General features: G+C 41.6%; 4 protein-coding genes across 16 annotated transcripts in view; 3 read left to right on the top strand and 1 right to left on the bottom strand.

Moving 5' to 3' along the window:
- Positions 1-17551, bottom strand: part of PTPN18 (protein tyrosine phosphatase non-receptor type 18) — a 55725-nt gene extending 38174 nt beyond the window's left edge. For both annotated transcript variants that reach the window (XM_042451468.1, XM_042451469.1), the window contains exon 1: positions 17428-17551. In XM_042451468.1, coding sequence (XP_042307402.1) covers positions 17428-17520 — 93 coding nt within the window. In that variant the 5' untranslated portion in view covers positions 17521-17551. The remainder of the gene's footprint in view (positions 1-17427) is intronic.
- A 17298-nt stretch (positions 17552-34849) lies between these two features.
- Positions 34850-57718, top strand: MON1B (MON1 homolog B, secretory trafficking associated). The gene is made up of 6 exons (XM_042451668.1): positions 34850-34916; positions 44116-44220; positions 45075-45533; positions 50080-50878; positions 53732-53879; positions 54909-57718. Exons 2-6 carry the CDS (start codon positions 44136-44138, stop codon positions 55125-55127), a joined length of 1710 nt encoding a protein of 569 aa, XP_042307602.1. The 5' UTR covers positions 34850-34916; positions 44116-44135; the 3' UTR covers positions 55128-57718.
- A 3640-nt stretch (positions 57719-61358) lies between these two features.
- Positions 61359-83640, top strand: LOC121922345 (synaptonemal complex central element protein 1-like). Of its 8 annotated transcripts, none has more exons than XM_042451677.1 (13): positions 61359-61877; positions 64078-64140; positions 66523-66582; positions 67652-67726; positions 68828-68875; positions 69459-69513; positions 72187-72276; positions 74123-74186; positions 74677-74734; positions 79541-79655; positions 80336-80425; positions 81065-81161; positions 83504-83640. In XM_042451677.1, exons 2-12 carry the CDS (start codon positions 64101-64103, stop codon positions 81120-81122), a joined length of 753 nt encoding a protein of 250 aa, XP_042307611.1. In that variant the 5' UTR covers positions 61359-61877; positions 64078-64100; the 3' UTR covers positions 81123-81161; positions 83504-83640. The 8 variants fall into 8 exon arrangements, with proteins under 8 accessions (XP_042307611.1, XP_042307605.1, XP_042307607.1 ...); XM_042451671.1 differs by lacking the exon at positions 61359-61877 and adding an exon at positions 62131-62384; XM_042451673.1 differs by lacking the exon at positions 61359-61877 and adding an exon at positions 62429-62891.
- Positions 83641-89015: 5375 nt separating this feature from the next.
- CXXC1 (CXXC finger protein 1) lies at positions 89016-118505 on the top strand. 5 transcript variants are annotated; one of them, XM_042452452.1, is made up of 16 exons: positions 89016-89163; positions 89679-89794; positions 90623-90723; positions 92416-92558; positions 97950-98108; positions 98269-98295; positions 100764-100913; positions 102501-102608; positions 106502-106686; positions 108521-108728; positions 112134-112244; positions 113880-113929; positions 114557-114653; positions 115477-115629; positions 115798-115948; positions 116660-118505. In XM_042452452.1, exons 1-15 carry the CDS (start codon positions 89161-89163, stop codon positions 115942-115944), a joined length of 1758 nt encoding a protein of 585 aa, XP_042308386.1. In that variant the 5' UTR covers positions 89016-89160; the 3' UTR covers positions 115945-115948; positions 116660-118505. The 5 variants fall into 5 exon arrangements, with proteins under 5 accessions (XP_042308386.1, XP_042308387.1, XP_042308390.1 ...); XM_042452453.1 differs by having other exon boundaries at positions 97953-98108; XM_042452456.1 differs by lacking the exon at positions 100764-100913.
- Positions 118506-144179: the final 25674 nt, after the last annotated feature.

Raw genomic sequence — 144179 nt, forward strand, 5'->3', positions numbered from 1 at the left:
CGGCAGGCCACCCTTTTCGGGCGGTCTTTCCCTCGCCTTTGTTACTTTTGAATGCTGCAAGCTAGTAAAAAACATGCTCTCCTCCCATCCACCTTGTCACCATAACAAATATCCAGCACATGAAACACATTGCATTCCTCCTCCATCATTTAGTGAGGCCACACATTTCTTTAAATTTACAAATAAGTAAAATTACATTAATACAAGAATAGACATTAAGTCACCTTTCATGAAGCTACTGTCATAATGTAACATAGTTGTGCCTTGATAAGGAAAGGGATGAATTCCAAATAACTAGACTATGACTCTGTTTGAATCCCTGCTCAGCCATGGAAACCCACTTGGGTGACCTTGGGCAAGTCACACTCTCTCAGCCTCTGTAACTTGAAACCACTCCAGACAACAGAAGCAACATGTGAGATAAAATTTAGTCCTGCGACCCTAGAATTGTCACTTTTCTTCTCCTGTATGATATTTAACATCTTTGCTTGATGAAAAAGCCAGTGAACCTCTGAATGCTTGTATGATGTATTTTTGTGCATTTTGGTTGGGCAATAAAAGTACAGTGGTCCCTTCACATTTGCTGGGGTTAGGGGTGAAGGGTCCTCGTGACTGTGGAAAAACTGCAAATAAAAAAGCACTATTCATCTTACCTAATTGAACACCTCTCTAGGAATCTTCAGGTCCTCCAGTGCAACTCTATGGTCAACATCTGCCAGAAGTTGATTAGAGAATCATGTTGGGAGGACCTACAAATGCCTAGAGAAGTGTTTTCTCTAGGAATGTTTAGGTTCTCCAGCACAACTCTATGGTCAACTTCTGTCAGAATTGCGCTAGAAGACCTAGAGATTCCTAGAGAGAACATATTAATCAAAACTGCAAATAATCAAATCCACAAAAGTCAAAGCTACAAATCTGGAGGGCCATCTGTTTTGTGGATTTTGTATTTTGCTGTATGAATTCTTCTGGCTCACTATGAGCCTGGAGAACACACAGTTTCATTGGTCATAAATAATTATATGGCATGACACAAAGGGTTTCCAGGTTTGTCTGTGACTCTTGCTGATGGTATCCCTGCAGGCCATGGTCATAACCAACATATTGATTACAATATCTCAGAGTTTTTAAAGTTCCCTTTTAAAGATAATTTGTTCTTGTTATTGGTTGCAGTGTTTGGAAAGTAATTTGTTGCCAGTGCTGCATGCAATTTTTGAATAAGTAACTTGTTTCATTACACATTGTTGCTTTTTGCTACTTTCTTAAAAAGAAAAAAAGGGAATGGCATAAAATTGGAAAAAAATCCCTATCAAATTCCCTTAATAAGTAATTACACACAAACACACACACACACTATATATATATATATATATATATATATATATGTATATAAAACTGGAAAACAGTTGTCATGGCACAATAGAGTAGCTTATTTCTTATTGTTATGTCCCTACAATTTGTTTTCTAAGGCAGAACCTATCATGGGGTTGTCTTGGCAAGTTTCTTCAGAGGGGGTTTGCCAGTGCCATCCTCTGAGGCTGTGGCTTGCCCAAGGGGCTTGCTCAAGGCAACCCAATGGGTTTCCATGGCCAAGCTTGGATTCAAAACCTGGTCTCCAGAGTCCTAGTCCAACACTCAAACCACTATGCCACACTGGTCCTCTTATAGCCAGTCATTATGGTCCAAAGTGCACTGGAGAAATAATCCAGTTTGAGACTGCTTTAACTGCCCCAGCTCAAGGCTAGGGAATCCTGGGAATTGTAGTTTATTGTGGCACCAGAACTTTCTGACAGAGAAGGCTTAATGTCTCACAAAACTACAGAGTAATGAGAGAAGGGTAAGGGTGAGGACTTAGTTCGAATGTTGGAGTGAAGGATAAAGAGGAAAGAGGTTTAGTAAAAGGGGAAGTGGGAGAAAGGGAAGAGAATAAGAGGTTTTAAGTAGGGATGGGACGGTGAAGAAAGAAGAGATAATGTGAGAAGGTCTAAGAAGAGTAAGTGATGGAAATAAGAGCAGAAATGATTATTTTGGAGAAGGTTTGAACATTATTCGCTTAATTTGTTACTTTGTATGAATGTATGTAGGATTATATGTTATTTTGTATGTATACTTAATATGTATATATTTTTTCTCAGCTAATAAATTTTTTTTAAAATTAAAAAACAAAACAAAACTACAGATTCCCAGAATTCCCTACCAGGGCAGTTAAAGCAGTCTCAAACTGGATTATTTCTGCAGTGTGTTTTGGACCTATGTTACCTTTGACATGTGGTATCATTACATCCTTGTTGCCCTGTCTGTTTGTCTATCTTCATGTTGTTACAGATATGCTGGTTATGACCTTTAAAGCTTTATATGGTTTGGATCCAGACTGTTTGAAGGACTACAGTATGTCACAGAAGTTTCATCTGGCTCTGCTGGGATCACTGGAGCTGGTTTTCCTGCTCTGCAATGCTTCTTTCTCCTAGTAGAACTGGTTGGGACACTGGGTGGTTTCTCCACCTAGAACTGGGATCCCCACCCAGAGTTTCAGCTGGTCAGGTGGGGCGTTATGTAACACAAGACGTGTCCTTGAGGCAAGCTGCACCAAAGGAGGTGATGGTGGCATGCAGTGATACTAGATTCATATAAGCATGGTACTGTGGTTTGAGTATTGGACTGCAATTGTAGAGATCAAAGTTCGAATCCTCACTTGAACATGAAAACCCCTGGGTGATCTTAGACAAGTCACATCGCGCAGCCTCAGAGGAAGACAAAGGCAAGTCACCTCTGAATAAATCTTGCCAAGAAGGTCATTTTAGGGTTGCTATAAATCGGAAACAATTTGAATTAAGATTAGATTTTGGGTGGGCAGTGAAAGCAGGAATCATGGCTTGGAGTGTGCACATGTGCATTTGTGAGGGGTGAGTAACATTTGGAAATGTCCAGAGAAGGGCAATCAAAATGGTGAAGGATCTGGAAACCATGCCTTATGAGGAAGGACTTAGGGAGCTGGGTATGTTTAGCCTGGAGAAGAGACAGTTAAGAGGTGATAGCCCTGTTTAAATATTGGAAGGGATGTCATATTGAGGAGGGAGCAAGCTTGTTTTCTGCTGCTCCAGAGACTAGAACGTAGAACAATGAATGCAAGCTACAAGAAAAGAGATTCCACCTCAACATTAGGAGGGACTTCCTGACAGTAAGGGCTGTTCAACAGTGGAACAAACTCCTTCCTTGGAGTGGCTGGATGGCCATCTGTTGGGGATGCTTTGAATGTGATTTCCTGCATGGCAGGGGGGTGGGACTTGTGGTCTCTTCCAGCTCTATGATTCTATGAAGCCTTATGGATTTTGAGGGAAAAGACTGGCACATGGAGCTCTTTAAGCAGTACAGAATTTCTACATGATGCAATAATGGAATTGGCAGCAAATTCAGAGGTGATCTAGACCAGAGCTGCTCAGGCCATCAGGGCTGGGGACAAGCAATTTTTAAAAAATAATGTGCCTGGGATGGATACCATATTTGTGCTCACTGACTACCATTCTTTATTTCCTGGAAACTTTCCAGTGACTGGCAGCTGATAGCTAATGGACCAGTACCAGTGTGTGGATCACCACTTTTATTACCACTGATCTAGACCAAGGCATCATTGATGAAGAAAATCCATTACTACAGCATTCCAGATATGCCACCATTCTAGCCTCTGTGTAAAAACCTCTAATTAGATAAATTCCATTGCTTTCTGAGACAGTCATTTCTGCTCACACCAGCTTGGAAGTCTTTTTTAAGGTTTCGTCTGAATCCTTGGGCAGCAGAAGTGATTGTGGTGTGTGTATGTAATTCAAAGTTTCTGGTCCTATTCTTTGGAGCAACAGGAAACCAGGAAACATTACATGATCTGTGAGCCAGATCATATTTTTTTTCTCCCCAGGTTGATGATGTGTAACTACTGATTACTGGTTACATCCATGAACATCAAAACCAGAGTTCAGTTTGTGTCCAGTTCGCAAATTATTGGTAGGGTGGTATAAGGAAGCCCTTATTGAAATCTGCAAGTCTCACCCCAGAATGAAATTAAAGGCTTTCACAGCCGGCATTCATAGTTTTTTGTGAGTTTTTTCAGTCTATGTGGCCATGTTCTAGAAGAGTTTATTCCGGATGTTTTGCCAGCAGTTATGGCTGGCATCTTCAGAGGATGCTGGCACGGAAGAGAGTGGGGTATATATACTGTTGGTTGAAATAGACATCCTGAGGCCTTGCCATTCAACAATAATACACAGATTAACGTGTAAATCACCTCCTCTCAACCAACAGTATATATATATCCCACTCTCTTCCATGCCAGCATTCTCTGAAGATGCCAGCCGCCCACAGCTGATGGCAAAACATCAGGAATAAACTCTTCTAGAACATGGCCTCATAGCCTGAAAAACCCACAACGAACTATCTCACCCCAGATTTTAACCTTGGAGTTATCTAAAAATCTCCAGCTAAGCCTCTACCATCCACCATTTTAAAAAGGCGGTGTATTCTACCTGACTTTCCTATACCATCTCAAGGCCTCCAGCCAGCAGGAGGGAGGGACTGTACTCTTTAAGTGTTAGTAAACGACAACAACAAAAAAGCTATCTGAAGGAAGAGGGAAGAAGTGAGGTGTTGTGAGAGTCAGGGGAAGCTGGGTTTGAACCATAGGAGGAAATGTGGCATCAGGTCCTGTTTTGTATGTGTGTTGATGTGTGCATCCTTTGCATGTAACATTGTTTGCATGTTTTATTTCCCTTTCCTGCTCCTTCCCATTTTTTATATTTACTTGTATCCTTTACTCCGAACTTGTGTCCCTTTTTAAATAGGCATCTCTTTGTTTCATTGTTAAATCCACCAATCACACCAACCTGTGGATCTCTGGTTGTTTGAGACTCCTTCCTTGTGCCCCTCACCCACACATGATGCTGCTTTACCTATTTTAATATCTCATCAACGGGAAATGTCACATGAGTTCCCTTCAGACTGAGCCTTAACTTCCTTTTTCTTTTGGGGGGAAAAAAACATCTCAACTACAGCTGATAAATGACAGGTAAGGAAAAACAGCCCATGATTTTTCTTACAATATATTTTTGTTTTACGCCACAATGGATAGGGCTATTTTAAAATTATTTATTGCAGGTATTTATCTTTTCGTGTGGCCTGTGCTGGGGTCAATGTACATTCAGTTAATCCAGTAATACAAAATCACATTTCTATTTGCTGATGGGTTTGGAATGAACCTAATTTTATGATGCAGGTGTGGGGAACCTTTGGCTCTACAGAGGCTATTGAACAATTTTATTGACTGACTGACTGACAGCATTGCCTTTTGACTCACTAAAACAATGCACAATGGATAAAAAAATATTTAAAAAATTTAAACAAATAGTTAGCTCGATTCTCAGTATGATACCCTTTCAAATATTTAAACAGGGCTATCATATCACCTCTTAACTCTCTCTTCTCTAGATTAAACATATTCAGCTCCATAAATTACTCTTCATAGGCCATGGTTTCCAGACCCTTCACCATTTTGGTCACTCTCCTCTGGACACACTCCAGATTGTCAGCATTCTTTTTGAATTGTGGTGCCCAGAACTGGATGCAGATTTCCAGGTGAGGCTTGACTAAAAAGAAGAATAACATTGCACTATTACTTCTCTTGATCTAGACACTAAATGATCTAGACACATCTGGCTTTTTAGCTGCTGCATCACACTGTTGGCTCATGTTCAACTTGTGGTCTACCAGGATTCCTAGATCCCTTTCACATGTGCAGTTGATACAAAGAGTTCCAGTCAGTGTGACCTATAAAACTCATACGGTCTGACAGATCATATCTCCATGTATGAGCTAGCCAGAACAATAAGATCACCAAAACAGGGCCTTCTCCGAATCCCATGCCCATCTCAGTGCCTGCCACCATACCGTCCAACATCTCACAGGTGAAAACTGGGACACATATAACCAGGCAGCATCAAAGTATGATCAAGATGGCAAAAGTTATTAATGAAGAGAAACACACAGCCTAGGAGAGGATACAGCAGTTTGCTTTGTCCTGGGCTTCCTGGGAAGAGCAATATTCTGCCTCTCCTCTCTTTTCTTCCCTGCTGAGTTGAGTGCAAATTACTTTTGCACTTTGAACTTAATTTCAATTTCCAGCAGTTCATTTGGTGTCAGTGGCAGAAGTTGATCAATCCAGAAAGTCTGAAGGGTTTGAGAGCTGCAACCTTCTGTGTGTGCGTGTTGTGTGTTTGTCCAGCCCCCAGGCCACACTCTGTTCGCTTCCTTCCAAAAATAGATTTCAAGGCAAAGACCTGTCAGTTCTGTGCTTATTAAATTCTGAAAAGTTTAATGTATGTTGATCCCCATGTAAATCATTTTAAACACCCACCTGCTATACTGAACTTTATTTCCTTGTCAAGAGCTTTCAGTCTATGTATTTATTATACTGATTGACTGATTTGGGGCTGACTTTTAAAATTGCATTTGTGCGGTTATTTGCAATGCAATGGTCTTGTGTATCATGTTGTTGTTTATTGTTATTGTTTGCCTTCAAGTTGTTTCCAACTTATGGCAACCCTAAGATGAACCTATCACGGGATTTTCTTGGCAAGATTTGTTCAGAGGCGGTTGTCTTTGCCTTCCTCTGAGGCTGAGAGAGTGTGACTTGCCCAAGGTCACCCAGTGCCAGTGGGTTTCCACTGCTGAGCAGGGAATCAAATCCTGGCCTCTAGAGTCCTAGTCCAACACTCAAACCACTATACTACGCTGTTTCTTTTTATCCTCTTTACTTCTCCATTGAATTGGGACCCATCATTTCAATTTTACTATCTAGTTGTTGCTGTGAATTTATTTTTATAGACAGGCAAAAGAAAAAATACTGAAAATAAAATGAAAATGCAGTCCTGTACTTGTCTACTCAGAAGTAAAATTCTGTTGCATTTGGTGGGGCTTACTCCTAGGTAAATGGATATAGAACCAACCTTTTAAAAACGTATATAGAATTTCTTATCTGGAATAATTATAAGACTGAGAACTCTACAGAGAAGTTTCTTACAGTTAAGCAGTGTTTCATACTGGGTTGTTTTATTTTAATTTTAATTTTTGTAAGCAGGTAAACAATACAGTGGAGTACAAATGGCTTATCTGTGACCTATAGGAGTGCTGCTCCTATTCCAACCTCCATGGAAAAATAAGGTAACTGAAATTTATTTATGGACAGGACCAGAAAGAGGACCTAAATACCCTATGCACCAGATCCTGTCTGAGCTTGGAAGCTAAGCAGGCGCAGTCCTGGTTAGTACTTGGATGGAAGACTACCAACTAATACTAGGTGCTGGAGGTTTTAGTCCAGATCTTGTTAACTGCAACTCCTAGCAGCTCTAGCTGGCACAGCCAATGTTGGGGAAGGTTGGGAATTGCCTTCCAGTCGCTTCTGAAATGGTGCCCTGTTGCCTTTCTGCTTTAGGCCTTTGTGTAATAATAAAGCAATTTGTACCTCTGAGCATGTGCAGAATGCCTTTTCCTCACCTTTGGGTAACTATGAAAATCTCACATATACCCAGAATGAGAGGTGCAGTTTTTTTCCAAACTGCCAACACGGCAAGACATGCTAATATAGGGAAGTGCTAAGTTAAAAATATTTCTCCATCTAATATTGACTCTCCTCTGACTGTCAGCAGTTCTCTGGGTACTCAGGAAAGTCTTTATTTCCACCAGTGTCAAGGGCAGGAGGTGTGTATCCCTCCAGGTGTTGTTGAGCTGCAGCTCCCATCAGCAATAGTCAGCTTAAGCAATGAGGACGGCTTCTGTTGTGCTTCAACAATACTTGGAAAGGGCCAGTGTTGCCCACCCCTGTGCTGTGTGACCTTTTAAATTCAAAATGCCAGGGACTGAACCCAGAGGTTTTAGCTGTCCCCTTTCCTTCAGCTCTTTCTTGCTTTGCTTAAATGCCCTGAACTGATTACACAACAATCAATGTATTGGGGACACCTTGGAGACCAAGCTTTTGGCTGCTGCAGTATCATCCTGACATGCCAGAGAGATAGTATTATAGAATCTTAGAGTTGGAAGGGTCATCTAGTCAAACCTCGTGCCATGCAGGAATAAAGTATTGTACTATACATTGTGCAAAGACCAACATTGTGTAAAGACCTCCAAAGATGGAGACTCCACCACCCTCCAAGGCAATCTGTTCCACTAGTGAACAACTTACAGTAAAAAAGTTCTTCCTAATGTTTAAGTGGGACCTCTTTTCTTGAAATTTTATTCCATGGGTTTGCATTCCAGTCTCTGGAGCAGCAGAAAACAAGCTAGCTCCATCTTCTACATGACAGTTTATCACACAAGGGAGAAAGCGTCATGCTCCTGTTTTTCCCCTGTTACCATTGTGCAATTGAGGAGAAGATGATCACATGACGTCAGAATGATCACATTGTCAACAAGTTATCAAAGTGTCATGTTCCTGTCTGATTGTATTAATGATTTAAATAGTTAATAACATCTCAAAAGCGCAAACAAAACGTTATCAGCATAGGTGTGTACTTACAAAGCACTTCAATTCTGCAATTCTGCAACTGCGCTTTCATTCTTGGCTTGCTATTCGGTGCTGCCTCTCTCTCTCCCTCCTCATCCACCCTTCCAGACAATTCACCATTAGTGTGAGGACACATACCAATAACTCCAAAGTATCAATATCCATCTCCAAAATAATTCCAAAAATATCCTCCATCCCTCAACAACACTGTCTAAGGACTTGGATACCAGAAATCTGCAATAGAAGTAAACCGGAAGTGCGAAATCACAGCTATGAGGGCGGGGGGGGGGGAATACAATGATTCACTAAGGTTTTTTCTGCAAAAATGGAATCATAACACTTCAGGTATGTACACTAAAAACGGGAGCATGACGCTTTCTCCCCCCGTGATAAATTCCATAGCTTCACATATTTAAAGATAGCTATTGGGCCATCTCTCAGTCTTTTCTTTTCCAAGAGGTGATATGATAGAAAAAGAGACGTTGTTTTTAAATTCTTGGAGAAGCATCTTTATCAGTTGGCTCCTGCCATAAGTTTCTTTCTGCGCATTTATTGCTCTTCCTCTAATACAGATCAATGAGGCCAATCTCCAAGAGGACAAGCGGTATTGTAATTGCTATTTGTGCAGCAGCACTGTACAGAAATGGGATGGATTATACAACAGCTCGGGGCCATTATCCCAAACGACAACAACAATGAGAGTTAGCAGCCTCACGTGGTCAGACATGTGAAGTGGCAACTTGCTCCAGCTTGTAGAGAGTATCACACAGCCAGCCTAGTAATCAGGGTTCACTTTCTATGTCTGAGTGGGCAGTGAAGCATAATGACTGTAAAAGGAATGTGGTGATGGGACAGTTACTTGTAGTTAGAAGAAACTTGGATGCTCCACATTGGATGCGAGGCTGGGGTGGGAAGCTGAAGTGTAGAAAAATTATATCTGGACTGTTCTGTTGGGTGCCCTCAAATCATTTCTTATAGTGACCCTGAGGTGAACCTATCTTGGTAACATTCAGGGGGATTTGCTATTGTCTTCTTCTGAGGCTGAGAGTGTGACTTGCCCAAGGTCACCCAGTGGATTTTCATGGCCAAGCTGTGATTTGAACCACAGCCTCCTGGAGTCTTAGGCGAGCATTCAAACTACTACACTGCCCTGGCTCTCTATAAATCTGGACTACAACTCTTATAATTGCTGACTGGGTGGCCATGGGAGATTCTAGGAGCTGAATTTTAAAAATCAACTTTCTCAGCCTTTATGCGGAGGTTCAGTGGTAGGCTTGTTCCCTCCTGTTCCCAAGGTCTATGACCATATCTAGTTGTTGGGCTTATAAACCAAGATGTGAAATTGCAGGGGGTGTGTGTGTGATCATACTGACTGGGATTACTGGGAGTTGAATTCCAAAACATCTGGAGGACCAAAGATTAAAAACCACTATTTTATAGATATTTTATAGCATCCTTCAGTTAAAATGCAGCTTATATTTCCCCAAAGGTGAGACAGTTTCCATAAAGCAAAACACAAAGGCCTAAATCCTATTGTTAGTGTCTGTTAAAGCATTCCACTATCATATCAATGGAACTTACATAAGTGTTGAACTGTCCAACTGTATTTGACTCAGTCATTAGATTTGGGGTGGAGTGGAGATAGCGTGGCACTCCAGTTGTTGTTGGCCTGCAGCACCCAGTATTCCTCACTGTTGGCTGTGCTGACTAGGGGACTGCTGGGAATTCCAGTCAAACAAGCATGTAGAGGGCCGCATGATTCCCACCTTTAATTTAATTCTACAGCATGCACATATTGCAAATCAGAGCAATCATAACAGTTACAAAAACTAAAGGATGTTACAGTCTTAAAATACCTGACAAAAGCAGCCAGAACAAGGTTATAATTATGTCTTAAAGGCCAAGAAAAATAGAAAGCTTTTTGCCTGGAGCTAGTAGGAGAGCAAAGCAGGTTGCAGACAAACATCCCTGATAGTCACAGGCAGGCCTCATTTCAAACACTGAAGGCACTTGTAGAAGCAGGTAGGGCCCTTCTGTGAGCCACCATGAGCCCTAGGGCTCAGGCAACATGACTGGAGGAGAAATGGATTGCACAGGGATGGACGCACACAACCTACAAACCCCTACCTGAAGCAGCCACTAGTGCAATCGTATAACTGGATCTGTATCTTTGGGTACTGCAGCTGCTGTTGCCTGTGCTAGATACAAATGGAGTTAAGTGACCCATCAAGTGTCTGGCCCTAAGCTGCGAAGGGTCATTGACACTAGTGTTTTTATGCCGAGTAGATTTGGGGAGATTCGATGATGCAATAGCGAATCAAAGTTCCCACCCCCATCGAACCTCTCGTGCCAATTTAACCCTGATGAAGTTCACATTACCATTTGTAACATTTTAAATGAAGACGCCATTTCGATCGGTCTAATTTTTTTTTTTAAAAACTGTCAATCAAATGATGCGCATCTACATCACACTATTTGGCCAACCCCCCCCCTCGGAGGATGGCAATGGCAAGTCCTCAGAACAGCCCTTAGCAAGAAACTCTGGGATAAGTTAGCCTTGGAGGAAGTCACACACTCTCAGCCATATAATAATATAATCTCTTGACAATATAATATGTGTGTAAGAGCTTTAGTTTGCACCAGCTTGAGAGCAGGGTCTGTTGTGGTTTTATTTCTTGGGAAATAATCCATATTCCCAGGGTAACTCCATCCCTGGCTTTGGTGAGCTCTGGGAATCAGACATTGGTGCAGATAAGGGGACCATTGGCAGAAGAGAAAAAAAGCCAAGATGTGCTTTAAAGAGACCACTTTCCAAAGTGCGGGAAGTTTGAATCCAGTGCATTTCTGGAGCTGCTATTTTCACTTCCACAGGAGTGTGCCCAGAGGGAAAAACAATGACGCTTGGCTGGCAGGGAGAGTGCAAAGGGGTGGGCACAATCTGCCCCCTGCACATTAACCGTTCCCTTTTGGATGCCATGAATGGGATCGGGAGCAAGTTCCCATTGGTGGCACCCTATTATTGGGGATCTGTTTTTTTTAAAATAAGCTTGCAGAGTCCCCAACATGTGGGCAAGGGTGGGACAATGTGGCCTTCAAGCACCTCTGTCCCCACTCCTGGCCCTAGCTAGACAGTTTATCCATAAGGTGACAAACTCTTGAGCTTTGGGGCAGATGATACACAGCATCCAGGCGGAAGGGCTAGAAAGAGTCATCAACTCAGCTGCCTAGCAGGGCATGGAAAAGCCACGTTGGCCTAGTCAGCTGGGAGCTAGCAATCTCAGGATCAGGTGACAAGCAGCCAAACCTGCACCTGCACTGCAGAAACAATACAGTTTGACAACATAAGTGTCATGGTTCAATGCTGTGAAATCCTGGGATTTTTAGTCTATTGTGCTAAATATCTCACAAAACTACAGAATTCCATAGCACTGAGCCATGGCAGTTAAAGTAATGTCAAACTGGATTATTTTTACAGTGCAGATAGAGTGATAGTTTTACACACCAGAAGAATCTGTATCAACAGGGTTATTCAGTATTAATAACTCATTGCTCATTGTTATAAGGGGAACTCTTGTATACTGTAAAGGGCCATAAGGAGAGTCAGAGCCAGGCCAAGATACTTTGCTGTATGGAAATCAATCGGAATAAAATATGAATCATAGCTCAGCAGTGGAAATGGGACACAGGCCTCCATTCCACCTGAGGAAAGCAAAGCAGATATGGGTTTTGGGGTTTTTTTTTAAACATAGTCGCACCTACAGCTTTCTTCTCCAACAACTTAATGCTGCTCCACTACATTTACTGCCGAAGAGCAGGTTACCTATTCCACTGCACCCAAGTAAGACATACGATAGTGAGCATGGTGCAGAGACACACTGTGAATATGATGCTGAACGTAATGCAGATACCTGCCTGGTATAGTCTGTGCTAGCCAGGAATTCCTGGGTATCAAATATGTACACTCATGATTTGTGAAGCACAGGTCTCCCCACACTGCACCTGCCTTTTCAAATAGAATGTTTTACTTTTCCCACACACAATTAATAAAAGATGTTCACATTCATGGGAGAAAGTAAAAATATACATTTGGGAGTGTGTGTGTGTGTGTGTAAATAATATCCAGTCTTTCTGTTGGCAACTCGCAACTATTTAAAACAAAGTACAATTTTAAAAAACTACTAGCAACAAAAGTTAAAAGAGAATTAAATTACACTTTTAGGTCTATATATATAATAAATGGGGTGAAAGCAAAACCGGTTCACAACAGCTGATGATTACAGCTTAAATAGGCCCGGTGTACATACCACCAATAAGCAGGGTACGTACCAGGGCCGATACTAGGGTTAGAGACCATGCGGCAACCGCACGGTCCCTAATCCTAGTATGTACATACGGCATAACAATGGTGGTGCCCTGTCTACAGGGGCACCACCATTGTTACGTAAGCACTGCACAGCGTCTTCACATTGCCGTGTGGCGCTTATGTAACAAGTGCGCCAGTGGTGCACTTGTTACACCGCCCCTGCGGGTTAAAAAGAACCCACTTTTCTCAGGTTCTTTTTCCGCCAGAGGGAAGCCACACGGTTTGGTGGCTGTGGCTTTCCCTCAGAGGAAAAACAGGTGCCGGCAGGCCACCGCTTTTTGGCAGTCTGTACTGCACCATACTTCTTTATCTCCCTAACCCATTCCTGGATTTTATTCCTTAACAGGACTACAGCAAGCATAGGCAACCTACTTTATCTGTATCTATGTATCTCTCCCTCTGTGTTATCTATTATATGTGTGTGTGTGTGTATATATATATACACACACACACACACACACACACCCTCCTGCCTTTCCGTCAAAAATGATACTGAAGGCAGTTAATAATGATATTTTTTTTAAATGTATGATTAGAAGATAAAAACACTTACTGTATAAAAAGAAATAATTAAAATGCAGCTCAAAGGCTGCTGAAAAAATGACAATATGGAAGTGGACTTCGATAGCCAGAGATCAGCCTCTGAGAAACGGCTTGCTTGCAAATATAGTGGGCCCTTGGTATCCGCTGGAGTTTGGTTCTAGGAGCCCCTGTGGATACCAAAATCCATGGCTACTCTAGTCCCATTAAATACAGTGACAGAGTAAAATGGGGGTCCCTTTGTATAAAATGGCAAAATCAAGATCTGCTCTTTGGAATTTATACACTGTATTTTAAAAATATTGTCAAACTGTGGATGCTTGAATCCATGGATTAAAAAAATCCGTGGATATGGAGGGCTGACTGTATGTTCCTCCCTCAACATGCCTCTGAAGGTGACAGGCCAGGAAAAGGCTGCAAAACCCTTGCTGGGTTAGTAAGGTGAGGCTTGTATAGATCATCATTCAAATGTTTTGAAATTTGAAATATGGACTAAAATATCTGGAGGGTATCAAGTTGCTGCGCAACCCTGCTGGAGTAAAGTTTGACTGAATGTGGAGGAGGCAACCCACAAGTACAGTTGGCATTCCATATCTCCTGATTTTTTATCCATGGATTCAAGCATCCATGGCGTCAAAATATTTTTTAAAAAATATAATTTCAAAAAAGCAAACCTGGATTTTGCTATTTTATACAAGGGACACCGTTTTGGAACACCACTGTACAGTATTTAATGGGACTTGAGCATCCATGGATGTTGGTATCCAGAGGGGTGGGTCCTGTAACCAAACCCCAGTGGATACCAAGTACCCACTATATGTACTGAATTCATGATTCCTTCCTTCAATCCACATGTCTTTGAGATGGAAATAAACATAAGAGCCCTGGTTATAGCATCCTTTAACCTGTAGGCACATCCATACCACAGTTGTGAACCAGTTTCAAACCTGTTTAGTTCTCTGGGCTCTCAGTCAAGAATCCCTGTTTCTCTCTTGAAAATAAGCTGCTAGTTTCTATCCTAATCATAGAATGATAGAGTTGGAAGAGACCACAAGGGCCATCCAGTCCAACTCCCTGCCATGCAGGAACTCACAATTAATGCCATGCTTCCTTCCAAAGACTTTTTGTGGAAGGGTATGACATGGTAGTCAAGAAGGAAAAAATATCCTAAAGATGCCAGAACTAAGCAGGGACATCTCTGGTTAGTACTTGGCTTGGAGAAGAGGCTGCCCTAGTGGCGTTTAACCACTGCGCCATCAGGCCGGCTGGTGAGCTGCAGCTGGGTACTGCAGGCCAGGCCAGGGACCTGCCAGGGCATCTATGGCAATGTACAGGTCTTCCTCCTCCTCAGTTGTGCAAGGTGGTGACTGCAGCACCAGGGAGCATGCTCAGTCCCCCCTACATGCATGCCAGTATAAGAGCAACAGTGCAACCCCAGTGGAGTGGCTACAGCAGTGATTCTCAAATGGTGGGGCAGGACCCCTTGAGGGCATGAGATTTGGAGGCCCTGAACAATCCCCCCCCTTCTTCTTTTCCCAGACTTTTTATATGTAAGATTTATGTGTGTGTTAAGTTAAATATTGAATTTATTTAAATAAATCTGTCCTATTTTGAATGTTATTTCCTTATGAAATTTTAATATATAAATAGACAAAATATGCAAAAGAAAGTATGCACACTAAACAAAATATTTTTATACATGTATTATGTCGGCTGGGGAAGGTGACATCCACATGTAGATGTAAAGAGGGTCACAAGAATAAAAAGTCTGAGAATCACTGGGCTACAGGATGATGAGGAGGAGGCATTGATGGCAATGACCCTGGGCCAATGCCTTCATGGAAATGCCCCTGGCACCCAGAGGGATCAGCTGGGGGGGGCTGATAGCATTACTGCACTGGGGTCACACCAACCCTAGTGATGCCACTGGGCCAATTGCTTCTGAATAAATTCTGCCATAAAAACCCTGTGATAGCTTTACCTTAGGGTCACCATAAGTCAGAAATGACTTGAAGGCACACACCCTCCAGATGTTTTGGTTTACAACTCCTGGCCTCAACCATAGATGCATATTCTCCATCATGTCGCAAATGAAAACTGGGACACACGTGGCCAAGTCACATCAGAATGTGGTCAAGATGACAAAAGGTATTAATGAGGAAGAGCACACAAGCTAGGCAAGGATGCAGTGGTTTGCTTTTGCTTGAGCCTACTGGGAAGGACAGGATTCTACATTCTCTTCATTTCTCCTTGTTGACGTTACTGAGCGAAAACTGAAAATCATCCCTGACAAATCTGGATAGCTTGTGGATAAGTAGATGCCATGGCAAATGGTCAAGAATAACTGGCGTTGCCCTCAATTAAGTCAGCATTTTTATCCCCTATTGTGGATGGGGAAGAGTGAGGCCTAACCTAAGGTCACCTAGTACAGTATATTCATGGTGAAAGTGACATTTAAACTTCCTGATTCACTGCTCTGTGGCTTCTATTTTTCCTCACAGTTGTATAAGATAGAATTCAGGAGGACGTGTGATTCCTGCTGTATCCTTACCATAATGGAACCAACACAGGTTGTCTTGCTAGCTCTAAGGGCAAAGTAAGAACATCTCAGAAATTCCCCTCGCTACTGCTACCATCCCTGGAGACTGTTTTATCCAGAGCCAAGCCAGCATCAAGAAAAGAAATATGTCTGACAGACCATAACACAGTTGCTAAGAGGTGGTAGAAGGCCTGTTTTATGACTTCCTAGCAGCTGCAGTATGCTTTGTTGTTGCTGGGTGCCCTCAAGTCATTTCCAACTTATTGTGATCTTAAGGCAAACCCATCACAAGATTTTCTGGGGCTGAGAGTGTGTGACTTGCCCAAAGTCACCCAGTGGTTTTCCACGGCTGAGCAGAGAATTGGGCTCTAGTCATAGGACTAGAGTTGTAGTCCTATGCTCAAACCACTGTGCCACACATGATCTCCTTTTTCTGTCTCTTGCACATAGATCCAAGAGCACTAACTGAGCAGCAGCAGAAGGGGTATAAAGGAAGGAAAAGCAAGATGGACCAAGCATAGCACGGGCTTCAGCACGCACATGTGCTTCAACCAGAGTCGTGGCATGCAGCAAAATGTGAGCCAAAGCATTCTTAGGAACCAATTTTTGGCACGTTTTTAAAGTGGGATGAATCTGTACAGGTACTGCCCAGGTGAGAGGGCACCGCCATTTCCTCCCTCCCCACCTATAATGGCTCCCAGGTCCATCCTAATGTGTAGCAAACAGAAAATTCAAGAAAAAAATTAACTTGTTCTTGGAGCAGAGATACAGAAGCAGGAACCACTACACAGGTTGAATGTTTGCCTATTGTGTAGTTAATACAAATGTGCAAGGTTTGGAACAAAGGCAGGAAGAATGCAAGTAACTTTGTTTCCAGCTCATGCATCCAGACTGATCAAAAAGTCCAAGATTTTCTGCTGCTGCTCAGCTAACGCTCTTGGATCTATGTGCAAGAGACAGAAAAAGGAGATCCTGGGTGCTGCTACAAATGTTATCTGATTGTACCAGGAGCTGACAGATAATATTCTGTCATAAATAAAATGCCTATGGACCTCCAAAATAAAATTGGGGGGAAAAAACAGGAACAAAATCTGGGGCTTTCTGGTCTTCTTTGGGCTCATCTGCACTGACCTGAAACTCCAAGGTTTGGTTCCTATTCTTTGTGGCTTTATTTTAAAGATCCATATACATTTTGCGTATCTCAGAATATTTTCTGTCCGTTCCTGGTACAATCAGAGACTTTTTATACCAGCTTCCCAGGTCGACTTATTTTAACCCAGTATAAAATAGGAAAGAACAAGGATGAAATCTGGGATGTTTCCGTCAGTCTGGATGTGTCCAGAACATCAGTCATGTCAGGAAGGAGCATCCCTGGTTGTGGCCAGCAGTGTTGGAAAACAGGTGTTGACTCTGAGCCACCCTCAGGCTCTGCCCCATGGGACTCACCTGGAATTCTTCAGCCAGATGCCCCTTCTCTTGTCCTGCTTTTGCCTCCACTTGGACCAGGAAGCCCTTCAGGTTCTCTGCACAGCGACTCATCTCTCTGCTCACAAGAAGGCAAGAGAATGAGAGCAAGACCCAGTGCAGAGTTGGGACCGAAAGCAATGAAATGCTAAGAGGAAGTTCAGGTCCCCTTTGCACCACGCCTCTCTCCCTGATGCAGTTGGTGGGATGGGCCCAGACCTGTCTGGCACTTTGCCCTTTCTTGGGAAAGGGAATGTGGCTTTGCTGCACACAGTGATCTCAGGGTGTGAACTCAGGGCAGGAGAGGGAGAGGGAGGAAAGTAAAGGCCCACCACCAGAAACCATCTCTCTCTCTCTCTCTCTCTCTCTCTCTCTCTCTCGCTCTCTCTCTCAATTTCTCAAACTGGGGATTAATATCCTGCATCATCCAAGATTTTTGCAAGAGTGCCTAAGGGATGGGCAGTTGCAGTCCAGTGGCTGAGCCTCACGCGTGATGTTTGGAATGTCAGGCGGTGAGATGTAGTGTGGGAGAGCATTGAGAGTCTTGTGGGCCTTTTGATCTCACTGTAAGCTGCCACGAGTTCATCCTATCCAATCCTGTGAGTTATAGTTTGGTGTGAAGCACTAGAGGAATTATCTAGCAGAGACTCTTAAGGGTACAGCTGCACTGTAGAAATAATGCAGTTTGACATGACTTTAAATGCATCATTGCACGATCCTATGGAACCCTGGGGTTTGGTAGTTTTGCAAGGTTTTTAGCCTTCTCTGCCAAAGAGTACCTCACAAAAACTGCAAATCCTAGGATTTTGTAGTATGGACCCATGGTGACTAAAGTGTGTCAAATTGCATTATTTCTACAATGCATATGCACCCTGACTGTCCCTTCCTCAACTGCAGATCCCAAGATTCCATTGGGTGCACCCATGGCGGTTAAAGTGGTATTAAAGTACTATAATTGTGTTGTGTGAAAGTGTTCATAGGCTGGGACTGAGCCATGAAATACACCGGGGGACTTTGGGGTGGTCACACACCCTCTGAGCTACCTTGCAGGATTGTTGGGAAGGTACAGGAGGGAGGAGAAGGACTCATTGTGCAACTTTGGCATAAAAGAGGAGTGTAAGTATAAGCCTTACTTGACATATAAAGGCTTATTGTTATGTGTATTCAAGTCATTTCTTATCAAGGTTCCCCCCTCACCCCCCTGAAGAGAGGGGATTTGCCTTTGCCATCCTCTGAGACTGAGATTGTGACTTAGAATCACAGAATCATAGAGTCAGAAGAGATCTCAAGGGCCATCCAGCCCAACCCAGTGTTGTGTAGAAAGACACAATCAAAGAACTCTTTGATTTTTTATTTGAATATCATGCTGTGAACAACTGCAGTTGATGTGTCCTGCTTAATGGTGTCATCACTCCCTGTCCCTAGACGGCACCAGGCACCATCCCTAGCTCTCAGGTTTCAGTTGTCATACCTTAGAGCTTAGGGCACTCCTGATATGACAACCTTGGTCTGAAGCAGCTGCCCAAGTTATTCGTGTCTACCGTGTGTTGCAACCACAGAGTGGGCGCTGACTGCTTTGCCACATTTAGATCTTTTCCCCATTTTAATCCTCTTCATTTGTTTGCTATCCCTCCCTCTGCTCCTGGGCTGAGGAGTGGTTCTGGTCATCACTCCACTAGTGTACCAGCATCTTACCTCCAAACCCACAAGAATAAATGATAAGGATAGCAAGCTGTTGGCCTGCTTCATGCTTTGTCTTACACTACTTATCAGCCCCACCCCACATAGTCAGGGATTGTGGGAGCTGTAGTCCAAAACATCAGGAAAGTTGTAAATTTCCCATCCCTAAAATATAGGACTGCTTACCATGGCCAGAATCCTGTTGGAGAGTTATGAATGCATGGCCACTTTAGTTATGTGACAATGCAGTGAATTCTGGTGTGAACTCCCTCCTCCAAATCCCCATTTTGAGACGCAGCTTCTATGATCTATGAGGGTTTGTTCCGTGATTCAAAAAACAGCTAACTGATGATGCCATGTCCTCTTGTAACTGTAAGTGATCTCCAGTGTGACAGGTAGAAGGGGGTCCTTGTCAATTCTGCACGAGGTCAACTGCTTGTTGAGTGACAGGAGAACAGAACCCCTGATCCCACTAAGGGGAGGGGGAGTTGGTGGACTTTCACAGTTGCCAAGAAAACCCTATTGGTCACCCCAAGTCAAAAGTGACTTGGAGGTATGCAGCAAATGTGTCACTGAAAATAGGGTGTACATAGGGATCATGCGTATCAAACTATAAACATATAACTGGAAGTTACGCATTCTTAATTCCCCAACAGGATTTTGGCCTTTTTAAAACTTACTGTTCAAAATCTAATTTTGGACATACATACAGGAATTCTTTCCTTTCTTTTTAAGCAGTGAATTTTCGCATTCTCTTTCATGCATGTCCATGATCCCCAATTATGATTTTTTTAAAATGTATTGTTCCAGAATCTTGAGTTGAAGGAGATGTAAGATGTTGCCAGGTTCTGGGATCTTTAATTTTGGTTTCGCTCAAAAAAAAATAAATGAAAATAAATGGCTGAAGAAAATGGCCAGGTATCAGTAACAAAAGGAGAGGTGGGTGAGTGACACAAATTGAATATGGTTTACTTGACTGGAATGATCCATCTTGAAAATTAGGAGAAGCCAGAATAATTTTAGTGGACTGTTATGCCTAGTATGTTGCAGCTGTCATAGTCACCAAACATGTTGATTAGGGGTTTTTAGGACTTGTACAGTATTCCACAAAAATAAGTTTTTCAAGGCAGTATCCACACTGCAGAATTAAAGCAGTTTGACACCACTTTAACTGCCATGACACTATCCTACATAATCCTGGAATTTGGAGTTGGGTGAGGCATGGGAGCTCTCTGACAGATCAAGCTGAATACCTCCTCAAACTACAAATCCCAGGATTCCACAGGATGGCTCTATGACAGTTAAAGTGGTGTCAGACTGCTTTATTTCTGCAGTGTGGATACACCCTAAAAGATAACTTGAAATGTTCAGGAAGAGGAATGCAAATTATTGCATGAAAGAACTACAAGTGCTGAACTGAAACAGTTCTCATGTTCACACACAGAGGATATACCTCCTTCTTGCACAATTTTCCACTTGAGATTGCACTAAGAACTCTTTTCTCATTGAACCACATTAACCTGCTGAAAAGAACCTCAAGTACAAAAATTCACCAATGCAGGATTTTCAGTCTGTCTTGGACTATATTAATTCACTTTTTCACTCTGAAACATCATGCCCTGCCTTGTCCGAACTCTTATCTTTGAATGAGTGAAGATAACTGGTGGAGGGGATTCTGGGAGGTACTGTATAGTTCAATAGATAGATTTTCTGAGGTCTGAGAGCAACTCTGGTCTCAGCACTACTGCCAGGGGCATAGCCACTGAGGGAGGGCTTTAATCAGGCTGGAACCTGAGGAATCCTGGTGAGAACCACAGCATTCATACTGGATGGCTGAGGATGCTAGGAGATTAAGTATCTATAATTATCTGTGAAAGTACTGTAATGTTTCCAGGGTCTAGGAGTGAGTGTACTATTGCTAACAATCATTGGCGTAACTTAACTTGCTTCAAAACTGAGGTATGAGCAGGTGGTTCACGCCTATTTTTTTACCCTCATAACCCAGAAAATAGGAGGAAGGAATATCAACAATCTAAGAAATGCAGACGACACCATATTACTAGCAGAAAACATCACAGACCTAGAGCAACTACTAAGGAAGAAAGTGCAAAGGCAGGTTTACTGTTGGACCTTAAGAAAACACAGGTAATGACCATGGAGAACCTACACAAATTCAACCTGGACAATGAAGAAATAGAAATAGTAAAAGAGTTCTCATACCTGGGATCAAACATTGATCAGAATGGGGACTGTAGTCAAGAAATCAGAAAACGGCTAAGAATAGGGAGGGCAGCTATGAAAGAATTAGAGAATAATAATAATAATAATAATAATAATAATAATTTATTTTATACCGCTTTTCCGCAATGATCAAAGCGGTGTACAAAAAATGCAATAAAAACAACAATACAGAATAAAAATTTCAATAAAAACATAGCAATAACACTATATTAAAACATTACATTAAACAAATAAAACCAATTACCCCAAATCAAAGCCAGCTGAATTGTTAATCCATGATGCCAGTACATATAGGGGGAAGCCACATAGTATCAAGGGACATGGGGGAAAGCCTGGTGGAAAAAAAAGGTTTTAAGCTTCTTTTTGAACAAATCCAGGGAAGTGATGGAACAGAGCTCATCGGGAAGAGTGTTCCAAATTTTAGGGGCCGAGATGGAGAAGGCCCTTTGCGAGGTTGATGCATATCTCGCGGTTGGAACCCTCAACAAGTTCTTCCCAGCTGACCTGAGTGTGCGAGGCGGATTATATGGGGAGAGGCGGTCCTCCAAGTAGCCTGGGCCCAAGAAGATCCTAAAGAACACGAAAGTGCAAATCGTACAAGTCACTGTATTTCCTATTACCATGTATGGATGTGAGAGCTGGACTGTTAAGGAAAAAAATAGGAAGAAAATTAATTCGTTTAACATGTGGTGCTGGAGAAGAGTGCTAAGGATACCGTGGACAGACAAAAAGACTAACATATGGGTCCTAGAACAGAGAAAGCCTGAAATCTCCCTGGAAGCAAATATGCCAAAACTAAAACTGTCGTACTTTGGTCACATCATGAGAACACATGACTCACTGGAAAAAACATTAATGATAGGAAAGGTGGAGGGAAGCAAAAAGAGAGGAAGGCCACATGCAGGATGGATGGACTCTATTAAGGAGGTCATGGGTATGACTTTTCAGGAACTAAGCAGAGTCTTGGTAATGTCTCATCCACAGGTTCACAAACAAGAAGCAGCAGGCTTATATAATACTACAAACCAACAAAAGGGGGACAACAATAGTTGTAAATTAACAATAAAATGATCTGACCGAGACATGTCTATTTATCAAAAAGTACCCATATGTATTATCCACATGATTTTACATCCCAATCATAAGAGTAATCACATTTACATATATGGTACTATAATATAACTCTGTGGTTGTATTTGGTAATCAACATCCATATATTCAACTGCAGCAACCCAGTCTCCTCAGTCCCTTTGGGAAATATTTATCCTTGGTGCTTGCAGCAACAGAGCATGAAGATATGATGAGTAGTCTTCCCAGGTAGGACGGCTACCTCCGGAGTACTTTTAGGGCCGTTTCGACCTTAGTTGGTCTTCATCAGAAATCTTCATGGTTCATTGTCAGACTACTATTACAAATATAACATGATTCTGGGCATACAAAGTAACAAAAATTAGTACAACCATTAACAAAAGTAATAATTAGCATGATAGTACATAATAGCAGAATGACCAAAATTAGCTTACCCACGTCTCCAAACTGTTAAGCTTGACTGATAAGCAGCAAAAAAGGCAAAATGCTCAGTGAGTTTACACAGAAAGTGTGTGTGGAAATATACTAAGCCTCTACAATAGGCTTCAGGTGCTGAATCAAGACATATGGTTCCTTAAAGGTATATACAAGGATACTGTAGTCCTACAAGTCCCACAAAATAAGCCTGAAAAAGTGGCTGAATGTACACAAACATGGTGTTGTTAATATCTAGCCAATGGCATATGTAGAAAATAACAATAAGTATTTGGTCAATTGTCCATACATTTTCACATCAATAACAATGTCCCACATGCATTTTAGATTATATTCTGGTCCTCCAAAACTCTATGTCTCAACTGGCATTGATTGATTACACCTTTACCCTTGTATATATTTCAATTATAACTACCTTACAAGAATGAACTTAAATCTAAGCGGTCATTTAACCCCTTGGGTGTGTGAGATGCTAACTTATAAATCCAAAAAGACTCTCTTTGTAGGAGTTTGGTTTGTCTATTGCCACTATAAAATATACCAAATTTCACTTGCTCTATTACAAAAAAATTTAAGGACTCTGGGGAATGATGTAATTGTGAAAAATGTGTAACTAATGTAGTGTCCAGACTTTTGTTCCGAATGGTACTTTTATGCTCGGAAATTCTAGTTTTTAATGGTCTGGTAGTTTGACCTACATATATTTTCTGACATGGGCAAACAATCACATAGATGACATTCACAGAATTACAGTTAGTAAAGGATTTCAATTCAAAGCATTCTTTACTTATAGGATGGGTAAAGGATTTTATGTTCAAAGATAAACTGCAACAACTACAATGACCACATTTATAATGTCCTCTAACATGAACTATCTCTTGAGTGTGTACTTGGAAATCTGTATGTACTAAGGAGTCTTTGAGATTTCTAGTTCTCCTGAAAGCTATAATGGGCGCCTGAGAACAGCCTGGAATGTTCTGTACAATATGCCAGTGTTTTCGTATGATATATTTAATCCGCTGTGCAGCATGATTAAAGGTAAAGGAGCCTATAATCCTGTTGTCCGTACTTCTGTTTGAGGGAAGGAATAACGTGGAGCGATCCTTCAAGGTAGCTCTAATCCTAGCATCTTTTACTATGTGTGAAGGAAAAGCTCTATCTTTTAGTTCTAACTGGTATTGGTCAGCTGCCATTTCATAGTGGACATTTGATGATGAATTCCTTTTCAATCTCAGGAATTGGGAGTATGGTAAGTTTTTTTTCAATTGATGAGGGTGACAACTAGTAAAATGTAGCATCGAATTACGGTCCGTTTTCTTATGGAAATTACGAAATCCAATCTTGTGATTTTGAATATAGACCTCTACGTCCAAAAAAGAAATGCATTGAATGTCAAACTTGCAAGAGAATTTAATGTGCTGACTCACTGAATTAATCCAAGTAAAGAAAGATTCTACCTTTGATTTGTCTGAAAATACAATGAAAATGTCATCAATATACCTTCCATAATATTGAAAACACTCATAAAAAGGATTATTGTCAGGATTGGTAATGCATATTGATTCCAAATTGGCCATATACAGGTTGGCAATGCTCGGAGCTGCTAGGCTACCCATAGCTACCCCTTTAACTTGCAGAAAAAATTGTCTGTTAAATCTAAAGTAGTTTTTTTCTAGGATGACATCCACAATATCTAACAAAAAATGTATAGGAGGTTTGTTTGACATATTGGAGTGTAAAAATTGTTCTATTATGTTTCTAACTTCCCCATGGGGAATCGAGGTATATAAAGAATTCACATCCAAAGTGACCAGACAACCAAGAGGATTGACCTCTGTGTTCTCTAAATTCTGTATGAAATGACGGGTATCTTTGATATATGAGGGTACTTTAACTACCATAGGGGCCAAAAAAGAGTCCAAATATTGTGCTAGGGGTTCCAAAAGGGATCCTGACCCAGAAATGATGGGTCTACCTAGTGGAGGGAAACCTTCCTTATGAATTTTAGGTAAAACATTAATTTTTTATTATTTTGTGTTTTTATTTTATTAATTTTTAATTTCTTGTTTTTATTTTATTAATTTTTATTATTTCTTGGTTTTATTTTATTAATTTTGTATTATTTCTTGGTTTTATTTTATTAATTTTTTATTATTTCTTGGTTATATTTTATTAATTTTTATTATTTCTTGGGTTTTATTTTATTAATTTTTATTATTTCATGTTTTTTATTTTATTAATTTTTTATTATTTCTTGTTTTTTATTTTATTAATTTTTATTATTTCTTGGTTTTATTTTATTAATTTTTTATTATTTCTTGGTTTTCTTTTATTAATTTTTATTATTTCGTGTTTTTTATTTTATTAATTTTTATTATTTCTTGGTTTTATTTTATTAATTTTTTATTATTTCTTGGTTTTCTTTTATTAATTGTTATTATTTCGTGTTTTTTATTTTATTAATTTTTTATTATTTCTTGTTTTTATTTTATTAATTTTTTTATTTCTTGTTTTTATTTTATTAATTTTTATTATTGCTATTTTTCTCATTATTTTTATTTTTAAATATATACACCCCTGTCTTGATTTTTATTTTTTTGTCTAGGAATAATGCCAAAATGTCCTCCATTTTGATCATGCCTTAGAAACATGCATTTAGATTAACATTTTTAAAAAATCATCAATTTTTTCGCGTGTCCTCCATTTTTATAAAATCGTGTCCTACATTTGAAGTTGTTGTCCTATATTTGTCCTACATTTGTCCCGGTTTGGAGGTCCTGGCTTATGGCAACCCTATCCTCATAGGGCTTCATGGTTTTCAAACCCTTCACCGTTTTGGTTGCCTTTCTCTGGACACACTCCAGCTTCTCAACATCCTTTTTGAATTCTGGTGCCCAGAACTGGATGCTGTATTCCAGGGGAAGCCTGACCAAAGTGAAAGGTAGAGGAACTTCATGTGGCTTCTCAGGCGTCTCAGGAGTCACAAAATAATTTTTGGGGAAAAATGCAAAATTTTTGCTCAAAAATAACTTCTGAGTTGTGTATAGAGAGAATTTCCACTGTGTTTGGAGGCTCTCTGCCCCTCACAAGGATAAAAACATTTTTGACAATTTAAAAATATATATTTAAAATGTATTTTGGGCTCCAAATCCATCTAGGTGCTGTTGGCGGCTTTCCAGTCATATTTGAGCTCCTCTCAGCCAATTTAAGCCCAGGAGAGGGAATTCTGCAAACTGTAGTTTTGCGAGACAATTTAGCCTTCTCTGTCAGAGAGCTCTGGTGCCACAAGATACTACAATTCCCAGTATTCCCTAGCACTGGGCCAGGACAGTTAAAGCGGTCTCAAACTGGATTATTTCTGAAGTGTGTTTTGGACCTTAGACACAAGAGTGTATTTGCTGCCCCACTGACATGGGAATTATCCACCTCTCCTGCCTTCTATGGACTTATACAAGCAGAATACCTGTCTCTGATTTCTCTCTTAATGCATTTGGGAATTATTGCCCTGAAGAAAGATGGGAATGAGATGAGCTAAATTGTTAAGACTGCAGTCCCATGAACACTTTCTTGGGAGCAACAAATGCCTTTGTAATGGATTTTGGGACTCCCCCCCCCCAAATAAAAATTTCATGGCATTTTGTTTAATCCCATCCTTCCTCTTAGCAGGTCAGAGTCATATAAAGCATTCCTTTCCATCCTTCTATAGTCTCATTACAACAATCCTGCTGCACTGCCTAGACATGCATAGAATGCTAAAATATCTATTGTGAACGTCCCATGGTGCTACTGTTTAGAATATGGCTCTTTCCTCCCCTTAGAGAGTGGTCACTGCAGAGCTTTTCATGACTCAAAGAAGCTTTCTTCCTCTTTATTGGTGAATGCTGGATATCTTTTAATTCTGATCTGTCAAACTGTGACTGTATACTATTGAATGGAGATGTCTTTCCTTGGCCTCTGATTCAGCCACCTGTATAGGAATATATTTAGCTACTAGGTCAGCTGTCTTGGAGCTGGTAAATATGATCCATTCTTCTTAAACCATGGGCTGATGACTGTGTATGGAAAGTCCCTATAGAGGCATTATTTATAAATGGAAGAATGCGATTAAAAAAAAATTAAGCCAGGAAAAGACAGGTACTGCTATCTTCCAGCACTTTATTTCTAAATGAAAGATCATTCAAAAAAGTCATGGAAGCCCACCTACCTATGAAAAATAATATCTTGCAGAACTACAGATCCCATATTTCCATAGTATTGAGCCATGGCTGTTAAAGTGGTTTGAAATTGCATTAATTCTGCAGTGTAGATGCAGCCTATGCCTCTGCAATAGCCAATATTGCCATTGAACCAGTGGGATTTGGCAGGATATAAATATAGTGATGATTATAATTTATGGATGTTCCATTGATTCTATGGGTCTGCTTTAGTTAACATTAACAATTGGATTTAGGCCATAGTTGGGTTTTTAATTAAAATTATCAGCTATACAATATTAAGTATAATGGATACTGATGAGAGAAATATGTTTGTCCAGTGTCTGACTTGACAATGAATTTGTTCAATTTGACATCAAGTTTAATATATATATATGGAAAACCCAAAGATTAAGCCATAAAAACATTAAATATATGGATAAAGCAAAATTTCTAATCATATAAGAAGAACAAGCAGAAATGTTAATGCACAAAATCAAGGTTACAGTCATCTTTAAATTTTGGGGAAATTTGGAATCCTGTTTTCCCAATACCTTAGGTCACAAAAATGCTAACATATACTGAAGTTTTACCAAATCAATTACGGGAAATGGTTCACTCTGATCAGGTTGATTTTATGAAATGTAGGTAAACGTGTGATCCCATCACAAAAAAATTGAATGTCATTTGTTGTCAAGAATGCTGAAAAACAACAACACTGTTTTCCATAGGGGTCTGTCTTCCAGGTTACAGAGGCAGTCATTTCAGTGACTTTTTGTTCTCTTTGGTCCAAAACATAGAGCAGAAATAATCCAATTTGAGACCACTTTAACTGCCCAGTGCTAGGGAATCCCGGGAATTGTACTTTATTGTGGCACTAGAGCTATCTGAAAGAGAAGGCTAAATGTCTCAGAAAACCATCCCCAGAACTCCCTAGCATTGAGCCAAAACAGTTAAAGTGATCTCAAACTGGATTATTTCTGCAATGTGTTTTGGCCCTTTGTGACAATTTTGTACACTTTTAATGTTATCTCTTGACATATTGTTGATTCTGGCTTACACCTATCTTATTCCATGATATAATTGTGTGGGTTTATTGTTTTTGTTCAATAGGACATAATTATTCAGTTTCATATATCAGTCTGAAATTTGATTAGCGTTACCATACTCAGTATGTCCTCTTTCTTAGAGCTAAAATTTCTGTCTGAGGGAGCTTTTTAAAAGGTCTGGATTTTCTTATAAGGTCCCCTCCTGCCTCTGTAACTTGGAAGTGCACATCCTTGGTAAGTTTTATTATGAATCTCTGGGACAAAACAAAGAGCATACAGAGAATATCCTACCACTGGGGATGCCCAAAATTATACAGTCAGCCCTCTGTATCCATGGATTCATTATCCACAAATTCAAGCATCCATGGCTTGAAAACATTCCATATATATATAGATATAGATATATATTCCAAAAAAGAAACCTTGATTTTGCTATGTTACATAAATGTCACCATTTTACTCTCCATTGTATGTAATGGGGCTTGAACATCTATTGATGTTGGTATCCTTGGGTAGTCATGGAATCAAACCCCTTGGGCTTCATATTTCAGAGGTGGCTTTCCAGTATCATATCTATGCAGATGACACTCAGATTTTCCATAGTTTTGATTCAACTGATGCTACTGTTTGGAAATCTGTCACGGACTGCCTTTTGAGCATTTCTCTAATTAACAAACTGTAAGCTGTTCTGATAGCCCTTTGGCTGAAGAGTGGGGTATAAATAAATATTATTGTTGTTGTTGTTGTTGTTGTTGTTGATGACCACTCAACATCATAAGCTGAATATGGATAAAACAGAGAGCCTGGTGTTTCAACCTGATCATCCAGTAGCCCCACTTTCATGCCCTTCATTGTGTTTACAGAGTCACACACTGGCTCTTGCCTTGGTTGCCAGGAACTTTGGAGTCCTTATGGATGGTCGTTTATCCACTGGGACAACTGCTATGGCCTTTAACTTCCATCTTTTGAACATCCATAGGATAAGTAGGTTTTTCACTGTCAAGACTGCCCATTTGCTTGTCTAGGCCCTAGTTGTTTTACATCTGAACTATTGTAATAGCCTACTAGCAGGGTTGCCTTCCTGCTCTCTTACTCCTCTGGTTTTAATCCAGAACAGTGCTGTCTGGGTTGTCTTAAATCTCCCCAAATACTCACATGTCTCTGCCCCTCATAGATCCTTCCACTGGCTTCCAGTTCGGGCAAGGGCTTATTGTAAGCTTCTGGTCCTAGTATTTAAGGCCCTGTGCTCCCCTTGTATTTGGCAGCTCGGCTAGCATGGTACGTACCATCTAGAAATGTAAGATCTGCAGAGTTGTACGGGAACCTTCTTTGGGGCACTATTACTAAAATGCCCTCTTCCTGCTGCCGCCACCATCACCATTATTCCTCCTCTTCCTCCTCCTCTTCCTGAGTTTTAGGGTGAAGCAAGGCCAAATCAATGGTCACTTTCACACTACACTGTTCTAGTGCTGTGATTCCACTTTAGCTGCTGTGGTTCCTTCCTAGGGAATCCTGAGATTTGGAGGATTTTGGGGAGGGGGGGACAGAATTAGTTAAAATTCTCTGTGTGAGAGCTCTAGTACCTCCCCAAACACATGCATGCACACGTAGGAGGTGGAGGCTGGTTTCAGGAGAGCAGAGAGAGAGAAGGGAGGCAAATCATCAATTTCACCAGTCATGAAATCCACCAGTGATGGAAACTCACTTTCAAAGCAACCAGTTCCTGACTTCTGGGGGTGAAGTTTGTGGCAGTGTGGAAAGTAACACATAGCAGTAGCTGAAACAGGAGGTTACTATTTATTTAGTATTTATATCCCACTGTTCAGCAACAAAGGTTTTCAGAGATGCTTACGTTGTTTTTAATTAGACAGTTCCCTGCCCTCAGGCCTACAATCTAAAAAGACATGACACAAAAGGAGAAGGGAATGGTGGTGGTGTTTGTTAATATTTGTTAAGATCCTGGTTTGTCTTTCTTGTCCCACAGACTGTGTTGCAACTGCTTGCAAATTCAAACAAGAATTTCCATATTGTTTTTTTCTTTCTTCCCTTCACCTTATCAGGTCTGTAGTCCCAAACCAGTAATATGGGAGGAGTAATTACACCATTTTTAATCAGATATAACCAATATGGTTTACTCCTACATTTCCTTTCCTTTCAGGATCCCCACGGACTTCACAATTCCCCAGGGCATTAATCCTCTTTGGACTTAAAACACAATCACCTTGTCAAGGAGTGCACTGTGCTAAAAATGCACAAGAATTAGATTGGAATCTCTTGCCATCTACATGTCAAAGATGCAGCTCTAAGTGCCAGTATCTGCCAAAAGTCTTCATGGGAATAGATGTTGATACTCAGAAGCAGGGGAGAGAACTGAGATATCAGTTCCCACTGCAACCATCTTGAGCATACACAGACTGCGAGTCAGATCCTAAATCTGTGTGGAAAGATCATTAACTTTGGCCTAAGTGGATCCCTCCCCTCCAGAACAGAATAGCTCAGTAGTCTGTACTAGGAGCAAAAAGGAATGTCCTTACTGACATGATTCAAGAATTTATAACTTTGCATGGTGACATTACAGATAACTAAAGATTCATACTGTACGTACATCAATGGGGTTCTCATAAATTCATTTGGTCTATGCATCTAGTAAGTGTTGATTTCTAAAAATCAACAACTAAGCATGGCAGTCCCTTTCCTTTAGTGGGTCCATGTTACTCAAAAGCTGCAAAAAGATATACATTTTATACTGTGAACGGAAGTCTTCAGCAATCTGGCTAGGAACTGTACCTGTATCTCTGCCAGCTACATTATTCTAGATTGTTTCCCAGCTCTCAGGACTCCACAATATGCTTCACTTTGGTTTCTTAGTGGTTTCAGGTTCATAAGCAGGCAAAAGCAAGTTCATGGCTCTGGGGGAACCAATCTACATTCTGTCAAATCTGGGATTAGTCTATCTCCCCTCAGACTCCATACTATCCAAGGTGCTGAATGCATGGCACCACAATATGAACCAGGACATATGCATGGCACCACAATATGTCAATATCTTCATGGCTGACCTAGAACAACACTTCCTTAACCCAGAAACCACTCCTCTACCTGAGGTACATTGACAATATCTTCATAATTTGGACTCATGGAGAGGACTCACTCAAAACATTCCACCAGAGTTTCAATAACTTCCACCCCACCATCAACCTCAGCCTGGAACTATCTACTGAACAAGTTCACTTTCTGGACACCACAGTACAGCTACAAAATGGACACATAAACACCACACCATATCGCAAACCCATGGGCCGCTACACATACTTACATGCCTCCAGTTTCCACCCTGAACACACCACTAGATCCATAGTCCAAAGCTAGCCCTCCGATACAATCACATCTGTTCAGACCCACAAGACAGGGATGCCAAACTCAAGGAATTGCAACAAGCCTTCCTCAAACTACAATACCCACCCCATGAAGTGAAAAAACAAATCAACAAGGCAAAATATGTACCCAGGACTGATCTATTACAGAACAAATTGAAGAGGGAAAATGACAGAACCCCACTGGTGGTCACAAACAGCTCCCAACTGGGACCATTCAGGCGAATCATCAATGAACTACAGTGTTACCCCGGGATACGAATGCGCCGCCTTACGAAATTTCCGGGTTACGAAAAAAATCCATTTTAAAAAACTGTTCCGGGTTACGAAGGTTATTTCGGGTTACGAAAAATTTTTTGGTGCTTTTCGGCGCTATTTCGCACGAAATCGCGGCTTTTCCCCATTAGCGCCTATGGCTTTTTCGCCTTACGAAGATTTTCGGGTTATGAAAGCGGCGGCGGAACGAATTAATTTCGTAACCCGGGGTACCCCTGTATAACCCATTCTGGACAATAATGACACTCTTTCAAGGGCTCTTGGTGGCAGACCTTTAATAATAATAATAATAATAATAATAATAATTATTATTTCTATACCGCCTCCAAACCTCAAACAGGTATTCACCCACAGGAAGACACATGACACAGATGGCGACACAGGTAGTAAGCCTTACCGCAAACAAGATGCAAACTCTGCCCAAACATTCATCCAAGAAATGTCACCACCAGACCTAATGGCATCACCCACAATATTAGAGGGGCCTTCACATGCTCATCCTCCAATGTGATCTATTCCATACTGTGGCAATGGATTGAACAAAGACAATGCTTTCCTACCCCAGTACGCACACTTCAACACTATCTGACCCCATTCTCATGGGGGTGCCCTACATTCATATATCCCCCTCACCACAGGCTAGTCCCATTGCAAAACTGGATCTGCCAGTCCATCTCCATGCACAAAGACCAGTTTCCTATGCCTTTGTGCACAAACAACCATCATTAAAACTGGACCTGTAAATTCATTTCCATACACAAAGAATTTGTAATCTGAACTGACATCCTCACATACCAACGACACACACACACACACACACATGTCTTTGTCTGGCTTCCACTCCACCAAATGCATCTGAGGAAGTAGACTTTAGTCTACGAAAGCTCATGCTGCCAATTTCTTTCTTTCAGTTAGTCTCAAAGGTGCTACAAGATCTCTCTACAAGGTGCCGCCTCTTTGTAGGCAGAAGACAATGGATTCCTCAAGAAGTCTCCCATGTTTTTGCATCAGGAACATTTTGGTAGCTGTAGAGGCAAAACATGCCAATCCGGTCCAAATCTGAGAAGAGAAAAATGATTGGAGGTCCCAGTCTGATGGCTCTCTCTTCAGGGTTCCCTTATTGCAGCTACAATGTGGTATCTCACAATCCAGAAAACATGCAGGGGTAGTTGTGTTGACCACTTAGTAAATTCACACAAAAACCCACCAAACAGTGATACCTTTATTGGCCAACCGAAATGCACAACATACTTGTTGCAAGCATTTGAAGCTCCACTGGCTTCGTTGTATTTTTCTTCTTCTTAAAAGTTAAACACAAAACTGAAAATTGAAAATAAAATGAGCTAAAATTAAAAATTTCAAACAAAAGTAAAATCAATTTAAAATTTTAATTTAATTAAAATTAAATATAAAAATTAAAAATAAATTAAAATAAAACTAAACATAAAAAATAATATAAAATAAATTCAATCAATCCAGGATAGTGGTGGCACAGTGGTTAAATGCCTTATTGCAGCCACTCGCTCACAAACCACAAGGATGCTAGTTCGAAGGGCTCAGGGTTGACTTAGGCTTGCATCCTTCCTAGGTCACTAAAATGAGTACCCAGCTTGTTCAGGGCATTGAAGCATTGGTGCTCCAATACTTTGGCAAAGCACAAACATGGAGCCCCCCCCATACATGCCCCCTTCATCCCATGCCCCCTGTCTGGGTATATTACACCCACTGGAGCTCAAAGATATAGCCATATTAGTCTGTGGAATCAGTATCTAGCCTTGTAGCCCCTTTGAGACTCACTGAAAGAATGAAGTTGGCAGCATGAGCTTTCCTAGGCTTCAGTCTACTTCCTCAGATGCATTTGGTGGAGTGGAAGCCAGGGGCAGACATATATATGCCATCGGTATGTGAGGATGTCAATTCAAATTTAAAATCCTTTGTGTATGGAAATGAAGAAGCAAGGCCTGTTTCAACGATGGCCGTTGAAGAAACTTCGCACTTTATTTACTTTGCCAGAGCCATTCACTCGCAGGTGTATTTCTTTCAGCTGTGCGGCCACAACAAACTACAAATCCCAGGATTCCATATGATGGAGCCAGGGCAGTTAAAGCGGCGGCAAACTGCTTTATATCTGCGGTGTGGCAGCTGCCTCAGAGTCACAGCCATATAATGAAAACAGGGTTAAAAACAAACTGCACAAATAACCCAGTTTGGGACCGCTTTAACTGCCCTGGCTGAGTGCTAGGGAATCATGGGAGTTGTAGTTCACTGTGGCACCCGAGCTCTCTCTGACAGAGAAGCCTAAATGTCTCACAAAACTACAGATCCCAGAATTCCCTAGCACTGAACCAGAGCATATAAAGCAGTCTCAAACTAATCGTTTTTCAAGTGCTGTTTTAATATGTTTATATGTGTATGTTGTAAGCCGCCTTGGGTCCCAACTTGGAAGAAAGGCGGGATAAAATAACTAAATATCTGCAGTGTGTTTTGGACCTCTGTGGAGATGGAGTCAGCCTATGGAGGAATTTCTAACAGTCTAACAAGAGTCTATCCTCGGAGACAGAAAAAATGGCGCCATGGCAGTTAAACCGGTATCAAAGCGCGTTAACTCTGTAGTGTGGCAGCCGCTTCAGCCCCAGGGATGACGTCACCCCTATCTGCGACCGAGCGTGGCCACGCCCACTGAGTTTGTGCCCTTCAGATTCCTCAGTCGTTTCTCCTCCTCTGATTGGCGGAACCCAAGGCAAGCCTTGTGAAGATTGGCTAACGCCCCGCGTAGCCCCGCCCTCCCCTCCCTTTAAACCGTTCCTTGACCGAACGGTTAATTCAGAGGCTGACGTAAGCGTCCCGCCTCTTACTCCTTTTCTTCAATTTTGATTAGCCAAGCCGCCTGTCACTCTCCCCGGCTTTTCAGGGCCCATTTCTAATCGACGCTCCTTTGAGCCCTGGACGCGATTGGTCACCTAGAGCCCGGCTTGGGCCACACGGAGCCTGGTTAGTGCGTCAAGCCACGCCCCCTTGGTCGTGATTGGTCGAGGCGCCTATCTCTTTTCCGCTCCGCCCCCTGGCAGTTCAGGTCAGGAAGTGAGGCTGGAGGAGTCCCTGGGATTCTCAGCGATGACGGAGCGGTGCGGACGGTGAGGAGGACTACCCCCCTCCCTTGGCTTCCTGGGTTTTAGGGGTTTTGCGGGAGGATCAGTGTGGCACAGGGGTTTGGGCGCTGGACTGGGACCCTGGAGACCCGGGTTCGAATCCCACCTCTGCCATGTGTAAACCCACTGGGTGACCTTGGGCCAGAAGTCACACTCTCTCAGCCTCAGAGGATCGCAATGGCAAACCCCCTCTGGACCAATCTGGCCAAGGAAACCCCATGGGAAGCTACTTGAAGGCACACAACAATAACAGCAGCAACAAAGCACCTCCTAGTCATGGGGCCTGCTCTGGACAACTCTTGCCAAGGAAACCCCATGATGAGGATCTCCATAAGTCAGAAAGGCTTGAAGGCACACAACCACTACTACTACTACTCCTGAGTGGTAGTCCTGTTGTTTACAGTGGTTGTAACTTTCCCTGGTGTTTTAAATTGTACTATTCATTTAAATTGTAAGCCACTCCTATTTTTTTGGTTGAAAAAAGTAGGGTGCAAATAAATATAATAATAATTGTTATCTTCTACGCCCAGCATGCAGAGATAGACTGCCGCTGTACAGGGAGGATTTGCTTGAGCATTGTGGCCTATAGCTGTTGTCGTATGCCTTCAAGTCGTTTCTGTCTTAGGGTTCTCTTTGCATGTTTCTTCAGAGAGGGCGTGCCATTGCCATCCAGTGTGACTTGTTCAAGGCTACCCAATGGGTTTACATGGCCAAGTAAGGATTTGAACTTTGGCCTGCAGAGAGAGTCATAGTCTTTATGCCATGTTGTTAATAAATCTACTCAGGGTTGACAGGCTGCTGTAATCTTATTACTGTTGCTAACTGCCTTTGAGTTGACCCACTTCACAGCTGCCCTTTGGAGGAGACATCTCCAAGACCCTCTTTCCTCTGCTTCTCTGCTCAGGTCCCACAGGTCTATTCCAGTGGCCTCCCTGATTGAATCTGTCCGTCTGGCATGTGCTCTTGCTCTTTTTCTGCTGTCGTTGTTAGCTGCCTCAAGTCAACCTCGACTCATGGCGACCCTCTGGATGAGCATCTCTAAGACCCCCCTGTCCTCCACTGCTCTGCTCGGGTCCTGCAAATTCAGGCCTGTGATCTCTCATTGAGTCTATCCATCTGGTGTGCAGTCTACTACTTTCTACCTTTCCTAGCATTGTCATCTTTTCTAGTGAGTCTTTCCTTCTCATGATGTGGCCAAAATATGACAGCCTCAGTTTCGTCATCTTGGCTTTCAGGGAGATTTCAAGGCTTGATCAGATCTAGGACCTTGGTTTGTCATCTTGGGCATCAGTCATATCCTCATTGCTCTTCTTCAGCACCACATCTCAAAATGAGTTTATTTTCTTTCCGTCAGCTTTCTTCAGTGTTTGGCTCTCACATTCATACATGGTGATGGGGAATATGATGGCTTGGTCAATCCTTGCTTTAGTGTTCAGAGTTATATCGTTGCACTTTAGGATCACTTCTAGTTCTTTCATGGCTGCCCTTCCCAGTCCTAGTCTTATTCTTATTTCTTGGCTGTTGTCTCCATTCTCTTCAGTGTTTGATCCAAGGTATGGCAATTCTTTAACTCAGTGGTCCCCAAACTACTCTTTAAGGGATTTTGGACTTCAATTTCCAGAATCCCAGACTATTGGCCAACATGGCTGAGGCTTCTGGGAGCTGAGGTTCAAAATCTCTTAAAGGGCATAGTTTGGGGATCACTGCTTTAACCGTTACAATTTCCTCATTGTCTAGGTGAATTTGTGTAGTAGATTCCCCGCAGTCATTATTTTTGTTTTCGTTATGTTCAGGAGTAAGCCTGCTTTTGCACTGTTTTCTTTCACTTTCCTTAGTCATTGTTCCAAGTCTATGATCTTTTCCACTAGTAGTATTGTGTCATCCGTGTATTTTAGATTGGTGATGTTCTTTTATACTATTATTGTTTTAGAAAGCTTGGTTCCCTCTTTGCCACATTCAAGGAGGTGTCTGACCAGATCTACCCCATGCCAAAGAGTTTCAGCACTTCATATGCTGGTGCGTACTGCTGGTTCATGTGTTCTACACCCCTATCTTGAGACCTGGGTCTAATCTGCACTACAAAAATAATGCAGTTTGACACTGCTTTAACTCTTATGGTTCAGTGCTTTGGAGTCCTGGGATTTCTAGTTTGTTTTAGCACCAGAGCTCTCTGCCAGGCTAAATATCACAAATCTACAGAATTTCATAGCACTGAGCCATGGCAGTTAAAGATGTGTCAAACTGCATTAACTGCAGTGCAGATTAGACCTGAGTCTAGATGCAGATCTCATAGCTGCAGCACCTGATTTGGGGAGTGTGTGTGTGGGGGGGGTCAGTTTCTTCTTCATTTCTTGTACTTTCTTCTTCTTCCCCTGTTTTTGTTTAGGTTCTACTTTTCTAAAGGACTCAATTTTTATGGGATTTTGGTTTGCCCTAATGCTTGTTCGATTCTTCCTTCTCCCCACTACCACCTTGCCATGAACAGGGACAGCTGTCTTTGTGTTCTCCCATTTTATGGGAGATTATTGTTGGAAACATGGAGAGCTGGTTTTGGCACCTCTCTGTTTAAAGACTTTTCAGAGACATTTATGTACTGACCACTTGCTATCTGAAGAAATCCTTCCTCTGGTAAGTCTTGATAAGACACTCCACGTCCTACTATTATAAAAGTGGAAGGTGTATAAAAGAGGAAGGTGCTCATTAGGCTGCATCTACATATGGAAGAGAAAGGCCTAGAAAAGCTTTTGGGCCTCTAATCTTTTACAGCATCTGGTATACTGTGCTGTTTTCGGTCAGTTCCTCTGAGATTTGGGGTGCTTGCTAGTATTAATCTGCAGTGTGGAGATGCACTTGCAATACTTTGTCAATTTCTGGGATAGGCCAGTCTCTGTCTTAAATTCAGGGATGCTATGTATATATGAGCGTGTGTGTTCTGTGCCTTTAAATCCTTTTCGATTTATGGCAACCCTGTCACAAGGTTTTCTTGGCAAGTTTCTTCAGAATGGGTTTGTCCTTGCCTTCCTCTGAGGCTGAGAGAGTGTGATTTGCCCAAGGGCACCCAGTAGATTTTCATGGCCAAGCGGGGATTAGAACTCTGATATCTAGAATCATAGTCCAGTGCTCAAAACACTACACCATGCTGGCTCTTGTGTTTGTGTGTGCATATGTAGGTCCAAGTTGGTGTACAAATACAAAGAGGCTGTATCAAAGTATGCGGGGCTTTCTTTATAATGCACGTGTCTCCTTATAGATACTTCCAGACGGAAGCCTGCCATAGTTACCTCTCAAAATGTGTTGCACATATATTTAATGGGAGGATTAAGAATGGCAAATATAGATGTCTCCCCTCCCCCCCATGAAATTTGGTATTGGATGCAAGGTGATTGCATAAAAATCGCATCTAGGAGTACCACTGTCTCTTAGGATGTTTGTATAAGTACAGTATTTGCATTAGACACAATTAGTGTTTGCTTTAGACACAGTACTGAAAAGTAGCTGGCATGACCATTCCCTGATATAGGACATGTATGGTTTCCAATTTCAGGCTGGATCGGTTGTACAAAACTTGAAAACACCCTCATAATCTTTTGTATGCTACAAATTTGCCTTTGGAGGCATCTGTTACAGGACTGCACAGAAAAAATATTGAGTTCTTTCCTCAGTTTATGTTTTGTTCCAGCACAAGAGGATTCAAACACTTGATTCTCAATGACTCATGTAGTGATAGATGGTATTGGGTTCCATACAATGGTCCAGCATAAAGTGGACTCTTCTTTTGCCACCCTACTTGGAGCTAGCTTAAATGATGGTGGTGGCCATGTCCATCCAGGCAAGCTAGTGGTGCTCCATTTCACCCAGTGGTTGCAGAATTTCTTGCTGAACCCATTAATCCAAACATTGTTGTTGCTGCTTGTTTTCAAGTTGTTCCCAAATTATGGTGACTCTTAAGGCAAACCTATCAAGTTTTGTTCATAAGGGGTTTGCCTTTCCTTTCTTTTGAGGCTGAGAGAGTGTGACTTGCCCAAGATCATCCCTAACTGAGCAGAGATTGGAATCCTGGTCTCCAGAGTCACAACATGCTCAAACCACTACACCAGACAGGCTCTCACTGTAATTGTTGCATAACTATTTTAATAGTCTATTTTGATTGTGGCTCTCTATTTTAAAATTTTAACTCTGACGATTCTTTTAGTGCCTGTTCATCTGTTTACTCCCCTTTGGTTTAAAAATAATAATCTAGGTATATTTTAAAAACAATCTAGGTATGCTGTTGTTGTGTGCCTTCATGTCATTTCTGACTTACACCAACCCTAAGGCAAACCTACCAGTTTGTTCAGAGGGGTTTCCCATTACCATCTCTGAGGCTGCGAGAGTGTGATTTGCCCAACATCACCCAGTGTCTTTCCATGGCTGAGCCAGGATTTGAACCCTGGTTTCCAGCGTCACCATCCAACGCTCAAACCATTAAGCCATGCTGGCTTTATCCTAGGTAGGGAAACCATTTTTTAAACCTTGCTTTGCCCATCCCTTGAGAAGGAGGACAGTCATATGAGCAACAGTGATAGTAGAACGGTTTATGCCTTAGGGCTGCATCTGCTTCAGGACACTGCTTCTAACAGTTTCAGAGTGGCTATGAATAAGAAGCCCTGAATGAGGAGTAAGTAACATTCTAGTCTCATGCTGGGTGAATGTTCTCTTCTTTGAACATTTGAGTTCAAGGGAGTGCAACAGGTAAGGCTATGTCACTACAGCTCCCTATGCCAGGACTTGCTTGCCTGGTGCCCAGTTTATATGACAAGACTGATTATGGATATAGTTGGGCAGACCTGACTATATATAGGCCAAAAGGGAACTCCTGAAGCGTCTAGACCAGCTGGTCTGTCGGTCTCAGAGTCTGAGATGGCCAAAAGGCAATGCTGGAGACTCATCTTTCAGCTTTGCAAATAAGCTGAAGGACAGTGTGGTGTAGTGGTTAAAAGTGTTGGACTGTGGAATTTGGGATATCCAAGTTCCAGCCCTCACTGGACCCCCAAAAATATCACCTTGGACCAATCATTCTCCTGTCAGCCTGGCCTACCTCACAGGATTGTAGTGAGGGTAATGTGGGGGGAGTTGGAGACCACTTGCATCCCACGTTTGAGCCCAGCAGAGAAAAAAACAAATACAGGGTTTGAGTCTCCTTTATCCAAAATGCTTGGGACCAGAAGTATTTGAGATTTCAGATATTTATGGATCTTTAGAATACCTGTATTTGCATATACATACATAAGGAAATATCTTGGAGGTGGGATTCATGTCTAAACAAGAAATTCATTTAACTTTCATATCCACCTTATACACGTAGCCTGAAGGTAATTTATTGATTTCATTAATTATTAATTTCATTAATTAATAATTTCATTAATAATTTGTGCATGAAACAAAGTTTGTGTACACTGAACCATCAGAAAGCAGAGGTGTCATTCTTTCAGCCATGCATGAAAAATGGATTTGGAATTCCAGGTAAGGGAGAAGCAACCTTATAACAGATATTAACAGCATAATGTTACATTTCCCCCCCGGCTACCATAAAGAACTGCAGTGGCATATTGATGCTCTGGAAAGGGCTGTCACATCCTTGCTGTCCAAGAATCTCTTTCTGCTTGATCACCTGCAGGCTTTTTTATTGCCTCAAGCTTATCGCTGTTTATAACCCTGCCATTAATTATATAAGTGTGAAACAAAAATACACAGAGAGTTTTATTTACTGTGAAGGGAACCTTGCTTTCTTTCCGTGTTGCAACAGAAATTACAAGGTTATTGATATATAGTCAGGTCTGCCCAACTATATCATCAGCAAACTAAATGAAATTGTTTACTTGTTATGCTTTCCCCTTACCCCCCTCACACACTTCTGATGTAAGTGTTTTTTTTAATGTAATTTATCTATTCATTTGTTGTGCTTATTATTAATAAGAACCAACATGGTGTAGTGGACTGAGTGTTGGGCTAGGACTCTGGGACACCAGGGTTCAAATCCCCACTCAGCTATGGAAACCCACTGGGTGACCTTGGGCAAGTCACACTCTCTCAGCCTCAGAGGAAGGCAATGGCAAACCCTCTCTGAACAAAAAGGTCCCATGATAAGTCCACCCACAGTTAGAAATAACTTGAAGGCACACAACAACCATAACAAAGGGAGGCTTTAAAATACATAATGCACCAAAGGAAGTGGTGTGTGTATTTGTGAGTGAGTCCTTGGTGGCATTACTAGTATCAACTAGGAAGTGCCATATACAGCTGGCTCTTAATGCAAATGCCTTTTTCAGAGCTTGGGTTTCAGAGTTAGTGCCATACATTTTGCTCCTTGAAGCAAATTTCCTCCTTTTGCTCCACCCAAAGTGTCTATTGCTCAGTTTATTTTTGGCTCCTGGAGCAGGAAATCCCCCAAGTGACCCAGCCTCTCCCGGGCAATAAACATGTAGTATTCATCATCATCGTTGTCATCATCATCATCATTTTATTTACTTATAGCCTTCTTTTCTACCAATATAGGGACTCAAGGTGGCAAACAGCAAAATTAAAAATGTACAATTTAAAAATGCTACAAAAGCATTAAAAAGTATAAAGTTTGAAAAGCAATGAAATCATTTAATCAATTAAAAAAGTTAAAAGGGTTATGCATTAAAATAGTAAAATGTATTTAAAAACTGTATACAGACCTTATTCTGACTTTCATGGTATTTAAAAACCCAATCTTCATCAGTTTAAAAAACCTGATGGTGCAGAAATGCTTTTACTTGCTGTCAAAAGAAGAGCAGGGATGGGGCCATTCTGGGCTCTTTAGGGAGGGAGTTAGAGGGTGTGTAGACCGGCACTTTGTGCCAGCCTGAACCCAAACTAGGGTTCAGCAAGGGCTGAGCATTTACACCCTTGAACCCCTTGTGCTGGCACCTGGGCACCATCTTGGCACGTGCCCAACCAGATGGCATGCACCATGATGATGGTGTTCGTGTACAGCGTCCAAACAGCGCTACACACAAGGGGCATTATAACGCTGCGCCACTGTGCTTATGGCACCCCTGTAGTGGCACAGATAGGAGTCGCGTTTGGGGGCTCCTTTTTGTACTGGATTGAGGGTGTGGCGTTCGGTTGCCGTGTCCCCAACACAGTGCTTTGAGGGGCAGCATAGAGCCACCCCTTAGGGCAGGGGTAGGCAACCTTTTTGAGCCGGGGCCCGGGTTGCTGTCCCTCAGATAACTGGGGGGGCCGAAGGCAAAAAATAAATAAATAAATATTTTTTTTTTAAAAAATTAATTAAATAAATAAACCAGGACAAATGTAGGAAAACTTTTTCAAATGGAGGACACTTTTTTTAAAAAATGGAGGACACGCAAATTTTTTTGCTGATTTTTAAAAAAATGTTAATATAAATGCATGTTTCGGAGGCTTCTATAGACAATTGCCCCCCTTGCCCACCGCTTGCCCCCCATTGCCTGCCTCCTCCTGATAGGCCAAAGGCCCCACGCCCTCATGCGAGAGGCCAAAGTCTCCGGCGGCAATGGGCGGCAGGACTGGGCTGGGGCCGGTCCCAAGGCCTTGCTGGGCCGCATTCGGGCCGCAGGTTGCCTACCCCTGCCTTAGGGGCTGTTTGTACAGCCCCTTAGAGAGCCTGGGATCAGCCACCAAGAAGCCTCTTTCCCTAGTTCCCATGAAATGAGTGTTGAGAGGGTGATGGGAAGGGCATCTCCAGAAGATTTCAGCACTTTATGATCTCAGATCATAAAAGGAGATATGGTCCTTGAAATAGCCTGGATCCAAGCCATATAGGGTTTTATACGTCAAAGCCAGAACTTTGTGAACATCCACCAGAACTGTATTAACTCTGGCATCTTAAGTCAGAGCGAATCTGAGCAATTTCATCTGCAAAATGTTGTTGAGAGGCTGTTGGTAAATTAAGTAATCAGCCAGTTTATTGCCTTGACTCTCCCTAAGGCTAGGGTCAACGGTGGGGGAAAGGGTTGATCCCAACTAACCCACTGTTTGCTAGTTTGATGTCTACTTTCTAGCTGGGTTAGTAGCTTTTCAGACACAACAACCTAACCCTGAAACAAAACCCTCATAAAAACAGAATTAAAGAAAATGAACTGTTCATACCAATGGAATGGTTTCTTTCCCATCCTCTTACTTAAATAAGAGTGCAAACAACTTTGATTCCTGTTTAGACTACTGTATATACTCATGTATAAGTCTAGAAATTTAGGTCAAAAATTAACCCCCAAAACCTGCATTGACTTATCCATGGGCCATTGTAGATACCTCATTTTTCAAAAGGGGAACCATCCCCTGATGAAAGGAAAGAGTATAATTTGTCCTTGGAAGCACTGACCTCCCTCTATTTGTCATCCATCCAGCCTTTAAAATGAGTACTGTACAAAGTTATGTCTGCTGGAATTTTGTAAGTTCTTTGGCATTGTTTTCCTGTGCTTCATCATTTAGATCCTTTGTTGCATGCTTCTAAGTTTTACTCTCGACTTATCCACGGGTCATATAAAAATCCATAATTTTGGCCCCCAAACCTGCCCTCAAATTATACATGAGGTCGACTTATAGTTGAGTATATACAGTAGTTAAAAGAGGAGCCTTCAAAGTCTACCTTCTTCCAACCTGGCACTTTCCTGATTTATTTAAATGCAGCTCCCATCATCCTCACTCTACATGATTTTATTATGGATGATGAGAGAGAAACTGAGGAATGGTGCTTTAAGGTTTAAGCTCTTGTTGCTGTGTGTGCACATTGTAAATACAGATGAGTGTGTATGTGATTAGTAACCAGGGCATTTCCTGCTGTCTCCTCCGAGGCATCCCTGCCTAGGCATGTGATTGAGATTACAGCTGAGAGAGCAGACATGTCTGACAGACTGACTCTTGCATTCTCTAAAGACTTTCCCAAAGAGCTGTGAGCTGACTGTGCCCTTTTCCCCGATTTATGTTTGCACCGTCTCCAAACTGAAGGATTAGCTTGTGTTTGCTGCTTATTTGTTCAGGCTGGAAGGTGGGCTTAGGTTGTTATGGTGCTTGAGAGCCGCTATGCTAAGTTCAGTCCCTAATTTGGCCCAGTGAGTAGGCAGCATATCACCTGCATCCTGCCGTTTCTTTTAAAACCTTGGACAGCTTTCCTTATGTTTGCCTCTTGCCTTTCCAGGTGTTGTTGGAGATGTAGAAATGGAGGCGGAAGAGCCTAGTGTACCTGCTGAGGGTGGGATGGATCTCCCTGAGCAGAAGGCTGAGATGGCTGCTGCAGAAACAGGTGAGTGGCTTGAAGCACCAGAGTCTATACTTGTCATCCACACCCTGTTAATCTATGGAGTTGTGTTCGCTGACAGTGGGCCCTTTTTGCTCTGCGGTTGCCATCTGGATCAAGCCAGCAAAGCCCGTAATGGGATCGCAGCTTGTTTTTATTATGCTACCACCAGTAAACATGACACTGTACCACATGAGACAACCAGGAAAAATGGGATTCCTGTTCCCGAGTATCTTTCAGTCTAGTGTTAGGTGGAGCAATAGGAGAGGCAAAAGCAATAAGATGTATTAGCATCAGAGCATGGGAAAGTTAATTTGGTCATGTTGACTGGGAATTCTGGGAATTGTAGCTGAAAAGCCACTTTTCTGAACTTTCCTATGGCTCTTAATGCTATTGCTTTTTTCTAATGTGGTAGTGTCCAGTGCAATAAAAATGCAATAAATAAATAAGTATTTAAGTGCAATAAGTTAAGTTAATTATTGCATTTTATATGAATTTAAAATGCAATAAAGAATCATTTGCCTTGTGCAATAAAAATGCAATAAATAATGAAGAGAAGGTGGGTTTTTGATGTGTAGCTTGGAAACAAAGCAAAAAAGGTCTGTGCCTTCTAGGAGTTAGCTCCAAGCACAAGTGGAAGGTAGGTCATCAGTGTTAAGATTGGGGGACTCTTTGAAAGTGCTTTGAGACTATCAGGGAGAGACTCCGTTAGGTATATTGGCAGCTGATTATGAGTGCTGCAAGCTTAGTAGTTGATTTGCTCTTTAAGGGCTGTGGAAGAATGAAGGAGAAGATTAGGTTGGTCTTCCAAATTGTTTGATGTGTCCTGTGACTTCTAAATGACCTTTTTATTCCCCCAGGGGCCGGTGAGCCCAATTCTGCCTTGGACAAGCAGAGAGAGCCTTCTGCTATCCCAAATAATGGTCCCTTGAGTGTGGCAGATGGCAAAGCAGATGTGCAGGAGGAACTGAGTGAAGCACGGGAAGAACTGAGTGACAAGGACCTATCTGATTCAGCCTCCACAGACAACACCTTGGAGGATTCCAGTGAATTTAGCCGGCCTATGGTGATGGGTGATGGACCACCAGGACAGGAAGCAGCGACCACTCAGCCTCGCCCAGTGACACACCGAGATGAGGATGTGATGGCTGACAGTTGGCGGGCGCACAGGAAACATGTCTTCGTTTTGAGCGAGGCTGGGAAACCCATTTATTCACGTTACGGCAATGAGGAAGCTCTCAGTTCCACCATGGGCGTGATGATGGCACTGGTGTCATTCATTCAGAGTGGCGATAACTCCATCCGCTCCATTTATTCTGGTATAGTAGATGGCTGGGGAGTGGGACGGTAGTTGAATTACTGACCCCATAAGTCAGGGCTGAGGGATATGTGCCTCACCAGATTTGACTGACTGCAGCTTTCATCAGTCCTGCTAACCAGCATATTCAGTTATGGGATGGTGGGAGTTGCAGTTCAGCAACAGCTGGAAAGCCACACATTCTCCATCCCTGCTTCATGCATTTGTTTGGAGTATCCCATGATTTAGCTACAGTTGGGAGATTAAATATTTTTTATTTTTATCCCTCCTTTCCCCCAAAAAGAGACCCAAGGTGGCTCACAACATAAAAACACATGAGAACATTTTTAAAAACATAAAATAGCCTAATGAAACAGTAAAAAGTTAAAAAAATTAAAACATACAAAGGTTAATAATAATCTAAACTACCCCCTTCCTCCAATAAAACCAAGCCTGCATGATTTTAAAAATAAAAATGTTTTTGCTTGCCGGCAAAAGGTCAGCAGGGAGGGGGCCACCCTAGCTTCCCATGGAAGGGAGTTCCAGAGGATGGGAGCAGCCACTGAGAAGGCCTCACCAGGCGAGCCTGAGATGGTGGTGGGACCAAGAGAAAGCCTTCTGAGGATCTTAGGGCTCTAGATGGTTCATATGGAGAGATATGATCTTTCAAAAAGTCTGGATCTAAGTCATGTAGGGCTTTATAAGTCATGACCAGCACTTTGAATTGTGTTCGGAAACAAACCAGTAGTCAGTGAAGCTGTTTCAATACAGGAGTTATATACTGTCTATAACTGGCTAAATCATAGGCTTGTAAATTTCTTTAGGGATCTCCAATTTTATCATAATTCCAAGACTGGAATCAGTGTCAGTAAGATTGGCTTAGTCTTAAACAGTTTCCCTGTAGTTTATGTTGGCTGGTTTCTGAGTGTAAACCTGGGCCTCTCTTTTCAGTTGGACTGATCCTCCATACTACATCTGGTCCCAGACTACTTCAGAAGCAATTAAATTTCCATTGTTAGTTCACACTGTAAGTCATACAACTGATGTGATTGTTGCTCGTTTGAAGATGTTTTGCTTTTAATTATGAGCTCCGGTCATGTGCCTATATGAAGTGTTGACTGAAAAATCCAGCTTCCTGAACATGTTAGGGGTGTTGTGTGAGAGAGGCAAAGAACAAGCTTCTAGCCTTTATGATTAAGACTTCTAGACCTGATGCCCTGGACATTCCAGTGACAGACCTCCATGCCTCACATTGCTTCTTCATCATGCCTTGTGACTCACGCATTGGGATGTTTTGCCTCTGCACAGCACATCTTCCAAACCTTCTAGACTAGATCTGAAGGCTTCTAGAACTGAAGTCAGTGAGCAGGAATGGAGGAGGCTTCTAGAACTGAAGTCAGTGAGCAGGAATGGAGGTAATGGGGTGGGAGGTGGACGGAGCTACCAACAAAAAGCTTTCAGATCTAGTCTAGAAGGTTCCAAAGATGTGCTGTGCAGATGCAGAACACCCCAGTTTGTGTGTTTGCAGATGACCACTGGAAGAAACTGAGTTATAGGTATGCAACCTGTTCTTCTTGACTTTGTAGAACAAATTCTGCAAAATAATAGAGATGAAGGAGCAGTGCTCATTTATTTACAGTCGGACCGCCTCAACCATGTACTTGACATGTGTGGATTGGAGCATCTGTGGATGGTTCTCCCCCCACCACCACCATTCTCCCAAATGGTGGTACATGCATGCAGCTGCACCACCACTACAACCAGCAGGACTTGAAGTCCTGTGGTTTTTGGCATCTACGGCAGGGTCCAGAATGGAACCCGCATGGATTTGAAGGGCCAACTGTATTTAGGTAAAGCATTGTTGTGGGCTGAGTTACAATCTTCTTTTGAGTTTATGCATGCAGAGTATGCACTGTTCTGATATTCTGTATCTGATTCATTATTTTTCTTGCTTTACTGTCTATACAGTAGATACAAAAATGACTATGAAATGCCCTATGTGCAACATTGTATGGTATTCTAATTTTACTCAGAGAAAAGCCTAAGAGGATTACCGCTTGAAGAACAACAGCCTGCTTTGACAGTGTACAGAAATAATAAGCACTTGTTTGATTCCAGTCTTAAGTTTGATAGACTGAGCTCAGTGGTTATTCTTTTGTTTGTCTCTGTAGACTTAACTGTACCATTATGCTGGGCAAGGAAGGGACAGCCTTTACTCCATATGGGAAAGGCTGGCACTCAAGAGTGAAGTGTGATTGTAGTTGTGAGATTTTGTTGTGCTGTTCCAAGTCTTATAAGACCGTAAGGTTTCTGTCAGGATCAAAATGTGCCATCTTTGTGCTGAAGTTAAGAGGTCTTCAGCAATGGAAATATTGAACTAAAAGGCAGAGTGACTGAATCAGAGTCACTCTGCCTTTTAGTTCAATATTTCCATTGCTGGAAGCCTGGAAAGCCAGTGGATTATAATGGTAGGGTGTTAGATCCAGGTTCAAATCTCCCCTGAGCCATGAAACTTACTAAATAAATTTGGACCATTCTCACTCTCTCATTAGCCTGACATACTGTAGTTCATAGGATAAAATGGAGAGGACAGGAGCCATGTGTGCTACCTTGAGCTCTCTGGAGGACTGGTGGGAAGTAACTCCTAATTAATAAACAATGGAAGAAGAGGGATCTGGACTATTTTCACCTGTTTTGTGGACCACACTCATTGTACAGAGACTGAGATGGAATGTGAACAGAGTATGTAAGTGGCTGTCTTGTATTGAATAGCCCCAATGCATCTACACCAGGAGTGGGGAAGAGCCATATTTGTGATTCCCCAGGATCCCACAACTCCCCCCCCCCAGCCCAATTTTTAAAATGGTATTGTCGCCAGTTGCCTCCAAGGGTGTTTAGGGCAATTTCCCCATGTTTTGGTCCATTTTAGGGTCAAGAGATGTCTTTCTTCTAATAGCAAGTGACCCAGAAACTGACCTTCAGTCACATGCTATTGAAAAAAAGAAGGCTTCTCACCCTAAAGTTTTCTGGGGATGGCAAAACAGCATGGGAAGTATAGAATTGCTTGTTTTCAGGGGTGGAATACAGTGGAGGGTGATGTACCCCCCCCCCCCCCGCGTCCCTGTGGCGCATTCAGCTCCCTGACCTCTGACAGTTGACCACCCCGATTTCCTTGACCAGCATGGGCAATGTGCTTTCTGAGATCTACCTGCTATCTGCACTGTAGAAATAATGCAGTTTGACACTACTTTAACATGGCTTCATCCTCCAGAATCCTGGGACTTGTTGTATTGTGAGTCACCAACCCTCTTTGGCAGAGAAGGTTAAAGACCTTGTAAAACTACAAATCCCAGGTTTCTGTTGGATAGAGCTACAGCACTTACAGTAGTGTGAAACTACATTATTTCTTTGGTGTAGATTCACCCTTAGAGATAGGTTGCCAGAATGATCACTGGAGGGGGATCCCGTACCTTTAATGATTGAACCGAAGAGGATATTTCAGCAGGTTGTACAGTGGACCCTTGTTATACGCTGGGGTTTGGTTCCAAGATCACCCGTGGATAACAAATACAACAACCTGCAGTAGAGTGTAAAAACCCAAAAGCTAATGGTGTATGACCACCTAACTATCAGCTGCATATTATATGGTGGCTACACTGCACTTGGTTTATACATTTTGTGATCTTTTGCAGACTGTTTTTAACATGCTTTACATAATTCTATGGCAGGTGTAAGAATCTTAGGGGCCTCCAGTTATTGTTAGACTGCAAGTCCGGCATTCCTCCTACTGACTAGGGCTGCTGACAGTCCAACAGTATCTGGAGGGCTGCATGGTTCTCATTCCTATTTTACAGTAGTTATGTTGAGGGTAGAAAAAAGTTTAAGAACTCACGCAAAGAGCTTCTACAGTAATACTAACTTATTACATAAACGTGTGTGCATACTTTCAGATTGCCTGTCAATTTATAGGGACCCCATGAATTTCATAGGGTTTTCTTAGGCAAGAAATACTCAGAAGTGGTTTTGCCAGTTCCTTCCTTTGAAATATAGCCTATAGCACCTGGCTTTCCTTGGTGGTCTCCCATCCAAGTACTAACCAGGGCTAGCCCTGTTTAGGTTCCAAGATCAAGTAGTATCTGGTACCTTTAGGGCATTTAGACCACAGTGTAATTATTGTTGTTGTGTGCCTCCAAGTCATTTTTGACGTGGTAACCCTAAGGCAACCCTATCATAGGGTTTTCTTGGCAAGTTTCTTCAGATGGGGTTTGCCATTACCATCCTCTGAGGCTGAGAGAGTGTGACCTGCCCAAGCTCACCCGGTGGGATCTTATGCTGAAGAAGGGAATTGAACCCTGATCTCCAGAGTTGTAGTCAAATGCTCAAACCACTACACCACGCTGGCTTTCCAGTGATGATAATTAATTGGATGCAAATTGTATTGTATGGTGTTACTGAGTATTTCCCATCACAGTTGATCTTGCTTGGACATCAACCCCACTGAACTCTTTGTGCCAAGACCCATTTGCCACACCTATAACTGGTCTTCTCCTCTCTATATTCCTTCACAGATGATCACAAGCTGGTTTTTGTGCAACAGGGCCCACTGGTGCTGGTGTCGGTATCACGCACCCTGCAGTCAGAGCAGCAGCTGCGCCAGGAGCTATTGTATGTCTACCATCAGATCATCAGCATGTTGACCCAGGCCAGCATCACCCGCATCTTTGAGCGAAAGAAGAACTATGATCTCCGGCGCCTTCTAACAGGTTCAGAGAAGATCCTTGACCGCCTACTGAACCTAGTGGAGTCTGACCCTTGTTTTCTGCTCAGCGCAGTGCGCTGTTTGCCCCTCCCAGCCTCCCTGCGTGATTCACTGGGTACATTACTCCAGAAGGCCATCACACCCAATCTGGTCTTCTCCATTCTGGTGGCCCAGAGTCAGTTGGTTACTGCAGTGCAAGAGAAGACGGTTATTGAAGATTGCCGGCTTGAACCCACAGACTTGCACCTCCTGCTCAACCTCATTGGGGCGACCTCAGCCTTCCAAACTGGGGAGATCTGGACACCGATTTGCTTGCCCCGCTTCAACCCAGATTGTTACTTTTATGCTTACATTTCCTATTTGGATGCAGACTGTACTGTCTGCCTCATCCTCCTCTCCACGGACAAGGAGTCTTTCTATTCTGTCTCAGACTGCAAGAAACGCATTGAGGAAGGCATGAGGACTCAGAACTACCTGCAGGCGCTCTCTAGTGGCCTGAGAAGTCCCTCCTATAGTGTGGGGCTGGTGGGGGTGCCAGACCTCCGGCACTTTATGTACAAGCCTTTGGATATACCTGATAATTACCGACAGCTCCCACAGTTTACTAGGTAATTAAAGGGAGCTCTCCATTCAGCAAGTGGAGGGGGGTTTGTTGATGGTGGGTATACAATGGGATGGCTTCATCAATGCTTGGATACTGACCTCATTGGATTCCCTGGATGATTGTGAGAGTCTTAATGTAGCATGTTGGCTTCTTGCTGTTTGAGCTAATATCCATGTACATTTTTTCATTTTTTAAGAAATAATGGACTAGTTTTAATTTCTCCCTGTTACGAAAAATTGCATGTGCTCATGGAAGGGATGGTGACATTCTGAAAATCTAGTTTGAAGTCAGAGGAAATTACTAGAACAGTTGATTTTGAAGGGTTTTTTTTTTAATAGGTGGTGTTCTGGCATCAGGGGACAGAGCAGTTGTTCTCTGTTGTCTCCCATAATAATAATAATAATAATTTGTTTTATTTATATACCGCTATTCCAAAGATCATAGCGGTGAACAGCAAGTAAGCTAATTAGCAAGTAAGCTAATTTGCCCCCAACAGTCTGGGTACTCATTTTAGCGACCTCGGAAGGATGCAAGCCTGAGTCGAGCTTGGGCCCTTTTGCTGGTCTTGACCTCGCAACCTTGTGGTTTTGAGTGAATGGCTGCAGTACAGGCATTTAACCACTGCGCCACCAGGGCGCCACCATGCCTTTCCCTCCTTCCTTTCAGATGCCACTACTGTTCTTATCTTGTTTAGCTTGTCCTGCCTTGTATTGTTCTTGCCAAGAAAATGAATTTGAATTATTATAATTCCAAAGTCAGTAATAGACTATATTATGCATATTGTGCAAATGTATGCAAAATCATCAAATTATTAATAGTTTGCTGGACTTTAATTTGGATGTAGAATTTCACATTGGAAATCAATCAGATTTTAAAAAAAATATTGAATGATCCTGCATACAAACCCTATTCATTCTAACTAGTTTAATGTGTGGAAGAGTGAAGTCTTTCTATCTATCATCTCTGAACTCTCTCTCCTCTTCTAGACTCTGGAAAATCAAAATTCAGGAGTGTCTTCATGCATAGAGGAGACTCTCTGTGCAAACTATCAATCTCCACATGAGGAGAATGACATTAGAGGCAGCATGACTCAAGCATTCCCTCCTGAACAAGTTAGAATCTGTGAATAGGGCTATACAGGTTGAGTCTCCCTTCTCCAAAATGCTTGGGACCAGATGTGTTTTGTATTTTGGATTCTTTCAGGTTTTGGAATACTTGCATATACTGTACATAATGAGAGATCTTGCAGATGGGACCCAAATCTAATCATGAAATTAATTTGATGTATACCTTGTATACATAGCCTGAAAGTAATGTTATAGATAATGTCTTTAATAATTTTGTACATGATGTTTGTGTACCCTTAACCATCAGAAAGCAAAGGTTTTAGTGTCTCCGCTACCCATGCTGACAATTTTAGAGTAATTTGAGATTTCAGAAATCCATATGTCAGAGGCTCAATCTTAGTTTTGTGGGGAGTTGGACTTGGGAAATTAACATCGTGTTGCTTTTTGCATACAGAAATATATCTCATCCTCTCCCGAACCCCACCACTCATATCTTTTGCGTTAAGGTACACTCCTTAACCTCTGATTCAGACATACATAGATTTGGGTATAAACTTGTTTGTAAAATGTGTATCCTAGTGTAGCTTTGTGACAAACCTATATGTGTCACTAAGTGATGGGTAGTATGGTGATATGTTGCAGCAGCCAATGGTGGAGAGATAAAGCAGAACAGCAGAGATAATCTCTCATACATATATAAACAACTTCATATTCTTAGAAGATTCATTCCATGACCTGTGACTGCAGCAGTCCTGTTTATGTGTGTGTCGTTCCCCCCTCCATCTTTTTACATTTGCTGAACTGAGGCACCTAGACTTGGCTCTTGAGAGAAGGCTCTATACATATGGCATGCCCCCTTTCCCTTCCTCTCTCCTCATGATGACTCCTAGCCAGAGGCTGTGTGGAGAGCTAAGCTGGCCTTATTCAATTACAGCTTTAAATAGTTCAAGTCATGTGTGTCTCTTCCCTCTGCCTTCGTTTATCAACAAGGATCTCTGTGTGGAAGCAGGAGCTCTTCATGGGACTAGAGGAAGGAACTTGAGGGAGGGCATCATGAGATCTCATCTAGTTGCCAGACTCTTGTGGTCTGGGCATGATCATCAAAAAGGGAAACTAGGTTGTGGGATTACACCTTGAAAAGCTAAAGGAACTCTAATGGGTGAGAAGACCGTGTTCTGTCTTGGTGTGTCTGTGTGTGGAGCAGGGAAGTGGCATTAGAAACAGCCTTGTTTCCATTTCAAAGAGTCTGAGCCACTTCGTTTTGGTTGATACTTGTCTTTCTGATCTTCCCCTCCAAAACGGAGAGGGATTCATGGCTCTCCATATAATGTTGGACTGCAACTCTCATCAGTACTAACCAGTATAGCCATTCATGAGGGATGTTGGGAATTGCAGAACCTTGAGTTTCACATCTCTGCCCTAAGACAGCCTAAGTTTTGAAAAGCCTACTTGTTGGATATTAGTGGGTGCATAAGTGAGACCTGTGCATATGCTGGATTGTGAGGCAGCCTGTGACAGGGGCTGCTAAGTGGATTTGAGTCATGTGAAAAAGCCCAAGACCTATATGTTTTGTGTTTCTAAGATGTTTTAGAGGTATGCCCTGGAGTTAATATTTCCTCCTTTCCCAAGCTCTCAGCAGAGTAACTTTGGAACAGTGGTTGATGTGAACAAATCTTGACAGTGTTTTTAATATTATGTGTGACTTCTGCAGTCTGGTCTATAAACTAAAGCTGTATGGGTGAGCTCTGTGCTTTCTGATTTCCTTGTGTGTCATTGTTTACTTGCTACAGCCCAGAACTAGAGGGGCCTTATTGCAGTGAAAATGAACGACACCGGCTCTTCGACCTCTATCACTACCTGTACAGTCGTATCCACAGTACCTCACGTCCTCTGCGTCTCATCTACCATGTGGCTGAAAAAGAGACTCTCTTGGCTTGGGTGAGGCCTGGCACTGTGGCTTCTTCAAACAAGCCACTTGCTTCCCCCTTCCCTCCTCGGCAGTATTACATGTTGCAAAGAATATAGTCCTTGGTATCTGCTGGGGTTTGGTTCCAGGACCCCCCTTGGATGCCAAAATCCATGGGTATTCAAGTCCCATTATATTCAGTGGCATAGTAGAATGGTGTCCCTTATATAAAATGGCAAAATCAAAGTTTGCTTTTTGGAATTTATATTTTTAAAAATATTTTCAAGCCATGGATGGTTAGATCCATGAATGGGTGAAGCCATGGATGAAAAACCTGTTCATACGGAAGGCTGCCTGTATTAATGGAATCTAACAGCAAGGGGAGAGAAAGATAGGGAGAGGGAGAAACTGAAATTGAAACTGAGGGTTTATGGTCGCCCCTCTGTTTTCACGGACTTGAAGTCTTGATTATTCAAGGAGGGGCAAGCCACATTGGCTAAAATGGGGCACGTGCCTGTGTTGCGTGGTCATTCAAGCCAATGGGGAGTGAATATATGCAAGTTTCCGTTTTCGTGGGAGGTTCAGACCAAAACCCCTGCAGAAACGGAGGAGCGATTGTAGTCATCACAAAGGAAATCCTACATATAGGTTCATTCATACCAGCAATTCAGTTACAAGTGTTTGAAGACTGTACTTGCAAGGCAATGTATATACAGTGGGCCCTCCACATTCATTGTGGTTAGGGACATGGGAGCCCTGTGAAAGTGGAAGAAACACAAATTTAAAAAAAACATCTTGTTTGACTTCCTAGTCAGTCCATAATTAGTATCTTATTGTATTGGTCAGAGATAGGAAAGATATCACACTCCCTATATTGTTGGACTGCAGTACCCATGATGTCTCTATGCTGTCAGGGTCTGATGGGGAGTGCAGTCCAACAACATTTGGAGTGGCTATGTGTCCCCTACCCTAGGTATATTTTGTTTGATGAAACTCAGTGGTCTGTAGAGAGCCCACTACTGACGGCATACTGAATGCGCTCTTTCTTTCTGTCCATCTAGGTCACCAGTAAATTTGAATTATATACTTGCTTCAGCCCCTTGGTGACCAAAGCTGGTGCCATCAATGTCTTGACTAAACTACTACGCTGGATAAAGAAGGAAGAAGACCGTCTCTTTATCCGTTACCCACCCAAGTACTCCACCACACCCAATCCGGGGAAAGGAGGCAAAGGGGCCCGAACTGATGGTGCTGAGAATGGCTTCTTTGGAGGTCTCTAGGTCTTCTTTCGTCTTGAGCGCCATCATGAACTGTATCCTGTCTGCACCTCCTGACAGGGATTTCTCTGTGAGGAGGAAGAGCTGATTTTGCACTCCACAAGCTGAGCAGGCTCTGTGTGGGTGTGAGAAGAACTACAGTTTATTCAGGCCAAGCCTGTTCCTTTGGAGATGAAATCCCCAAAGCTTTGGGACTGCTATTTTAATTTTTTTACTTCACCTATGGACTTTGGTGCCATGCTTTACGAGGAGGCCTCAAGCCTAATTGTGGGTCCTGTGGATGAGTGAAACGGGATGTGGCTCTTAGATCTGTGGAAGTAGCCTATAAGTGGAAGATTTGGGAGTTCACGTGAATTCTAGTTAAATATATGGTTTAGTCTGACATCTGTTCTAGACAGGGTTGCCAGCATGAAAACTGGAAAGGGCACCTGTACCTTTAAAACTTGCATAGAAGAGGGGATTTCGACCGGCCTTGCTTGTTACCAGGTTGCATGTCAAGCAATGCCTGTTGAAAGTTTCCCTTTACACAACCATGAAATGTATTGGAGCCCTCTCCAGTTTTTCAGTCCAGCAAATCCTGGAGCTCAACAGTTAATATTCTCTGTTGGTACGTGCTCATACCCCTGGGAGCCACATTGCTTTTTACTGTTTCCTTTTCCTCATCAGTTCATGCCCATGGAAAAGATTCAGGAGCGAGGACACACCCCTCTGGCTGTGCATCTCTAGTAGTATGTTTACAATGGAAGGAAAAGAGTAACAAATAGAAGAGCTCTCGTGAGATACAAAGATAATGTTGATACTGCCTGAAAATACTTGCCTTTTGATAAACTCCTTGTTTATCTGTATCTGTTTTTCTTCATGAATAGTTGTCCAAAGCCAATCTAGTAGGTACTACAGGTTTATCAGAAGCAGGTACTTCCATACAGTGTCTAGTCTAAACCTGGGGCAGGGAAAACTATGGGCTATATGTGGTGTCTGCACCCTACTTTTATAGTCTCAGAAGTCCCACCAGTCACTTAAAAAAAAAAAGTCAGTATGATTTTCACCTCAACATTGCATCAAAAGCATGCAAAAAGCCCTCCCCAGAACCTGTACTCCCTCAAATATTTCAGTTTCCCCGTTTTTCCTCCAAAATGGCAACAGGAAGTGATGACATTGCTTCCAGTCACTATTTTGGTGAAGAGATGGAGGGAATTGTTGTGTTTTAGAATGCTAGGGGGGGTGTCCTGCCTGGGGGGGGGGGGGTAAGGATAGAAAAAAAACCCCCCCCCCCCACAGGTGCCACCAGCCTAGAGAGATGAATGTTTACTATAAAGGTAGTTGACTTGGGTCACTTTAATGTCATCTTGAGAGAAGAAGAGGTCCAGGTCCAAAGAATCCTATATCCTGGCACTAACAGTATTTTTTAATTAAAATTCTTGATCTCCTTCCTCTGACGGACTTTGCTCCCTTTAGAATTGGGGAAGCTGCTTCAGCCCTTTCTCTGACACCATGAGAAACAACATGTATGTACGAAGGGTATTTTGCAATCCTTCTGGAATTTTGTTGCGATTTCTAAATATGATGGCTCAGTTTGTACTGTGTAATAATCATGATGACGTTTTGATGTCGTTTTTAATGTCTTAAGTTGGAACCTAACTGGCTTTGAAAGCTGTCCTCCATAACTTTCCTCCTGTCTTCCTTTCCCCACTCATGACTTTATTCCTCTCCTTCCTGTTTTAAAATATTTGTCTTTTGCTGTGTGACTTGACACACTGCTCCTGGGAACACTTCTGTCACTTTGCCTGTACTGAGGTGCCACCCTTCTTTTTCCACCCACTCTGTATCCCTGTTTCTGTATGGTTTTTGTAGAACTGGAGCTAGGGAACGACAAACAGACCCAGGGTGAATTTCCTGTAGGGCTTGGTACTGACAAATAACTCTACTCCTATTCCTCCTGTCAACTCCAGATTTTCTCTGGGTGTACCAACAGCTAGAACAGCTGTTTTTCTCAGAAGGAGACTTGAAAACCTAATTTGCAAATATGTGCCCTGTATAAACTTGCTGCTGCACCACTGGGTCTGTTCTGTGTCCCTGCCCTTCTTGTTTGGCTAAAAATATGTCAAATTTTTGCCCAGTGGGTAGCAAGAGGAAGCACCTGTTCTCTTCCTCCTGTGGGTAAACCTACCAACTTGTGATTTCTTATCATGGGATGGGTGATTTGTGTGTGTGTGTGTTGCTGTTGTGGGGGAAGGCTGGATTTAACCTGAGAAGCTTGCATAAGGGTGCTGATGACTGTTGCCAGTTATGATGTCAGCAGAGCACTGAACTGGATTCTGCCCTCATTGCTTGTGCTGCAGTGACTGAAGCAATTGTGCAATTTGCAGGGTATCTTTGTTGCTGTTGGGTCCTTCCTGGTGTGTGCTTGCTTGCTCAGCTTGCTTCTGGCTGGCATTTTTCCTCCTGCCCTGAAAAAAAAAAGAACAGCAGTTATTCTATGCATCATGTGGCTGACTGACAATGAGGGTAGATATATCTGGCTGAATTGATATGCTGAGAACTGGAAGCATCTTATTAAATACAAACACAACCCATTTTAAAATCAGTTCTATCTTGGAATGTGTCTCGTCTTTTTTTCCGTTTGCCAGTATGTTTAGCCAAAGATCTTCTGTTTAACAGAACCAACTGTATTTCATTTGTTTGTTTCCAGGAATCCTTAGTGGCAGTCCTGCAGAAAAGGAGGGCTGTTGCCTTGATTAGTTTGCATATAAGGGGCAATTTTTTAAAGAATAGTTCTAAAAACACATGCTTTATCAGGTAGCACCATAAAATTGACATTCAACCTTTTGAACCAGACTTTTCTGCTTGCAACTTCAGTTTTATGAGTTCTTGTTTGCTGCTATTGTTGTGTGCTTTTATGTTGCTTCTGACATATGGTGACCAAAGGAAGAAACTATCACTGGGTTTTCTGAGAAAGATTTGTTCAGAAGTGCCTTTGCCTCCCTCCATGGCTGAGAGAGTGTGACTTACACAAGGTCACCCAATGGGTTTCCGTGGCTGAGCGAGGACTCAAACTCTGGTGTTCCTGAGTCCTAGTCCAACTCTCAAACTACTACACCACGCTGCTTTATTAGTACTTATACTGATTAAAAACATCTCCTACCCATTTAATTGGTAGCGCTTGTTGAAGTTATGAAATGTTGATGCCCTACGAAAACAATTAGCATCTTATTTTTTCATTTGTTTGTTTACTTATTGTTGACTTTTACCTTGGCGCAGGGCTGAAGTGACAATATTGATTTCATCAACAGATTTGGATCATCTGTTTTTTGTGTCTTTGGTGCAGCTTTAATAGTTGTCCAAGTTGCATTTTTTTAAAATAGGAGTGGGAGTGTTGTGGCCTTTCAGGTGTTAGTGGACTACAAGTCCAGTTATCCCTAGTTCTCATAGTCAGTGATGAAGGATTTTGGATGCGGCATTACAAGAATATTTGGAGACCCGCGGTTGTCCACCTCTTTTAATAGGGAGATAAAACATAACTAAGCCATTTTTTTCACTTAAAATTTTTGAATGAAAATGTTGTTGCTTTGTTGTTTTTGTGCCTTTATGTTGTTTCTGACTTTACATTGTTTCTGACTTAAGGTGAACCTGTTCCAGGATTTCTTGGCAAGATATTTTCAGAGGCAGTTTGTTATAGCCTTCCTCTCACCCAGTAGAGGTATGATCACCCAGTAGATTTCCATGATCAAGGAGGGATTCCCAAAGAAGAGAATTACGTCTGTACTGCAGACATAATCCAGTTTGGCACTGCTTTAACTGCCATGGCTTAGTGCTATAGAATCCTGGAATTTGGAGTTCGTTGTGGCACCAGAGCTGACAGAGAAGGTTAAATGTCACACAAAACTATAAATCCCAGAATTTCATATCCATTGAGCCATGGTAGGTAAATGGTGCCAAACTGGATTATTTCTGTAATGTGGACCCAGCTTCTCACTGTCATTTGCAGAAGATCAGCAAAGATTTCTAGCACCCATTTTTTTTACTAGTAGAAGCAACACATTGACTCCTTATCCTGTTCCAAATTGTGCATCTCAAAAGAAGAGGAGAAGTTGATTATTTATGTGGAAGGACTGTGAGGGCCGTACATTTCTGATAATATTCCTGGATTCAGAATTCTTAAATTTAAGTGGATGTTTCTTTCACAGCAGGGTTTGACTGGTGGATCTTGATATTCTAGCACAAAAATAAAGTAGATCCTGCAGATGTAAGATCTGCCCACCTCTGTCACAAAGTATTAGATCTCTTCCGTGGAGTTGGGTTTCATAATGTTTGTGCTGTACATGTATTAGGCAACAAGATGTAGGAGTAGTAGCACATTTAAATTTGCTTGCTTGTGGTGGTGCAGATGGACACAGTGGCTTCTTTATATGAAAGAAACATGGCAAGGCAGGTGGTGACCAATGATAGGTTGTTCTTGTTGTTATTATTATTATTAATTATATTTATATACAGTACCTCTTTCCCCCCAAAATTGGGACTCAACACAGCTTACAATTTAAAGCAACAATGCAGTTACATACAAAAATGAGCATTAAAAATTAAGCACTTTCCCTCCTTTCTGATAGAAGTCCTGCACAGAAGTCTATCCTAATCCTGTGGTTCTCAGGCTCTGGTTATCCAGATGTTGGGACCTCAGATCCCAGGATCCCTGACTATTTGCCCAATGGGCTGGGGCCTCTGAGAGCTGGAGTCCAAAACACCAGAATGACCAAATTTTTAGAAGCACTGCAACATGTCTGAACATCCTTTTTGTATGCACATGATAATCTGCCATATTTGAGCACTGTATGTATATCTAGAGCCTTGTTTTCACTTGTCAAAATACTCTGGGGTGACCCCACAGTATTCTGGCCCCAAATTCTTCCCTCTCTGCTCTCTTTTGCTGTGGGTTTTTGGCTCTTGCCACATGGTCCCCATTTATTGCCTGGTGTTGCTGCTGAGGTTGGACTGGATTACCCAGCCATGTTATCAAAGCTGGGTACCTTGTTCTGGCCTCGGAGCCAGGTGGATAAAGATCATTGATTTAAAAATAAATAAATTTAAAAATCAGATTTAAAAAATTTAAATAGGGTTTTTAAAATTGAAATCCGATATTTTAAATTAAATACTTTCTGCAGGAAAAAAATTCTATTTAAGATGCATTATGGTCCAAAGGTTATTCATTAGGAAATTGAGATTAATTTTTAATTACGTTGCATGAAAATGGATATTCATGCAGTGTTTACATTTTTTGATAAATTAATTCCGTTATCTCATTCACAAGGTCATGCTCTTCCAGAGGTTTCTGTAATATTATTGGGTGGTTTTTTCTAGTTGTTTTATTTATTTCTACTTCTCTATTTCTAGAGAATATTACAACGGTTGTTTGGTTTAACAGTTCTCAAAACCTATTAAACAGGAGATAGTTCACAATAATTTCATAATTATCTATCTGTGATGTATTTCTAATAGTAAAATTAAATCTATCTATACATACACATACATATATATAAATATAAAACTGTAAAACTAATCTAAAAAGTTGTTCTAAAAATGAAACCTTTATCGGGTTGTAAATATTAAGATTATACTAGCAAGGATTAATCTTCAGTAACTATGAGTTGTGTTAAATATATATTAAGCTTATAGCTAGGAATAGTGCCCTTTCGTGGAGGGATGATTGAATTGAGTCATTCTAAATAGTGATTAAATAGATGATTACATTGAGTCATTCTAAATAGTGGTTTGAATTGTGATTTAAATCAGATGCATCCAGCTTTAAAATAACTTGTGCTGCAGCAAATAAAGTCACGTTGTCATCACTGCAAAGAAAGCTTGAAAACCCACAGTGAAAAGTGAGTTATTTAAATGTAGGTTGTGGGGAGGAAGCCCCAAATTGGCTGTGGGTGTTGTGAACACAGTCTGCACCAATTTCATTTCATTTATTATGGCAAACAGCCGGCAGAGTAAAAAATATATATATAAATATTACAAGACAGTTGATAGGGTATAATATACGCATTTCAAAACCATTTCACCCTTCATAAGATGATGATGTGGGAAGACAAATAACCAAATATTTAATGGCATTGATTTGGGATTTTGGCTGTGCGTCATGTAAGCAGCCAGTGTGGGGTACTGGCTTGAGTGTTGGACCACAACCTGAGACCAAGGTTCGGTTCCTTGTTCAGCTGTGAAACCCTATGGTTGAAAACAAGGAGAGAATATTTAAATATTGAAGAGGATTATTTTCCATCTTATTGAATTACTGTGATGGCTATCCTTTATTGGCCACCATGGATTCATTTGAGCGAGAAGAATATTTGCTTCTTATCACTGCATACCATTTGCAGCTATATCCTTGCAAGGTGTTTCAGTTTGAACTCTTTATGGACATTAGTGCTCTCTATCAATATGATGATCAAACTTTCCTGTATTCATTGACAATTGGTTAATTACACTTGATATTGTTTAAGGATTTGTGCAGTATCTCTATTTGTTGATATCTGTACTTAGAGATATATAGTGTATCCACTCTTTGTTTTCCTTCTTTCCTTGTTTTTGACCAGTTTCTGTGTAAACCCTATGGTTGACCTTGGCCAAGTCACACTCTCTCAGCCTCAGTATGGCAATGGCAAACCACCTCTGAACAAATCTTGTAATCTCCGTAAGTTGGAAACGACTTGGAGGCACACAACAACATGATCATATAAACAGTATGCAGTGATCCGGGAGGTAATTTGGAGTAATTTGTCCATGTAGACAATAAAGCCCTAGATCTAGATCTCCCTGAGGGTTCAAAGTTGGGACTAAGCTACATTCCCTCAGGTTACAGTGAGTAATATCTGCCACGATCACAAGAGACTCCATAGTTTTTTGTGGGTTTTGGGGGCTATGTGGCCATGTCTAGAAGGGTTTATTCCTGACGTTTCCCCAGCATCTGTGGATGGCATCTTCAGAGAGGATGTTGGCGAAACATCAGGAATAAACTCTTCTAGAATATGGCCACGTAGCCCGAAAACGGCACAAAAAATTATGGATGTCGGCCATGGGAGCCTTCAACTTCACAAGAGGCTCCATTTTGAGTCAGGAGCCCGTTTCTGAAGAGTCCCACTGAAAAGTGGCAGTTGAAAAAAGGCGGGAAAACATAAAAGACAGTTTGTGGGGGATGGTGATCTAGATGGAGGCAGTTTGGAGTTCAGGGGGGAATTAGTGGCAAGGCTATGGAGGGAAATAATCCAGGTGAGATTGTGGAACAGGACCAAAAAAAGGAAGCAGAAACCAAAATATATAACAGATAACTTGAACATGGGAAGAATGCAAAGTATTTAGAGCAAGTGACCTTGTTTAACTCCCACCATTGCTATTTGTAAGAGCTGTAGCCCCCCAACCTAACGAGTTAGGCTTCATCCCCACTACAGAAATAATCCAGTTTGAGACCACTTTAACTGCCCTGGCTCAATGCTGCGGAATCCTGGGAACTGTAGTTTTGTGAGACATTTAGCTGCCTCTGTGCCACAACAAACTACAAATCCCAGGATTCCATCTCAATATGGCAGTTAAACTGGTGTCAAACTGGATTAGTTCTGCAGTGTGGATGTAGCCACAGAGGACTCAAAAGTCAGGGTTTTGGGGATGAAAGGATTTCCCAACTCCCAAGAGGAAAGGGAAGGGAAGGGAAACAAGACAAGAGAGGAATAACTCCTTCACTGTGTTTGAGATGTGTTTTCATTACAAATCAGCTATTTGGTCAGGACATTACAGCAATATTCTCCCCTCAGCCTACTTTCTAATTTTATTTTAATTTAAAAAAAAAAGCTTGGGTTTAGAATTAAGAAATTAGAAACTGCAGAATATTATTGGTCTACCTGCCCAGCAGTTGGAAAGATAGCAAATCCAACAGGAGGTGATGCAAGTAGTAAATACGAAGGGCCAATGTGATCCTGAATTAGTTGAAAGGATGTCGTGTTTATTTCTCCATGTACTGTATGTATATGTTTAGCTTTGGGGAACATATCATCCCTTCTGATGTAATAATAAGGTCTTCCAAGCAAGCTCTATGTACTAAAGTCCAGAAAACAGGTGCAAAGAGCGGGCAGCAGAAGTACAATCGATCACCACAGGTCACCAAACAAAGGGACAAATTCCATGTTTTATTCTGATACATAAAGTCCCAATAGGTCATTTTTGTGGTGAAGTATCACTTTGCTAAAGACGAGAAAGGGGCATTCAACCTTTTTTCTGACAATTGGCTAACAAGTAAAACAGGCCCTATTTGGGCTGTCAAATAGGCATAATTAATGGGTATGTTCTACAAATGAGGGCTATCAACACATCTACTAGACAAACAGGCAGTCTTCAAAAGGTATATAATCCATGGCTAGCATTAAGGAATTTATTACCAGCCTTTTGATTTTCTGCCGCCTCCAGGACTTTGGTAACAACAATAAAAATATCTTGAATACTTTCAAATGCTCATGTCATGAACAGGGTGAATGGTACTCATTTTTAGAAAGATTACAATGAAGTGGCAGGTAAACTGCATATTTTGGGCACTGACACAAAAAATCCTCGAGTCCTTCAAAGGCACCTGACCAACCTTATAAGATAGGGATACACAAAGAGTCTCAGAAGATGGGCTCAGTTACTAAGAATCCTTGAACTTAATAAATGAATTAACTATTGTTATGTTTATTCTCTCCAGTTGTTTCTCTGCCTCGTAATAATATGAAATAGACCACTATCTCCACTTTAAAAGATGGAGAGCTGAGGCAGAAGAGAAGAACTCTTCTGTACCAAGCAAGTTACACAAAGGCTGTGTGATGCCCAGGTTTTGCCCGGTTTAAAGTAGACCTGGGTGACTGACTTTATGAGGTAGATTCTGGGGTATGACAACATCCAGACAATTCTGTTTTTGCTTTTATTCTCTCTCCAGATCCCTGGGACTTTGCGTTGAAAATGGAGGAGATACTGTCACTTGTGAAACAAATGCAGAATGGTATTTTGAATTTAGAGGAATAAATGATCATGTGGGGGACTTGAAATGTGGGATAAACTGAATGAGGAGGCATTTAATTCTCCCTGGGTGAGGGAATCATTCAATGTGGGAGTGCACGTGGGCCATAAAAATGACAAGAAAACAAGGAAGTCTATTGGCTATACACACTGGGAATAAAACGACAACATAGAGGCCTAAAATAATCTGATTCTTTGAATACATGGACAGTGGTAGAAATGCCCTTTTGTACCTGTGTGACTTTGAGTGGAGGGAAGTGTGTGACTTTTGAGGTCAATTTGTGTTTGGATTAAAACCAGGGACTGTGGCAATAATGGGGTCAAGCCAGAGCAGGATACTTTGCACTGGAGCTGAATTATTTTGTAGATGTGGATTCAGCTGGGGTGAAGGACAAGATGACACTTCCGCTCTCACAGCCCATGTACAGAAACTGACCAAACTAATTAAATCTCACTTTAATGTTGATTGAAAGTATAGTACTGGCCACCACCTATGAAGGCAACAGGCTAGCTTAGGTGACATGCCATGTGGTACACAGCTCTCGCTCAATACCTTCAAATCTTGAAACATATTCAGGGGTAGTTATGTTGTCACCCCCTAAACCCTGACTTTGAATCTTCTGTGGCTACATCCAACTGCGGAACTAATCCAGCAAAATAAGACACAATCATGCAGGCTTTGGAGGGATCTGTCTCCATCAAAAGTAAAACCTTTCTTTTGGACCCTGATTGGCTGAGTTTTACCTATACACCTAAACTTTTTTTTTCAAATGTAGCAGTACAGAGACTTCTTGAGAAATTCAATGTTTTCTGTCTAAAAAGGGGCATGTGGCTTCATAAAAATAGGCAACCTGGATCCCGAGAGCACTTATTTTAGTGTTGCTAATGGAGTTTAAATTTTATCTTGTTCTCCACACGGCCAAGAGGGAATTGGCATTTGCCTGCACTGACATCCTTCCAAGCCAACTGCACTACAGTCAGCCTTCCATATCCATGGATTTTTTATCCAAGGATTCAACCATCCATGGTTTGAAAATATATTTTTTAAAAGCTTCAATGCAAACCTTGATTTTGCCATTGTATATAAGGGACACCATTTTATTGTGCCATTATATTTAATGGGACTTGAACATCCACAGATTTTGATATCCACAGGGGGTCCTGGGACCAAACCCCAGCAGATACCAAGGACTCACTGTATAACAGAAACAACGTCTAATACAAACTGTAGGCCTATTGTCTATATATAAACCTTTTGCCCAGTGAAGAAGCTAGTGGAGCTTTGAAAGCTTGAGTGATGTGTTCCATGCATTTTGGTTGGCCAATATCATTGTTTTATGGATTTTATATATTGCCTTGGTACCTTATGGTTTCATGGCTTCACCATCTGTTCCCTGATGCATCTGCGTCGCTCTGCCATCTGCCTAATCCTAGGGGCTATCCCTGCTAGAACATCTGTTCTTGCCATAGAGCTGTATGCCCATACAGTGGTAAGAAGCAATTCTATACAACCCAAGAGAGACAGATGAACATCACTGCATTATTTATCTTTTGCTTCACAGAGGAACATACAACAATTTGCGCATAATTACTAATATGTACATAATGATTTTAAAACTGTTTAGATGTCAGCAGTGGCTAAACTTAGGCTAATGGGCCCCATGTAGCTCTTAGAAAATTAATGTGTGGCTTTTGGATGCTGTGAGCCCTGAACAGAAAGGGAGGCAGTACTGATTTGATCAGAAGCCTCCCAGGAAGGAAAAGGAGAAAGTTTGTTTTGGGCCTGGGGCAACAACACAGTTGGAGGATGGTGAGGTCAGAGGAAACTTCTTGGATGAACAAACTAGTGGTAGTAATGTGGGGCATGGGAGAAACATCAAATATGATATCAAAATTATTAGACTTTTTCTGTATATTGTTTATGGTGGAGATTCTGAGTCCCAATTCTGGCCCTGTGTGATGGATGGTGCATAATTGTGTGTGTGTGTGTGTGTGTGTGAGGGCAGGGTTAGAATATCCTTCCATTAGATATAATAACTGCCTCAGGCAGCACATGCTGTGAGACAAGGAGTTTCATTAAAATGTTGAGATGACAAAGCTTCAGGTCCCAGAGAACTGCCTAGCACTGCTTATACTAGCCTGATATCTCCAGGTGTGCTCTTGCATTGGAAGTGATGAAGAAGAACTTTCTGACTGCACTTGTATGCAGAAGGAAAGTGTGTGCCATCTTGACCTTCACCTCAGGCAGAAAAGTGACTTTAACCAACCCTGATGTTGGTATCAACTGTTTTTTTAACATATTAATTGTTCTAGTAGCATAACATGGATAATTCAGCTGTTATTTGATTTCTACTTGATTTTATAGTGGGGAATTTAGAGCCAAGAATTGAAGACTTAGTAAAAAGGATCAATAAACTGCAGCAAGGTAAGGAAAAGACAGAGGCTAGTCTTGTTTACCTGTCAGGTTAAAATCTTTGCTGAGCAGGCTATATGTGTGGGCAAAGGTTGCCAAGTCTAAACCTTGATATAACTCTTGTATTACAAAGGCTGAACTTTCCAGAATGTGGTTTCCAAAAAGAGGGAAAAGGTAAAGAGTCACCAGCAACTCATCATGCCCATGCCCCTTTTGAACAAAGGAAGCACAGCCAACATTTCTGAAATCCTCTTTTCCTGATCTTATTCCTTTTTTTCCCTGCATGCACCGATTCCTCTGATTTAATTCTACACACAAGTTATATCACATTAGTAATTCATATTTTTCTAGTTTCTGTTCCCTAACTCAAATTACACTGAACAGAATTTTACAGTGGGGTGGAGAAAATGTGGCCCTCACGTTTTCTAGACTCCCTGGAAGTTTGTAGCATACACTTTCATAGACTCAGTCTGTTTCATCAGATGAAATGTATGCATGTGTGCATGACCCCTTCCCACTACTAATAATATAAATCAGGACAAATTGAATTGATTTCAGTGGCATTGTCTTTTGATTCTGTATTAGGAAGGTGAAAGTAACAATGGTCAGTTATGTTGTAATGGTAGAAAGTTTAGTGATGGTACTAGAATACAACAGTAGTCTTTGTTCTTATAATTCTCTGGAAATTTGACCAGGCTCATGATACTCATTTTCTCCTATTGACTCTCATCCTCTTAACTTTGGCATAATTGCTATATGAAATAATAGGAAACATTTTCTCTGTGGTTTGGGAAAGACACGTGAGTTCATTTCTGCTAGTTTTGAGTAACAAATGATTAATGATAGTTAACATGTTTTAACTCTAACATAATATAGTAATGTAGCATCAAAGATAAGGAAAGGAAAGGTAATAGTTTAATACCAGCCATGCCTCTAAACATATTTACCACTTAAAACAGCATTCAGGCTTTTCCCCCATGATATTATCCAGAAGCACTGAATTCTGGGCTTCACATGCCCATTTGGCAGTCACTGCTATTATCTTTTAATTTATTCTAAGCGTATACATTTTCTTTCTCAGCCAAGAAGATACTGAGTGAGGAGCTTTCTGAGGCAAAGGAGCATAGCAAGTCATTGCAGAGGGAGCTCGAAAAATGTAGGTGTAGTAATAATGCAGCATTATGTGATGACAGCGTGTGGGATCTGAAGCATATGGGCCCTATATTCTTCACCTAGTCCACTCATAATTACTATGTTATGCTATAAATCTCCTTGTGTGTTTGTGTACTGGAACTACTTGATTAATAACTCATGTACTTCTCTTGCACAAATGTATTTAAAGACGCTGTCTAGATTGGTTTGTAACATGTAAATGTTTGTTTATGACACACACAGTTGGAAACTGAAAGGTTTCTCCTAGTAAATGCAAATCTCCCTTTTCAGATGAGCAGTGGTTTGGGAATAACATCACTACACTCCGCTTCTAATAATAAATAATTTTCCTTTCCTTTTTCCTATGGGGGAAATCAGTGCAAGAGCACACTTTTAAACATGGTTGTGGATTTAAAGTGCTCTGTCACTGATTCCCCCATAGTTCTGTTGCAGATATTTCAGGTTTTTACTGCTCAGAGACCATGCTGTAGTCTGAAACCAGTATGATAAAATATTCTGGTACTTGTTGCTATCTTTTATCATATTTCACAGAAGTATTTAATGGGTTTTTAGGTGCAATCCCATTATTAATTACTTGTATTTATTTCCTTACTCGTGTTATTCTTACAACACTATTCCTGAGACTTAGGTCAAACTGATAGACAGTGACTGACCCAAGGTCACCCAATGAGTTTAATGGCTTAGTGGAGATTAGAACCTAGGTCTCCCAAAACCCAATCCAATACTAATCACTGTACCATATGGCTGTCACCTGGGAGTGCATCCCAAACTTCAGAGTTTATCACACAGGAGGGGATTGACCAAGCCCATGGATAAACGGAGTTTAAACTCGGGAATATCCCATAAGAGTGGGATTGCTTTAAGACAACGTTGCACAACTTGGGCATTAATGCGACATTAACTGTGCAAAACCGTAAATCGCACCACTTTCGACACAATTTTTGCAGATTTCTGCATGGGTTAATGTTGCATTAATGTGCATTGTTCATGTGGCATAGAAGCACCAGCTGGGACCTCTTGCATGTTCCTTCCTTGTAATATGACAAAACTAGTAACTGAGTGAGTTTTTCTCCTTGTCTTGTAGTGAATGCCGAGAAGTCATCCCTTGAGGAAATATGGAATGAAAAGAGAGGTGACAGCAGGATTGAGGAAAATTATTTGAAGACTTCAGCAGAATGCATTTCAGAACACATCCAAAGCATAACCCTTGAGGCTACATCTTTGTTTCAGGGACAGCCATTTTCCTGAGCATTAAATTTGATAGGCATTTTAATCTGAACATTACAAAACATTTCCTCCAGAACATGCATTAGTTATTATTCTGATTGTGGTATAAATGTGGTCTTGAATGTGTTCCATGGATACTGACTGGGTATTGTCTGTGGCATTGTTAGTGAAGAGCAGTGTAGTCCTCCCTCTCCTCGGGGCCTGTACCATTTTGCTTGCACTTCTTCTTTCCAGTTTAATTTAAAGAAAAAAAACCTTACTGGATGTTCATTCTCTCCCCCCCCCCCCCCCCCCCAATGATGCAACTGTTGTGCAGGAACATTCAGATAGACATCCTTGTCTTTCTTTCTGTACATTACTAAGATGCCACCCTTCCATTAACCCCAATACTTCTTCCCCAGTACTATCCATTTTTGTTAATATTTCATCCTCTCAGATCTTTAATTTTCTTCAATATCTGAGTGTTTCTCTCTTGCTGTTCCTTCCAGAGACTCGTAAACTTATGCAGTTTCACTGTGAAGAGACAGAAGCCAAAATGCAAAGGTGAGATTTATGGTTCATTTGGTTAAAAGTGAAACATTGGTCCCTCTCCTTTTATTTTGCTTGGTTATTTTGTGTGTCATATTTTTCAAAATATTCTGCTTCATTTTAAATATTTTTTAATAAATCTGTTATCATAAACTGAAAACTGTTAGCAAAAAGCTTGGAAGGAAATAACATAAAACAGTGAAGAATTTATATTCAAAGAAAAGCTACATAAACTTAAAATTAATCTTGCAGTTGTCACCAAATTTGTCTGTTAATTCAAGATTTGTTGATTATGCAAATACAGTCTTTGGAAAAATAAAAATGTAATAATATTTATTTTATTTATATTCCGCTTAATCACTTGGAATCCAAGTGGATTACAACAATAAAAGAGGATACAGTTAAAATTCTAAAACCCCTATCCCCCCCCCAATATAAAAATATAGTAATACTAAAAAGAGATTAAACCAGACAGATATTAAAACAGTAGTATAAAATCACAATTAAAATCAATGGAAGATCTGTAAAAAAAAGAACTGTATAGTGGGGACCAGATAGGATGGAAAAAGGGATGGAGAAAAGGGGAGAGAAGTGGAGGGGGGGAGGCAGGAAAATAGAGGTGGACCTAGTCTGGAAAGGCCTGCTGGAAGAGATCCGTCTTAATAGCTTTCTTAAAGGTTTCCAAGGTGGTAATCTGACGGATCTTATCCGGCAGGTCGTTCCAGAGTCTAGGAGCAACTGCTGAAAAGGAGCGCTGGGTCACTGCTGAAAGTCTAGTCCTCTTTGGTTGAAGCAGATTCTTCGCAGCAGAACGAAGAGTGTGGGGAGAATTATATGGGAGAAGGTGTTCCCGCAAGAAATCAGGACCCAAGCCATGTAGGGCTTTAAAGGTTAAAACCAACACTTTTCATCTTGCCCAGAAACTAACAGGCAGCCAGTGAAGGGATTTTAAAACTGGTATAATGTGGGCAAATCTAGATGTGCCAGTAACCAGCTGGCTGCCATATTCTGTACCAGTTGAAGTTTCCGAACTTGACACAGAGGTAGCCCCATGTAGAGCACATTACAAAAGTCGAGCCGAGAGGTTACCAGTGCATGTACTACTGTTTCAAGGTCTTCCCACTCCAGGAAGGGGCGCAGTTGGCGTATCAGCCGAAGCTGAAAGCAAGTGCTCCTGACTATCACATCCACCTGAGCTGTCATATGGAGAGACAAGTCTAGGAACACCCTCAAACTGCAGACAGAGTCCTTCAGGGGAAGTGTGACCCCATCCAGACCTGGCTGACATAACTCCGGATTGGGAGTCCCTATTACCTCTGTCTTACCTGGATTCAACTTGAGTTTGTTTTCCCTCATCCAGTCCATTATTGATTCAAGACAGGCATTCAGAGGAGAGATGCTTCCTTAGTCACTGCATCAGTCTGAGACATAGAGAAATATATTTGGGTGTCATCAGCGTACTGATAACACCCCGCCCCATGTCTCCAGATGATCTCGCCCAGCAGCTTCATGTAAATGTTGAACAGCATTGGGGACAGAATCGAGCCTTGAGGGATGCCCGACCTGAGCTCCCTCTTGGCGGAATAACTGTCCCCAAGCGACACCATCTGGAATCTACCTGAGAGATAGGACTGGAACCACTGCAAATCAGAGCCTCCAATTCCCAGCTCTCTCAGGTGTTCCAGAAGGATACCATGGTCGATGGTATCGAAGGCCGCTGAGAGGTCCAAGAGCACCAGCAGGGTCACACTTCCCCTGTCGGTGCCTGGACAGAGATTGTCGACTAAGGCGACCAAGGCCGTCTCAACTCCGTAGCCTGCCCTAAAACTGATTTGAAATGGATCTAGATAATCTGTTTCATCCAAGATTGCTTGGAGTTGAATGGCGACTGTTCTTTCAATTACCTTTCCCAAAAATGGTAACAATGAAACAGGCCTATAATTATTTCTGTCCAGGGGGTCAAGGGTAGGCTTCTTTAGAAGTGGCTTAACCACTGCCTGCTTAAGGCAAGATGGAAGATAGCCCTCCCTAAAGGATGCGTTGATTATGTTCTTTAATAGTAACCTAATGGCATCACCCCCTGGACGGCTATTTTCCCACCCACCTATAAGCTATATTTAATAGATATTAGGATGCTACAAAAGCAGCCAGGAATCACCCTATGCACCATTTGACTTTCATTCAACCACAGTGCCTAAAATGACATAGGAAAGAAAAGAAAGAGCATTTAAGTGCATAAGAGTGGTGATGGTACTCTAGGCTCTGGAATTCACATCCAGACACCTTGGGCCAAACTATATATAAAGCTAAATGTGTGAAATGTGGCACTTTAGACCAAACTACGTGTGAAATTTGGTATACACATGTCAAACTTTGCATGTAGTTTGGCCCTAAGTGTATTGATACTAAGAATATTTTAGGATAGGATAATCCACATAAGATAGTATCCACAGAAAGGAACAAAGAAATGCAACTTCTGTTTTACACAAATTGTCAAAGCTGCAGCCAGAAATGCAGCAGATGAGGAAACCAGGCTGACAGCATTTCAGGACCAGGACTGCTGTCAAATTGAATTAATCTAAAATGTTTATATCTTACCATTCATATGTACTGCACAGTTGAGGAGGCTATTACTACAAAATATTGAGCAAGGCTTCTTTTGAAACTACACTTTGTCTTGTTTATCAGGCAACAGAAGCTGAACTTAGAGTGTAAGCAGCGAATTGAGGCAGTCACAGCCAAGATCCATGCAGAGAAACTGAAGCAAAGTGAGCAGAGGTATTTCCTAGAAACATGGAATTACAAGAATGCTATGTATATCATCTCCTGATTTCAATGAAGGTCTTATTTTATAAAAAAACAAAAACCCATAATATTCAGATTCATCAAATGCCACTGCAGGCAAAAACTGCTGATACCCACTTCACACAGATACTTGTGTTACAAGAGTAAGCTTAATTGCCTAGATTGGGTCAAATTAGCAAAAACAATGTGAGCAAAGAGTAAAAATCACTGTTTATTTCTGTAGCAGAAATAAGTATACACTTTGTGAAGTCCAAAGTGAGACAGCCAAATATTTTTAGAGCCCACCTTATATAGCCTTTTCCGGTTGTTTTCCCAATGTAAACATTAAGAATTTTAACAACTATTTCAAAGTGCATCCTCTCTATCTGCCATCTATCAACACTTCCAGCTTTGTGCTGAGCAAACAACATGTGAAAATCAATAGAAACGTTGGGTTATTTTCATCAGAGAATATGTCACTTTAACAAGGAATGTAATCAAAGAATGTAATTAACACTTGTAAATCGAGGAGGTGAAGGAAGGAGATAAAGGATAGTCCTATATATCTAAAGAGTAAGATTCAAGACAGTTGTGTGCCATGTTCCCATTGAGTTCTCTTCAGCCATGTTCATTAGGTTTTGTGCAAGAGGAAAAGATCTGGCTGTTGGACACAAGATTGGCACAAGGATTCATACTTAAAACAGATTTTGTTCACTTCTTATTGCCAGTACTGCCAACTGTCTTCAGCTGAGCAGTGGCAAAGCTGCTATCAAGTCTAAATGACCCTATCTGACTTTCCTAGTTGCTTTATCTCTGAAAAGTCCTTGTATTGCTGACATCTGTAGAGCAGATACAAGTGCTTCTACTGGGGGTAGGCATCAAGTTTTTTCTTGATGTTGTCAAAGCTGTCTGCTCCCATGTAGTCAGTCTGGCTCTGCTCCCACTTTTCTTTGCATTCCTCTGAGGACATAAGGGTGACAACAGTGGTGAGTGTGGCAGTGCTGTAGATAAAGGTGACAGGTGGGACACTGCCTCTGCTGCCTCTTCCACTTTTACACCAGTAGCTGTATCTTTAATGGTGCCATGCTGCTGTAACAACGGCAAAACATTTGTGTTGAAAGTATCCCGCCACATATTGAGGAACTCTGGATGTACTACTGTGGGATCTTGACCATCTTTCACACTTTTGGAGTCAGGGGTTAGCTTCCGTGACTGTCCCTTCCAAGAAATTGAAGTCCAGATTGGAATGAGGGAATTTTAAATTAGGAGTAAGGATTTTATTATTATTATTAACACACTCATAGGCTTCTGTTCAGTTATTAGTCCCTACTAGTACAGACCAAGTGAATCTAAAAATTAATATGATTTACCAAGTCCTTGCTGATTTCTTGGGTCTAACAGTTGAACTTAGACCTAAGTGTATGGATTCCCTTGCCATAGGAGGTAGTGATGGCCTCTAGCATAAGTAATTATAAAAAGGGGTTTTAGGCAATTCTTGCAGGTTGACTTCTTGTAGGTTGGCCTAGCACTTTTAATCAACCATGAAAGATTTATGCAAGCTGTATATTCAGAAGACAGATTAGAAGAGTTACTTGTTTGGGACACAATTCTGAGAATCCCTCTGGCCAACATTACCAACAGCACTTTCTATTTTGCTCTAGTTGTGAACTTCCCTGGGGCGCATCTGGATGGCTACTGTAGAATACTGAGCAATGGAATAGTTGGACCTGTGGCCTTAGCATAACAAGTGGTTTTGTGTTCCTCACTGCAGGAATGTGCTGCTGTCTACCTTGCAACTTTTACTTCTACTCTTGTCCTCATTTTTTTTTTTCTATTTCAGAATGGAATTTGAGCAGCTACTTGATGAGTTAATGGAGAAGCACAAGAGTCTTTGGGAGCTTTATGTAAGATCAAGACCCTTGATTTTGGGTTGAACTATACTTCTGTCATACTGATTGAGTAAGGCTGATTTTGCATATTGTCACATGTGAATTGACATTTTCAGCTATCAGAATGAGAGTGCTTTTAGGTGAGACTTTCTATTATGCCATTGCTCTGCCTCATTCACTTAATTTTACAGGGGCTTTGGATGATAACATCCTGTTTTGTAATTACTTCCAACTTTTTCTTAACTCATCAGATCTTTTAAGAAGAAAAGGGATAGAGTAACTGCATTGTTCAATTTTAGTTTAAAGAACCCTGTGTCTAGAATCACTCTGAAAATCACCTCCTTGAATTCTAGCCTTTTCCCCCACACCATGACAGCTTTTAGCACTTTTAAAAGACCTTCAGGACTCCTTACTAATGGATCTTCTGCATTACTTTTACTTAAGGCCCTCAGTGGGAAAATGACTCCTTTTCCACTCCATTGTATTCTGTTTGTTGTCTTCTCAGTCCAGGGAGAAGCCAGTGGCTGACATGAAAGAGAGTAAGGAGCGTTTGCTGAAGGAAGGTGAGAAGTTGAAGCATTTTGGGGCTCTTTCTTAACTCACCAATGGTTCTTCTAAATAATTACTGTATACATTCATGTATAAGTTTAGAAATTTAGGTCAAAAAATTAACCCAAAAACCTGAGTTGACTTATCCATGGGTCAATGTAAGTACTTACCCATTATCATGTAATCTTGTGTAGTATACAAGTACATCAAATTATTGTGGAATATTGAATGTTGTTAATTTTCTTGTTGCTTGAAAAATATTATTCCCACTCCCACCCTTGTGTGTCTTTTTCATTCTATAAAATTACAGCACTTCAACACCACTTTAAACTGCTAAGGCTCCAACCTATAGAATCCTGGGTTTTGTGGTTTGGTGTTGGACTCAGAATTCAATGCCAGAAAACTTAAGTGCCTTATCAAACTACAAATTCTGTAGTAATCCAGTGCTGTGGCAAAATGATTTCCTCTGAGTCCCAGCTATGGATGACTTCAGCATGTTATTATATCCATGCTTCTTAAAAGTAATTTTTCAAGTCTGGAAATTATGGCATGTGTCAGCCTTACAGATGAGGCCTACCATGCTTGCAACTTTCCTTTAGGGCAATGTCAGCCTGAACTGAAATCATGTGCTAATCAAATCAGAGAGGCTGGTTCAAGGTTCTCTCTCTCTCTCTCTCTCTCTCTCTCTCTCTCTTTCTGTGTGTGTGTGTGTGTGTGTGTGACATATTCTTATAATAGCTAGTATGACTATACATAGCTTTGTCTTTAATACTACACTTGTAAAACAAAGAAGGAATTTTCTTTTAGAAGTTCCCAACTCCTGCTTTAGAAAGAAAATAAAAGAGGATTCATTCTCTCTGCAGAAGTAGCCAAAACCATTGTGGTGACAGGAGTTGTTTAGAGAGAGAGTGAACTTTCTGCTGCTGGTCAGAGAGAAGGTTATCCATTGCATTCATCCTAGATCTTGTGTTACAAGTACTGAATACAAGCAGCACACATACAACATTACCTAAACATTTATTCCTATTGTTGACATTGTTTGGTAGTAGTGTGATTTCTAGAGTGAGGCGAGTTATCTTTAAAAGTATTTGGTTCCAAATGCCCCCCATGGCACTGTGCTCCCACCCCACTCATCCTCCTGGCAGCTGCCTCCTAGAGGTGAGAGTCAGCTGGAAAAGCACATCTCACTTCAGAAGATAAATATATTGAGCAGTTTGCACTCTATGTCTTTCCAATTTATAACAACAGCTACAAAACTGAATAATGGTAACAGCATATGGGCCATTTAGGTCGAAAACACACTGCAGAAATAATCCAGTTTGAGGCCAATTTAATTGCCCTGGTTCAATGCTAAGGAATCCTGGGAAGTGTAATTTGTGAGACATTTAGCCTTCCCTGTCAAAGAGTTCAGGGGCCACAAGAAACTACAGCTCCCATGTTCCCTAGCAGTGAGCCAGGGCAGTTAAAGCGGTCTCAAAATGGATTATTTCTGCAGTGTATTTTGGACCTTACTTTAAAAAAAATAGTCAAGATTTAAATGTTGCTTTAAAAATTATTTCCATCTCCCAGCAATGAGATGGTTGGAGGGAAATGAGAAAGTGTTGGGGGAAGGACTGCCAATATACTGGGTGATGCATTCTGGGGTATGTACAATTTGTGGCCAAGTAAGTGGCCCTGGACAGGTCACACTCTCTCAGCCCCAGAGGATGGTAATGGCAACCCCTCTTTGAAGAATCTTGCCAAGAAGACCTCATAAAGTTGTCTTAGGTTTGCCATAAGTTGTAAAGGACTTGAAGACACACAAGAACAGCAAAAAAGTTTGCAATTATTTCATAGGAATAGGAACCAGTGCACTGTAGTGGTTTGAAAGTTGGACTAGGACTCTGGAGACCTGGGTTAGATTCCCCGCTCTGCTATGAAACCCAGTGGGTGACCTTGGGCAAGTCACACTCTCTCAGCTGCGGGGAAGGCAGTGGCAAACTCTCTGAGCAAATTTTGCCCAGTGTGATTTGTGAATTGAAGACCAGGGTTTGAATTGCCACTTGGCCATGGAAACCTATTGAGTGGTCATAGGCAAGTCACATTCTCTCAGCCACAGAAGGAGATACTGGCAAAACTACTTCTAAATAAATTGTGGCAACAGGCTTTCCTTAGGGTTGCCATAAGCCAGAAACAACTTGAAGGCACAGAACAACAACAAGAGGAGCTCACCACCCTACAACACATCAGGATGCAGCCACTCACATGGGTAGAGAGCCTGGGGGCAGCGGTGGCAGCAGAGGGAGGTGAAAGAGCTGGCAGTGCCCAACGCTGAGGGAAGAGAGGGGGAGGGAGCAAAGAGGGAGGGGAGGGAGCAAACTTACAGTCACAGAAGACAATGGGGGAGGAAAATTTCCTCCATCACCACAGAGCAAAGGGCGCCGCCTGAACCTCCTCCTCCAGTCCCTTCCAGGAGCTTGGCAGAGACCTGGGTTTGATTCCCTGCTCTGCTGTGAAATCCACTGGGTGACTTTGGGCAAGTCTCACACTCTTAGCCTCAGGGGAAGGCAATGGCAAACTTCTTCCAAAGAAATCTTGCCAAGAAAACTCCCATGGATAGGGTCACCTTAGGGTTGCCAAAGGCATTCCACAGAGACAGCTCTCACTAAGATCTCGAATGACCTTTTACAGGCCAAGGCTAATGGCTTTTACTCTGTTCTCATTCTTCTCGATTTGTCTGCAGCCTTCAACACTGTTGATCACTGTCTCCTAATTGACATACTCTCTGACCGTGGGTTCTCAGACTCTGTTCTCGACTGGTTTAGATCTTACTTGTCTGGCAGATCTTTTGCAGTAGTTGCAGGGGGTCTGACTTCTTCTCCTGTTCCCTTATCTGTTGGAGTTCCCCAGGGCTCTGTTCTGGGTCCCCTTCTGTTTTCTCTCTACACACTGTCCTTAGGAAAACTCATCAGCTCTTTTGGCTTTTCCTACCATCTGTATGCCGATGACACCCAGCTGTATCTTTCTGCCCCGACCTTTCTCCAAGGCTTGAACAGCAAATCTCATCTTGCCTTACAGCTGTCTCGCAGTGGATGCGCCATCGGCGTTTGAAGCTCAACATGTCCAAGACGGAGCTTCTTGTCTTTCCTCCTAAGCCCACCCTTCACCACTCCTTTTCTGTCTCTGTGGACAACATTTCCATTCAACCAGTCCAGCAAGCCTGCAGTCTTGGTTTTATCTTTGACTCTTCTCTGTCATGTATCCCTCAGATCCAGACCACAGCCAAGGCTTGTAGATTCTTTTTGTACAATATTGCCAAAATCCGACCATATCTCTCCGCCTCTACTGCCAAGATCCTGGTCCATGCCCTAGTGATCTCACGACTTGATTACTGTAATGTCCTCCTGGCTGGGCTTCCTCTTTCTCACCTCCGTCCTTTAATCTCTGTCCAGCATTCAGCTGCACGCATTATCACTTCCACCCACCGCTCTGACCACATCTCTCCTGTGTTGGCATCCCTTCACTGGCTCCCTCTCCCTTTCCGCATTCAGTATAAGCTCCTGCTGTTGACATTAAAAGCTCTCCATGGACTGGCCCCTCCTTACTTATCAGACCTTCTTTCTCCTCACCTTCCCACCAGGGCCCTCCGTTCTGGTAGTCAAGGGTTCCTGTCTCAGCCCAGGATTTCCTCTGCCCCATCCCGGATTCGCCCCTTTTCACTTGCTGCCCCTCACTCCTGGAACCTTCTTCCCCCACAAGCAAGAGCCATCACTTCTTTAACCAGCTTCAGAACGGAGTTGAAAACCATCCTGTTCAGAGAAGCCTTCCCAGGCATTGCATAATTGTCGCTTACTATCTGATGTTCTTTTGTTGCCTGTTTATCGATCCATTTCCTGTATTCCTATGTATTGTATATGTATTATCCTACTTGAGAGTATGTATTTTCCCTGGAAAATGATTAACCTTCCATTTTGAAGTCAAGCCCTCCCTCCAGTCCATCTGTCTTGGTCCAGGCCTCGGAGGTTGAGAGGAACTGCTGGACCTCTTACCCTTTCCCGCCACCACTCCCTTCTCCTTCTGTGTCATGTCTTTTTAGATTGTAAGCCTGAGGGCAGGGAACCGTCTAACTAAAAAGATTGCATGTACAGCGCTGTGTAAATTTACAGCGCTTCATAAATAAAGGTTAATAATAATAATAATAAGAAGAAGAACTTGAAGGCACGCAACAACAAAAAACATGGGAATGGGTGTGTGTGTGAGAGAGAGAGAGAGAGAGAGAGAGAGAGAGAGATGCTGGCTCCCACTGCATGCTTCAATCCATGCATGAGGAGGCAGCCGCAGCAGCACCAGACCTCCCCGGAGGACACTGTCACCAGCTTCCGAGTCCCCAGAGCAGGACAAGGAGGAAAGGGCCCAGGGGGAGCCCTCCTTCAGACAGTGCCCCCGAGCCAGGCACTCTCTGTCCCCAGCTGGGCTGCCTCCTGGCCCACTTCTCTGAGATGGAGGGGAAGCAGGCAGTGGCCATGCTCTGGCTTTACCTTCTTGTCCCCTGCCCCCCCTCCTCTGAGCCCAGGCAAGGCCCAGACAGGCTGTCCTCTATCTCCCCAGTGAGCCCCAGCAGCCCAGCCCAACCCGGTGCCCTTCTTTCTCCCCCGCCACTTCTTCTGCTTGCTTGCCTCAGTGGCTTTTTGCAATTCCTCTGAGACCCCTGGGAAAGGGTTTTTCGACCCCCAAAGGGGTCGCGACCCACAGGTTGGGAACCGCTGTTCTGAGGCAAGTGATTTTTTTAAATTTTTTGATTGTGAATTGCTTTCCACCAGTGTGTTGTAATATTTCTGCAGAGAAACTGCTCCAGGAGAAACTGGACAATATTCAGGAAGAACTGGATTTTCTGACCCAGTCTACCTTAAGTGAGGAAAGGAAGTTCTTGAAGAGCCAGGAGGCTGCAGCTACCCTGTAGGTGAAGAATAAGCTACACTCTCCTTTGGGACAACAGTGATCAGACCCCCCCCCTAACATTCTGTGGTACCCCTGCAGAATATCCAATAAAACTATTAAATTGTAAATTACTTTTAAAAAATGGGGAAGAGGGGGGCCACCTAGAGCTAGGAACTAATATGTACAAGTAATGTTGGTAATCTAACATGTTACTTTTTCAGGTAAGGAGGGTGTATAGAAGACCATTCCTTTTGCTATTGCAATTGGCAATTTTGTTGGCTTTAATACCAGTCAATAAGGCAGGTTTTTCTTATTACTAGAGGAAGAGTAGTTATAGATGTCTTTCTAGGGATTTGTTCAGTGGTTCCCCAAGTTTTAGGCCAGGTATCTTCTTTTTAGGTGGATTTTACACCCGCAATAATTAAAAATAATAGAAAAGTAATGAGCAGTGTATTGACTCCTTTAAAAAGTAATGAGAGGATTGGGAGAAGGGTTGAGGCTAGAAATAGCTTCATAAGCTCTGTAAATGCTTTGAGAAAAATAATATAGAAACCCACTGGAAGATTCTTTTGTACTTTGTTTTGTCCATCAGGGGACTCTTAAAATGGCTCTGAAAGTGTGTGGCTCACTTAGAAAGAAAGTCATACCCTGTCAAATGTGGCTAGAGAAAATGGTCATTTCTTCCCTTACATCTCTAGGGAGCTCTTTGAAGAAGAAAACAAGAAAGCAAAAGAGTATCTGGAAATAACCACTAAATGCAGTTCGAGTTTGCAGCAGAAATGTAGTAGGTGCGCAGAAACTGGGAATGCCTTTGGCACTTTGGAACCAGAGACCCTGCTCTTGGTTTCTCATCTGGAAAACAAGTGATGACCGCTTCTCTGTATTTGGGCTGTGGTAATTTTGTGATCAAAAGATTTTAAATGGGATGAAATATTATATGTTTTTACTTTTAAATTCTATCTGGGATCCAACAGGATTTGGCAAAACAATGATCCTAAATTTATAAAGTTTCACTCACTTGGTTACTCAGATTTCTAACCTGATTTTTTTTAATGTTTGGAAAAATGCCTATAAGGTTCTCATATAACATTTTCCATTCTCTGTGTAAAAAATAGAAAGTGATAGCTGTGACTACATTACTTGATATCACCATACCTATTTTGATGTAGCTCCACATTCATGCTACTAAAAATGATATAAATAGAATGTGGCTATACTGTAGCTGATCCCCTTTATTGAAGCACTTTCATCTATTATCTATCCCTGTGGAAGGGTGAAATAGAAATATGTTACCATAGTCATTTTGCTAAAAAGTTCCCCACAAACTTCAACAACACTTTAAGTTTTCTGTTATTTTATGTTTGTTTCCCTCCCCGCCTGCACCTCCCCGCTTCCACTTTACACTAATTGTTTAATCTCTTTTTCAGATTAAAAGCAGAGATGAAGGACATGGAGGTGGACAGTGACAGCACTGAGGAGATTTAACATGGTTTGCTGAGTGCTAGAACAGAGTATGGAATAAAGGTTAAGTGTCTTAGTTGTTTGGACAATTCTTAAAAGAAGCTATCACAAGTGGGGAACGTATGAGAACTCCTGGAAAACAGGAGAAATCAGCAGACTGGAGGAGGGCAACGTTGTCCCCAGCTTCAAAAAGGGGAAAAAAGAGGATCCCAACACATTATCGTCCAGTTGACATCAATACCAGGAAAGATTCTAGAGCAGATCATTAAAAAGAGAGTCTGTGAACATCTAGAAGGCAATTCCATAATCACAAAGGGTCAACACAGGTTTCAGAGAAACAAGTCATGCCAGACAAATCTAATCTCTTTCTTTGATAAAATTACTAGCTTGATAGATGAAGGAAATGCTGTGGATATAGTACAGTGTGCCCACATTATATGCGGTCTTGAGCTTATGTGCTCAAGCGGCGCTGGGCGCAAGGGGCAGCGTGTACACGCTGCCGTACTACCACACACACAAGCCCCTTTCACTTGAATGGGTCTCCAGCATAGGTTGAGTTCACCTTACACGGGGGGGGGGGTTCCAGAATGGATCCCCCGCGAAAGGCAAGGTTCAACTGTGATTTCAGTAAGGCCTTTAAAAGGGTTACCCATGACATTGTTGCAAACAAGCTTGTGAAATGTGGGCTAGACAAAGTACAGTAACTGTTACATGGATTTGTAACTGGTTGACCAGCCGAACCCAAAGGGTGCTCAACAATGGCTCCTTTTCATCCTGGAGAGAAGTGACCAGTGGGGTCCCACAGGGCTCTGTCCTGGGCCCAGTGCTATTCAACATCTTTATCAATGACTTGGAGGACAAAATTGAGGGCACACTTATCACATTTTCAGATTACACCAAATTAGGAGGAGGAGCTAATACCCCAGAGGACAGGATCAAAATTCAAAATGACCTGAACAGATTAGGAAGCTGGGCCAAAGCTAACAAAATGAATTTCAACACGGAGAAATGCAAGGTACTACACTTAGGGCGGGAAAATAAAATGCACAGATATAGGATGGGGGACACCTGGCTTAAGGAGACAACATGTGAAAGGGATCAAGTAGACCACAAACTGAACATGAGTCAACAGTGAGATGCGGCAGCTAACAAGGCCAATGCTATTTTAGGTTGCATCAATAAAAGTACAGTGTCTAGATCAAGGGAAGTAATATGGCCACTCGTCTGCTTTGGTCAGGCCTCACCTGGAATATTGTGTCCAGTTCTGGGCACCACAATTCAAAAAGGACATTGAGAAACTGGAGCGTGTCCCGAGGGCGACTAAAATGGTGAAGGGCCTGGAAACCGTGCCCTATGAGGACCGACTTAAGGAGCTGGGGATGTTTAGCCTGGAGAAGAGAAGGTTAAAAGGTGATATGATAGCCCAGTTTAAATACTTGAAGGGGTGTCATATTGAGGAGGGAGCAAGCTTGTTTTCTGGACCTCCAGAAACTAGGACCCGGAGCAATGGATGCAAGCTCCAAGAAAAGAGATTCCACCTCAACATTAAGAGGAAGGGCTGTTCGACAGTGGAATACACTCCTTCCTCCAAGCGTGGTGGAGTCTCCCTCCTTGGAGGTCTTTAAACAGAGGCTGGATGGCCTGTCAGGGATGCTTTGATTGAGAGTTCCTGCATGGCAGAATGGGGTTGGACTGGATGGCCCTTGTGGTCTCTTCCAACGCTGATTCTATGATTCTAGGTGTTATTGGACTACAACTCCCATCATTCTAAGAAAGCATACCCAAGGATGCATGATGAAGGGAGCTGCATTCCAACATTACCTGGAAGGACAATGCATTCACCATTCCTGCTGTACATACACCAAATATCAAGATGAGAAGACCAAATCTGGCATTCTAAGGATGACAAAGTGAGAGAAGAGATTAACAGAACAAGATTAAAAACCTGGGCAAAATAAATCTGTGGTTTCAAAGTTGATTGTGTGGATATGCTAGTGATTGTGAAGCTGCCACGAAATGGTGGGATGTAGGATGTTTGTGCTTATATTGTTATTGATCAGGGGTAAAGCAACAACCAGATGGTTTTGGACTGTAACTCCTATAATCCCTCACCATTAGCTATAATGACTAGGACTCTAGGGAGTTCTGCACAAAAATAAGAATAAAATTAAATTAAAAACCAGCTCTTGAAAGTTGTTCACCTCCAATTAGAGAGAAGCAAAGTGCCAGATTAAAAATATGAGTTTCTTTGGGGGGGGGGGCGGTTTGACAGAATGGTGCAGCTCTTGGGTTAGGATTGGTTTAAATAACATTGCTGATTCCCCCATTGAAGAAAAGAAATCTTATGGGGATTCCAGAACTAACTTTTTAATTTATTTTTTCCTGTATACTCTCTACATTGGCAGATTCACAAGCCAGTGAAGCCTTGCTTTTAGGATTAAGAAAAATCCTCATCTGAGTGGAATGTTTCACTTGAACTTCGTGGCAAACCATTAGTAAAAAAATCTTACTATTTCTGTGGTTAATAAAACAGTTTAATATACTTCTTTGTTCAGATCTTACAGTTTGTTGTGGCAGAGTCTTTAGTCTTGTCCAGCAGAATCAATAAGAACACACTCCCCTTGTCTATCTCCCTGTGTAGGTTATCTACCAAGGCCACCAAAGCTGTCTCTGGCCCATAACCAGGTCTGGTACCATTTGAAATGGATTTAAATTAAGCTGAGACAAGTCCCATTAAATACAGTGGCATAAAAAAATGGTATCCCTTATATAAAATGGCAAAAATCAAGGTTTGCTTTTGGAATTTTAAAAAAAATATTTTTAAACTGCGGAAGAATGTGTGCCAACTATATTAACCTTTTTGTGACAATATTGCATTAATACTGCTTCATTTATTAATCAATACTGGAGCTTTTGTGTGAAGTTCTCTAATAAGGCAAGCCTGTGAGAATAAAAATAAACTAAAATTAAATTATTCAAATAAATATTAGTCCAGGCCACAAACACAAATGCACTATGCCCATATGCTTTAAGTCTTTCAACTATCTTCATTATGAAAAACTTGAATAACTTACAGCAAAGCTAAAAGTCAGTCAGTCAGTCAGTCAGCCAACCAACCTTTATTAGGCATACAACAACAGCAAACACTTACAATAAAAACTTCAGCATTGTTATTAAAATTTAAGCCATAATCTTGTTGCCTCTACTAAAAAAAAATGGCCATTAGCCTGGTAATATGTGGGTTCCAATCTTCCAATAAGTATTCCACTGATAACCCATCCAAACAGATAATCATTTCCAACAACCTTCTTAACAATTTTCTCCTCAGAATTATATCCAATGGACAAAGCAACACAATATGATGGAGAACATCCTGAGCTTGATCACAGACTCACAGTGACATACACGATTCAAAAACGGGGTCTGCAAATATCTGCCCCTGGTCACATTTGAGGGGTGTACATTCAGTCTTGCAAACAAAAAGGCCTTCCTTGACACCAGCAGTGAAAGGGTTTGAAAATAGTCTGGAATCCTACCCTGCAAAGGGGGGATACTGAACATTGCTGGAGAACACACTCTAGGAGGAGTTGGATATGTCAGTTGATGTTCTCTCTCTGCAAGGCAGACCCTAATAGATTCAAGACACTCCTTTTCAGTTAGTAAAAAGAGAGAATCAAAATTTAAACCCACAGAAATTACTTTACATTCATAAATTTTAGCCCAACTGGCATAGTAAACATCAGATAGTAGGAACCATAAAAGACTGGATCTATTAGGCCTGAAATGTATCTTAAACCAAAACCTATGAATCCTCAACCAGGCTTCGGTTTCGAGAGCATTCAATCCCAGTTCCGCATAGAGAGTCAGATGGTGTACACATGGAGCTACAGATAATAGTCTTCTGAAAAAATGTGTCTGAAACGTTCATTCTCCTTATTAAAGGCTGGAATCCAGGTGAATATGCTATAAAGTAATTGCGGTCTTAATTTGGCTTTGTAAATTTTTAAGGCCGCTAGAATATCCTGGTTGCCTTTTTTATAATAAAAAGTTTGTATAACCGCCAATGATCTTTTCCCTGTTTGTATTTATCTCTCTGTTTACTCCACTGCCCGTTAAAATGAAAAAGGACACCAAGGTAAACATACTTTTTGACCTGCTCAGTTGTTTGATTACCAAACTTCCACGTTCTTGGTACAAATCTCTTAGAAAATACCAATATTTTGGATTACTCAAAGTTTACCAGTAGGTGAAATTTGTCACAACATTCAGAGAATCTTTTCAAGGCTCTTACCATACCCACCTGAGATAGAGAGAGTAATAAAGTATCGTCAGCATATTGGAGTACAAAAAGTGGACGATTTCCCAATGAAGGTGGGTGAGAGTCTACTGTGGTCATTAAGGCGGGTAGATCAGTCACAAATAGATTAAACAGATGAGGAGCCAACACACAACCCTGTCTGACTCCTGTACCAGAGTAGATAGGGTCTGTTAATAGGCCTGATTCAGAAAATTTCACTCTACAATGATTATTTGTATGGAATTGGCTTAAAAGAAACAACAATAGAGAATCTATATTAAGCCTAGCCAACTTGTCCAAAAGTAAAGGCCAGTGAATCAAAAGCAGCCTCAGATCAATAAAAGCCGCATATAGTTTACTTTTAGGGAGTGACAGGTATTTGTTTATGAGGATGCTCTGGACCTATCAAGGCTTGTGCATTCATATCCAACTCTGTAATTACAAATCCAAATAACTGGCATACAGTTTACCCACTACCGATAAAAGACTTATTGGGCGATAGTTACCAGGATCCTGTCTATCCCCCTTTTTAAAGATTGGAATTATGATGGAATCCTTCCAGTCGGCTGGAATCTCGCCAGAGTTGTTTACAAGAGTGTTTAAAATGACTGAAGGGATAGGATTGTGACGGTATAGATTTTTCTGAGTACCAAAGTACCAAATCAAATTAATCAGGGCCAAACAAGTGAAGCAGCAATTTCCAATTTATTAATTACAATCTTGCAAGAAGGGGGGTGTCTAAGGCAAGTAGGCCCCTGTCTGATGATTTGCACAACATTTATAAGACATTTTCTGTTACAATATTTCATCTGAATTTTCATTGGATGATGTACAAACTCTAGAAACTCCCATTACGTGTATTTTCCACGCCTGTTTCATATACAACATACAATGCAGGTTCATGTAAATTGGGCATTATCTATTCGAAGGTGGTACAGGACTATGTTTATTACGCAAACTCCATTTAGAAGTTTTTGTGAACTTTAACTCACCCTAGAAAAAAAGGGTGCTCTTGGCAATTGGGGAGAATGAAACTCTCTTATCTTATAGTTTCAGAGGCTGGTTTGACTCCCCTTTGTAAAATTGTCCTTGAATTTCAGGTGCGGACAAAGAATTTCTCTCTGAAGTCTTTTTTAAAATATATTTTCTACATTTATAATACATGCCTAGTTCATTATTTTTTTTAAACAGAACACTAGTCATTTTAGTAGTCTTAATATAGTCAGAAAAAGATACTGTTTATTCAGTTTATGTTTTATAAAACAAGCCCAGCATACTTTATAAGTGTAACTTGTTTATTATCAAAGATATTAATAAACCCTCTTTTTACTCTCGCCAAGAAATGTATTTAATACACAACAATGTTCAAGTGTTAGTTATATTTAGAAATGCACAGCCCAACAAACCTTTTATAAAGTGAGCATGATATAAAAAGCTTATCTAAAAACTATTTCTTTCCTAACTTATATTTTTATAAAACTCTCTTTCAGTTAAAGGGCCTCAGCCTTTGACCTTAAAATTAACCATTTAAGTGATTTTAAAGCTAAAGGGGGAAAAAACTTTTAAGGTTATACAGTACAAGGTTTAGCCTTTTGTTCTACTAGATATATATTTTGATTATAATAGTATATATGAGTATATGTGGTTCCTTACTATCTATCTATATAATCTATAGCATACAGTTATATAGTCTTACATGATTTCTATTCTATTCATGTGTTTTTAACCTTTTTATTAAATCTTATGTATTTGATTCAAATTAATTTCTCATGCATAATGTTAGTTTGGAATAAAAATTTTGCTGAAACATTTTGAATTGACCTTTTTTTTTTTGGTGTAGGAATCTATCCCTATTCTTTCCATGTTACTTCTGACTAGTGCCAAAGTTTCCGTTAAGTAAAGCCCATGAACACATTTAGTTCATTATCTGAGGTATACCTGTATATGTAATGCTGATGCTCATGACTTTAAATGGGTGGGAACCATACTATCCTATTTTTAGGCTGCATTTCCCAGCATTCCTCACCATTTTGTCTAGGGATGTTGGCAGTTTCAGTTTTTATGGGAGTACAGAAGGAAAAAAAAGGAGGAGAGGGAAATATAGCAGCATCTTTATGAGCTTTTATCTGTATCAATCCACTTCTTCAGATGCCCTGATAGCGATATTATATATTTAATATTAACGTTTAAAATTAATATTTTATTACGGGTTGAGTTCCCTCTTGTTTGGAATTCTGAAATCAGAAATGTGCCAAAATCCAAAACGTTACTCATGGGTAGATGAAATAGTAACGTTTTTGGTTTCTGATGGTTCAGCGTGTACACAAACTTCATAGAAAAATGAAGTTACGTATTAAATTATAAATTTTATAAATGTATAAATGTTGTATAAAATTATCTTCAAGGTATGTGTATAAGGGGTGTATAAACATACTGGCAACGGCAACTGAAAGAAAGAGGTTGTTGGCATGAGCTTTTTTAGGCTTGAGTCTACTTTCTCAGATGCATTTACAAGAAGTAGACTGAAATCTATGAAAGCTCATGGTGCCAACTTCTTTCTTTCAGTGAGTCTTTAAGGTGCTACAAGATCTCTTTAATACTAATTTTACAGACTAACATGACTGTATCTTTGAATTCTAAATCTCTCTCTCTCTCTGCGTATATTTTATTTATCCTATTTAATTTATTTTCTGTGTTGCCTTTCTCCCAGAAAGGGACCCAAAGTGGCTCAGAAATAAAAACACGTTAAAAACTTATTCCAAACATTAAAACCACAAAAAAGCACAATGCCCACCCCTTATAATAAACACCCAATAGAAGAAGCTGTCCCATGGTCACACATTAAAAGCCAGCCTGAATAAAACTGATTTTGCTTGCTGAGGGGACACACACACACAGGCTCCTGTGTATGTGTGTGCTATACATACTCACACACATATATACATATTATAGCCTTTAGGGTCGAAGAGTGGGGTATAAATGCCATAATAAATGAATAAATAAATAAATAAAAATATGTATATGCACACATATACACACACTACACACAAAACCTGCCTATGTGTGTATATATATATATGTGTGTGTGTGTGTGTGTGTGTATATATATATATGCATATGTGTGTGTGTATACATACACATTTATGTATGTGTATATACACACACACACATTTGTGAGTATATATACACATTTGTGTGTGTGTGTGTATATATATACACATATTTGTGTGTATATATACAAATTTGTATATGTATATAGATACACATATTCGTGTGTGTATATATGTGTGTGTGTGTAAATACATATAGATACACATTGTGTGAGTATACTGTATATATATATATATATGGAGAGATGTGCCTATATATGCACATCTATACACACACAAAAATATGTGTATCTATATCTGTATAGAGATATACATACACACAAATGTTTATCTATCTATTTATACACACACACAAATATCTCTCTCGATCTATCTACATATACATAGATATAGATATATATTGGGGATCAGAGATCCTTCCGCTTCCTGCTCTGGGCCCGGGAAGAAGACTCCGACCCAAAATGGCCGCCGTGGTGAAGCCAAGGCGGCCATCTTTAGAGAGGGCAGAGGCTAGCTCTCATTGTTGGGTGGGAAGAAGGTGGCTGATACCGGAAGCGGAAGTTAGGACGGGGAGAGGCTGTGACCTGCTCCCGCCCGGAGTCTTGCTGTCTCCTTGTTTCAGAACAAGGGAAACTGGCCCAGAGACGGAGGGACCATGGTGAGGAAGGAGGGGAGCCTGGGTCGCCCTCTGCGTTGGTTATCTGGCTCCTTTGGCTGCATCCATACTGGAGAGATAGTGCTGCTTAAGTGGCATGGCTCAGTGCTGTGGAATTCTGGGAATTGTAGTTTGTGGGCCCACAACAAACTACAATTCCCAGAATTCCACAGCACTGAGCCATGCCACTTAAACAGCACTATTCTTCCAAAGTGAGTGCAATCTTTTACTCCAAATGATGGACGTTTTAGAATTCCTTTTGGAGAGAAGGCTGAAATGTAGGACACGCCCTGCAAAAAGGAGGACATCTGGCCACCCTGGTATTGGGGTGCTCCTCTTGCAAATAGTTTTTGCTAGGAGGAGTGCAGCTTGCTCCCAGGCTGGCATGGATAAGATTGCATAAACCAGGCCTGAGGTTATGGGGATGAGGTGAAGCGAATGCTGTGCCAATTCTTCAGCAGTCACTTTCCTAAACCTGTTTGCCACCAATAATGCTTTCTGTTCTTGTTGCAATCCAGGATGAATTCTCAGACCCTGATCTGGCTGTTTTGGGTGAGGAGTCCAAATCGGAGAATGGAGAGAACGCCCCAGTTTACTGCATCTGTCGCAAACCTGACATCAATTGTTTCATGATGTGAGTGCACCTGGGCCAAAGACAAGCGCCCTGGAAATGCTCCGTTGAAATAGTTTGTTGATGTGCTGGAGAAGTTAGGGAGGAATTTAGATGCCAAAACCATCTGTCAGTGGTCTAGTTGGAATCTGCAAGCTCAAGTCCTTTTTTCAGTGTCTTGTTAAGGGCCAAGAAGTTTGTGGGGGGAGCTTTTTTCCTCTTTAAATTCTATATTGGAACTGAGCACCAAGACCTGTAACACCCAAATCCACTCCTAAACTGCATCCAGACTACAGAAATAATCTGCTTTGACACGACTTGCTTTGATTGTGATTTCCTGCATGGCAGGGGTTGGACTGGATGACCCTTGGGGTCTCTTCCAACGCTATGATTCTATGTCTTTGACTGCCATGGCTTAATGCTATGGAATTCTCGCAACTGTAGTTTGTTGTGGCACCAGTTGCCGCAACAAACTACAGATCCCAGAATTCCATAGCATTGAGCCATGGTAGTCAAACTGGATTATTTCTGCAGTTTAGATGCAGCCCACATTTTCCCTCAAAGCTTTTCCCTTTTGCAGCCTAATTGTTTCCACTTTTAAACCACTGAAAATGCAAATTCTTGCTGATTACTGCAGTTCACCCAGCAATTTGCCTTTAGATTCTAATCTACTGTTTGTCTATTTCTCTATAATGCAGGGTGCTATTCTTTCTATGGGGTTCCTGTTGCATTATGAGAAAGCAGGTTAATGGATGGGTTTCTGTCTAGCAATCCTGCCCTGATGCACCCAAATATGAAAGAAGCTTGTCTGGGGAATCCTCACTTTTCTCTTTCTTTCCACCCAACCTCCAGAGGCTGTGATCACTGCAATGAATGGTTCCATGGCCACTGCATTAACATCACTGAGAAGATGGCAAAGGCCATCCGGGAGTGGTACTGCATGCAGTGCCGAGGTGAGCTGAGGAGATGGCATTGGGATTGTGAGTAGACCTCACGAGTACAAAACACACTGTAGAAATATTCCTGTCTGAGACTGCTTTAACTGTCCTGCTCAGAGTTAGGGAATCCGTGGAATTGTCGTTTATTATGGCACCAGAGCTCTCTGACAGGAAAGGCTAAATGTCTCACAAAACTACAGTTCCCAGAATTCCCTAGCATTGAGTGGTCTCAAACTGCATTGTTTCTGCAGTGTGTTTTGGACCCTACTTATGTACAGAGGCCTCAAGAATCACTGTTGTATGTGCTTTTCATACCACAGCCTTGAAAATCTTCTTTTTTGTTTACAAAATAAAATCTTACATTTTAAATTTTCATGGGAATAGAATTCAGAGACTTGGCTGTTTTAGTCTTGAATATCAGTATGCAAAGGGATCTTGTAGCACATTTGGGATTAATTTGTGCAAAAGCAGTTGTAGCATAAACTTTTGTAGATTAGGACTACTTCCTCAGATGCATGGAAGAAGTAGATCTAGGCTGCATCTCTACTTTAGGAATAATCCAGTTTGACACCACGTTAACTGCCCCTTGTTTTTCTGTTTTTCTTGACCCCAGATTATTGTAAATAGTGTCGCTTATTCTGCCCCTGATGAATATGATTTGTATAGATTCCTGTTCATATCCCCTTGTAATGTCGTTTTAAATTTTTTATACTCTGATGTTTTAACTGTATTTTATTGTCTTTCATTTTTTGTAAGCCGCCTTGATCACACCTGTGGAAAGGCGGGGTAGAAATAAAAATTATTATTATTATTATTATTATGGCTCATTGCCATGGGATTCTGGGAATTGTAGTTTGCTGTGGCTCCAGAGCGCTCTGACAGAGAGAAGGCTAAATGTCTCACAAAAGTGCAGTTCCCAAATTCCATAACATTGCGGCAGGGCAGTTAAAGTGGTGTCAGTTTCTGCAGTGCGGATGCCGTCCTAGTCTATAAAAGCTTATACAAGACAACTTTCTTTCACAGAGTTAGTTTCAAAGATGCTGCAAGATCCCTTTGCACACATTTTAAGTTGTCCTTGATATTTGAAAATGTGGCAGCAAAAGATGCTCTGAGATCAGTAATGGAAATACTAGTTAAACAGAGCAGCTGTGATTTGAATTTTATGGGAAAGGTTTTTCCAGTTGACCTTTCTCTCCAAATTCTTTTCTGAGTAACCTTTTCTATTAAGGCTATGAACAGTAACTTGGAATTACCCATAGTTTTGTTTATACTAATAAGCAGATTAGAATGCTTTTGGAGATTATACTAACTCTGTGCTGATACATTTCCAGTGTCCCCACATCTCCTTTCATTCTGTTTTGGCATCCCATTGTTTACTGGTCATAATTTTATTTGGTGGTTCTTCCAAGATAGTTGGAATTTTATATGTAAAGTTCCTGTCAAACTACTGACTGGGCCAGGCCAGTTTAGTTTTAGAGACAGAGCTGCAACAGCCAGTGCATTTAGACCATCTTTTCGAAGCAGGCACTTTCTATATGTATGGAATTTAAACACCCAGCATCTACAGCCAAGAGGGACATTGATGAAGGACAGTGGGCAACATGTTGCCCCGGGGGGGGGGGGGGACGACTGCATTAGGTTATTCTCTGTATCCAAGACTGTGAAACTTGTGGATTCTTTTAGCTTGTTTCTCTTTCTCTTTTCCAGAGAGAGACCCAACACTTGAGATCCGGTACCGGCATAAAAAGTCCAAAGAAAAGGACCGTGAAGGTGAAAGGGAACGTGCTGAGAAGGATGAGATGCGTATGAAAGCGCAGGAACTAGCACTGGAGCAAAGTCGTAGCTCAAAAGTAAGATGATATTATTGATAGGCAATCCGTGGCATTACAATTCCAGAATATTGGAAGCGTTGGGTTCTAAGCATCCTTAGAACTCTGGGCCAACTGCCTATTTCCAACAGTAGATACTGACTGTTTTATATACTGTAAATGCCTTGCCCCAGTTTCTGACTCCTCACATCCAGCTATGCCTATTCCTGATGGGCAGTATGAAGGTGGAATTATTTTAGAAGATCGTAGGATTATGACACCCCTCATACAGCAAATTGTTTAGCCATTCATTAGAGGTGTTCTTTGAGGTTTTTTGTTTGTTTTTGTTTTCACTTTATTTGTCCCTTCCCTCATTTCCTACTCAAGTGGAACACTTGTCCCAATAGTAAACCAAAATAGCATACCAAGATAGCAGGTATGATTTTCAGTCTTTAATTTCCTAAACATCTTTATTTTTTTTCCTATCACCCACTGATTGCATGTCTTGTTGAAATCTGAGATTTGTCCATGGGGCTTCTGGACTAGGACTAGGCTAGATCAGAATTTGACAAATAAAGTCCTAATGTGTAATTAAGAATTCAATTGGACTCTTGTAGTTTAACTGCTTGGGAATACATCATGCAATAGGTGATTGTTGTTAGCATAAAATAGGTGGTTGTTGAAGCATAAAACAATAATTAAAATTACAATAATCTGGTTTTTTAACATTTATTTTTAATATATTTTTAGTGTAGTGTGGGTGTTCAATTAGAACTCTGGGACTCCAGGATTTGAATCCCAGCTTTGCCATGGAAACCCACTGGGTGACCTTGGGGAAGTCACACTATCTCAGCCTCAGAGGATAGCAACAGCAACCCATCTCTGAACAAATCTTATCTAGAGAACCCTATAGTGGGTTCACCTCAGGATTGCTAGAAGTTTGAAATGACTCAAAAGGCACATACCAACAACTAAAATAAATGTCAGCAGTGGAGTCTTAACATTTTGAAGTAGCAGCCTTTTCCCCAGTTTTTTTAAAAAAGAAATCTTATTAAAGAATTATTAAAGTAAAGTTAAAGCAGCAGCATTAAACTTTTCTCTCCTTCGTCCTTTCCTGTCAGTATTTCTTTGGACACAAAAGATTTTGACACGCAGGTGCCTTTGATCAGCAGTTGGTGATCCCTGGCTGAACTTGACTCCCAAAGAAATATTGCCTTGTTTCACCTGCTTACTTGGAGGCAAAAAAGTCTGTGGAATGGGCATCATTGCTTGAGAAAGTACCTTTAGTAATCTGACTCTCTCCTATGTATTAGGCTCAAGTAATGAGATTTTATTGCAGGTCCTGCAAATGTGTAAATCAGGGATGTCATCTGTCACAAATATTATCTGGCATTCTGTTTATTACTTCTAACTAGAGCAGACCCATTTAATCAATTCTTGAACGGTGAGTCAACACACAAGTTGAAAATCCCATAGGCCATTTCTTTTTAAAAAATGTTCAAACAGACAGATCCACATTTGATGGGCTGTTGTTTTGGTTTTCTTCTGAGCTGTATAATCTGATTTTTAATACTGCTTCCTTCATCTTGCCTTTATTATATGGTGTTTATAGCCCTGGTTTAATTATAAATTTTGTAAGACCCTTTAGGATGTATGCAGTCAACAAAAGGTTGAAATGGATCTCAAATCCACAAGTTTTTTGCAAGAGCAGTGTTAATTCTCTGTATGAACACCATCTACCTTTAATATTTATGGTTTATCTTGCCCACTGCTATCTTGTCTGATTAGCAGTGGCTTTCATGGCATGAATGAACAATCCACCCACTCATGGGTTAATCCTCGTATGTCGACTGATGTAGCAGGAGTCCAAGTCTATTTCTGTTGCTACTGCTGTGACTTCAACCCTTTCCTGTCATTTTTTATTCTCACTGTCCTGCCAACCAGATGTGCATTCCCTTCCCTTAGTTTAGTAAGGAGAATTAGAGAATAGGTTAATAGAGGAAAAGAGGAGGTTAAGAAGAAGCAAACTATGACTAAATTAAAAGAGGGTTCTACCCTGCAGATGGCTGACAAGGAGGACAGAAAAGAAATGTCCTCCAATGGATAGTTCCAAAGTGCAACACTTAAGTGTATTTTGAAGAAAGTAAAGTAGCCCCTTCCCACATGGATACCAAAATCCATAGATGCTCAAGTCCCATTATATACAATGACATAGAAAAATGGCATCCCTATATAAACTGGAAAAAAAATTCAAAGTTTGCTTTTTGGGGTTTTTTTTTTGGTGTATTTCCAAACTGTGGTCAGTTAAATCCATGGATGCAGAATTCATGGATAGAGACGGCCGACTGTATAGCGAACCTAACCATCCATGGATTGGAGTTATTACAGATCACTCTGTCCCATAGTAGCCAGAGACTGAACACACACACATTGACACCCATTGATTTATATGGGCTTGAGCTCCTGTGTTTTTTTCTAACCATGGAGGCTCCCAGAACCAAACCCTAGCAGAGGGGAATTTTTTTTATAAATTTTGGGTTTAGGACCTACCAATGATGCTAAGTAGTCATAAGATGTTAATGTTAATGTTAATAACAAGAAGGATAGGATAGTTTCAGTATTAAGGAAACATTCCTTGGGGCATAGAGATGCCGTTACCTGCTATGATCAAGAACTTAATAGAAATGGAATGGGCAACTCCCTTTAAATACAAAAAGGTATCAGTTATAGCCAGATATTATATTCATTTCTTAAAAAGAAGTTTCTGAATATGCTATTGGTGGATAACTGCTCTAATTTTGTGGGCAGTTGTCCTAAGTAAGAGTGATATTCCAATTAGAGAAGTAGATGAGCAGAAGGCTGATGTAGCCCTGAGGAAAGCTCATGAAGCTTTGGCTTAACAATTAGGGCATCTGTTGCTACTTCCATGTTTGTAAGGGCAAACATGCAGTCTTGTGGGTCCAAGAAATAATTAAAAATCAGGACTTCAATCTACATAACTTGCACATACCATTTTTAGAGTCCAAAGAGTTTTGGAATATGTACTATGTGCAGAACATGATACCACTTTATTTGCGGTGAGGAATATTAATGTGGTGTCAGTAGGAAGACACTGTGGTTACATTATTGGAAAATGGACAAGAAAAAATTTGGCTTATGTTCCCTTTAAAGGTGAATTGCTTTTTGGAGAACAAGCACTAGAGAAAGTACTCAGAGAATAAAGAAAAGAAACAAGTCATGATTACTTTACAAAGAAAGAAAATTGATAAAATACCATTCAGAAGAGTTTACTCTTCATTTTGTGGAGGAAGAAATAGTTGTCAACAAAGTAATTTCACATTCAAACAACCTCAGTGGGTTAGACTACATGCTCAGTACTGCCATCAAGGACAGTTTGGTAGCCAGATTCAAGGAAGAGGAGTGGGGTCGAACAGGGAAAATACACCAGTATGAGGAAGGTTTCTGCTTTCTGAGACTTGTGGTCAGAAATAACATCAAACCAGTGGGTCAGTCTGGTAAGAAAGTATATTTCAAAAGGACATTGCAGAGTAATCACACTGAGGTTTTATTTGTCTCTTTACATCCACAGATGTTAGGGCAAACAGCTTCAAAAACAATAATTACAAGATGGATAAAGGCCTGCTTTTATCTTTGTTATGATTATGCTAAGAAATCAAGGCATCAAACTGTACGGCCACGTTCCACCAGGTCAATAGCAACAAGCACAACACGTGTGGTTTCAGCATTCCTGGAAGATATATGTAATGCAGCAGGTTGGAAAGAACTGACCACATTATAAAACATTACAAACTGAATATATACAAACCTGCACTGGCCGTCTTTGGTTGAACTGTGCTGCAAGTGGTAGTGATTTAGAGTGTTACTTACTTGTTCCCACCTGAATTAAAAGGGGCTCAGGTAAGTCCCATAAGTGGGTGGATTGCTGTTCCATGCCATCTTGAGTCTGAGAGCTTGGAATTTAATGTGAATGATCACTTTGGAATGACAGGTGGAGCAATCCACACTCTCCCCCTCAAAAAAGAGAGGCTAATTTAGTTGGATTTTATAGGATTTATTTTGTAGATAGTCAGGTCAAGAGCATATAATTAAACTGAGAGTGAAGGGACAGTCACAACAGGACCAATGGAAAAAAAACCTTGGACTCTTGTCTTGTCAGTTGGCACATGGGGATTGATGCATTGCTCCTCCTGCCATCCAGAATGATTATTGATAGTAAGTTCCAAACTCTCATTCTCCTTAGCTCTGTTTGACAAAATCCTGCTTGGCATGAACTGCTCCTTGACTTGAACTGCCTGGGTTTGAACTGCTGGACTTCTACTTACAAAGCATTTTTCCTGTTCCTCAGCTGGGGCCTAGTGAAGTAGGATGGTCTGTTTAGGATATTCCTGTCTGAAAAAGTGGTCGCTTAGCAGATACAGACACACTTACTGTTTCTCTCTGTGGGAAGGTTTCTTAAATGTTTTACCCCAAAGCAAAACCTTGGGATATTTTTCAGATTTCATAGAACTTTTGCATAAAAATTGCTATATCTACAGTTAAAAAGAAATGTTTATTTTGTTTAGTCACTATTTCTCATGTAAACTCTAGTAACTTCTTGTGGAACTCTAGGGTTCCAGGGAACCCTGGTTGAGAAACCCTGCTGAGTGGCTTTACAGCCTCAGTCTCTTGGGGTTGTCCTCCATGTGACATTCTGATACTCGTCAAACTTAAGACAATTTAGCTATTCTACTAGTAACTCTCAAGTCTGATAAAAGCTGGGGTTGAATATCTTTTGGAAGTGATGGGACATTGAAAAACAACAACAACGTTTGGGCAGGTAGACATTTGTGGAAGACTCACTCCAAGGGCACTTTCAGAGGCTGGCTAAGGCTTGCTGCTCCTCCTTACTCCCTCCATGTGGGATGGGGAGGAAAAGCAAAGCTGACAGGTCTCAGCCATTGTGTACAAGTGTAGTTGAGATCTGCTACTTCTTCCTCCTATCAGTAAGGAGTGAAACCTGGTTCCTGGCCTAAGCATGGGTGGAAAACCTCCAAATGGTCCTTTGGTTGGAGACCTAATGCCATCAGAAGGTGAGACCACGGTCATTTTATCTGGACCATGGAGGACTCTGGGAAGAGGCATGTGTTCACCCCAAAGTTGTTGTTGTTGTTGTTGTTATTATTATTATTATTATTATTATTATTATTATTATTATTATTAAGTGATTCTTCATCCCAGTGCCCATTGATCATTTTTAAACCAACAGTTAGTTGTGAGATTTATCCCTCTGATTAGTCTAAAGCCTTACTTTATTGATCCTTATTTTGAGGAACTGGAGGCCTAGGCTGGGATTACTGTAGACACAACAGGGAAAAGCGACTCAAATTCTCATTCCCCTCCCCCATCTTTTTTGTTTGATTTTCTTGTCCTCAGCAGATCAAGCGCTCAGCGCGGATGTGCGGTGAATGTGAGGCTTGCCGGCGCACAGAGGATTGTGGCCAGTGCGATTTCTGTCGTGACATGAAGAAATTTGGGGGGCCCAACAAGATCCGCCAGAAGTGCCGCCTGAGGCAGTGCCAAGTTCGGGCTCGGGTGAGTGTCTCTGTGGGTGCACTTTGCCCAGAAGTAATTGCATGTTTTCTCTTTGGGGCACTTTCTTGGCTGCTCCGCCCCAGAGGGGCAGCCACTTCGGACGGAAGCTGTTGATTTGTGTGTAGCTCACATGATTTTTTCCCCATTCTTTTCTTCCTAGGAGTCCTATAAATATTTTCCAGCTTCGGTAAGTTTCCTTTTACCCTCCTGTTTTCCACCCCCCTATTTTTTTTTTAAATTTAAAACATAGGATTAAAAATAGGTGAGTGTTAAATTGGGACTCCTGGTTTTTTTCCCCCTTAGAAAATGGATCAGAATAAGAATGAGGTCTGGTTTATACATGCAACAGAACAAGGTGGTGGAGAACCTGTTCAGCCTGTACTGGTTGAGATTACAAATCAGATATTATTTGTGCACATTTAAAACCTCCAGAGTTTGGAAAGTGACTTTTAAAACCGTAAATATTTATAATTTGTATTCTAAGAACTCTGACAGTTAATGGTTATAGTTACCATTTAAAAAAAACCTACTTCTTGTTCTTTAAAAGTAATTAAGTTAAATGAAGTTACTAATAAACTGGTAAGCTACTTTAAGTTTTTAAAAGAAATACAGAATGCTACAAGCTGCAGAACTGTGAGACAAAATCATTATGCAAAGGGATCTGAGGAAATAAACTCAAGTCTACGAAAGCTCATGCTGCCAAGTTCTCTCTTTTAGTCTAAAAGGTGCTACAAGATCCGTTTGCATACTGATTTTCCAGATTAACATGGCTAATATGGTATTCTTTGAATTCTACAACTGTGAAACAAAACATATGTGCAAGTTGTAAGAATAGACCTGTAAATGTAGGAGTAATTTAAAAGAGGTAACAGTTACATTACAGAATGAGTGGCATTATCCTGAGTGATGTTACTCTTGTTCTATATGTTATTTATACTTTTGCAATTGCAAAAAGGAATTTATTAGAAGTAACTTGTTCTTTGTAGTTAACTACTGCAAAGCTCTTTAAAAAAGCACTTCCTAGCCAATAAAATAAAAGAAAAATTAGAGGCCCTTTTACACTATACAATTGTAGTGCAATGATTCCACTTTAACTACCATGGCTCCATTCTGTGGAATCATGGGATTGGCAGTTTAAGAAGGGGCATTTATATTTTTAGTCAGTAAGATCCATTACCCCAGATTAAACTACAAATCCTGGGATTCCAGAGGATAAAGCCATGCAGCTCAGTGGAATTGTGGTACAGTTTGAGTATCCTCTTTTTTAAATGCTTGTGACTAAAAGTGTTTTGGATTTCAGAATACCTGTACAGTAGTCCCTTGGTATCCACTGGAATTTGGTTCCAGGATCCTCCGTGGATAACAAAATCTGTGGATGCCCAAGTCCCATTAACTATAATGGCATTGCAAAATAGTGTCCCTTATATAAAATGAAAAATCAAGGTTTGCTATTTGGAATTTATACTTTTTTGAATATTTTCAAACAGTGGATGCTTGATTCTGTGGATAAGGAGAGCTGACTATATTTGCATATATGCCCATAATGGGATCTCTTGGAGATGAGACCCATGTCTAAACACGAAATGTGTTTATGTTTCATATACACATTATACACATATCCTGAAAGTAATTTTATTTTCTATTTTAAATAATTTTGTGCATGAAACAAGGTTGGTGTAGTCAGAACCATCAGAAAACAAAGGTATCATTATCTTAGGCACTTATAAAAAAAGTTTTGGTTTTTGGAATATTTTGGATTTTGGAATTCTGGATAACTTCTGAAGACTGAACCTGTACTACAATGGGCTTTAGTGTAGCTGTCAGAAACCCATTAGCATGTTCTACTCTGAATTGTGATAGATTAGATTATTTTTTGCAAGGATTGCATCCCCCCCCCCCGCCACTTCACATTTAGGGGGAACATTCACAAAGGGTATTATTTAACAAACAAACAAACAAGCTTCATTTATATATAACTTCATACCACCTAAGCAGTGTCTAAGAGGTTTACAACTGTAAGCTAATTTGCCCCCAACAATCTGGGTACTCATTTTAGTGACCTCAGAAGGATGCAAGCCTGAGTCAGGCTTGGGCCTTTTTGCTGATCTTGAACTCGTAACTTTGTGGGTTTGAGTGAGTGGCTGCAGTACAGCCATTTAACCACTGCGCCACCAATCCCATCTCCTGTCTTAATTGGTAAGTCCATTCTGCTGCCTCATTCCCATCTCGTTTTGCTGCATGTAAAGATGTAGGTTGACCTGTAGTTGGTTAGCATGGGGGTTGGGGTTGGGGCCTGGAAGCCCACTTTGAATGGATTGTCAGCTGCAAATTTTGCTGGGTGATGGAGCCCTGCTTCTTGAAAGTTACTCTGAGCCTTTTCTCCTCTCTTATTGATCTTGGAAAATAAGTGGGTGTTGGGATTGTCTTTGCTTCTTATGCTTTTTGCTGCTTGCCATTCTGCAAGCCCCTGTTTTCTCTGTCGACTGCTGCTGGGCACAGGAAAAGAGGGGCCTGTTTGTGCTACTTCATTGTCTTGTGCTTATGGGGCCAGATCAGTGGCTTCTTTAATGCTTTCCCCTTTCTCTTTCTCCTTCCCCCCCTTTCTCTCATTGCTTTTTCCTACCCTCCCTCCCCATTTCCCCAAATGCTCAATAGATGTTACGGGGGCGGGAGGATGATCTGCAGATGCTAAAGGAACAGCTAGAATCGGCTACCACGCCCGAACCTCTGTCGGATGACGATCTACACATAGATCCCGATTTGTATCAGGAGCTTTGTTCAGGGGCCTTCGATGATCAGAACCTGGTGAGACCTGTGGTGGACCCCATGCTCTTGGGATTCCTAGGTCAGGCTGGCCGGTTAGAGAGCTCTGTCCAAGATAGTGTGTATTTCAGGTTCTCCGTGCCCACCTTCCTCCCACACAATCCTTAATTCTGTGCTCTGATGTTATTCCAGTCAAATATGCTGGAGAAACATATGCATATACTGTATCTGGCTAAATACTTCATATCATGATCTGACACAGTCCCTTATCTACTAGAGCTCCCTGCTTGTCTGTGTTCTCTTCTTGAAGTACTGCATTATGATTATATTTTAACTCCTGGGCTCATTCTTCTTTCTTTTACCTCAGACTTCTAAATTCCCTATCTCTGTTTTTTCCCCTCAAGTCTTTGCTTTTCAGTAACTAACTACCCAGTAGCTTCCCAGCCCTTAGCCTCTTTAGCTTGCAGCACACAGGGCTTCCTGTAGATCAGGGATGGGCAACTTGTGGCCTTCTGGCTGCTGGACTGAAACACCTGTTAGCTCTAGCCAGCATAGTCACTGGGGAGGGGACTTTTAGTAAGTGGCTGGAGATTCATAAGTTGCCCACTTTGCTCTAGGCTTTTCACTTTTCTCACAGAAGCTGCACTCTTTGTTAATGCTGTGTTGCTGATACTCTCCCTTTAAACACTTAAAATGTTGTGTGGACATTCAGTGATGTTGCTGCTTATCCAGGTGCTGTGCAGAGGCTTGCATGCAGGTATGCAGCATTTGCTTTTTTTCAGCTTGTCTGAAAAGGAGTGCAATTATTTCATTAACATAACTTGGCTTTCAAAATCCACGTTTTAGAAAAGCTAATGCCAGGAAAGAGGAGGGTGACAGAATATGATGCCATTGAAATGGGTAATTGAATAAGCCCACAACAATGGTTGCATCTATGCTGTGTGGAGAGCCACTATGCAATACTGTGGGGTTTTTTTGCCTCCAAAGTGGGAAGGCTGTCAAATTCTGCCCCGGATTTGAGGCTGGGTGCTGCAGTTAACTCATGGGTTGGTGTCAGCAGGTGATGGCATTTCCTGGGCCAGCTCTTCTCTCTGTCCCAGTGTTCAATCTCAAAATAAAATGATGGATGTGGATGGGCAATATCTGTGGTAATGGCACTTGCCAGCAAGCCCTGTCATGGAGCTGGGCTTTTGGCTTTGGCTTGGTACTTCTTAACCTTAATTTAGGAAAGTTACTTTTTTTTTTACTACCACTTCCAGAATCCCCTATCCAGTGTGGTCTACTTTTAGAGGACTGTGATGCCCCGAAAACTAACATTTCCAAACTCTCCTCCTAAGTTCTCTTCTCAAAGTGGTTCTCCCTTGAATGAGGTTTCTAACCTGGGCTGTTGAGATTCATAAGACAAAGAAGCAGGAGAGAGAAACAGGCAGAAAGTAGATGCAAATGAGTGAGTGGCTGGGAGGGTGGGTCTGCTCAGGTCAGTTCAGGGGAGGGTAGACCCAAAGATTGTTTTACTCTCTGCTTTTTAGATCTTCTTAAACATTTTTCGCTAGCAGTGGTGGTAGCTTAACTATAGGTTTCCATAACTGATGAGAGAGGGCTCTTCACTTCTCTTTCCCTTCCTCTTAGCCTTGGCTCAGCGACACAGATGATGGACACTTCCTTGATCCTATGTTGCGGAAGCGTGCTGTGAAAGTGAAGCATGTCAAGCGGAGGGAGAAGAAGTCAGAGAAAAAGGTAGGATTCCAGAATAGCAGGCTTGATGGATTAAAGAGCAGAAAGTGTTGTAACAATTGTGTGAGGGTGACTGGCTAGTTAATAATGGCATGCCCTATCCTTAACTTAAAGTCCTTTCTACAAGCGGAGCCTTTGACCCTGGAGATGGTTTGGCCCCTTACCATTGGCCATTTTGGGTGGGCCTAATGGGAACTATAGGCAAAAATGTCTAGAGGGCAAATGTTCTCATCCCCTTTTCCAATACGACAAATCACACTTGTGATCAAACTGAACAAGTCTTTCCTTAAGACATACAGAGGGGTGGTTTGTGTTTGTTTCCTTCCTCCTCAATATGAAGGACTAAGTCTCTCAATTCCAAGTACGTATTGCCACTGACAGTGGCGGGATACAGACTGCCCAAAAAGGGTGGTCTCCCGCTGCTCTGGTTTGCTGCGTGAGGGAGCCGCAGCGGACAAACTGTGCGGCTCCCTCATGCAGCAAAAAGAACCTACAAAAAGCGGGTTCTTTCTGCGGCGCAGTTGTGATGCCGCAAGACGCCAATGGCACACTTGCGGCGTCACAAGGGTGCCGAGACATGCGGACGCTGGGTGTCCCATCACGTCAAAATGGCAGCACCCGTATGTACAGGGCACCGCCATTTTGACGCCCTCGTCAGGGCGAGGGGCATCTGAAAGTGCCGCCCCTCGCACGTCACGACGGCGCCCCATAGGGCCCATCTAGTCAGCACCAATGACAGCATAAGCACTTCCTCTCTAGAACAGATCAGAGTCTGTTTGTTTCATCCTTCTAATAAAAACTATGACTAGCTAGTTGCCTGTGGACATACAGAACCAAATGAGCAACAATTTAAAAAAGAATTGCCAACAAACAAGAGCTTGAAAAAAATTTGTAATGGACCATACCAACCCCTCTGCATCTGTAAGATTTATATTTCTACTTATGCAAATGTAGGAATATGCTTTACATTGGGTTACGCTATTGGCCCAGATAGCTCATCATCCTCTACATTTGAGGCAGACAAAATGTAGCTGGTGGGTTGCATGCGGTCCCCATGGCTATTTTAAAAGGCCTCTCCTAGGCCTAAAATGGCCCAGGGGACCTCAAATCATGGTGAAAAATGTTCCACACTGCCTAGGGGGCATTTGGGGCAAAGGATTAAAAAAAATTGGGGGGGGGGGTGAGGAGGAGTGAAATGGAATGTGTGTGGCCCTACCTAGGCCTTCTAGGGCTCTAAAGTGACCCCAACCTTCCTCTTGCCTAAATGCCCTAAAGGCTCTAGCTCCCATCTGATCTTGGTTTCTAAGGAGGGTGCCACTAGATTTGGCATCACCCGGTGTGGTACCTTATGGTGTCACCTCCCCATTGACGACCTCCCATACTACTCTATACAGAATCCTTGGTAATGTTTTTTGCATTAATGTGACTCGTAAATCATAATTCCCATATGTCACTGAATGTAATGCTTAATAGTTGTGACATGAACAACTAGCAAAATTAAAATTATACCTTTAAATTACAATATCACACACACAACCTAAATGTATTTGTATATAAAAGTGAAGATATGATAAAATGTGATGTTTTTAAATAAAAATTTAAAAATAAATATTTTTTTAAAAAGTTAAAATTTTGAAATTTGAAATTTAAATTTTTTAAAGAAAATCCTGGGGCCTCTTCTTTCTCCTCCCACTGAACTTAACCCCAGTCACACCACCTCTTAAAGCATTTTAAAGGGAAGCAGGTGAATGCCATAGTTGGTTTCTGCCAAAACACAGATGTCTGAGGAGTAACGGTGATACCCCCCACCTTACGGTATCACCTGGAGTTGTCTGCACCCTCTGGAACCCCCCCCCCCCCCAATAATGACACCACTGGATGGGAGACAAACAATGAATAACAGATGCTACAGGTAATATTCAGAGGAAAGAACTGGCAATCCCACTTTGAGTATCTCTTACCTAAGAAAATCCTATGCAATTAATGGGTCATAAGTTGACATGCAATTTGAAGGCACATACAGACACATGCAGCCTTTTACACTTCCCCATCCCAACTCTACAATATAGATAGATTGCTGGTGCCCTCCAGAGGTTATAGCTTATAACGTACAGTTGTCCCTCTGCAGTGTGTGTGCACTCCCCCTCCCAGGCTTCTCCCCTTCAGGGCAGGGGGAAGCTCAGGAGGGAGGGAGAACCTGGAAAGGTTGTATGTGCACTGCTCTCCCCCCTCCTTGGTGCCTCAGAGACCTTGGACAAGCTCTCTGAGGCATCAGAAGGAAGGCAGGGCACTCGCGCACGTGTTTTCCCCAAACCCCTGCCTCCCTGGAAGGGCTTTGGAGAGCTGCTCCCAAGCCCTTCCAGGACAGCAGCAGCCTGAGGAAGGGAGAATGAGTCCCCCAGTTTCCTTCCAATGCTTCAGACAGCTGAGGCAAGCAAGCTCTCTGAGGCACTGGAAGGGAGGCAGAGGAATTGCTCATGCGCTTCTCTCTCCCTTCCTCTGATGCCTCAGAGAGCTTGCCTCAGCTGTCTGAGGCATCGGAGAAGGGGTGAGAGCAGCTTGTGTGAGTCCCCTGGCTTCCTTCCAGGGCCTCAGATTGCTCAGACAAACTCTCTGAGGCATCAGAAGGAAGGCTGGGAACTCGTGCGAGTGCACTTCTCTCTCTCTTCCTTCGATGCCTCAGAGAGCTTGCTTAAGCTCTCGGAGGCATCGCAGGAGGGGCAAGAGCAGTGCACGCGAGTCCCCTAGCTTGCATACAATGCTTCAGAGAGCTCAGGCAAGGTCTCTGAGGCATCGAGGAAGGGAGAAGTGTGCATGAACTTCTCTTCAACCCCTCCCTGCTGCCCTGTAACTGGCCCAGTTAATCCAGTTGCAGGGCGGCAAAGAGAGGAAAGAGAAACAAAGGTGCACTCAGCTTCTACCCCTGTCCCTGCCACCCTATTACTGGGGAGGGGGGTTATTCGTGATTTTTCCACATGTGCAGGGCCCCTTTGCCCCTAACCTCTGTGAATGTGGAGGGATGACTGTATGTAATTCCTGACCAGCCTGACTGGGACTGATGGGAGCTGGAGTCCAGAGCTCCATTGACTGGCAGCTGTACCTGATACTGCAGATAGGTAAAAGTCTCTCCCATCACCTCCTATCTAGACCTTTTATTTGGTGAGGCCAAGCACTAAATCTGGGGCCTTTTGTCTTGCAAAGTCTGTGCTCTATTTTAAACTACAGCTTTTCCTGGATTGTTAGACCTGTTCAGATGTTGCATGGTGATACAAAAATATATGACACAGAAGTCTGCATCTCACTGTTACCTTGTGTCAGAATACTTGAACACATAAAGCACATGCAGATAGTCTGCTACAAATATGTCTAATTCTCTGGAGGCCTGTTTCATCTACTTCTTTGCTCAGGAATGGCTTCCAAGATCATTAAGGCAGCGGGATATAGCCATTAGAGGGCTTGACTTGAACTAGGAAGACCCAGGCCCCAAAACCCAGTTCACTGGTGTTTTTGGGCCAGTCTCACTCAGCCTAGTTTATTTCTACAGTGATTTGAGGATATTGCACCCTGAGCTCTTTGGTGGAAGGGCAGGATAACAGATATGACAAATGAGACAAATTTAATTCTTTATTTTTCCTGGCACAGATGGCAAGAATGTAGGGTGTGGTAATGCTAATTGTGGTATTAGAAAGAATGGTGGAAAAGACAGTTTTCCATTGTGTGAAAGACAGGCTCAGTGACATTTGTGCCATATGCTCTCTAAGCAACATGGGAAGAGAACAAGATTTTTAGTTGGGTTGCTTGTATTTGAGGAGCTGCAGTGAAATGACCATTCCTCTGGTGAGGGCATGATGGTGGTGGTATCTGCTGAATCTTACTATGTGCTATTTGGCCTACAGAAGGAAGACAAATACAAGCGTCACAAGCAGAAGCAGAAGCACCGTGACAGGTCCAAGCATGCAGAACGGGTGGATGCTAAAGACCCTTCCTCATTACACCAGTGCCTTGGCCCTGGCTGCATCCAGGCTGCACGGGCCAACTCCAAGTACTGCTCTGATGAATGTGGCATGAAACTGGCAGCCAAGTAAGAGATGAACCTCCTTGACCCCACCTCTTCTTCACCCCTCCTTCCAGATTTCTTTTCCAATCAGCTTTGCCTTTCTTGCATTTGCTGGGTGTCAAAATGATATGATCCATGGAGTGGGTGTGGGATGGGTGGTGGGAAGAGTGCTGAGTTTGTATTTGTAAGGTTATTCAGCCTCTACTCTGCAGGTGAATAAAAGGAACAGTTATATGGGGATGCATCCCATAATGTTGTAATGTATGGTATAAAATTCCTCATTAGTGAAAGCAGGGAGTCTTGAGTTTTAGGCTGTGGGAGTACAACATTCTTTTCTGATCTGAATTTCCTTTTGCCCCTTCCCTTCCCCCTCCCATCAACCTTCTAGTGGCCTAGAACAAAGATGGGAATGCTCAGACTACTGTATCTTTGTCTCTTTAAAAGGGGAAAAGGAATTTAGTAGGTGTGATTTAGAGAGCCAATGTGGTGTAGTGGTTTGAGCATTGAACTGTGGCTTTGAAGACCAGGGTTTGAATCCCTGCCCATTCCACCTTGGGCAAAGCACACTCTCCCAGCCTGAGGAAGGCAGGGACATGCCCCCTCTGAACAAATCTTCCCAAGAAAATTCTCTGATAGGGTCACCATCAAAATGGCTTGAAGACACATGGTAACAATAACAATGGTGTGATGTTTTGTACTTACGTAGAAACTATTGTTATATTTATCAGATAAAGTAAGGTAAAGATAGTTATGTATGCAATGGGTAGTATATGTTATAAGGAAAGGATCCTTTGGGAGGTTGAGCAAATGGAATGCTAGGAGTGTATGGAGATTGGCTGAATGTCTGATGGGGATTTTAAAAAGGTTGAAGTGAGAGCTGGGTCTGTCAGAGTTAAATTGGAGTTAGGGATGTTTGGAGAGTTAGGTTAGGATTAGTTTGAGTCATGCTCAGAATTAATTAGGATATGAGTGAGAGAGAGTGAGGGATATAAATTTGAGTAGTATTAGTACTTAGATGTATTAAATAATATGTGATGTGTTATGTTTCTATTTGTATTTAATAAACCATTATTATAGTAATAATAATAATGAAAAAATCTTATCTCCTGCTCCCTATTAATCGAGTTGGGGAACAGCAGCAGATTAAAATACAACACATAACATCAGTCAAAAACAATTATCACCAGTTACAACACATGGCATCATTTGAAAAGAACACATGAGACCAACACATGTTAAAACAACCAGTCCATCGTTTAAAATCCATAATTTAGATTTCATAATTTAAAAACTGTATTATATACTTTTGCCTCTGAAGACATTATACAAGATGTATTAGAAAAGTTTAAGTTTAGATACACAATCTCTGTAGCAGCAGCAGTTAAGGGAGGGTGCTAGTTTCCAATGGGTATGTAAGACAATTAAATTGTCACACAGGAACCATGAGGGCATCTAAAAGGTCCTCACAGTTGGTGTCAGTAGAGGAATAAATGAAAGGCCCCATGTTAGGTTCTTCATTTTACAGGTTCTTCATCTTATAGGTCAGGAGTCATGTGGCCTTCCAGATGTTGTTGGAATGGACATCTCAGCATTCTTCAAATTTGGGTGTGTTTACTAGGCCTGATGGGATTGCAGTTCAACATCTGGAAGGGCACTTGATTCAACATCTGGAAGGGCACTTGATTCATATCCCTAAGATAATGCCCTAAAGGCCTCTTGAGGCATCATCCACTTACTGCAAGATGTATTGATAAATGAAATCAATAGATTAGTATGGGCTGCTTGGTGCCACCTGTCTCTCTTCCACCACTGTATTGGCTGGTATTGATTTGCCCTGCTCCCCTCTGCTCTTTTCCAGCCGCATCTACGAGATCCTCCCACAACGAATCCAGCAATGGCAGCAGAGCCCATGTGTGGCGGAAGAGCATGGCAAGAAGCTGCTGGAGCGGATAAGGCGGGAGCAGCAGCAGGCACGGCTCAAGCTCCAAGAAATGGAACGCAGATTCCATGAACTGGAAGCAATCATTGTCCGGGCCAAGCAGCAAGCCATCAAAGAGGATGAAGAGGTGCCTGGAAAAAATGGGGGTGAAGGGAACTAGTAGCCAGGCAGGTCACTTGCTTCTACTCTTGGATGGCTGGAAATAGGTGGTTCCTTGGTGCGGGGAGAAGAGTTTTAGGGTGGATTATTATAGAGCCTTTTTTCATTCTATTTGTATATCAGCAGATATCAATTCACTGTTCCTTTGAGTGTCAGTATTGTGAATACACTCCCAGAATAAGAACCTACCTCCATAATTGTCATATAGTAAATATGGCATGTCTGAGATCTATTCATTGTAATAATAGCTTCATGGAAACTTGATCCTCCAGAGCAATTAGCACCCTTTCTTTTCTTTATGAACCCAGCCAGCCAACACCCAGGGCCTTACATTCCATTGCTAGTCCCAACTAGAATAGACCCATTGAATCAATTTTATATGTGAGTTTGCCAGGTTCCCAGCCATTTAGTTGTCAAGTTGGGACTAGTTACTGGATATAAGGCAGAATTCCCAAAATTATATTGGAGCCAACACTGGCCTCAGACAGTGCAAAAGGAGTGGCCAGAGGCCGCTCCTCCCTGATCTCTGCGGGTCCAAGGCAACCACATGCATCCAGCGCTGATCCAGTCCACTGCTGAGGTCCTGAACTGGGCGGGCGAAAAGGAGCAGTTTTTTTCAGTTCCTTTTTGGCCTGGTTCTTTTGCTTTGGCGTGGCGGGGTGGCTTCTAGCCCTGTTTGGGGCATGCATCGTCTAAATGCCACATCCTCAATGTGGCCTGACAGCAGCCCTTTAGTCTGTTTTGGGCCACTGGGAAACTTAGATGCTGGTATGGTTCAAGGGAAGTTCCATCCTGGCATGTATGCTAGGGATGGGGAAGCTTGGACCCTCCTGATCTTTTAGTCTCTCATCAGTACCCTTCTCCCCAGCATGGCCAAAGGTAAGAAACTGTGGGAGCTGTAGTCCAAAACATCTGGTGAGCTAAGCTTCTTTTCCCTGCCAAAACAGGCTATGTCTTCTTTCTCAACCTGTTTCCTGACTCTCTACTTGATACTGTCATATTGGGAAGTATGGATTTAATTTTTTTCAAGCCCAGGCTATGGGGCAGTAGACCTATTTGTCGTAGTGGGGTGGGGTTTGGAGAGTAGCCTGCAGGATCAGGTGGGAAGTGAGGCTGACAGGGCAGCCGAGGCCTAGGTAGAAAAGAGGAAAGGGAAACTTACACAATCAACTCCATGTTGATTTAATGCTGAGATTGCTCAGTGCACTCTGAGAAGTGTGATTGGACTGAAATGCTACCCCCAGTATGTGTAGTGTTTGACCCCTAAGCATATACAACAAAATATGCTACCTCCATATTGTGTCCCACTGAGGAGTTAATAACATTTTATTTATTCTAAATTATATCCAGCCTATTTCCCAACAAAGGGCATGAGATAGCTTACAAGACTGGAAAAAGTTACAGCTAAAAAGCTGATGATACAGATGTTAACAATTATATTATCTGCCACCCAGTAAAAAATCATTTAAAAAACATAACAGAAAGATAAAAATACAGTTCACACTGAGTATCCCTTAGCTGAAACATTTGGGATCAGAAGTATTTTGGAATGTTTGCATATATAGTGTGCCTGCGTCATACGCAGCTTTCAGCATACACTGGAAGCTGAACTGGAATAAACCCTCCTGTGCCCTGGAAGGAGTAATGGGGTGTGTGGCCCGCGGCATGCTTTTTTTTTAACGTGTGTGTGTGTGTCTATAATGGATCCCCCACGTAAGAGAAGGGCATACTGTACATAGTGAGATATCTTGGAGATGGGACCCAAGTCTAAACATGAAATGATTTAGGTTTCATATACACCTTATACACATAGCCTGAAGGTACACCAAAGTTTGTGTACACTGAACCATCAGAAAGCAATGGTATCACTATAAGCCACCCAAGTGGATAACTCTGGATTTTGGAATTTGAGGTAAGGGATAATCAACCAGTATACACAAATCCTTAAAAATCCTTTTGTGTGACTCATTAATCATCCAATGCCCATTTAAAGTAGAAGGTCTTTGAGTGTGGTCATATATCTTCATGTCGCCTATTGACTTATTGTGACTCCATGAACCTCATTGGATTTTTTAAGGCAAGGAATACTCAGAGGTGGTTTTATCAGCTCCTTCCTCTGAAATACAGCCTACAGCACCTGGTATTCCCTGGCGATCTCCCATTGAAGTACTAACCAGGGCTGACCCTGCTTAGCTTCTAAGATCAAACAGGATCTGGTTGGTGTCTTTAGAGTATGAAAGTATTTGCTGGTAAAAGGAGAGATGAGAAGCAGCTAGCCCATCCTTCTGTGGAAGGGGGAGCAGCCACTAAGACTCTTGTCCTGATGACTCTTGATGGGTCTATTACAGTGGTAGGAACAAGAGAAACTCCTTCTTGGAGTATGTTGACTCATGCACGTGCATATAGGGAGATAAATCTTTCAGATAATTTGGACCTAAGCCACATAGGGCTTTATAAGTCATAAACAGCATTTTAAATACTGCTCAGAAATGAACCTATAGCCAGTGAAGCTGTTTCAACAAGGGAGTTGCGTTTTCCTTGTGACTGGCCACAGTCAGAACTCTGGTTGCAGCATTTTGAAACCCTGCTAAAATTTCCAAAGACAGCCCCAAGTAAAGTGCATTACAGGGAACAAAATCCTGTTTTAGCTGCTACTTTGGAGGACAAAAATGGGGGGAGGGAGAGGGTGTTGTTAAGCATTTGGCAGGCCCTGCCATGATGTATATAGATTGATGGACAAAACAGTATTCTGTTGTTCATAATTCAAAAATCTGAAATATTCCAAAAACCAAACCTTTTTTCATGGGTGGCTGTGATAGTGACACCTTTGCTTTCTGATGGTTCAATGTATACAAACTTTTGTTTCATGCACAAAATTATTTAAAATATTGTATAAATTACCTTCAGGCTATGTATGTACGGTGTATATGAAATATAAATGAATATTGTGTTTTTCAACTTGAGTCCCATCTCCAAGATATCTCATTATGTTCCTACATGCAAACACAGGCATTCCAAAATCCAAAAGAAAAAAACAAAACAAAACACTTTTGGTCCCAGGCATTTTGGACAAGGGAAACTCAACCTGTGTTATGTTGTAATGTGTTTTTAACTGTTTTAATTAAGTGGTTATAAATAGAACTACTTCTTTAATGCTTTTTAAACTTTTGGATCAAATAGGTTTTTAGTGTACTTTGTGCTTAACGTGATGTGAACTGCCTTGAGTCCCATTCCGGGAGACAAGTCAGATGTTAATTAAAACAAACAAATAGGTGTGTAGGTTTATACAATCCTCTTGATATCTTGGGGTGAGTGGCTGTTCGCCTTCAAAATTTAGTTGCTAATGTTGGCTTCTGGCTTGCCTGTTTCTCAGACCAGCGAAGGAGACAGTGATGATACAGACTTTCAGATATTCTGTGTTTCCTGTGGCCACCCGATCAACCCCAAAGTTGCCTTGCGTCACATGGAGAGGTGCTATGCTAAGGTATGTTGCCTGTTGTCTTTGTGCTGGATATTGAGGCATGGGGCTCAGAGTCACCCTGAGTGAGCTGTTTCCTTTTATGCTTTCTGTAAAATGTGAATATTTGTGCCATGTCTTAGAAACTGTGTGAGTGTGAATAGATGAAAGCAGAAAGGTGCTGTGGAAGTGGCAGGGAAGTCTGGCCTTTGCCAGATAGCTTCTTGAGCTGGATTGTGGAGCAACTTGCTAAGTTACCATCAGCCCAAGAGAAATGTTATTTTGTATTATTTATCAAGGAAGTGCCAAGCAAAATGGTTTGAGTGTTGGACTACGACTCTGGAGGCCAGGGGTTCGATTCCTAGCTCGGCTATGAAACCCACTGGTGAACTTGGGCAAGTCACACTCTCTCAGCCTCAAAGGATGGCTATGGCAAACCTCCTCTGACCCATTCTTGCTAAGAAAACCCCATGATGGGGTTGCCATAATCCAGAAATGACTTGAAAGCACACAGCAAGAATAACTGGTAATCAAGGTTGCTTGTAGATTGCACATAAAGAAATAAATTCTGTATCTGGACAGTTCATGTTCTGTGTTTGAATGAATTATACATATTTTTCAAGGATTGAATTTGTGATATTTTTTCACATTGTTGAATGCAAATATTTTTGAATTAAGAGTGATTTGGAAATGAAAACACATCATTCAGTGTAGCTTGGCATTTGCCATGCTTAGCCTATAGCCTGCTTTGTCAATGTCTTGAGGTTTGACTGTCACAGATTGTTGTCTTGTTGGCTACTATAAATATCTGTTGCTTACAAAATGTTGAATCATATGGGAATGTGGTCTTTTGGTGCTGATAAGCCCTTATGTGGATATGTAGTTTAAACTTATGTGTGCTTATTTGTCAGCATGCTTAATAACATGTCTGCTGAGCAGGATGTTTCTTTGGAGTTAGTAGATGGCAACTGGCCTAGAAACTAAATGGATGTTAGTATTCCGCAATTGTAATATTTCTAATGGTCATCAAAACAACATGTAAAGGGTTAATTGTGTGCCATTATTTCTAGCTCATGATACTTCTCATGACTTTGAATGCCATGGATGCTGAGTTAGCGGATTGGTCTCTAAAGGCTACTAATGGATGGAGGGGTCTAGGACAGCTTCTTCCAGCCTCTTGCCATCCTTAAGCTTTGGACTACAGCTCCTGTAAGCCATAGCATGATGGTTAAAAGTAAGCCATTTAAAAAGTCACAGACCAAAGTGTTCGGAGTGCACTAGGTTGCTGTATGATTTAACAGGAATAAAGTGATGGCGTATGGCTTGTTCTATCAACAGGTACCAGAACTAAGGAGCACTTGGTGGTACAGTAGGCCCTTGGTATCCGCCGAGGTTTGGTTCCAGGACCCCCTCACTGTGGTTACCAAAATCTGTGGATGCTCAAGCCCTACTAAATATGATGGATAGTAAAATGGTGTCTCTTATATAAAATGGCAAAATCAAGATTTGCTTTGTATATTGATTGATTGTTTGATTGATTGAATCAATGAATATTTTTCAAGCTGTGAATGTTTAATCTGTGAATATGGAAGCAACAGTATTAATGTTTTCATTCTGCTAAGGGTTAATGGATATACTTCTCTTTTCATTTCCCCTCTGCAGTATGAGAGCCAGACATCCTTTGGGTCTATGTATCCCACACGTATTGAAGGGTAAGTTTTTCCTCAGCTGTTGCTGCCAAGGGCTGCTCATGAAACCATAGGCAATAAAGCCTCATTGCTTTGGGGCTTTTCTTTGTGGCTCTCTGTCTCTCAAATTTCCTCTTGTTACCATAACCTGAAGTGATCCAGCTCATACCAAAAGAATGAAACAGGGATTCTCGTATTGCTTTCAGAACTTAGCCATCTACTGATCTCTGGGAGGTTAGAAAAGTATCTTTTTGGGGGGAACTTAGCTCATGTTTCTACATAGGGTTACTGGGCTAACTGACACAACACTAGATGGAAATGTCTGAAAAATTCACTGGTAATCATACCCATGAAGGGATTGTTCTTCCACTTTACAATGTCAGCATGCCCTGCCAATAAGGAAGGAGGGAGACTTTGTACATGTAAAATGAGTGCTCTGCCTGGAGGAAATGTCCCTCCCAGTTTTAAAAAATTAAAAACTGTCTCTTCTCTGTTAACTAATTAGAATTTCCTGATCAGGGATGCCAAAAGTTCACGTAGAGTGGTGTTGGGGTTCTTGGGGAGGGTGTTTAAATGCATTACTTCTTTCTTTTCCAGACTGTTATTTATTCTGTTCTCACCTGTGTGGGTTCTTTTTTTCTCCCCTTTTAGGGCCACCCGTCTTTTCTGTGATGTCTACAATCCACAAAGCAAGACCTACTGTAAACGCTTGCAGGTTCTATGCCCAGAGCATTCCCGGGATCCTAAGGTAGGGGCTAATTTGTATTTTTTTTGAGGCTCTACTTCATCTTACCCAGCTTTGGGTTTGGTGCAATCTACTTGCCATTCACATCTGTGAAGGAAGTGGTCACTAAATGAAGTATAGGGTAAAGCTTTGTGGATGTCATTCCAGGGCCTGTGTGTTTTTAGGTGATGATTCTGTAACAGTGCAAAAATACCATCAAGTATAATAGTAAGCATTGAATTGATTTTTATTTTAAAATGGGAGCAGGTTTCTAGCTGTAGTGACTATAGAGAGATACTTGCTTACATGGATCATATAACTCCCCTGTTGAAACAGGGGTAGGAAATGGGTAATAAACCATGTGTACCAGTCCCATGGATATGGGGGTTGTACTGTATTTGCTTTTAATATTATTGTTTAACTTTTTTTTTTAAAAAAAAAATCATAATATAACACTTTAGTTAATTTCTATTTGAACTTATTGTAAGCTGTCTGGGGTCCCATTGCAAAGGTAAGGTAGGGTAAAAATTAAAATAAAAATGTAAAAAAATACACAGAAGCATATGGGCTGTATCTGCTAAAACTTCTGAAATAAAAGTGTTGGCTGAATAAAATTTCTAGAGAATGGGAAAGGATTTTAGTGTTCTCTGTAACTACTTCCCTTTCCACATAGCTAAGCAAAGCCTAAAAAAGGTTTTATGCAAGATATGCATGATTTATATAGATTTTAGTGGTGATTTTTTGTGCTGCATGTGAATTATTTTGTCACATAAAAGTAATTGTTTTATCTGGAAGACACACTGCTCCGACTTCATGCTGTTTGCTCTTGACTATGATCTTTCCTTAGGTCTCAGCAGATGAGGTCTGTGGCTGCCCCATGGTAAAAGATGTATTTGACCTCACCGGGGAATTCTGCCGTGTACCCAAACGGAAATGCAATAGACACTACTGTTGGGAAAAGCTGCGGCGGGCTGAGGTGGACCTGGAGAGAGTGCGCGTGGTATGCATCAATAAACCTTGCCATTTGCATGTGTGTGTGGCTCTCAAAGGGAGATAGTGACTCTTGTCAACTGTATATGAAATAGGCTGTTGATTTGAGGAATGGTAACAATGGCGGGAATCTTTCTATTAGGGTTGTGGAGTAATGTAGTGCCTTGCACTTTGGCAGTGGTACAAGCTGGACGAGCTGTTTGAACAGGAGCGGAACGTACGGATGGCCATGACCAACCGGGCTGGGCTTCTCGCCCTCATGCTTCATCAGACAATCCAGCACGATCCACTGACTACAGACTTGCGTACAACCACTGACCGCTGAGCTAGTAAGTTCAAAGTGTTAGGGCCTCCTGATACTAGACTGGCAAAGAGGATTCAGTGCAAGCTGTCTCCAGCTTCTTAGGGACTTTGGTCAGCTGGGCCTTGGCAGTGGGGGTGGATGCATACCTAAGATGGAGGTGTAGAGCCCCTTCTGTCTTATTGGGGGATTGTATAGTTCATAGGCTGGACATGGGGCAGTTAGCCCTTTTTTGGATATCCCCCCCCCTTCCTATCTAAATTTGTGGCAAAGGGTCAGTTGGTGCTATATTAGATCTGGGCCTCACTGACCTCTAGCAGTTCCCATGAACTCATGGAATATGCTCAGGTGACTTTCATTTTAGGAAGCATTTGTGTTCATACATTTTTGGGAGAAAAGTTATGTGTTTGTCTCTGGCTGGCCAGAGATAAGACAAGAGGATTGGGAAAGCTTGCTTCTGATCATGAAATTAAATGAAGTGATTTCACCTGAATCTGTTTTTCCCTGTGGAGAGGTGCCAGATAGAATCTCTGGGTCACATACTGGCAAGGCTGGGGTAGGGGTATGCAGCCCTTCAGATGCTGGGTTGTAGCTCCCAACAGCCTTTACCATTGACTGTGCTGAGAGGGGCTGATGAGAGTTGTGGTCTAACAACATTTTGGTCACCTTTTCTTTCATCTCTTGTCAATAATTCCTGTATTGTTTTCCTGTCCTTAATGTCCATTTCTTTTCTTTGTAGGTGCCGTTGACATTGTGGACAGAAGCTTCACGATTCAGTGCCAATTGAACCAGAATCTTTTTTTTAAATGGTTTTTCTTAAACTCTTTTTTCATTAAAATGGTCTGGTGTAGCTTTTGCCTCTGAGCCCCTCCTCCTTGTTCCTGTGGAATCTAGCTGTCTTTGCCTGTAACCCTTTTGCCAATGATTCCTTAGCCTTGCCCATGTATGGTCCATTTTTCTAAAAGATTCATGGGGTTTAAACACTGGAAGGTTGGCAGTTAGGGACGTTAGTGGCTTCTTCTGCTATCCTGCCAAAGTGAAAGGAAATTTTTGGTTCCTGCTGGTTTAGGGCAATCCCTACTTTCTGAAGCAGAATGTTAGTGAGATTTGTGATGCTGGGTTGCATCAAAGGCAATTGTAGGCATTGAATGTTGTTGCTCTTCCATGTAGCTGATGTCAGCTAGGAGAACTGGAAACAGGGGGTTAAATAGGCTGTCAAATCAGGGCAAGGGAACCAGTTGCTTTACAAATGTCTCATCCCATTGTGTGCTGTTGCCAGGAGGCAGAAAAGAGGCTAATAAAAATATCTCTCAACATTCTGTCTCTTTCTCCATGTATATGTGTGTTGTATTTTGGGCTAGTGTCTCCTAATTTTGGATTACTATTTTAGCTATTGCTATTTTCTCTATCTTTATCCTTGCCTCTAACTCAGACCTCTTCCTCAAGCTTGGTAACTTCCCCTCCATGTCCAAAATTATGGAGGGTCTGCCTCTTATCATCCTGGTTAAATTGAAAGATTAATCAGCCTTCTTTAGACTCAGTTTGATGAGCAGGTTGTCAACGTGTCCCTCTTACTTCTCTGTTCTCTTTTGTGTGCGCCATTCCCTTGACAGAAAGACTTCCTGGTTTCTTTCCTACACAACTTAAGGGAAGTAAACTTGACTTCACCTGCTTTAACCTGAGAGTGACTCTATGATGCACATGAGAATCAAAATCTTTTCCTGCTTCCTTTCAAAAGTAGATCATTGTATTTAGCGTATTCATGAAACTTGATCTTGATGTGATTCTGTTAATCTTTGCAAAGCACTTTGAAATGACAAGAAGCAGAAAGCACCATATAGCAACCACTCCTTGCTTGTAGGGGGGAAGTGATTGTGAGTGTGTTTTGCATTTAGGTGCTATGAATGTGTGTTTGTGAAATCTCAGGGCCAATAAGCTATTCCTAATTATGTGTACAGGATGGAGTCAATTTTATCCATAGGAGTAAGGTTTTTAAAAATGTTATTCCTATTTGATGGCTAAATATGCAAAGGGCATGTGGGAGGAAGTCTAGGGATTAAAAATAGGCCAGCAATACCTTTTTGTATCCTTTTACCTAGTTACATCAATCCTACAAGGTTTAGCATACTTATGTCCTGTTGAATATATTCATAGCAGTAGGTTGCAAATCGTAGTTCTTCAGTCCCACTGTATTTCCATAACAGGAACTGGAATAAAAAATATATGACAGAACCATTTACTTGAACTGACAGATCTGAAAGTTTTTTTTTAAATTCCTGTATATCTTCAGAGGCCAGTAGAAGTATACAGTGCTGGTTTGAGAACTAAAATAACAGAATGAAGTCTGTTACATTAACTTAATTTTTGAATGTTTTCACTGCTGGAGAAGAATCAAGGCCAAAGATGCAAAGTACAGTGTAATATAAATGAAGTGAAGTCTCCAACATTGCCCTTTAGTATTATAATACAGGTTGAGTCTCCCTTATCCAAAATGCTCAGGACCAGCGGGGTTTTATATTTTGAATTTATTGGATTTTGGAATACCTGTATTTGCATCTACATACAGTACATAATGAGAGATCTTGGAAGTGGGACCTAAGTTAAAACACAAACAATTATGTTTCATATACACCTTACACACATAGTCTGAAGATATTTTTATACAATTTTAAAAATAATTTTGTACATAAAACAAAGTTGTTGTACATTGAACCATCAGAAAGCAATGGTGTCACTATCTCAGCCACATATGAAAAAGGTTTTGGTGTTTGGAATGCTTTGTTTTTGAAATTCTTGATAAGGGAGACTCAAACTGTACCATAATGGTGGTTGAGTCTGCTGGTGTTTATTGAAAAAATTATAAACAAAATAATTATAATTGTTGTTGTGTGGGTTCAAATAGTTTCTGACTTATGGTAAGCCTAAGGCCATGGGGTTTTCTAGGCAAGATTTGTTTACAGGGGGCTTGCCTTGCCTCTGAGGCTGAGAGAATTTGACTTGCCTAAGATCACCCAGTGGGCTTCTATGGCTGAGCAGGTATTTGAACTCTTCTCCAGGGTTGTAATACAACGCTCAAACCTCTACGCCACTCTGGCTCTCAGTTGTGATTACCTACCTACTTGTTTAATTATGATTACTTCCATGTTCAATATTCTACTGTTGATTAGTTTGCACATGCAGACTTGTTTTGTGCGACATTGTAGCCTTTATACTAAATAGCTAAATAGCCTTTACTACAGTATCTTTTTGGAAAGTAATGCTCACTGTGAAAATGCCTGTGATTTCAGAGAAGTATGGAGAACCCTTGTTTCCCACAAGGTCTGAAATGTTAACATTTCATGGTGAGAAAGAGAACTCACGATTTTCTTTTTGAGAGATGTGGTGACAGGGTTACCTTTCATCCAATAAATACATAAAAGACTACCCTATTTCTAGTTTTCTTGTAAATAAGATTGGTTTTTGCCTCTTCTTTTTGAAAATTATGATTTAGTTCATACAAGCATATGAAGGTAGCAAGAAAGTGTCATGTGTGTCATAGTCTAGAACAGATACTGTAAGCTGCTGCTGTTTTGAAATAGCTTGGGTTTCATTATCAATGGGAACAAGCAGTCAGGTAGCAAATACTATAGAATCATAGAGTTGGAAGAGACCACAAAGGCCTTCCAGTCCAAATCCCTGCCAGGCAGGAATAAACAACTAAAGGACTCCTGAAAGATGCCCATGCAAATTATTTAAAGATCATATTACATGTGAAGACTATTATGTTGTACTGCTTCTTCCTTCCACTTCATTTCCTCCACACTGATACTGTTCCTTGTATCTGTTGGAAAGATGTATAACAGTGCTGAAGTTTCAAACAAAAATCCACCAAACATCTTGTTGCAAGCTTTTGAAGCTCCACTGGCTTCTTCATCAGGCAAAATGTTACATATGAAACAGTTGAAAAATTAAAGATGTTAGCAAGATGTCTGCATTTTGTTGTTTCAGTCCTTAAGATGGTATAAAGAGGGCATCTTTAGCTGATTGGCCCCTCCTCTGGCCATGTGGCCATTTGCGTATCAACAAGGACCCTTCTTTTGCAATCCAATATGTTTCCATTCCTGTGAGGCCACAGACCTCTTTGTAGACAGATGACAATGGATTCCTCAAGAAGTCTCCCATATTTTTGCACCAGGAACATTTTGGTAGGTGTAGAAGCAAAACGGTTCAAATTTGAGAAGAGAAAAATTGTTGAAGGTCCCAGTCTGCTGACTCTCTTTTCAGGGTTCCCTTATTGCACCTATAATGTGGAATCTCAGAATCCAGAAAACATGCAGAGGTAGCTGTGTTGGCCATATAGTAAATTCAAACAAAAATCCACCAAATGAGACAAATTAAGAGACGTTAGTAAGATGCATTTTGTGTTTCTGTCCTTAGTTTCTGCCCTTAATTAAAGTGGTATGGAGAGGGTATCTTTAGCAGAGGAGGAGGAGTTTGTTACCCCTGGAACTGCCACAGGGTCCTGGGCCCAGTGCTATTCAACATCTTATCAATGACTTGGATGAAAGTATTGGGGGCATACTTAACAAATTTCCAGATGACACCCAACTAGGAGCTAACACCCCAGAGGACAGGATCAACATTCAAAATGACCTGAATAGACTAGAAAACTGGGCCAAAGCTAACAAAATGAACTTCAGCAGGGAGAAATGTAAGGTACTGCACATAGGGCGGAAAAATGAAATGCACAGATGGGGGACACCTGGCTGAATGAAGCTATGTATGAAAGGGATCTCGGAGTCCAAGTAGACCACAAATGGAACATGGGTCAACAGTGCGATGCGGCAGCTAACAAGGCCAATGCAATTTTAGGCTACATCAGTAGAAGTCTAGTGTCTAGATCAAGGAAACTAATAGTGCCACTCTATTCTAGTCTGGTCAGGCCACACCTGGAATATTGTGCCCAGTTCTGGGTGCCTCAATTCAAAAAGGATGTTGAGAAACGAGTATGTCCAAAGGAGGGTGACTAAGATGGTGAAGGGTCAGGAAACCATGAAGCCCTATAAGCAATGACTCAGGGAGCTGGGGATGTTTAGCCTGGAGAAGAGAAGTTTAAGAGGTGATATAGCCCTGTTTAAATACTTGAAGGGGTGTCATTTTGAGGAGGGAGCAAGCTTGTTTTCTGCTGCTCCAGAGACTAGGACCCTGAGCAATGGATGCAAGCTCCAGGAAAAGCGATTCCACCTCTACATTAGGAGGAACTTCCTGACAGTAAGGGCTGTTCGACAGTGGAACAAACTCCTTCCTCGGAGTGTAGTGGAGTCTCCTTCCTTGGAAGTCTTTAAACAGAGACTGGATGGCCATCTGCCAATGGGGATGCTTTGATTGAGAGTTCCTGCATGGCACGGGATTGGACTTGATGGCCCTTGTGGTCTCTTCCAACTTGATTCTATGTTAAGACTGGTTTTCCAATCCAATGATCAAAGCATGTTGAACTTTAAAAAAAGTGTTGCATAGTTTTTTGTGGGTTTTTTGGGCTCTGTGGCCATGTTCTAGAAGAGTTTATTCCTGACGTTTTGCCAGCATCTATGGCTGGCATCTTCGAAATGTCAGGAATAAACCAGAACATGGCCATAGAGCCCGAAAAACCCACAAAAAACTGGATGCCGGCCATGAAAGCCTTTGACTTCACATTAAAAAGTGTTGCCTCTTTGCATGGACAAGAAAACAGGGTCTAAATAAATCGAGGTAATTTGCCCCTTTTCGTAATGGAAACGATGGAAAAAATTTGAATTCTCAGAACATAATCCAAATCTGAATCGCGCCAATATAATCCGTTTTATCTGCCAAGTGGGAATGGCACCCCTGAGTACTTTCAACTTCATTTGCTTTGTTGACTGTCAGCTAACCCTAGGAGACAAATGGTAAAAATTCCTTTTGAAAGTGGCTGCGATTTGCATAAGCCCCTCCCTGAAGCAAAAAGCAGAAGGAAAAAACAGTGAAATGTGTGGATGTAATCCATGTTGTGATTTTCCATGAGTTGTGCTAAGCGTATCTTATGATGGCCTCAGGTACAGTTATTTCCACATATTTCCTGCATTGTAAAAGGGATGGGGGAGTAGCTCAAGAATGCACTTGCACAGTATATGAACCCTGCAGTCTTAGCATTACAGGTTCCAGATAGGACTACAAGAATAGTGACAGTCCTGCAATTTAGTCCTGGTTTATGTATTTGCCTGCTAGAACACCAGCTTTGAAGGTCACGTTAAAGTCTTCACATTGCAGTGAAGTAACCCATATTCGCAGACCATGTTGTTGCTCTAATCCACTCCAGAACCCTGTTGCTCCTTCCAGCACACTGTAGCTATCCTTTCATACAAGAACCAGGATCAAGGCACATGTATGACATATGGATTTACTATTTAGAGCAATGTAAACGTGGGAGAGTGGGGCCATTACAAAGCTGGGGAGTCTCCTACCCCCCCAAAAAAAAGCCCACAAGGAAAAGGGTGATTCCCTGATTTCTCTCTCAACATTGCAGCAATCCACTTTACAACTACCCTGACATTTTCTCTAATGTTAAGCAAACAAAAACTCCAGGAGCGTGACCATATGGTCCAACTTCTCGTAGAGCTTATACTTTTATCTGCCAATTACCTTTGGCGACAATTCGGGACTCCTCACACAATGTTCCATAAACTGCTGCTGGCCCAACCTGCGTGTGTGCGTCTACATTGTAAAAATAATGAAGTTTGGCACCACTTTTAAGTGCTGTAGCTCCATCCTGTGGAATCCTGTGAGTTCTAGTTTTACAGGGTTTTCAACCTTTTCTGCCAGAGTGCTGGTACCTCACAAAATGACAAATTCCAGGATTTTGTAGGATTCTGTAATTGCAATCTTTCTACAGCGCAGATGCACCCATTCTTTTCTCCTACTTTCAGCTCAACACCCAGAACTTGTTGTCCGCAGAAATCCATCTGCCGTTCCATTCAGGCGTTGTGTTCATGTGCACTTTCTCACAGGCACCTTGTTAAACACTGAAGGTTGCAGGTGTTGGCCACAAAGCACAAATGACAATTCCCAGGCCATTACAGGGCCAACCAAACCTTGCAAAAATATCACATGTTAGCTTTTGGGACTTCAGAGGGCTCTTAGAATCATAGAGTTGGAAGAGACCGAAGGGCCATCCAGTCCAACCCCATCCTGCCATGCAGGAACTCCCAGTCAAAACATCCCTGAGAGATGGCCATCCAGCTTTGGTTTAAAGACCTCTAAGTAAGGAGATTCCACTAAAATCTCCGAGGAAGGAGTGTGTTCCACTGCTGAACAGCTCTTACTCTCAGGAAGTTCCTCTTAATGTTGAGGTGGAATCTATTTTCCTGGAGCTTGCATCCATTGCTCTGGGTCCTAGTCTCTGGAGCAGCAGAGAGGTCAAGATAGCAAAACATGGAGGAGAAGCCAAGTGAGATAAGGGCCTACCATCCCTTTCCTGGATGCTGCTTTGCCATCTCAGCTTGATGAAAAAGCCTGTGAAGCTTTGAGAGCTGGCTTGGTTACATATGCATTTTTTTCCTGTCTTTGGATTAGCTTGATAAAGATATCACTACAAAACACACAAAATCCTATACCAACTGCACCTGGGCTTAACAGTCCCATTGAATTTGGTGCATTTCTTCTTGTTGTGTGTCATATTTCAGTTATGGCGACCCTAAAGGCGAAGCTATCACAGGGCTTTCTGGGCAACTTTCTTCAGAGGGGGTTTGCCATGGCCATTCTGAGGCTGAGAGTGTGTGACTTCACTAGAAATAATACTGTTTGACACCACTTTAAGTGTGTGTGTGTTGTGTGTCTTCAAGTTGTTTCCGAATTACACCAACCCTAAAGTGATCCCTATCATGGAGTTTTCTTGGCAAGATTTGTTCAGAAGAGGTTTGCCCTTGCCTTCCTCTGAGGCTGAGAGCGTGCCACTTGCCCAAAGTCACCCAGTGGGTTTCCATGTCCAAGTGGGAATCAAACCGTGGTCTCCAGAGCCGCAGTCCAACATTCAAACCACTGCAACACTTGGAGACAGATACAGGAATATGTTTAAGGTTTTATTGTTATAATATAAAATAAAACCCTCTTCTAGGGGAATTTACTCCATTTACTCCATTCACATTCCATGAAATAATTTTCAGATTCATTTTGATTGTTCTATTAAATTATCTTGCATTATTATTATTATTTCTTTATTTCTTCTTAAAAATCCGTTTTTAACTTTTAGAAATAGTGCAGTTTGACAGCCCTTTAACTGTGATGCCTCCATCATCCTGCAGAACCCTGGGATTTGTAGTTCAGTGAGGATGAGGCACCAGTCCTCTTCTTTTGGCTGGGAAGGCTAGAGGACCCTGCGAAACTACAAATCCCAGGATCTGCATAGGATGGGAGCTACAGTTCTTTAAAAAAAGGGTGGTGGTGGTGGTGGTCAAACTGCATAATTTCTACAGTGCAGAGATACCCTTAAAGAAAATATTTAAAACCACAATTAAAGCAGTTAAAACACATTTAAAACATGATTATTAATGGTAGGTAAAATAAAATACAGCACACCTCTTCACACGCTTAATATGTAAGCAAGATGCCTTCGAGGAAAACGCTCTGAGCTCCTCGCAACAACAACAACCCCCCATTATAGTAAATATGATGTACAGTATATCAAGTGTGTGTGTGTGTGTGTGTGTGTATACATACATACATATATAGTAAATTGTAGTAAATCATAGGAAATATATGTATCAAGTAATATATATATAGAGAGAAAATCAGTACACACACATATGTAATCATAGTAAATATATATCAAGTAATATATATAGAGAAAATAAATACATACACACACATATAAGGAGAACATTACATATATATGTGTGTGTGCACATATATATATATAGTAAATCATAGTAAATGATATAGTGAACATTTTATACATATATCTATAGTAAATCAGCACATATATATCAAATGAGTGTATATATAAAATAAATCAGTAAATATGTATATAAAGTGAACTATATATATATATATATATATATAGTAAATCACAGTAGTGTAAATACGATATCAAGTAAATATAAAGTAAATCATAATAAATTATATATACACTCATCCCTCCATATTTGTGGCTTTAATATTTGCGGATTTGATTAATATGTTCTCTCTAGGAATATCTAGGTCCTCCAGGGCAACTCTATGGTCCACTTTAACTAAAAGTTGCATTGAAAGAGCTAGAGCTTATTCCTAGAGAGAATACTCCACCAGGCATTTATAACTCCTCCAGGGCAGTGCTATGGTCAGTGTCTTTTGGATGTTGACCACAGAGTTGCCCTGGAGGACCCAGAGATTCCTAGAGAAGCGTCCTCCTCTCAGGTAAAAACATGGTGCTTTTGTTATTTCCGGTTTTTCCATATTCACGGGGGTCCTGTGCCCCTAACCCTAGCGAACAGGGAGAGAGAGAGCTTCTTTCTCCCGCCCTTTCATGCGCCACAATCCTCCGTCACGTGACGGAGCCTGCTGGAAGATTGAGCGGGGGAGGGAGAAAAGACTAGAGGCCGGTCGTCAGGCAGCAGAGCGCGTGCGCGCGAGGTTAGGTAGGCCTTTGTCCTTGCGTCACCGCTTCCGCCACTTCCGCTTCCGGGGCATCCTAGGGAGGGAAGGAGGGCGGGTGTGTGTTTTGTGCGTCTCTCTCTCTCTCCCTCTCTCCTTGGCGTCTGAGGGGGGGCGTTTGTTCCCCTCTTCCTCCGCCTTCCCTTTTCTCCCTCAGGAGAGTCTCCGTCGACGAAGCCGCGGAGCAGGAGCAGGAGGGCCCTGGTCGTGAGGCTCCCCACGTGCAGACTAGCGGGCCCCTCCTCCTCCTCCTCCTCGCGCCCAGGCCCAGGCCCAGGCCAGGCTTTGCGCGCCAGGGAGACAGGCGCCGAGCCAAGAGCGGCGGCGGGTAAGTGGGCATGCCAGGCCCGGGCCCTGCGGGATCTCGGCCCTTGGAGGCTCTGCCAGGAGGAGGGAGGGAGGGAGGGAGGGAGGGGGGTTACTATTATTATCCCTAGTAGTACTATTACTATTGTTAGGTTTTCTTATAGCCCGCCTTTCTCGCAATACAGGGACTCAAGGCGGCCTTGAAGAGAAAGGAGAAAGGCAGCAGAGAACATAAACTAAATAAATTACGCACACACACACACACACACACACACATATATATATACACATATATATGATCTGTATATACATGTCGGCCTTTCTTATACACTGATTTTTTATACATGGATTCAAGCATCTACGGTTTGAAAATGTTCCAAAAGAGTATAAATTTCAATTGTCAAACCTTGATTTTCCATTTTTTATAAGGGACATCGTTTTCCTCTGCCATTATATTTAATGGGACTTGAGCATACACGGATTTTGTTATCCACAGGGGATCCTGGAACCAAACCCCAGCAGATAACAAGGGTCCACTGTATATATACACATACTCTATACACACACATTTATAGCATATATATATATATATACACACACACACACATATATACACACACAGAGAGATTTAGAATGCAAAGATGTAATAGCCTTGTTACTGCGTGGAATCAGTATGCAAACAGTTCTTGTAGCACCTTTGGGACTGACTGAAAGAAAGAAGTTGGCAGCATGTGCTTTCATAGACTTCAGCCTTCTTCCTGAGATGGGCCTGAGGAAAGCTCATGGTGCCACCTTCTTCCTTTCATTGAGTCCGAAAGGTGCTCCAAGATCTCTCTGCAGACGGACTCCAGACTCACACAGCTATATCTTAGAATCAAGGCAGGCAGCCTTGGGACGCAGTGTTGCCAATCACCCTCAAAGGAAATTTCCTGATTGGCTTCCCAGAATGCCCCCAAATTTCCCAGAATGGGGCGGGACTTCCAGGATGAGAGGTATGGTGGGAGGTTTTTTGGGGCAGAAAGGGTTTTTTGGGCAGGAACATTGAATTTCTCTGAAGGCTGAATTTCCCAGAATCTTCCTGGAAACTAAGCAATCCAGGAAATGACATGGAAAAACCTTTCCAATTTCTGGAAAAAATCCCGGAAATTGGCAACACTGTGAGACATCTTGATTGACTGATTGATTTACTATATTTCAAAATGCTCTCAGTGCGGCTTACAAATGACTAATTAGACAGTTCCCTGCCCTCAGGCCTACAGTCTAAAAAGAAAAGAAGAGGCAGGAATGAGGACCAAAAGAAGAGCAGGGAAGGGGACCGAACCCGGCAGATGCCAAACCATCCTTTCTCTCCACCACGTCATTTCCCTGGCTTCCATTCCCACTCCTTGTTTTTCTCTCTTGAAGGGGTGCAGTTGGTCCTCTTTATCCACAGATTTGAGCATACACAGCTTAAAAATATTTTAAAAAAAGTATAAATTCCAAATAGCAAACCGTGAGTTTCCATTTTATATATGGGGCACCATTTTGTTGTGCCATTATATTTAATGGGACTTGAGCATCCACGGATTTTCTTATCCACAGGGGTCCTGGAACCAAACCACAGCAGTTAACAAGGACCCTCTGTATTCACTTCTCAGTTGCTTTTGCTGCAAAGACACAGCAGAACCAATTGCTCCCAGAAGTACAGGTTTATTACCTTCTAATCTTGCTCCCTGTCGGGATCAGCTTTCCTTCCGTGATGTGTATGCAGAACAATGCTTTGCTTGTAGTGTTTCAATGCTGTATTAATTAAGTAGTGGGTGATGGGAAGGTTTGTCACAAATTATTAACAGTGTGGGCTCTATACCTTCCTTGGGATGCAAACAAAAATCCATCAGTGATACCTTTATTGGCCAACTGAAATGCACAATACAGTGGTGCCTCGGGTTACGAAAGTAATTCGTTCCGCGGCCGCTTTCGTAACCCGAAAAGCCTTCGTAAGCCGAATTGCCATAGGCGCTAATGGGGAAAAGCCGCGTTTCGTGCGAAAAAGCGCCGAAAAGCACCAAAAATTTTCTTCGTAACCCGAAAATACATTCATAACCCGGAACAATGATTTCTAATGGGATTTTTTCATATCCCGAAAATTTCGTAACCTGGGTATTTCGTATCCCGAGGTACCACTGTATACTTGTTGCAGGCTTTTGAAGCTTTTGAAGCTCTGGGTGTCATCAGGGAAGATGTTACAAACCAAACAGGAGGGAAAAAAACAAACAATTGGAGATGTTAGTCAGATGTCTGCATGTTGTTTCAGTCTTTAGTAAAGATGTTATGATGGGGAGGATATATTTTATGCAGGCCGACTCCTCCCCAGCAAACTCCTCTTTACTAAGGACTGAAACAACATGCAGACATCTGACTAACGTCTCTAATTGTTTTTGTTTTCCCCCCTGTTTGGCTTGTAACATTTTCCCTGATGAAGAAGCCATGGAGCTTCAAAAGCTTGCCACAAGTATATTGTGTATTTCGGTTGGCCAATAAAGGTATCACTGATGGATTTTTGTTTGGATTTGTTAAATGGCTAACACAGCTCCCCCTGAATGTTTCCTTGGGATGGTTAATGAGCCGAAGTGTGAGGAGTGGAGACAGCAGTGACTGGTACGGTTTGGAAGGAGGGGCAACCTTGGGAAAGAAAGAATGTGGAATTGTTTTGTTTTATGGGCTAATAAGATGTCAGGCTGCTCAAAGTTTGCAGTTGCTATGTGATTTAATGGTGCTGAATAGCTGCTTGTATTCTTGTGCATCTACTGGAAACATCTTTGGTTTCTCTGCGTCTGATGGAATGCATCTGAGGAAGTAGACTGAAACCTACGAAAGCTCATGCTACCAACTTCTTTCTTTCAGTTAGTCTCAAAAGTGCTACAAGACCTCTCCATATCTTTGGTTTATGTACACTGTTCTCTAGTCCACTTCTGAACAGTGGCGTCACTAGTGTTGGCGTCACCTGGTGCTTTAACTCATGGCATCACTTCCCCTATTGACCGCCTCGCTTACCACACCATACAGAATTTTTAGTAATGGTGTTTGTACTACTGTTACTCATTAATCCTAACTTCTGTGTATCACTGAATGTCAAGGTAGTAGTTGTGACATAAAGCAACCACTAAAATTAAAATTATATTTTCAAATTACAGTATATGCATAGTCTCAGGGCATTTACAAATGCGTAGTTTCATGTGGCTGAAGTAAAGATTTGGTATGAGGTGATTTTTTTTTAAAATTAAAAGCATATATATATATATATATATATTTTTTTTTAAACTTAAAATTTTATTTTTTTAAAAACTGGGACCTCTCCTTTCTCCTCCCGCTGAGCCTCCTCCCACTCACACCATCACTTCAGCATTTTGATGGGACACAGGCAAATGCCACAGCCCATTTCTACCAAAAAGGAGATGTTTGAGTGCGGTTTTTGCAACTATAATGTGCACAAAGCTTACGGTGTCAGCTGGTTCAATTCGCACCCCCCCCGTATCCTGCAAGTGGTGCCATTGCTACTGAAGCTTGGATTTATGAACTGAAATCCTATCCATGACAGTGCATGAGTTTGGGTGTGGGAATGAAATGTCCCTCATTTTAAATTTGGATTAAATGCAGGAACTCCCAATCAAAACACCCTGACAGATGGCTATCCATCTGTTTAAAAATCTCCAAAGAAGGAGACTCCACCACACTACAAAGCAGCGTAGTCCACTGTTGAACAGCTCTCACTGTCGAGAAGTTCCTCCCAATGTTGAGATGGAATCTTTTCCTGAAGCTTGCATCCGTTGCTCTGGATCCTATTCTCTGGAGTAGCAAAAAACAAGCTTGCTCCATCCTCAACATGACACCCCTTCAAATACTTAGGAGCTTATCGCTTGGCTTTTAAATTCAGCTTACCTCTATCCAGCTTAAGGCTTAATTTGTGTGGCATCCTGCTGTTATCAGAAGGTTTGCCACTGAATTTGTTACAATAATACATCCAGGTCCATACTTGCTTCAAGGAGCACTCTGTGTGGCTCTTTTCGGATTCAGGAGTTTTCTGGCTTAAGAAAATAGCCACCGGAGCACTCCTGGAACCAAGGCTGTATTTGGGTGGCAGATTCAGCAGCAAAAACCTTCTGATAACATTAGGATGCAGCGCGAATTGAAATTTAAACCAGGAGAGGTAAGCCAAATTAATAAGCCAAGCAATAAGCTTCTTCAACAGGGCTATCGTATCACCTCCTAACTGTCTCTTTTCCAGGCTAACCATACCAAACTCCCTAAGGCACTCCTCATATTGCATGGTTTCCAGACCCTTCAATATTTTGGTCACCCTTCTCTGGACATGCTCCAGCTTGTCAACATCCTTTTTGAATTGTGGTGCCCAGAATTGGATACAATATTCCAGGCGAGGCATGTCCAAAGCATAACAGAGTGGCATTATTACTTCCCTTGGGAAATTAAGAGTCGTTTCCTTGGTGGGAAATGGTTTATCACATCTGCATGAAGCAGACGTGTTGGGATTCTGGGGTTGCAGAATCTCAGTGTTGGTTGCATGGAGAGCATGTAGTTCTTAATACTAAATGGGGCCATTCCCAGCCTGATACTGAAACAATGCTGGCATTGTTACTGTTTTCTTTGGTGTTTTTCAGGCAAGTTAGGCTGCAGCCACAGTAGGCAACCAACTGTTGGCTCTTGTTCTGATAACATGAGGGACAGCTCCAATATTCCTTTACCGCTGAACATTCAGATGGGGCTAGGGAACTGTAGGCCAAAACCTCTAGATAGCTAAAGTGTTCCCAGGCCTCAATTATGGCTTCAGGAAGCTGATTTCTTCAGTATTGTTTACAGGTCAAAGGACATCACTGAGTTTGTAGTAGTAGTACACAGTACTTAATTCTTGGCTGAGATGGACTGAGGATGTTTGAGGGGAAGCCCTCCTTTCTGCATTAAGGTTTAAGTTGGAGACCCTTGCTTTTATCAGGCCCTTAACGTGTGGGTTCTGGAAGGATAGGCTCCTAAGTATCTAAAACCTTTCTGCTTCTTGGTTAAATCTGGAAAACAATATGAGTGTTTGAAGAAATTTCTTGCCTGCAGTTCAGATTTGCTTTGGAGAACCTAAGTTTGAGGATAGGCCCATAGCTCAGTGATGTAGCCCATGCTTACTTCTCAGTAAAACTGCATGAAGTGATGCTGTTAAAATAATGTTGTAGAGCCTTCTCAGTGTCTGGTCCCATTTTTCTGAATTCCCTGTCATGTGAGGTGAGGCTAGACCCCTCCCTGTTCTCCTTTCGCTGGCAAGCAAAGACTTTCTGTACAAGCAGAATGTGTAAATTACTTGTAAGGAAGCTTCTTACATGGGGAGAGGAAGTGCTATTTAAAAAAACCTTTTGTATGATTTAAATGATTTCACACTGTTTTTAATCTATAGTGGACCCTTACCATCCACATGGGTTTATTTCTGCCCTGCTCCCCATGGCAAAAAACGCAGATCACCCACCCCATATTATTCAGTGGTGGCAACATGTGCTCAGATGCATGAGTGCATCCATGTGCACATCACCATTCAATAATATGGGGTGTAGTGATCCACTGGCTGTGAAATCTGTAGATCACCAGCCCACTGATATGAAGGGTCCACTGTATTGTTTAAATAGGTTGGTTTTAAATATTTTTTTAATTTATTCTTTTTCTGAACTACTTTGAGTCCCACTCCGTGAGAAAGGTGGCAAATAAGAATATAAAAGTACAGTAAAACAGTGGCCCGAACTAATATTTGAACCAGAAATCCATTACAACCAAATGTATTTATGTATTTGTCCCCAAAGAGCATAGCAAAATACCCATTTCATAGAAGGCAAGCCAGTGATGCTGAGAAAAAATACCCATGTGCAAGCGAGCAAAACATACAAACAAACTCAGTTATGAAACACGCCTTACTTTTCTGAAACAGCCAAAACGCACACAGGGCAAAGGCAGTACATGCCCTTTGCTCTCCACCATTTTCTTTAGCATACCAGGGTAGTCTCTCCTACTCCCTCCCCTACCTTTCCTTTTTGTGTGCGTTGGTTCAGTATGAAGCTCTAGGTTTCAACTGCTCATCATGTGCATTTTTCTAAGATTGTCACTGTGGCACAAGTGCAGCACAAATGCACTTGTGAAAATAAAAAAATGGTGCTGCGGCCAGTGCTTGGTTTTTCAACAAGCTTGGGAGTCCCGTTATTTTTTTTAAAAACCATGGAACAGAGAACTAGTGAGAATTCTAGAGTGGACATGGAATCTGGCAGTCTCCAAGAGAGATAGATGTCCACAGGACCTGTGTTGTGGATCCCTGAACCATCACGAGAATAGTTTCATCTTCCTTTTTTCAGAGGATATATCAACTGTACTTTTCCAGTTATGTGATTTCTGTTCCTATGTCAGCAAGACAGAACAACAATATTAAATCTTTGTGAGGTAACTATTTCTCATTAACTAAGAATAAAGAAAGTAAATATATAGCCAGAGAGGCAGTTATACTTGGATACTATGTATTGTACAGGTTGGGTCACCCTTATCTGGAATTTGCAATCCGAAATGCTCCAAAAACCAAAACTTTTTTCATGAGTGACTGAGATAGTGACACCTGGCCATGAAAGCCTTTGACTTCACATGAGATAGTGACACCTTTGTTTTGGTTCAGTGTACACAAACTTTGTTTCATACACAAAATTATTAAAAATATTGTATAAAATTAACTTCAGTCTAATGTGTATAAGACATATAGGAAACGTAAATGAATTTTGTGTTTAGACTTGAGACTGATCTCCAAGGTTATGTGCATATTATGTAAGCGTTATGTACATATATGTAAATACAGGTATTCCAAAATCCAAAACACTTCTGGTCCCAAGCAGATAAGGGATGCTTGTATCAACATCTAAGCACATGCAGCCAATTGCATTACGGGTATCTGCTCGAAGTAACTCTGTTTATTCAGCATCTTTTATTTATTTATGTGTTGATGTAACTCAGCCATAGTAGTTTCTGGTACCTTGATGCAATGGCACTTATTCTTAGTGTGCATTTTCTCTTGGATATGGCTGTCAGGTGTGAACAGTCTTTATTTTTGCTTCTGCTGTTATAAACTCTACTTGAGAAGGTGGTTGTATCCAGAGTAATTTTGCCTGTAAGTCTTATTTCTCCCTTACAGCTAACAACAAATTTGTCACTCAAATTCCATATATTTCACAGGCCACCAATTGAAGAGTTGATTTCTAACCGACATGCAAGGTTTTTTTTTCCAAATGTAAAGTAATTTTTGTCAAGGCTATTTCAGCGCCTTCCAACCCTATAGTTTTTTTGTTTAGTCATGGTAAATCAATTAATTAGCTCATCAGTCCTCTATAAATTTTAAAGTTCTCATTAATGATCATCATAATGAAGGCAGGAAATAGTAATTCTTTTGGATGGACATGGAGCATACAGTTGTGATATCCTGTGTGTGATAACAACATACTAGTATCTCAGGTTTGTGGACTCATAGAAATGGGAGGTGTTTCGTGTGTGATTTCAGATTGGCACATGAGTATGATATCCAGGAGTGTTGGTATGCCTTGTGTCTAAAATCAAGGCCTCATGTTCACAAACTTCCTTTATCATAAACCTAGACAATGCACTGCAAGTAACAGCTTCTTTTCAAGAATATACACTTAATTAGTTATTGCTACCTAATACTTGTTGTTGTTGTTGTTAATTGAAGAACATTTCCTTGCCCAGTCTGCTTGTGTCCTCCTGGTGTTGATAAAAGAACAACATAGAACCAAACCAGTACTGCTGGTATTTCACCACCTCAGGTATTAATCTGCGTAGGGGGACTGTCTCCAACTACCGGTAGCTTTTCTGTATACCTCTTTTAGAATGTACTACGGATGGTGGTCATATGTAATTCATACAGCTTTGCTCTGGAAGTGTATCTAACAAAAGAAAGCATCTTTGGCTGTATTAGGTAGAGGGTATGGGGCCTTCAATATACACCAAAGTCACTGTCTGGTTTGTCATCACCCTGTGGCAAAAGGCAGCACATCTTGTACCTTGCATAGATTTTCATGAGTATCATCTACATATATATTTATAAAAACCTGGCACCACAGTTCTGTGTTCCATAGGGGATGCTTGTACAGTTGGCCCTCGGTGTCATATGGGGAAAACCAGTAGACATAAAAATTAGGTGAATGTCTTGTAACACTGCTGCTTTAGTTTCATGCTCCATGTCTTATTGCTGTGTTTCTGACATCATATTTTTGTACATCTTTAAACACAGCTGGAGGTTCTGATGTGATGCTGTTATCTTTTTAGAAGAGTGTACAAAGAGGAGATGGTTAGAGCTTCATCAGGCCTTTACTTCCTCTCTTAAGAAAACAGTGTCTCTTGGGCCTATATGCTGTTAAATCCTACGATTCTGGGAGCTGATGGAAATGTTTAGTTGATTAGTCATGTGTGTAAAGGTTAATATGGTGATATTCTAAGGTAATATTGTTTAAAATACAGTGCGCTCTTGCCTTAGGTAGGGGATCTGTTCCAGATCCCTCCACATAAGGCAAATAGCATGTATGCTCGAGCTCTGCACTGTGTGCACCATGGCCATGCGTGCCATTGCAACCTCATCACACGGCTTTCAGCATAAGCTGAAAGCTCCGTAAAAGGCGTCCGCGTATGATGCGGGCACACTGCATATGCCTGAATAGAAATGTGTCATGGAAAAGAAGCTGGTATAATTAGCCAAAAGAAGCTGGAATAAATGGCAAGACAGCAATTCCAGGTTCTCAAAGTCAAATTCTGACTAAGGCCCTGTGCAGACCAGCTATTAAAGCCGGCTTGGGGGCGGAGTTAGGGCATCACATCCACATGACACTTACCTGACTCTGCCCCCCCAGAGTGCCATGATGTCACACAATGCTCCACACAGCACATGGCATCATGGGTCTCCTCTGGCGCTGCATCCACACAATGCACTGCCAATGGAGTGCCTACCAGCTACAGTTATCATCGCCCTAGAAAAGTCAGTTTGGGGCTGTGGCTTGCGGTTGCCACGGCCCCGATCTGGTGCATCTGAAGGCAACTGTAGGCTGCCCCTTATGGGTGGTTTGCACAGCCCCTTAATTCAGAAGACAGCCATAACTGGTTGTTAGATTATGTAATGACAGTGTTTTTTATTTTTGCTTGTGGTGTGTATCTGCTCATAGTCAGTTTATTTTGATTAAACTAGCTGGGAAACCACTATAATGATATAATAAATATATAATAAATAAATATGCTTAGGTCTGGTTTGATGGCTCTGTCTTTCAAGCATCACAAATGATAAAATGGTGGTGTTATTGCAGATTGAGAGCAATTGAAAATGAATTCTGTCTGATACTATGTAGATTTCTCCTCTGTCCATTTAGGTGCAGTATCAGGTACAAATCGGTGTACATTTTCACACATCTGTTAAATGGGTGCATTAGCAGAGTGCACGGTGTCTGATAGACACTTAATTATCACATGTTAGCAATGGCTAAAGAAGTGGCTTGAATCAGTGGTCAAGAAAAGGCTTTAGTGCTTAATATGCAACATCTGAAAGTTTGTTCTCCACCCCACTCAATAGGAGCAATATGGCATTTGAGGAAGGATGGCAGATTTACATGGTGATGGGGAATATGATGGTTTGGGCAATTCTAACTCTAGTGTTCAGCTGTATATGTTTACTTTTTAAGATCTTTTCAAGTTCTTTCATAGCTGCCCTTCCCATCCCTAGTCGTCATCTTATTTCTTGATTTCAGTCACCATTCTGACCAATGTTTGATCTTGGGTATGGGAACTCTTAACTGTTTCAATTTCCTTATTATCTAGGTTGAATGTATGTCTTTCTTCTGCAGTTATTACAGTATTTTTGAATTTTGTATGTACAGTAAGCCTGCCTTTGCACTTTCATCTCTGACCTTCCTTAGTAATTTGTTGCAAGTCTTTGATGTCTTCCAGTAGTATTATGGTTTCATCCGTGTATCTTAGAGTGTTCCTTCCTCCTATGTTTACACCTCCTCCTGAGTCTAATCCTGCTTCTTAACAATATTTTCTGCATACAAGTTGAACAAATAGGATGATAGAATGCAGCCTTGCCTGACCCTTTTGCCAATTGGGAACCAATATGTTTCTAAGAATTCTGTTCTGACAGTAGTTTCTTGAGTACAGATTTCATACCAAAATATTATCTAGAAAACATTGCAACAGAATTTAAAGAAAGAGTGTGAAACAGATTTGCACTATTAATATTTGTTGACTGACAACCAGAAGAACTGTGGGCAGAAGGTCCGCTACATCATTAAAGAGGAGTGCAGAAAGATGCTAACTTTGGCCCAAAAGAAGGAGACAAAACATTGGATGACAGATAAAATGCGTCAAGCAGTTAAAGAAGAGAAGCAAAAGAAAAGAGAGACAGGAACAAAATCAGAATCATGAATGATAAAGTCCAATTAATATATCAGAACAGAATATGGAGAGAAAGAATGGTTGCCAGTTGGCAAAGGGGTCAGGCAAGGCTGCATTCTATAACTCTATTTATTCAGCCTTGTGTGAAGGAAATATCTTATGCAGATTAGTCTTAGACTCAAAGGCAAGAGGAGTGAAAATTGGAGGAAGGAACATTAGTAAGCTTAGGTATGCAGATGACACAGTGCTACTAGCAGAAACTAGCAAAGACCTGGAGCAATTACTGAAGAAGGTCAAGGAGGGAATGGCCAAGTTAGGCTTAATGTTCAACATCAAGAAAATAAAAATAATGGCCATGGGTGATCTGTAAGAATTCATCCTAGATCAGTGATTTTCAACCTGTGGGTCACCACTTTCACAGGAGTCACCTAAGACCATCGGAAAACACAAGTAGCAACAAAAATAATTTTATGGTTGGGGGTCACCACGACATGAGGAACTGTATTAAAGAGTTGCAGCATTGGGAAGGTTGAGAACCACTGTCCTAGATAACGAGAAAATTGAAATAGTCAAAGAGTTTGCATACCTTGGATCAAATACTGATTGGTATAGTGTCTACAATCAAGAAATTAGAAGAACACTAGGACTGGTAAGATCAGTGATGAAAGAACTGAATAAGAGCCTAAAGTGTAAAGATGTAAACATGAACACCAAAAAGTGAGGATTGTCAAAACCATTGTACAGTGCGCCCGCGTTATATGCGGGCGTACTTTACGCGGTCTTGAGCGTAAGGCAAGGGTGGACTGTATTGCCCATCACCATGTACGTATGCGAGAGCTGGACAATGAAGCCAATAGAAAGAAAATAAACTCATATGTGATGTGGTGCTGGGGTCGCTATGAGATGAGGTCAACCTGAGGGCAGTTAACTAGAAAGATACAGTATATAGTATCTTGGTCTTTATTCATTCCCTTCCTTTCTTTTGGCTCCATTGTTTATTTCTTGCACCAGAAGAAGCAAAAACCCACAAACTTGGAGATTTTGAGTGATGGAAATGGACTAGGTTGTAAGGAGATACATGCCAAGGATTTTTTTTGGGTGTGGAGAGGTTGACTTTCTGTTGTCAAATTTAGATTCTAACATGTTATATGGGTTTCTGTTTAGTTTCAGTTGAGTGCACACATACCACTATTTCACTGTGATTTTGGATGCAGCCCTCCCTTTTGCTCCAGAGCAAGGTCTATGTAGGCATTTTGTCCATGAGCCAGAGTATTGCATGCTCACAGCTTGTCAGGCTCATGGTCCAGAAATGGCCCTGCCATGCTTACTTGCTGTGCTTGAACATATGTGTAGTAATGCTATTCACTTGGCAATGCCTGGAAGAAAAAGACCGTGTATCATTTCCTGCCTAGGATACTGAGCAGATGTGTGAGAAGGATTCATGAGCTCCAAGATACCAAAGTCACTCAGTTTCTTTTGGGAAGCTGGTTTGGTATGAGGGAAAAAAACGAGGTTAGGCCTGGGAAGACAGTACTGTATGTTTTGAGTTGCTGGCAAATGAAGTGAAGGGTTTTGTAATGGATCAGCTGTTTGGACTCTTAAGGCTGCTGCTACACTGAAGAATTAATACAGTTTGACACTGCTTTAACTGCCATGGCTCCATCCTATGGAATCTTGGGATTTGTAGTTTGTTATGGCACCAGAGCTCTTTGGCAGAGAAGGCTAAATATCTTGCAAAAGTACAAATCCCAGAATTCCATAGCATTGAGCCATAGCAGCTAAAGCAGTGTCAAATTGCATTAATTTTGCAGTGTACATGCAGCCAAAGCATACAGTGTAACTGAAAAGAGAAAGCAAAAAACAAACTTCAGTCATTTCAGTCCTGACAATAATATACTGATATTAAGTCTGCTTGGTGAATGAAGTTTTTCTGAATCTACTGAAGGCTTGTGTTCCAAGTGGATTTAGTCTGTACATTACACAACTGTTTGTGTAGACGATGGTTTCAGTAAAACGAGCAATGGTTCACTGCAGAGTGGGCTTCTGCCTACTAGCGCCCTCATTTTCTGTACAACAGGGTTGTGACAAAAAATGTTACATCAGTGGACTTGTATCAGTTATGGAAACTAAAATAAAGACTTCAACCGTCAGGGCACCTGAGACAGTTTTAAAACACAAATGAAAGCAGTGCAACATTTCAGTTAGGGTCCAATAAAAAACAAACTAACCAACCATTTGATTTAATTGAAAGGACTTTAATGGATCATTACACACATTAAAATGAATTGGGAAACAAATGAAAGGAAAAATAAAGGTGTACTTTTAGGCTGTTGGTTCACACCATGACTCTAGTTGTTGGGCATTCAGCTACCTACTCCCTAGCAGCATGGACACATATCAGGGGTTCTGGCAGTTGTAGTCCCAACATCTGAGGATTCAGAGGTTGGCAACCCTTGTTTTCTTGCAGCATGCAAGGGGGGGGGGTTCTTTACGATGAGTCTTGCGCCTCCCTTGCACCTTGGATGCAGAGCTTCTTCTAGTCATCTCAACTACCTTAAGTGGGAGAGCTAGCAAGATTTCCCTTTGCTCTGGCCTTTGAAGACGTTGAACAGATTTAACATGGGAATTTAAAACAGTTTTAAAAGAGTTGCTTCTTTTTCCTTCCAGGTTTCCCTACCTTAACGGGAACAGCTAGTGATTGGAGATTTATTTTATTTTACTGTATTTTATTTTATTTTACTTTTATCCCTCCTCTCTCCCACAAAGGGACCCAAGCCGGCTCACAATATAAAAACACATTAAAACATTTAAAAACCAATTAAAATAGCCTAATTAAAACAGTAAAAAGTTTAAAAATTTAAACATACAAAATTTTAAACATACAAAGGGTAAAAAAATAATCTCCCCCCTCCCCGAAAAATAAAACAGTCTTGCAAGATTTTAAAAAGCTTGCTGAAATAAAAATGTTTTTGCTTGCTGGAGAGGGCCAACTTAGCCTCCCGTGGACTGGAGGGTTGGCTCCTACCCTATTTTATGCTGTGGAGGCAGCAGTGGTGCAGGCAGTGCTTCATATGCTGAAACTGAGCATGCATGCTTGCTGCTGTGTGTGGTTTTGGATACATGGGTGAGTGAACTTGACACCCCTGCTTCCGTCCCAGCCCTTGTTTTTGAAGGCATTATGCTGCTGGATTTATTTAATTGTTCAACAAGTACTAAGCACCCAGGGGTCAGGGTGGAGAGGAGATGGCAGTAGCTTTGGAGGCCTCACAAAATGGTGGCAATGAGTCAGTTGGGCACAAAAAGCAACACAGACCCAGGGACAATGAATCAGACAAGTGGAAGCCTTCTAGAGGCTGTAAAGTTGAAAGGCAGTCCAGATGGCATCATATCTCTGAATCCTCTGTCTCCTTTTGGGAGGAGCTTGTGAAGGGGGTTGTTCTGTGATGGTCTCTCCCCTGTGATGGTTTATCCTGCTCATTGGAATTGTTCACTTCTGTGTTTCCCATCCCTTCTGACAGGGAAGAAGGAGAGTTGTCTCCAGACTGGAGGATATTTCCCCAGAACAAGTTTCTGTATGCTTGTTTGATTTGAGTGATTTTTCTGTTCTTCTTAGAAAGGTTGAAAAGTCCCAGAATTTAACTCTTGCCAGTCAGTTAGTGATGTGACGGAGGCAGTGCCTGGGATCAGACCTTTCCAGAGGGGATTACAGCTGTTATGGAAGTGGAGTGGCCCCACCCAGGTGGCTTTAGCTTGTACAAAACAGTTATTTTCTCTACCTCATGAGGTTATGGAGAAATTGGGTCTAACACTCCTTGGTAGCCTAGTGGCTGGTTGGGGTCAGGATTCATTTTCCCTAGGTTTGGAGATGACACCCCCCAAAGATCCAGGAGAGAAGAAATTGGAGACTTTTTTGCATAGGTTTCATGAGATGGTGGCTCTTGTCACCCAAGCAGCTTTACTGTAATTACTTCCCTGTTAGCTAGGACCTCCAGTAAGTGGGCTAAGGCAGTGGGTCTCAAACCTTTTACTCTTGTGACCCCCTTTACATGTGGACGTTGAGCTCTCCCCCCACTCAGTGTAGTCGATGAATAAAAATAATTTGTTTAGCGTGTGTGGTTTTATTCACACATTCATGTGTATTTATGAAGATTCATGAATATATTTATGCAGCAGGTGGGGGAAGAAGAAGCAATGACTGGGGATGGGTCCTGCTGGAGGCCATGATCCGGCGAGCTTCTTTGGTCTCCTTCTTCTCTCTCTCAAGCAACTGCTCCAAGTGCCTTCTTCACCCCTTTCTTCACTTTCAGAAAAGAAAAGGTTTGGGAAGCAGAGGAGTAGGAACGGGGGGGATCAGGGTCTCCAAGTCTTGTGCCTCCTCTTGAGCAGTTCTCATGCCCCCCCCCCCCGGGGGTCCTGCCCCACAGTTTAACAACCTGGGCTAAAAGTTAGATAGGCTGTTAATAAATTGGCTGCGGTTTCTGGCTTTATGGCAGATGTTAATCTCAATTCTGTTCAATTTGCCTTAAGGGTTGAGGGTAGATATCATTAGAAAAATATAGAAAAGCTATATTATAAAGAAAACGGCTTATGTTTTCTTGCTTGTTGCTTGACTAGATAATAATGTTGTGCTAAAGAAGAAGCTGCTTGCCAAAAGGTCAGTGTGCAGATATGTGAAATGCTGTGTTAGCCAGAATTCGCTGAAGGAGAGGGATATGAACTTTTGTTCAGCATTTGTGGCCACTCCCCCTCCCATCTATCTAGTCTGGACTGCTATAGACTCTTTTGACCACAGGGCTAGCCACACTTCAGTACTTGCTACTTCTGGTAAGGCGGTTTTCTGTTTTTTGCAATGCTCTTCCAAGTGATTGTGTGGCATACATGAGCTGTTCATATGCATCTAGAAGTGTCACTTACAGAGGGATAGCTATAAGCAATAGAATATTAAGTTGTGCCTTATATGGAATATATGTCCGGGGCTGAATGTGAAGCCCAGCCTGCTGTTGTTCTAATACTATAAACTAACTGTTGGGTCCGCAGGCTCTGGAAATGACTCCCTTGTGAGTTTTTGGCTGAATAAGTCTGTTTTCCTTTCCTACATTGAACTTCAGTTTCCAGTTATTTGCACCCCATATCTGCAACAGGGTCATGGCAACTGATGTCACTGCTAGGCGTCAACTTTGGTTAAAGAATTGGATTGTTGATATAAAATCTAAGGCTAATTTGGCTACTTGTCCTTTTAAGGGCTCTGAGTTGTTCCTTGATGCCTTGGTGGGGAGGGAAAAGAAAGCATTGCCAACATTAGCAAAAAAGGAAAATAAGTCCTAAAGTTGGAAATGACTTGAAGGCACACAACACGCACACAATGATCCTGCAAGACTCTGGGGCTATGTTATCGGAAGGGTTAACTCATGAGTAAGGCTCGTAGTCTCTGGGTTATCCAGTGGAGGTGTGAAAGTAGAAAGACATGATTGTATCTGACATTGACAGGATTCTGTTAGATAGTCAATGAATGGTGAGTAGGTGGAGAGACCTTATTGTCCCAGACTCCCAGTTGGGGGTTCCTTTATTGAAACTGGGGGCTGCACTGTGGTGGTCAGATGGCTCAGGGCCTGTGGTCACCCAGTGTGAAGATACAGTGTTGACTAGCTGGAATTACATATGCTGTGTCTGGCGTCTGGCCTCAGTTTACAGTTAGAAGTTCAGGGCACTCATGTGTTGGTCTGGATGGGCTGCATGTTCACCAAAGCCCATATAAACAAGCAAGGGGAAACTTGTTTTCAATCCTTTTGTGTTTGCAAAAGCAGCAAAATGAAGCAGCTCATTATCTTTTCCCTTCTTCCTCCCAACAGTTATCTTAAACTGAGGCCACCTTGAGTGAGAAAGGCAGCTGAGAAGGAGGACATTTGAAAAAGCAGCAAAATCAATCACTACTTTGCCCTCCTCCCCACTTCCCTTCACACCTCTCATTCAAGCTGGTCTTGGGTTATTACCATCATCTGTGGTCCTGAAAGGGCAGAAGCCTGTGGCCAGGGATGGGGAAAAGGATGCTATAGTGGCATGAGGGCTGAGTGAGGCAAAGTGAGTGAGCCAGCCAGCAAGATGGAAAGGAAGCTGATGGCCGAAGGCGCAAGAAGGCAAATAGGCAGAAGCTACCTTGGTTGGGGATTGTGTGCACTTTCTACTAGAGTGGGCTATTGGCAATGAAGGGGATGGAGAGGAGTAGGAGGAGGGTGAAGGGGATGAGTTGCTGCCACTAATGCTAGCCCAGGCCTGCTGCAGCTCCTGCAAAAATCTCCTTTAGTCTCTTTGTCTTTCTCTTCCTTCTTGAAAGAAGGATGTTGACAATGAAGGATATTTCTGCACCAGTGTTGTCGTCCTGGAGGTGCAGTGGGGAAGCGTTGGGGTGTCCAAAGGATGGAGATGGTGCAAAGGCAGCCTGGAAGCAAGGTGGAGATTTTTGCAGAAGCAGAGTCTGTAGCATGCGTATGGGACCGGGAGACTTAAGATGTTAGAGTTTTCCCCCCTACTTCATGAGGATCCTCTGTCCTAACCCTCTGAAATCAGAGGGCCGCTGTTTGTCTCACACATGCTATCTGGAATGTCAGATTGGTTATGTTATAGTTAACATGCTGTCACCATAAAACTGCCTCAAATGCTCTTAATGCGGGACCTTGTTTAAGACAGTCCATTAAATTAAGGAGTGCATGGTTGCAATAGTATATGAAATCTGCCTAGGGGTATTCTAGTAGAAAGAGGATACAATTTACCTTGGTATCTTGAAAAATGGCAGAGTTGAGTTGCCTCTCCTTGCATTTTCATTGGGTTGAGTTCTCTAAAAACTAGCTGTTTCCTTGCAGCAAAAAGCTGCCGGTGCTCGGAGGAGGCTCTTCCAGCATTTCTGAAAAAATTGTGCTGGTACACATAGGAAGATTCTGCTTCCTTTCCTGTTACTAGTGGAGCTGTTGGTAACTCACATGTAGCTGGGCCACGTCTCAGAGAATGTTCCAGTTGCCTTTGACTTTGACCTGCTTGCAAAGTGTGAAGGTTGCTACTTTGACAATGAAATTGTTCTCCCATCAACAATATGTGGAACTAACCTTCTGCTGCACTTCATCCAGCTGTGGGTTATAAAATGAGAAGGATAAAGCCTTACCTTAGTATTTGATTGGATCTAGTTTGCTGCTGCTGCTATGACTTTTCCCAAGCAATGTGCAAATGTGCTTTCTTGCAGGCTCTGGGTGCCAAATTGGGGGTTTCTAGGACGTCCCATTTTAAAAAAGGGGCGTCTCTTATAGACGCCCTTGGGCCTAGTACGGACTCGTCCGTAACAAGATGGCGCCGGCCCTTCTACATGGCCGGCGCCATCTTTGCGTATCGGACGCTGAGCGTCCTACGCGTCGCATCGTTGTGATTAGCGAGTGCGCCCTGGCGCCTCGCTATGCGCAAACGCGACGGAAAAAGAAGCTCCATTTTGGAGCTTCTTTTCAGTCCAGGGGACCGCGCCGTATGGGGCTCCGGCTCGCCACGGACTACTGGCGGCGGCGGCAGACCACCGCAAAGGGCGGTCTGTACCCCACCACTGTTTATAAAAGTTGGATTTCAGTTCAAGTTTAAGGAAAGACTTTGGACGTTACAAGCTGTTTTGGCATTCCACTGTCAGTCTGTGTGGCACAATCCTGTTTCTCTAAGGCACTTTAGAATGCAGAACTGAACTGTTTCAAATGTGGTGCTTTAAGATGAAAGCTTCTATGGGGAATTTGGATATGGTTTAGATAAATATTGGAACAGATGTGGGAAAGATCTTGAGGAACAGGGTGACTGGTATGGCGGTGAATCAAGGAGCCATAGTCATGGTGGAAAGATAAGGTGTTTTTCCAAAGGAC

This window comes from Sceloporus undulatus, chromosome 2 (assembly GCF_019175285.1).
Source record: "Sceloporus undulatus isolate JIND9_A2432 ecotype Alabama chromosome 2, SceUnd_v1.1, whole genome shotgun sequence".
In the NCBI taxonomy this organism is placed as follows: domain Eukaryota; kingdom Metazoa; phylum Chordata; class Lepidosauria; order Squamata; family Phrynosomatidae; genus Sceloporus; species Sceloporus undulatus.

Coding starts and splice junctions, on each gene's coding strand:
- MON1B (XM_042451668.1), top strand. CDS start 44,136: ATGGAGGCGGAAGAGCCTAGTGTACCTGCTGAGGGTGGGATGGATCTC. Junction 45,534..50,079: donor CATCCGCTCCATTTATTCTG/GTATAGTAGATG, acceptor ATTCCTTCACAG/ATGATCACAAGCTGGTTTTT. Junction 50,879..53,731: donor CAGCTCCCACAGTTTACTAG/GTAATTAAAGGG, acceptor TACTTGCTACAG/CCCAGAACTAGAGGGGCCTT.
- LOC121922345 (XM_042451669.1), top strand. CDS start 63,122: ATGTACTGTATGTATATGTTTAGCTTTGGGGAACATATCATCCCTTCT. Junction 66,583..67,651: donor GATCAATAAACTGCAGCAAG/GTAAGGAAAAGA, acceptor TTTCTTTCTCAG/CCAAGAAGATACTGAGTGAG. Junction 79,656..80,335: donor CAGGAGGCTGCAGCTACCCT/GTAGGTGAAGAA, acceptor TTACATCTCTAG/GGAGCTCTTTGAAGAAGAAA.
- CXXC1 (XM_042452452.1), top strand. Junction 92,559..97,949: donor AGCAAAGTCGTAGCTCAAAA/GTAAGATGATAT, acceptor TCTTGTCCTCAG/CAGATCAAGCGCTCAGCGCG. Junction 114,654..115,476: donor AGCATTCCCGGGATCCTAAG/GTAGGGGCTAAT, acceptor ATCTTTCCTTAG/GTCTCAGCAGATGAGGTCTG.